The 115,113-nt window shown below is 44.7% G+C and overlaps 2 protein-coding genes and 1 long non-coding RNA gene across 5 annotated transcripts; 1 reads left to right on the top strand and 2 right to left on the bottom strand.

Annotated features, from left to right (window-relative positions):
* Window positions 1–34,900: 34,900 nt before the first annotated feature.
* On the top strand, window positions 34,901–45,629 carry SMNDC1 (survival motor neuron domain containing 1). 2 transcript variants are annotated; one of them, XM_037401019.1, is made up of 6 exons: window positions 34,901–35,030; window positions 35,689–35,808; window positions 39,716–39,858; window positions 41,670–41,831; window positions 42,944–43,097; window positions 43,831–45,629. In XM_037401019.1, exons 2-6 carry the CDS (start codon window positions 35,689–35,691, stop codon window positions 43,966–43,968), a joined length of 717 nt encoding a protein of 238 aa, XP_037256916.1. In that variant the 5' UTR covers window positions 34,901–35,030; the 3' UTR covers window positions 43,969–45,629. The 2 variants fall into 2 exon arrangements, with proteins under 2 accessions (XP_037256916.1, XP_037256915.1); XM_037401018.1 differs by lacking the exon at window positions 34,901–35,030 and adding an exon at window positions 35,269–35,510.
* On the bottom strand, window positions 40,809–41,733 carry LOC119153978. The gene is made up of 2 exons (XR_005106278.1): window positions 41,643–41,733; window positions 40,809–40,985 (listed from the first exon to the last, which is right to left on the bottom strand). It is a non-coding gene; the product is annotated as an uncharacterized LOC119153978 (long non-coding RNA).
* Window positions 44,293–110,275, bottom strand: MXI1 (MAX interactor 1, dimerization protein). 2 transcript variants are annotated; one of them, XM_037401016.1, is made up of 7 exons: window positions 109,993–110,275; window positions 98,992–99,124; window positions 82,586–82,615; window positions 57,510–57,624; window positions 56,149–56,320; window positions 49,927–54,806; window positions 44,293–46,449 (listed from the first exon to the last, which is right to left on the bottom strand). In XM_037401016.1, the coding sequence occupies exons 1-6, from the start codon at window positions 110,174–110,176 to the stop codon at window positions 54,643–54,645; spliced, it is 798 nt and encodes a 265-aa protein (XP_037256913.1). In that variant the 5' UTR covers window positions 110,177–110,275; the 3' UTR covers window positions 44,293–46,449; window positions 49,927–54,642. The 2 variants fall into 2 exon arrangements, with proteins under 2 accessions (XP_037256913.1, XP_037256914.1); XM_037401017.1 differs by lacking the exons at window positions 44,293–46,449; window positions 109,993–110,275 and adding an exon at window positions 99,832–100,317 and having other exon boundaries at window positions 51,763–54,806.
* Window positions 110,276–115,113: the final 4,838 nt, after the last annotated feature.

The following is a 115,113-nucleotide window of genomic DNA, read 5'->3' as shown; positions in this document are numbered from 1 at the left end:
AAGATAATTTGAGGCTCAACTCTAAAAAATGGCCACACAAAACTCTGCAGATGGGATGTATTTGCAGTCTTTGCCGTAAACCTAGTGAGTGATGGGTACGCAGCAACAGGTTCACATTTCCATCAGGTCAGCTCCGCTTAGCATCCTTTCACAGACTTTTTTGTTACACTACTAACTAACCTGACAGAGGCTAACATAGAATGAAGCAAGGTGACATGACTGAAAAGCTTGAGAGATATTAAACCAAGTACATTGCAATGAAATTCATACCACTAACTCTTTTCCTTCCCCATTTTCTTTTTTCTAGAGGAGGGCACAGGTGGGGAAAAATGTGGTATTCAAAACCAGAAAAGGCCTTAGAAGCAAATTATGTGAATCCCTTAGTCCAGTAACTTGAAAGCTGGCCTTTGTTTTGGAAAGGTTCCAGCAGTGCCAGTAAGCTGAGAGAGAGGGGAAGAGAGGACCTCGGTCCTAACCAGGGCCTTTCCCATGCTGGTGGCATAGGCATGGCCACTGTCCGGTGGAGAAACCCCACAGCTGACTCAGCGAGCTAGGCAACGCTTATTAGTTACAACCTTCATTTTCTTCTCTTTATTCTAAACCTGAATCTGCTCTCTTCCCAGAACAAGGTCAGAGCTGAGACCTTCCCTTCCTTTCACTTCTTTCCCTGACCCCTATTTTGAATATTGCTGTTAAAATATGATAGTCTAAAAAGCCCTCTTCATTTGTACCCATAAAGCCATCCATATTTTGGGGCACCAGAAGGAAAATGATCCCCTGCCTCTGACACAGGTCACCCAGTGCCATGACTCTCCATTTCTTTCTTGGCTCCTTGGCATCCTTGGGTGCTTTATACCATGTGATGCAACCGAAGAACACCAGTTATGATAGATTTCTGTTTTAAATTACTCCAATTTTCTTAGTAGCCCTTTTGATGAGGAATTGCTAATTCCTTCCATCTTAGTGTCATAATGATACTGTCTCCCTGAAAGAAAGAAACAAAGGAAAGACAGGAAGGATGGAAAGAAAGAAAAAAAAAACAACCCACAAACAACTTGTTTAGCACTACCACTAAGATGTACCTCAAAACTACAGGAATGTTCACAAACTCCTGCACAAAAACCTAGCTATGATTACCCCAAACAAAGCAATTAATAACAATAAGGGGTAAAATTACAATCAAGTTTCCACAGATTCCATAGGAACCGCAGTGCCATTGCATTAGTATCTTGGTAAAGAAACAGTAGACATCTATTTAAAATGGATTAATTCTTCCACAGAAATACTCTAATGAAATGTCCATAAAATTAGAAAGTAATTAACGTAAGTGTGATACCACTACTTTTTTACTTTTATATAAATGGGGTCTACAATATCCGTTGAGATGCAGAAAATATCAGATTTTGCAATGAGCAAACCTCATTTTTCTCTCTTTATGAAGTGATTTTTTTAACTCAAGATAACAGTGTCTTTCTACTTCTTGCTTTTTAGTTAAATTAAAGTTATCACACATGCCTTTAACAACCTGACTTGCCCTGGGCTTTACATGTCTCTTTTGAGGTTTCATCTCAACCTGCTTCCCCACCCCTGATACTTCTGACTCTTTCTGCAGTGTAAAAATATGTCTTTTTTGGCAATAGCTGTTGGGAACATCTTCTGGTGTTTATATTGTTTATCCACCTCTTTCAGCCTTGACTCAGCTCTGTGACACCTACTATTATCTGTCCCATCATTTCTAATTCATGCCTTATAGCATTATGATGTGTTTTCCCTTCCACACCGATGGACAGATATGGTTTGAAAGAGAGAAGTGACAGAAAATAAAGGGCTTCCATACTGACATCACATCAGCTGGGTTGCTCCACAATAACACACACTTTTCATCAGAACCCCAACAAAACCAGAGGACACCACCCTTCCCCAAAAATATCAGCTTATCTTTAGCTGGATATCCTTAATCACCATTTGTTAATTCACTCAATTCCCACTCAGTGCTGTTCTACTCACATTTTTGTATTTGTGAAGCTTTAGCGGTTAAAGTTGAGCCATTTCTCTATAAAATGTCTATAAAACATCAGCTTTAAAAAGGTGTTTATATGTAAGGACCTGTATTCCCATTTAACTGCACTTGTTATCAGAAGGCGCACACCCTGCAGATGTGCCCACAGGGACAGGTGCAGCCACACTGGTACAGATGCTGCACATTGACTGGGTGCAAATGTATGACCCACACACACACTTCTGGCCTTCAAGCCCTCCTGGGACAGCATCACCCAGCGTGGATGTCATCCCTCAGAGCTGGAGGCTTTAGGGGTAATTGACCTAATCAAAGAACACAACAAATAGCTACAGTGAGATGTTTGACTGAACCTACCCAGGCCAGTCACTGTCCTTGGTGGTTTCATGGTTTTTGGCAGAAATCTCATGAATACCCACGTTGGAGTGGCTGCTGCCAGAAGCCAGACTCACTCAATAGGTTCTGCCTCAAGGAACAGCAAGGCACTAACACAAAGAGTTTCTTTACATGAGAGATGAGTAGATAGCAGGTGGTACTTAACAGACCTGAAATGAGTAGTGAGAGAGTAGGATGTGATAAAAAGGCATTATTTAAGGGCACAGAAGAGACGAATCAGATCATTGACAACAGCAACCTGAGGACAGATAGCCTGCCCAGGAAATACCAACAGGAAACCAACATTTCATGTTGTTACCTACTATTGTCCTGCAATCACCTTATGGCCTCACCTCACTGCCATCAGCAGCGAAGTACGCAGCTATTAGCACTGCTGCTAGCTCAGCAGTTTCCCGCTTCAGTGCGACAAGTACTTCGTGCTCTGATCATAACTCAGCAAGGAGGTATGTTGCTCCCACCAACGCTTCTGATTAAGAGGTCTTTCACAGTTCTCCTGGATATCCTATCTGTGAAAGATATCCTGGATATCATACCCACAGATATAACATTGGAAGAATTCCTGATACAAATCAAATAAAGTCGTGGTGACCAACAAAGCAAGCCTGAAGACATCACCCCCACTTCTTGCTGGCTTACAACTCTGGGAAGATAAATCCCTGGCTTTTCCCGTGAACTGCAGCAGCGGCAGCCTCCCAAAGCTAGGGACAACAGTGGAGAGGAAGAGTGGCAATGGCCAGTCCACCCTCACATGGGCTGCAGACCCCTGTGAGAGCAGGTCTGTGATGGGGGATGTTTCTGACCTCCTGTCTCACCCAGGGCATGGTTGGCGAGCACCACCACAAGCCTACTTTCCTCAGCTTGACCTGAGTTGATATTTCAGCCACACATTTGTGTTCTGCTCCATGTCTGGGGACCTGCTTGCTGTTTTGGAAATTTGAGGGCAAGGGAACCAGCAGCCTTTGGATACTGGTCAGCAGTACCAATTCATACACCCAGACAACTGGACTGATCCAAGATAGACCATGTTTGGGTAAGGGAAAGCTGTAGGGAATCAGCCTTGCTTAGCAGCAGGTGATGTAATGTCTCTGGAAAGCAAGATGGGCAGAGAGCTCTGATGCATCCTCTCTCTGTCACAAGAACTGGGGATGGAGGATATTGATACAAACGTGGGAAAAAGCAGAACAGAGGGAGGAAGGAACAAGCAGACGGGGAGGAGGAGGTGCTGAAAACCGGCAGGGGAACAGCTCTTTCTGGGAGAAAGTAGAAAGGGTTTTGCATTGAGGAAAGCTGTCACCAGTTATTTTTGCACAGATTTTAAAGTTCACTGAACCCAGCTCTGGAAGTTGCATGTTGTGTTTTTGGCTGGCAATATCAACATACCATATGGAGAAGCCTCAGTTTGAGCTTTACAATATTGTTTGGATTCGATACTGACGTATTTTCATTACTGAACCTGCCTTGAATTGTATGTTCTTTTCTTTTGATGTACGATGGATGAAACAAACCCATAAAACAAAGAATAAAAAACTAAAAATAACAAAAGAAATGCACAGGGAAATTCCTGTATTTTGAATTAGACCCGAAATACATTGACTTGAGCATCCCGTCTTTAACAGCATCTACCAGACACAGTAGATTCCAGACAAGAGGAAGAGACAAGAGATACTATACTACTGTAGGTATCATGGATGCTGTTTCTCCATCTGTTTGTCCCATTATTATTGGACTGCTTCCCTGTTTTAGGGATTTGCTGAACTAGTGGGGTAAAGGGGGGGAATAGTCTAAAGATAGTCCTTACATTTACTGGTATAATAAGAAATGAAGGTGAACAGCTCCCACCTTCTACAGTCTGAGAAGATCCCTAGCAGAAAATAATCTGGAACAAAAACTTGGAACAGATAAGAGCATAGAGGCTGAAGGGACTGAAACATACACAGGAGAACCAGAGGTCCCAGACACACAGGAGCTGAAACCACTTTCTAGTTTCTCTTCTGGTAAAGCTTTTCTCTTGCAATGTTTTATTCTTCTGCTGAAATTGTGCCACATGTACTTCGAAAAGCTCAGGGCTTTTGTCACTCCAGACCACTGATCACAGCTGCCAAAGGCAAGACTGTCAGTTAATTAAATGCCATGCAGCTAACCTGTTGACCTGATCACAGTGCTTGGCATTGATGCCTGGGGACCTGATTTAAGGTGATGAGAACAACCATAGCCTTTCAAGTCAGCCCAGCTAATGCTGAACGGAGCTACTGAGAAAGTGCAGAAAAAGTCAGAGGGTAGGTACAAGCCACCAGCCATGAGAATCACTGCCAAGAGAAAAGGGCAGTTTACTTTGCAGACCTGGCATGCTGTAAGGATATCGGTTAATTACATGAGGAATATGAGAATCCCAGGAAGCATCCTCTGAGCTGCACAGAGGAACTGCAGGAACATGGGGAAGTCTAAGGGAGACCAGCTTCATGAAGCCAAACCCAGTATTTAGGTATCAAAACCTGGGTGGTGGTGGTGTGTGTTGTTATTGGTCCTGGGGGTTTTGTTTGTTTTTTTTTTTTTAATAAAATATTAAGATTGCAAACATTTTAGAACATGAATACTGTTAGACTACATTCTTGTTGTGTTTAACACCTTGTGTCCTCATCCTGGATAGGGTGTCTCATTGCTACCCTAATATGAAATCCAACAGTACCCAGCAAACACCCTGGGCTAGATTTGAACCCGAGGGCTGCGCAGCTCAAGATTATGCATTTTGTAAACCTCTCTTCGGCCAGCCACTGAACTATCCCTAGTTGATACTTTTGCTACAACGTGCATTTTAATGAACTATACCTTCCTCTGCTAATTACCATCAGCAGCGTGAAATCAAGCAGTAGTAAAAAGCCCTCCTACGCATCTCTCCCTCCTCATCACAGCCCATGCTGCACCAAACTGCAGATTTGCATTTTCAGACTGCTTGCCTGAAATGTAATTGAAGACATACAGATCATCTGTTTACAGTAACAAATTACAGTTATTTCAGTGAAGCTTTCATGACAATTTCACTCCTAACACTGCTATTTTTGATATGCAGTTAAAACACAAGAAAGATGATGGTGAGATGAAAGGAAACGGTGAGACTTTGCAGAAAGCCTGCAAAGACATTAGACAAAGAAGGAACACTGTAATATTCTTTGCTAAATATAAGATAGATAAAGACCAGAAAAGGTATACTGAAGAGTGTCTTTTTTTCCTTCCTGGAGCTCCAGATAAGGAAGTTACAGCGACATGATGGCAGCACTTTACTGTGTGATACTACATAGCTGGTGTGGGCTGTGATGCTGAAGGCAGAAGAACCCTGCTAGACATGATTCTGCTCCAAAACCTCTCAAGCATCCCTCCAGCAGCAACTCCTGTATTCCCTTCCCTAGGCGAGGCTGTTCTTTAGCCATTCTACACGCTACAGAGTACATCCATCTCCCAGGTAGCTGCAGGAGCCATGCAACACAACTCCAAATTGCTGCTTGATTCAATTCATAAGGGTTTCTACTACTGGTTGTGGCCTGCGGCCTGCCTTTATTAGAACCTGGTGACATGGGGTGCCCAGTACTCTGCTGCAGGGCCAGAAACATGAGAACCTTTGTCACCAGTCTCCTGTCACCACAACTTGCAGAAATCATTGCACCAGTAAAGATTTAGAAAGCAAAGGGACAGAAAAAAAAAAAAAAGACAGCAAAAGGACAGCAAAGGGACTTATTCCATTATGTCAGAATCAAGACTCCCAGGAGAAACAGCTTGCCGATTACACTGAGCACTGGCAGAGAAACTTAAGAGACCAGTGACCAGCGTCAAACCAGGTCTCCGATCTTGCTGTAGATGTTCACTGGAGGCAAAAAGCAAAGGGAAAAGGCATAGACTCATTTTTAATTTGCACTGAAGGTCACCATTAAAAACTGAAACTATACCTTAGGGAGAAAAAACCCCAACAAACCGACAACCCAAACCACTGCCCTTGATAATACCACGGGTGTCACTCACTCAGACTTCGGTTGACATGACTGATATCCAGCTAGCCTGCTTGCTGCTCAGTTCCTAATGCTCTGCTGGCACTTCTGAGAAATTTTTCCGTCTCTGCTTGTGCTGGCATTGGAGCCAGTGGGAAAGAGGAAAAAAAAATCTGCTGCTGAAAACTGAACACTATCACCGTGTCCTCATTTCTACTTGTAAGAGCATTTGTGCAACACTAACCCAGCTCTGTCACCTCACAGTCTTTACAGGTATTTATTACCACAAGCACTGCTGAGGTATGCAGCAGCTATATTCCCACCATGGAGCAGACTGAACCACTGAGGGATCAGATAACTTGCCTAAAGACACCTGGGGTAACTCATGTCTGCTAAACCCAGGCACAGTACTATGCCACCTTCTGAGTGGCTCAGCTGAACCCTGTTTCTCTGTTTTCCCCCATGCTTTCAGAGTATTCACCAGTTTATTCTCAGTTTTAAAAGAAATTCAAACAAATACTCATTTGCACAAAGAACAGTTTTTCTATCAGAAATCACATCTGAGCAAATTAAATCTTGACAATATTAAAAGTCATTCTGGAACCCAAATTCTCCTTGAATTTCACTAAATGCTTGGTTTAAGTTCTTAAAAAATAGACCATAGTCCAAGTCCTATCAATAGATTACTGTTGTTAGCGAAATTCTCTCCCCCCGCCCCCCATCACATAGGGAAGATTATAAAGCAGTGATGAAATTATGCAGATTAACAGGATATAGCAAGTATTACTCAATTGCTCTGACCTTATCGAAGTAGCCCAGTTATTTTTACAAAGCTGTCGGTCAAGCAGAGACAGATAGAAAAGATGGTTGACATTGAACACGTGCATAATTATCAAATACATTAAGATACTGAATATACATATAAATTAGAATTTTTGCAGAGATACAGTTATAACGAACAACAGAAAGTTTTGGTGAAAAAGAAACAGTGGTCTGACAGGACAGAAAAGCGGCATCTCCAAGCAGAAGGCAGTCCTGAAGGAAAGATACTGAATTCTGACACCTGTATTAGAAAGATACAACATCACATTTTTCCTTTTCAAGGAACAACAGGTTATATGCAGATGAGATGTAAGCAGAAAATTTCTATCACAGGCCTGGAGTTTTCCCATTTACAAGACAGATGAATTTACAGAGGAAATTCAGGTCACCAAGAGAGTAAAGCATCTTTGCAAAACTGACTTCATAATTTTCATATTGATAGATTTCAGTTATATTTTTTAAACTTCTTTTACCCCATCTCTGACCTTCTGGTGAAAAATGAAATACTGATTTTCAGGAGAAACAGGTAGGTCAACCCCCTGCTACGCTTTCCCAAACCCACTCAGTGCATGGGAGGAAGGATGGTTCTGTGGTTATGTCAACTGAGACTCAGATTCTGTTCCCAGCTTCCTCTGTGACTGTGGGTGCCTAAGAGCTATAGATCATGCCTCTGATAAAAGAGACGCTGTAGAGGAATGTCATTCACCAGTGTGTGTGCGAGTATGCTCAGATAGTGGAGCATTAGTCTACAACAAAATCTCTAACGTGCAAGCTGTCCGCATGTTCTGTAGGTATAGCTACCACTATATTTCAGTGGTATATTATAAATACTATATCGAGTATTTGAGTTCAAGCCATAAAATTTATGCCAGATCTCAGACAGCCCTCATACTCAGGTGTGCTGTTGCAAAGATAGGGTCAATGCACACAATGGGGTACAATGTGGGTTGTACCATTCTGCCACAATTAGTTCCAAAGTTTTCATTGGGCCTTCATACAGGATTTTACTTTTAAAAAAAAAAAATTCTCAAGTGAAGAGAGTGTCAAATGGAGGTACCAGCCTCGCAGACAAGGCATCACTTTCTATAGCCAACGATGTCCATTAGAAACGCAGGAAGCAAAAGGCTGTGAAGCCTATATTGCTTCAACTGGTTTTTACCTCTGTTGCCTACAGGCATTTTAGTTTCCTATCTCTCACCTATTTATATTGTGTCTGTGAGCTGGTGGCAAGCTCTGCTATCTGTCATGCTGAAGCTGAAAAGAAATCAGAGATTCTCCTACAACAAATAAGTTGAAGTAGACAAAGCCTTAAGATGAGCTGGCACCTGACAGAGCCAGAAAACTCCCCTTTCTCTGCCGCTAGAAGAGTTCTGCTCCAGTCCACCAGAGTTCAGCAGGAAGACAATGCGCGATGCATTACATGTAGGTGCGTATGGGAAGCAGAGTTCAGAGTTTCACAGTGCATTTTGCAAGTGCTTTTCTATGCATGTGTAATATCATTTACCTCAGCTGTTTAAAACCTTTCATTCAGGGCTCTGCTCACTAGAGTACTTCAAATGACACAAGAGAAATTTAATTAAAGCTTCATAAGTATTTCTATAAAGAAAGCTAAATGAATTATATGCAAGCAAAAGGAACCAAACCTGACATCTCTATGAGCTGAACTCCCTGGTTTACTTACAAAGCAGTCCAAGGGCAAACACAAAGCCAATTTTCCTCCTACACAATATACATCAACCTGAGGAACATTCTAGGAAAGGCAGAAAAGAATGCACCCATTCATTTTTTTTAAGACTACAAGCTAAGGAGGTACAACTGGTGAGGAAAAAAGAAAATTAAAACTCTATATGAGGCAGAATTTGCCTATTACAGGCTTGATAAAGGCCATTGAATTATTTTAAATTATCTTTATAAGAACCAAAACAAACAAAAAAACCCAAAACCAAGAGATATTCAAAAAAAAGCTTTCTAATATGAAAGGATACACACTCCTACCTATCCTGCCCTTAGATACTTCCTTCAAGAAGGGTGATAAAGAACAGCACAAAGAAAACTTACAATACTGCTAGAGCCATACGAACCTTCCCAGTAGCAGGAATGCTTCAACCTCCAGATACATTAGGAGGAAAGTGACATTTATAGCCCTATTGAAAACAGAAATAAAGAAAAGCAATGAAGTAGACCAGTTGTTTCCCCTGTCTTCCTTCCTCTCTAGCCTCCCCCTAACTCATATACCCTCCAGGAAGAAAGATTTGACTCTCCTTTGACTTTTCAGAACAGCTGGTCTGTATCTGACAAATGAGATACCCAGAAGAGGAAGTTTAGGAGTGATTGAGCTGCTGAAGAGACACAGCTGACCTCAGGGCATCACCTCCCCTCTACTGGAGAAACTCAACCCTTCCTAAATGCCAAAGTTGAGGCACTTCCCCACAGCAGTTCAGGGAAGTCTCTGTTTTGCAGGATGTATACTGCTAATACTTCTCATCATTGCTCAGATCCCATTCCCTGTTTCATTTGAGGAATGCAAGGACAACCCAGCCACTGCTGCTTTGACCATTACACCACTGATAACTGTTGTGAGCCTTACACGCACGGGGCTATGACTTTAGGTGGAAATTTTAGAGTTGTTTCTAAATAGCAGTATTTTCTTACTTCCTTACAAGACGTGTCAGTTGCTTAGTTATTTAAGCTGTGTTAGGTTTCTCCTAAGCAAAGGGAAGAAAGAATTTCAGATCAGAACAAGAGCTGATGCATTTCAAACCAGATTAATAAAAAACGCTTTCATGTCAAGTGTTGCAATGAGTGTGGCGAGCCCCACCATTCTGCACAGCCAAGAAAGGCTTTCAGAGCTAACAGAGTAATACTGATAGCAGGCTATCCACAACATTGTTCCACATTAGCAGCAGCGCAAAATGAGAGCTATGATAAATGCCAGGGCAAGCAGAAGGACACTGTGTTCATTAAGGGTTGCTGATGGTAGTTAAAACCTGTCAGCAGAATGCTGCACACATTCGTTAAGCAGCTCAGTTCAAATAGCAAACACAAAACACTACGGGAATTGCGCATTCCTCAAGTCATTTCCAAAGCACTGGCCTCAGCTAAGACCAGGGCACCAAAACCTACTAATGAATGAGCAGATGGGTCTTTGAATGATGCTCCGCACTCATTGTCAAAGGTGGTGTAGGGTCTGCAGCAATACTTGTCAGAAACGTTGCCCAGCAGACTGAATGACAAAGGACAATGCTTTATTACTGACAGCAGCGGCTTTTTTTAAGAGCCCTTAAGCTTCTTGAAATGGTACCCAAAGCCCATAGATTTTCCAAAGAAGCTACTCTCTGGAATGCCTCATCTTGAAGCTCCCAAACATAAATCTGCCTCCATTGTCCCTGCATCCAACTGGACAGCTTGGACATCATTGCATCAAGTCATTGAAGTCCATACCCAGCTCCTGTTAGAGGTGAGCTTGAAGTGGCAAAAAATTATATCTTCACGCTGCTATAAACTGGCATAGTCAGATGCAAGATCTAAGCCCTGTCTATTTCCAGCAGATGTGTGAAAAAGGTAGCTTGAGAGAGTTAAGTGGTGGCAGTCTTTTAGTTCAAGCATGTGCCGCCATAACATACCATGAAATTATCACCTAGCAATGACTTAATCTGTGACCTGAGAAGTATCCTCTTTCCCAGGAGGGGGAAGCAATACTGCCCAATCAAAGGCTGTCACTCACAAACCAAGTGTAATTAGCCAGAGGCATGGTGCTGCTGATAATAACTATAATGAATTCCAAGCAGAGACACCTTTCCTGGCAGGCTGCTGTTTGGGCTTGAAAAACAGTTACAGAATAAATAAAACAAAAACAGAAGCCATCACATTAGCTACTGATTTTTCACCTCCTACTCAAGCACTCCGTAGAGATCCACTCTGGGCTCTGTCAAAAGCAAGCAATTACTCTCAATCAGAGATATCTGGCATGGAAGGAGCGACTTAGTGCATTCCTTGGGGTGGGTGGGTATTTTTACACTAATTCAGATAATGGAACTGGCTTGCCGAGTGGGAGAGAACTACTCATTTCCAAGACTACCTCCCAGCCCCCCTTCCACTCCATTCCTTGATTTTTAACATACTCCCACTGCTTTATGACTGGTGCATTACACATAGCTAGCTCCTGAGGTGACGACTCGACTCCTGGGTAATAGGAGAGAATTGCTCACATTCCAATGTTGGGCGAGTTGATTTTCTTTTTGTTTCCTGTCCCCCCCCCCCCTTTTTTTTATTTTATTGCATATAACAACATATATAGTACACTGCACTGCAGCAAACCCACATTCTTTCCCCCACCTCCCCTCAAATCATCACAGTTTAGAAAGGTAACTGAGAATGCCAGGAACAAAGAAATCACACAGTGGTGTGTTGCAGAAAGATCTGGCCACAGCTTGTGCTCAGCTTTGCACAGCTGGTCTCAGAAGGCACCAGACTGGTGACCAGTTCTCTCAGCCAAAACCAGGACAGGAAAAGGACTGATGTCTGACTTCAGACTGACATCTCTGGCCAGGGCTCCAAGCCCATATCCCAGGCTGATGTCTCCTCTGGGCATGTGCTAACTTCTCCTCATTTTGCTAAGCCAGCATTTGTATTTCTGGTCCCTTTCACTTGTTGTCAGAGGATAAAGTGAGTCAAGAGAAAGCCTGTGCTGGCAAGCCAGGACCATTCCAGGCACATTCCAGGCGTACTGCTGGTACAGGCAGCTTATTCCAAAAGTCAAGACCTAGAAACCTCCTTCCCACTTCCAGCTACTTCAAATCTGTTACTCCCTGCTTGGGTCCATTAAATTGTGTGCAAAGTGATGTATCTCTACAGTCTTGTAAGAATTTGATGGTGTTTGTAAAAAGATTTTTTTGTTATGAAGTAATAAAGAGTAGTGCTGTACAAAAAGTAACTGATTTGCTGACAAGTTCTTTTTGTAATCTTGTTAGTACAATCCGGGAAAAGAAATACAAGGGAAATATTTTAACGTTATTCCTTAATAAGGCACTCCCCCGTTGAGCATAGTAGGTCAATGATGCTGTCAGTTATGCCATGTTATCTCTGTCAGCCTCATAGCCTAGATGGCATAGAGGTGCTTTCCTGGAAGATAATTTACTGGACCTATTTTTATTTAACCCAAAGGTTTCACTTCCTTCCACTTTTGAGCAGACATTTTCCAGAACAGAATTAAATAAGTATTTACCACAGATCATTGAACAACAGTATTAGCGAAATCTCTTTCTAGCTTTAACTGTGCTAGACAGCTGGCAACTGTGCATGTCTGTGGCATCTGGGTAGAGATGTTTTCAGGGGCTGCTACTAGCAGTACACTGCAGCATGAGCCTGCAATGTAACAGCATTGGGGTTTTTAGTACAGAGGATCTCTTGCAAAAAAGCATGTCCCTTGCCAGCATAACGTTGCCTGCTGTATACCAACTGCATAAGAGCAAATGAATTACAGTGGCAAATCCAAATCTCAGGGAAAACTTGTCAGCAGATTTCCCCTATGGGACACATAACATGGTCTTCAAACACATTATCACTAGTAGCAGACAGCTAGAAGTCAAACAGCAGTTAAAAACCCTTTGACTTTGAAAAAAGCAGCAGCACCTTACAAATGAGTATTGTTCAACACCTGTTACATTTCTATCACTTTATGTTCTCCCCCATTATGAATCACACTGATTTTCCTGATATAATGCACACACCAAGCAGGTAAGGTGGCTGGCCAAAGAAAGCAAATTTTAGTTCTGTATAATTCCACAACGAAGGTAATTAGTCACATCTTTGCTCTCATCATTTAAAACAATGCAGAAGAAAGGAAGGACCTACCTAGCACTGAAAGTTTATTTAGATTAAAATAGGTGAGGCTTAAAGATAATAATAATCTTTGAACAATTTGGTGTTCAAACTTAATCCAGAATAAATGCAGGACTGCTGTGATTTACCTTCTTCAAAGATTTGCCTTCCGAATAAATGAAGTTAAACTGAAGAAGGTACAATTTCTCTCAAATATGAAATTATTATTAAACATTAAATTACCATGGAATATTGTGCAGATAAATCCTCAGATTTTCAGAAAAAAACACAACTCTTTATGATGAAAAAGAGAGGAACAGTTATTTCTGAGGTAGCTTGTCAGAACCAACGTGCAAGAGCAGGAGAAAAGGAAGGAAATATAATGGAGAAGGAGAAAAGATTTTAAATTTGGCTATGCGTAAGAAAACAAAAATGACTCACTTCTCTCAAGCTAAACTATGTTGAGTTTTTCTTTCTTCTCTAAAATTAGGCTTCCAATCCAGAGTCAGACCTGCATTAGCATCACAACACAGAGTCACTCAGCTGACTGACGCAGACATACTGAGGTTCTCCAGCTGAAGAACTTAATCTTTTCTCTATTAAAACCAGAAACAGTCTTCCTTTCTTCTCCCCCTCCCCCCACAACATATTTCTCCTCTCAGAAATATCAACAGCTTTAAAATGGTGTAGTCTAGGTGTCGTAACATAGAAATCAAATTATATTCTTGGACAATAACTAAACCTCAGCCTGAAAACAAATATTACCTTCTGTGACAGGCTGATTCATTTAAAGTTCAAAACCTTTTTTACCCCTTTGTGCAACTTCCCGTGAGTAAAGTAGAAGCCTATCCCGTGAACTGTGGTCATGGGAAAAAGCTTCTGTTAAAGTACTGTGATGCCTGAACACTGCACACCAGTTTCAGATTGAAAGATTAAGAAATAATCCCCATTGCGCAAGTGCTCCTGGAACTACTGAAGCCTGAAAGTTAGCTGTGAAAGGCTAATGAATATTGAAGGTACTAATAAAAACAGTATTTTGTAACTCACTTCAAGAAGTTCTGACCACAGTAGTTGCCATGATATGTCATCTTATGTGTATTTCAAATGAAGAGGATTTAAATGAAAAAATGCAACCAATTGCGTATCTCACCGCTGATTAACCAGCAGTTTGTCTCTTAACCCACTATTAATAACCAAAGAGTAGCTCTTTGTCATGCTAGCAGATGAGAGCACTTTTCCATTAAAAAGTCACTTGCCCATAAATCAGAGCTTATCAAAAGCAACCTTTGACGTGCACAAGCAGAGGAGTTAGAGAGGAACTCGGCGAGTGAGCAGCAGGCTGAACAAGTGCACAGAAGCATGCTCTGTGCTGGACCGAATGTGCGCACCACAGAGATTCAGCACAGCTAATGACATCTTTTCTTGCCAGGCATTAAGATCCCATTAACTGGTGAATCATTCTACCATCTGCAAAAAAAGCAGGTCCTTCCTCCCCTCTCCCCTCACTCAGGACAAGTAAAGGGGAAGCCTGAAAACAACTTTCAGCTCTTTTAATTTGTCCTTATGAGCAGTTTCATTGTCTCCCTTGGTGATCTCATTGGTGATACCTCCAGTTCTCTCCCAATGAGATTTTACTACAGCATAACATAACACACAGAGACCAACAGGTTTCCAAGCTGCCATACATTACACCAGCATTCAAAATGACAACCAGAACCGACACCTTTGAAGACAGCTGCATATATAAATAGATGGTTTCATGTGCTTTGCCATTAAGCAAAGCAGCATCCATTTTAGAGCTAGGATTGAAGAAATACAAAATATTGCAACAGAACATTACGTTGGGAGAATAAAATAGAACTGAATGTAGCTACCTGTTAAGCCCCTAGTGATCTTGCAATTTCCAAAGACCACAGGAATCTTCTGTCAGGCCAGATACAAAGGAGGGAAGTTTTGTCTGTAAGTCAGTGTCTGCCACACTAGTTTTACTTAGCAGTTTGATGCTCTGATGCCATACAAAAACACAGACAAAGAAGGAACTCACATCTCCTATCTATCTCAAGCTGCCAGTTGGTAACCACGTGCCAGGAACTGCTTCTCTTCCTTGTTCCAAGGAGGCCAATTAGTCACTCATCAGGATGGCCAGACCCAGGATTGTTACAGTACTGAGTTACTGGTTCAAAAATTACTGTGAATGTGGTTCCCCAAGAACTTCCTCAGTAGCAGTTCGCATCCCACATTGTTCCCACCAGAGCTGGCACGGCTATTTGGACACCCACACTGGCAACCAGACCGGACAACTGATCCAGATGCAAAAAAAAAAGGTATTTTTTGCTGTGCTAGCATCATGGGGAACCTGGCATGAAAGCTGGTTAACATGACCTCAGCATTGCTGTAAAAAGCAAAACCACAGCCAAATGATCTGTTTTAGCAAGGAAGTTGTTTGATTTTGGTTGTTTTTTTTTAAAAAAGCTAATCTTCAGAATAGTTTAAGCTGCAATTCAAACTCTGCGTTAGGCAGTATGTCCTCCCTCACCATCTTTTTTCTTTTTTTTCAACCTCTCATCTGGCTTCCAGATCAAAATATGACTGCCACTAATGGTCTTGAAATCAGCTTAGGGAAAAAAAACAACCCACCAACCAACCAATTCAGACAGTCTAACTGATTTCACAGGCGTTTAGAGAGCCTTTTCCAGACTTACAAACAACAGCCCATAACATGCCATTGCCCCTCAAGTTACCTTTAAATCTCTAAACCCTAGTGTTGCTCCCTCCCCATGCCTGGTCAAGAACAAAGGAAGACGGAGCCAGTTCGAACACCCTCCCATCCTAGTCTGTTGTTCACGTTCAGGCTCCAATTTCTATCAAGATAAAGATATGGGGTTAACAACCCGAACCATTCTATGACTCTACAATTCTAAGAGGAGAGCACCTCTTAGCACAGTGCTTAATACCTAGTTTCTCTAGTCGTTTCCCTTAAGTTCCATATTTAAATAAACAAGAATTGAAACAGGAGAAAGGGGAGGCTCGGGTTGCAGCTGCACCAGTTTCAAGGGCTTCATGCTGAATTGAACACAACACTGGTAAAATTGTTGGTAGCTGCTTGATGCATCTCAAGGATCATGTCTGTCTCAAGAATGACTTCTGCAGACCTTGTATTTTTGAGACTTTGTTTTTCTGTATAGATACAACAACTAACTTAGCAAACTGTAGATACTGTTCAGCTAACGTGCAAGCTTACCCATGCTTCATTATGGCATGAAGCATCTAATCTCGCCTTCATTTCACACTATAAAAAATGCATCCGTGGGTTTTTTGTTTTGGCTTTAAAGAGAGCATCATTAAGTGCTGTGCCAAGAAACCTGATTAAGACACTATTTTAACTTGTAAATTCTTCTAAAACAAACATTCAATTGACAACCTCAAGTACATGACAAATTAACTCCTTTAAAAAAGAACATTTTAAAATCAAAGAGGTAAACCTTCTACTCTGCAAGAAGAAAAAATTACTGATTTGTTAAGACTAGTTTGATACACATTCACTCAACAAAGAAACACAGATTGTCACAGCTGTCTTAAGCAGCAATTACAAATGAGTTATTCAGAAGTAATATCCACTCCTTGATAGGAATTATTTGAGTTATTTTACTACCATCAAGTACGACAGCAGTGCACTGACAGTCTCCTGATTGTTCCCCAACGACCCTGGCAGCTGAAAGTGGCAACTTTGAGCCTTCTGACAAAAAGCTCCTGAGAGCAGGCGGTACTGAGAGCAGGCAGTACTGGGCTACAGTGAGCTATGCTCAGAGAAAAATGACATCCTAAAAATTTACTGAACTCTCCAGGAACCTGGGGGTTCCTTTTTTTTTTTTTTTTCCTCCCCCCTTCTTTTTTTCTTCTTTCTATTCCCTTATTCTAAGTTTCCATAGATAATCCACGAATAATTTATGCAGTGATTTAAGTTCCCTTTCTTGATCACCACTTCTATATTTCATCACGAGTGCTGCCAGCAGCAGCTGCTCGGGCAACTTAGATGATGCAGTTTGTGCTCTCCGATGGGGTGAGTACCTCAGCACTGCACTTTATGGCAGTCACTGCTGAAGAAGCCTCTGTGTCATTGGTGTGCCACGGACATCACCTTTCCACCGGATTCCTCTTTCCTTCCCTGCCATATCCTCAATTACCTTCAGCTTGTATGCTCACTCTTCTAGTTTCCAAACACTGTCCTCACTGTGGCCACAACAACAGTCGGAGGAATTTAGGGGGGGGAGCAGACATTGCACCATTCTCTCTGCATGTCTGTGCTTCCCTCAAATCACTACTTTGTTAACTGCATAGCAGCTAAGCTAATGCCTCAGTATTAGACTCATGGGATATTAGAATTATAGAGGGGGAAAAGGATATGAGTAGCAAGAGGAAGTGTTAATATGGTGTGTTCAAAGCAGGTCTTTCTGTCGCTTGCATCAGGTAGGTGTCAGTAACCCACAAGATTTTTCATTTGAAAAGAAACAAACAAAAAAACCCCGTATTTTTTTTTAAATTAAAAAACTGTAAACACCACCACAGGGAGCAAACAATCAACTCTGCACAAGTGTATGTGGCGGCTCTCCCTCTGGGAAAAGTTTTATTTTTCTCTTTGTGATTTATCCATCAGTCAGCCCTCCGCATCCTCCCCACTCTTCAGCGGCTGCCAGTTCGCAGAGTTCTGCGATGTGATCGTCACTGATGCAGCTCACGAGGCTTTGTAATGCCACCTTAATTTTCCACTCTGACCAATTCTCTCCCCCTTATACTTCCCACAGGGCAAGAATTTGAAAGAAACAAAAGAGGAGTCAGTCACCTAACTTCACATTTGCAATGACTTGCTGCAGCCCAAGCTGAATCAGAGCCTTTCGAAATTGAGTCATTTCGTCTAGTTTGCTCTAATGTGATAAGCTAGATGGGATAGAAATTCTATATATTATTACACAGAATTATTTCAAAACATGGAGCTAAGATAAAAGCAGAGTCCAGGGAGGGCTAATCTGTGCCTGCCAGCCCACACTTTAATCACATGCCGATTACTTTGTTAGTCATCTCTTCATCAGTGCTCTCAACCCACTCCTGCTCCTCCTGCAGTAAACTTTAATTAACCAAAGAAACACTGGAGTTACTCACTAAGAACAGAGAAACAGAAAAAAATGGAGGAGCTGAATGCCTCTCATCATAGGTGAGAGTGAATCAGTTTGGAGGTAAAGTCAACTCTTTAAACCAAAGCAGCAGGAACACCTGTCTGTGAGGAAACATTTTGAAACAATCCAAAAGGAAGATTTTTGTACCATTGCATTTCCACGTTTCTTTCCTTGGCGTGTGTTTTGGGATAGCAGCTGTTTTTTTACAGTAAATTAAACCAAGAAAAAAGCAAATAGAACACCACATGAGTCACCTGCGTGGAGAGTTCACTAAAATCACTGCTTTTCATCTGCTGTGCATTATCCTTACTCTGATGGGACAATTGTTAGCTAAAAGCCAAAACCAAGCAAGTCACATAATAGCAATGTTTGTACTTTAGGCTGAGCCTTCAGTTCTTTCTAATTTTAGTGAGCTAGCGCCACCCCTACATGTCATGCTGATTACCACAACAGTAACAGCATCTGTCATGCTACCAGCAAGTAACATCTGAGGTGTTATGGTTTTGTTATGCTCTTAGGGATAATAATTAACCATTGATAGAAAGGAAACCACTACAGTAAAGGATGATCCCACTGTACAACTAGCTGAACAAGTTGTCATGACTTGCCAAAGAGAATCCATGACAGGCCGAAGGTGTTATCCTCCTGGATCTCCATCCCCGCACCAGCACTAGCACTCTTCCCTGCCACATCAAGCCAAGCAGCATGAGATCTGAAAGATGATTAAAGGAAAACAAGGCCTTGGCTCTTCAGCTGGGCACATTTCCATATCGATTCTGGAGTGCCGAAAACCTACTAGATAACTTTAACTGTTAGGTAAGTATTGGAGAAACAGCAAGAGTCTGGCAAGTTCCAGACTCTACTGGGTTTTACAGTCACAGCCAGTGCTCTGAGTCACATGCAAGAGCTGCGCTTCGGCCGAAGGCTGCCTATTAGCCTTGCATGCTCATAAGTGATTCTGCATAGCATCCTGCACCCAGCATGCACCTGCCACATTTGCATAATTTGCAGTATTAGAGTAGAAAGAGGATTATGAAAACAATGACTGAGGCAATACTCAGCTCCAAATGGATATGCTGCTACTATCCGGCCATAACAGGCTGCTGACAGAACGAGCTTTGGATAGATTTGTCACTTCCTTGGCCTCATTGTCCCTTCATTCTTCTCCTAACCTCTGTATTACTCCTTTAATGCCTCTCCTCTTTCTTCCCACTTCTCACCATGATCTGCATTTTGCCTATCTATAGCGCTCTGCCACCGCACCACTCTCTCCTTTTCTCCCACACACGATGTGATGATGAGATGCCTCTCTTCCTGCCAGCATCTCTGTTTCAGCCACAACAGGCCAAGATCAAATACACCAGATCCTGCTTTTGACAGCGACAACTGGTAGATACCTGAGAAAGACAGTAAGAATCAGCCTCTTCCACTTGTGGAACCTCTCCACTTCTTCTGCCCCTCACCTTGCTGCCAGTCAGCACTTGCTCTCATGCCTGATCATGTGAGGATACAAAAGATCCTAATAACTAGGTTTGAGAGGAACAACAGCAAAGCTTTACAAGAGCTCGCCATCTGGACAGTGCTTGGTATAAAGCTGTCACTCAGTGCCACATTCACATGCCAAGTCAGATCTATCATTAGAGAGATGCCTGTACGCATCTCCGTACATTCACAGCTGAAGCAGGGCAAATCTCAAAGAATTAATCGCCATTTTTACACGCTTTCTTTCATCTCAGGCAACGCTATAGAAGCAGTGTCCCTGATCTGGCACTTTAAGATGCTATTGCTGCATCCCAAACAGCAAAACAAGCACCAGAGATAATGAGGGATTGCTCCTCCCAAGCACTCTGCAAGAGGCAGGAAATTCTTTCTCACCATTAAGGCTCCTGTTCCCCTGAAACAATTTCAATTTTGCAGCAGCAACCTGCTATCTCCCTCCCCTAATCAAAACCCCACAGCAGTAAGTGCACTTAGCCACCTCTGTATCTCACAGTCTAGAAAAAGAACGACTGTTGTGTTGGCACAGGAAGGATATGCAGGCAGCCGTGCACAAACTTGCTGACCTGGCACACTATTCAGCTGTAATGCAGAACTATTTTCCCATGCAACTCATTGTTAGCATATAATTGCAAACACTGTAGAAAAGGCTAAGGGATTTGGAGAGAGGTTATGGGAAGCAGAGCATGATCTGGAATGCTCTTCTGCAGTCCAGAGAGCAGTCGGGGAAAGACAGCAAAGGCTGCCTGGACAAATAGGGAAGGCTGAGAAAAACTAGCACTGCGCAACAACTCATATTCAAGCACAAATAAGACTGGATTGCCACAGAAATCAAGTTTCATAGCGCTCTCATGCCCATTATAAAAGGTATATAAATCACATCAGTAATATCAGAGTAATAAATCATGTAAGTATTGCATGACTGGATTTGCGGGGGGAAGCAAAAGGAAAACTCAGCACGGTGTTTGCAGGAGGCTGAACTCCCTGACTACAAAGGGGTGCCTTTGGAGCTGAAGGGGCTCATGTTTTCTTGAGTGCTCACTTTGATTACTAACATGCAGATATGCAATTTAAGCATGTAAATACAAGCATGTAAATCAAATGTGAATCAAATTCAAAACTGAATTTCAGGAAATTCACATACCAATGTAAAACGAGCAGAGTATAAATAACTGCTAATTTGTCGTCGAGTTCAGACCCTCTTTGATGTGAAGTTTTCAACTCACATATAGATATGTCTTACATTTGATTTATACTGAGGTCTCATCTCTTCTAGATTGCACAGAGGAGTTTTGATAGTTGAGTAATTACTCACACATTAAAAAAAATAGACTTCATCATGCCTTCTATCATGGTGTGTTACAACTTTTAAGCCCAAGTCACTGATAAATGCTGTACCTAGTATGCCTGTAACTGCAGAAACAGAAGAAAAGCTGTATTCCTTATCTGTTCCCTTTCATACACTTGTATACTCTGGTAAGTGTTCTAAAATAATAATACAACCATCAAAGAGGTAGATCAGACAGGAATTTCAAAAGCCCCAGCTCCTCCCCTGTGCAAGAAGATCTTCCAGTCCCTAAGTTCTGCTCATTCCTCTTTGTGCTTGTTTGAAGCCCCACTCATTCCTGGAACTCTGATCTTCTCTTTAGCTAGCATGAGACTTCTTAATAAGGACTGAGGTTCTTTCCCTAAATCTAAGACAGCTTAAATCACTATAAGGTCTGTTGATGGTGGAAATCTGCATCTAGACATTTGTACCTGCCAGCTGGTAGAGAAGCTCCTCTAACACTATGTAGAGGTGTTTTTTTTTAAAAAAAGACTTAACCAAGCTCCACAGTCCCTTTATTACAAATAAACATCATGCTTCACTATACCATCTTGCCCATCACATTCCCCTTCTTTTCAGCTCAGTGGGATCCTTGAGTCCCTTCTGGTACCCAATTCCTACCAGGAGCTGTAACTTACCATGTCACCCAGCTGGAAACCTACTTAAAATTTTAAAAAATAAAAATATATGCTTCTCAACAGCACTCTCTTGATTACCTAATTGATTTTTAGAAATTAGCAATAATGCTAAAACACCCAGCAGTCTAATTATCAGCTGCTTTTCATTTATACTCCCATTAAATTCACAGCTGCTTTACAAAGTGACAGGCTGCTGTATGAAGACTGTCTTGCATGCTCTCACTCAAGCCCCTTCCATTTATTCCATAGAGAATGACGACACAAATAACTCAATGCCTGTTCGGTACTTGGCAGATGCCACCGCATATGACACTATCCAAAAAGTAAACAGCAAGAATGATGTGACGTTCTAAAGGAAAAAACCAGGACATTTTCTTCTTCTCAAGCTAATAAAACATTTAATTTTCAAGTATCCGCTAATCTCTCTTCACTAGCCAAAGGAATTTTACTTTGAGCCAATCTGCCAGCTTACCTGTCCTATAACAAACCATAGCTGAAAAGTGGATAGGTGTGAACACAGCAACTGCTGTTGAGGGCTGGGGGCAGAAGAACTGACAAGCAAGGTGTTTGCATGACTGGCAGACTCTAGATAGGACCCTAAGGTGTCAAAGTCCCATCTTCCAAAACCCACCCAGCTGGGTTCCTTGGCAGGAACACCTCAAAAAGAAGAAAGAACCTGCAATTACATTTTGTTGGCTTTGAAACGTGCTAAATTGACTGAATATGTGTCAGCTTTGCACAGTGGGATGTTTCAGCATCTTTAAAATGTATTTGCAGGTGTATTTCTAATTTGCCAGGGTATTCTCATGCCAAGCATGCAGGCACTTAACTGACAACACAAATCTAGACCAAAAACAATTCTGCATCATCTCAGCTAAGAGCTTGAGTAGTTTTGCTAGACAGAACTAGGCTGATTTCAGGCTGGTCGTTACAAGGAAGCGCACAGGAATGTATTATACCCATGTATCACATTAAGAACAGCCTTGGTGTAACTCAATCTGCCAGTGCTTTGGCCCCCAAACTATTGTTGCCTGTAAGGTGGTCCATCAAAACTGATGCAGTTTGTACACACACGTTCCTGTCCACTAAGATGCAGGCTGGGATCTGTACCTGTTTCAGGTGCAGCAAAAGCCTCCCATTGTAAAATTTTACCTACTATGTGTTCCAGCTGGAATCATCCAGATGACCTAAGGATAAATAGTCTAAATAATGAACAGATACCCTGAGGCATTTCATTTTCCATGATCAACTAATCACACTCCACCCAATAGCTTAATTCAGTGTCTCCAGCAAAAGTGAGAAGCACAACTGAGACATCTTGAAGTAATTACATTTTCACAGCAACAAATTTTATCACTGTATAAAATGAAGTTATTTCTATCCATTCACATTACCCATAACTAAAAAATCAGGAAAAATACAGAACATGTGAGATGCTGGTTTTAGAGCAGTCATCAAAGGCCAAACACAACCTTTGGACTCAGCTGATATATGTCTATTCCTGATTTAAAACAGCAAGAAACAGCAAGACAATGGGATATTTGGGCCATATTTGGTTTAAAAGTTCTATTAAACAGACTCCTCAAAGCCAGTCACAGGATAGAGAACAAAACTTATAAGCTAAAACATTAAACATGCTCAATTGCTGGAGACATTGATTGTATTTAAAGAGAAAAGCTTGTCATGAAATAATGAATATGAAGAAAAGGTGCTGAACTCCAGCAGGATACGAAGTAATACACAAAACCAGTTTGGCAGTATCAGTTGACATGAGAGGTCACAATCCCATATTTTAGTCTTTTAAAAGTTGTAAAAAAGCATCATAATTTTAGATCAGAGCTCCTGCACTGACAGCAATTCTCCCTGTATGTTCATCTGAAGCAGAAGTTGCTACATTTTGCGCACAAAGACCCTTGGACAGGTGCAGTTGATAAACCACAAAACAACCCCAAAGTAAAGATGCAGCCTTAAGTACTAATTTATAGTAAATGCCACAACCTGTGCTGGAAGGAGGGAGAAAGAGAATTTGCACTTGTTATTTTAGGGGTTGAGTCAGCCAAATAGCCAACAAAACCACCCTGAAACCATGATTTTTGTAAAAACTTTTTTACTAACTCATTTTTGTCTTATAAATGTTATTTTCTAAGACCAATTAAAAAATGACATAATAAAATAGGGAAAAGCATAATAAATCTAATAGCCTTGCAGAAATTTGCGATAGGATCTGAATGCCTTGGTTCATGTTTTAGAAAAAATCAGATGTCAAGTTTGGATTCAGCCTAGAATTTTGCAGGGTTTTTTTATTATGGGGTAATGAAACTGTGAATAATGTACTCATTTTAAGTTCTGTTACCAAGTCTATCAAAAACTCTCTTATAACTACCTTCAGTCAACATATACGCCTTACCAATGATATAAACCTGATCCACAAAGCAGACCAAAAGCACATTTTTACAAAATAATTTGGGGTCATTTTTACTATAAATGATGTTCCCTCTCTTGCACAGCTATGAACATTTGCGTGGCTTATTTTTGAAGGGGTAAGGAACAGGTGATGGAACTAGATTCAATGATTCTGTTGACTGCAAAACCAAGATTTTTTATTTATTGGTTTATAAGTGAGTGCTCTTGGACTTTTTCTGATAAATGCTTCACTAGCTGAGTTACAGCACATGCAGGATTAGTCATGGCTGTACGAGTGTCTCAAGGTTTCATTTACAGCTTCAGATTTACCTGATGTACGTTAATTTCTTCCGTAAGCTGAAACTCCCTGAAGCTGTGTGCTTCAGAAGCTCCTGGCGCTGTTATCTCCTCCCTGTCACCGCACACTCCACCTGCACAACACGAGGGCCAGGCTGTGACGGCACAGAAGGCAGACGATGCCCGCCGGCACCTTAGGGAAGAGGCTCACAGCTTGTACATCAACATATGTTAAGTGGGCCACAACGGACCAGAGCATGCGTCATGCTGACTTGATACTATTTTAAGCAGCAATGGCTAAACTAAATGACTTAGACGAGCGACCAAGCACCCTCCTTTCATTATATGCTCCAGTGGAGAAGTCTGACTGTCCGGCAGCACTTCTGTGCGTGTTGGCTTCTACCCTGTTGTATTCCCAGCCTGCAGATGGGCAGCAAGGACAAGAGGTAAGTAACTTTGCCCAGGGTTAAACTGCAAATCCCTGACAGAATAAAATCCCTATCAATAATACCACAAGCCTCCAGATTTTAAGTCACCTTCTCCATGTAATCCCTAAAAATCCTCTGTTTGGAAGATCTGATCTAGCAAACCTCTTCCACGAGAGGTTTCAGTAACTGCCTGTGTTGGATCACCAAAAAACCACCAGGCATCTGATCTTAGCTACCTTTCCTCACAAGTTTGAGCAGTCTGAACGCGGGTGCATGCATGAGTTAGCTGTGTGGCCTCTGTTTTGAGAGGCTTGCATGAAGCAGGAGATCATCAAACCTGACCATGCAAGCAACAGCATGGCACCAGAAACACAGGATTCCTCAATGGCTCAGGTGCGCAGCTAGCCTTTGAAACCTGAAGGTACCCAGCTTTACTGCACTTTACATCCAGCTTTCACATACACCTTAAACATGGCACTGTTTAGACATGGAGAGCCCTTCCACTGGTGCCCATATGTTTACGCTACCTGTGAGAACGATGCTGCTTTCTCAATGAGCAGCTCCCTTTCTGCCCAAGGGACCTGTCCTCAGCCAAGTGAACCACTTGAAGTTACCTCAGATAGAAGTATAGACTTAATCGAAAAACATTCGAAACCAGAAAATTGTAAAGTAAAAATTATTCAAAGTGCACTTAAATGGTATGTTGTTAATAGAACAGCCCCTAAACAAACTTACAACCTCCATTAAATAAATTTTTCCACAAAAGCAAATCATGGTGAAGCAGATAGTGAAGTGTAAATGACGGCACTTAGGTGCTCTATTCTGGCTTGTGTTGTTTACAGCTTGGAAGGCAAATAGAAAAGCCAATTTGCCTAATGAAAACAAACAGTTCCACAAGACTATTGTGTTTCTTGTGAATATCCACTTCATTTAGTTTAGCATGTCCATGTGGTATATACTATACATTGACTCAATTTTGCTTTTCTTCCTGCAGCAGAACTCAAACTGTTAACTCTCATCTGTAGGTTAAACCACGCCTAATTTCCTTCCTTCAATTATTCTATATTCTCCTTCCTCCCTTCCTGTTTCTGTGTTAAGGATACTGACATCTACTTACAACAAAATTTTCCTCCTCACTTTCAACGATTTCTCCAATCAACAAATTGCTGTAGAAGGTTCTTAACTGGTCTTACTAGAGACACAGAATCCCTTAGTATCTTGTAAATGCAAGCATACTACCTGAAAGCTTGACCAGCTCCAAAAGAGAAGTGAATCAATATCTACTGAACACTCTGTACTAAAATCACTTATATTAATACAACTGATGATTGGACTAGTCCACAAAGACTTATCCAGTGATTTAGAATTTCAAAAACAATAGTGTTTCCCTGCTCAGATCTATACAGATGCTCCAAAGAAGTCTAGAAGGACTAGAAGCCAGTAGGTTTCACTAAAAAAAAGGATTAATGTAGATGATCCAATATTTCAACCACTCTGTACCACAGTCCCTGAGAACAGCTCCCTCAAGGTTAGCCTTAAAATTATATCACAGCCTAATTTGGCCTTGTTTTACATTAGTCTGAAATCATGTCTATATTTTATTGAACTTTGATTCTGTTACTGGTTTTACATATTATCCAGATTAAATTTTTAAGATCGTTTCATGGTTTGAAAAGCATCATCATCTACTGGTAGGGAGTTTTTAGTGCAGTGGGAAATGGAATTAGGAAAGATCTACTGACTTAATTGAAGACGCCACTAAAAGCTTTGTCAACTGCAAATATCCTGCCCTTCCAATTTCAGCAGTGATCCTGGGAGAACAGTGTGGAGCAAACTACTCTGCACGCACACAGCAACTCTGCTGTGGAGAAGCCTGTGCTACAGAATGGGCCTGCCTATGTACATCAGAGCCAGGGGTGCATTTACTGCCTTTAGACCTGCTAACATTACCAATATGAGTTTCAGATGCGTGATAATTCGATATAATAATTGTGCTATGTTGTGCCTGCTCTCTGGCGCCAAAGGAAACATCATCTCTGGAAAAAACCCATAATTCAACACCACAAGAACCTCTACCTTCTCCACTGCTGCAGTGTATATTCAAATCCCCAAAGTGACTGAAAAAAGCAGAAATGTACTATGAAAACTCATCTAGAAATGCAAATAGTATTTCCTATGCTTGCTATTCTGATTTATCAGGCAGTTACCATCTTCATTCTATTACAATAAAAGGGAGGTGGAGAGCCCAAATGAATGCCCTAAATCTAGAAATATTAACACCATGAGTGTTAGTGAAACAAGCCTGCTTGGAAATATTTCCAAAAAAAGGCAGAAGAAAAAAACGCTATATTTGAGTTTTGCTACTATGTTTTCTCCCTGTGGTTTAAGATATCAGTGTCATGACTCACTCCGGGGATTGAATTGCTCCCTGGGTTACATGACCTCCTCATACCAGCTTTGTTCCTCATACAAGTAAAAATTGGTCATCCACAAACACTGAATGAAGAAGCTTCCTTATTAGTCATATCTGGATCTACAAAACTAATACCAGAAAATGATGTTTAAACAAGCCCACTGCCACTTCAGGTATGTGACCCTCCAACATTTCAATGCTAAATAGTTTTGTTAGGTGTGGGAGGGAGGCTAGAAAAAGGGAAAAAAGTTAGACATCTAAGACATCTCTTTGTGGCTCTAGATAAAGTCTGTGGATCAGCGCTGCTTGCAGCAGTTTGGATTCATATTTAGCTTTTCACGTTTATTTGCTTGACTGGCAAATCCCAAGGAGATTTTGAGGCTGATGCTTAAAAAAAAGTAAACATAAAAACCCATGGAGACTTCAAACTCAGAAGGCTCAGCTCTCAGCTACACTTTAGCCAATTAGCTGTCCATCCCTACTTATGCTGTAAAATACCGTGCCTTCCCATATTAAATTAAAAACTACACATCAAGTCCTCCCACCGAACACAGGAAGAACAGGTGGTTTGTCTACACATGCTCTTGCCCACACCTCTCCTGGAAAAGTTCAGTATATTACCAACACGGCATGACACGAAAAACTCAAGAGGAAAGCAGGCTGCATCTCAGTAATTAGTGAGCTTATAGGGTTAGGTGCCTAATTCAAATGATACTGCAATAATTTCAACTAATACCCATCACAATGGTCATTGACAGTAAATATCATCTTGCTCCCACTTACATCGGTTGCTTTTTGTTTTAAGCTCTCCCCACTGGTAACAGCACAGGGTTGAAGGCCACTGAACAGCATATTTTATTCTATCACCAAATTATGTGAATAGGTGACCAAGATGAGGACAAACATCCCCATAATTTCAGGGGACCCAACCAGAATCCATAACCTAACCCTCCATCAACACAGTATCAAGCTAAGTTCCAAACACTCCTGCAGCTCTAAAGCTTTGGAAAGACTTTGGATCTGTAACTACACTGAAGAACTGAAACCTTCTCACAAAGGAAGTATAGCATGGGGAATCAAAATCCTCATGCAAAAAACCTCCAGCATATGAAACAGCACAATGTATCAACTACACCTTTTCTCCTTTGTAAGAGAAGGATGTAGATAGCACTCCACTTAAGAAGAGTAAGATGAAATTGCTAAAAAACTTCAGAGAAAAAATAAAAACCCCACCCAACCAAAAACCTCCACAGATTTTGAGCAGATACACAATGAGTAAAAATTGTCCCAGAGCCCAAACATGGTGTTGATACCTCTGCATGAATAAGAATCATACAATTAGACTTCCAAACCTCCTATATCTTACTATACCCTTGGCAACCTGTAATCTTGGTTTCCCCAACACATTAAGATGGATATCACATTTTTTTATATGCAATTTAGCATTTAAAGAAATATCAAGCAGTAGCTCCACATTTTTTTCCTTCAAGTGACAGATAAATAGAAACATTGGTAAAGAGAGTTCACACTGTCCATCTGATACACTCTTCTTTTATTAGTAGCCTCTGCAAAGTGCCATTTGCTGGCCAAGGATCCAAACTGACTTCATCTGGAGACAGCTGCAATGACATGCAAGGCAATTACTGTAAGAGACATTTCAGTTTCATTTTCAGAGGAAACATCTGTAGAAGGACTTTCAGTTTCTCTAAGAATTGGTTCAGACAGTACTCTGATTACCAGGAACAGGATGCTAAACCACGTGAAAGCAGACTCACTGCTCAAGTAGTGACTAACATGATGTAGAAGGGAACATTTAACAAGTTCATTCACGCAACAGGATGGGTGGTTGCCATCTCTCACCGCTACGTGTATACTCCAGAAATTCTCTCACTTAAGGAAAATGTGCCTAAAAGTCTGTCAGTACAATGAAGGATGGAAAAGTTTGGAAGCGATGCACATATTTTGCATTTTATGCAAACTGTACATGTTTATATTGGTAAAGAAAGCATATTGATGCATGTGAATTCTGCAGCTACTATAGCATGGTTAATGTTTTTAAAGGTTCATGTACAGTGCAGTTAGCAAAAATAACCTTATCATAGTTCAGCATTAAAAATGTTAACTGTGGGCAACTTCTAGGTTCGTAGGACATGGCACAATGAAGTCAGAGAGTCCTCGATACTGCTCTGATGCCAGACATTCACAATCTGGTTCTGCAACAGCAGAACTCGCTATTTGCCATGGACTCCTCAAATTATGTTTTAAAGAAAGAATTCTTAATTTTCGTACTGGCTTTCATCTGATATTAATCAATACTCTGTCACGGCATTTTTAAAGTATTCATTTCTACTACAACATAAGGTAGCTTTATTATCCCTTGTTCTCCGAGACAGCAAAGAAACTGAGATACTGAGGTCCACAGGTGTCCGAGTGACTAATTAAAGTTCTGATGTTGTTAACTTCAGAAGAGGAAGCAAATAATCAGAACCCTCTTTACAAATAAGTGCCACTGTCTCAAATCGCTTCTTTCTATTTTTGACCAACCCCCCAAAAACCACTCATATGGCCTAAGGAACACTGATCAGGAGTAGCAGCTGTCCCAAGCCAAGATGCTATGATTTTTCAAAACCTAGGAATGTATGACAGTTCCTAAAAGCAATCTAACCAATGCCCACTGGAAGCAAAATCATCTCCAGCTGAATCAGAGCTTCTTTGGTCAGTTTTCAATGACAAGTCCCACAGGGCAATTAGCTCTTAAGTTCACACTCTGAGCTTTCTTTTATTCCATACACAGGTCTACCTCACTCACACTGTCTAGATACTACTACACAGGAGAGTAAATCCGGATCCTTATAGGGGTGTTCTTGCAAAGTTCTGTTCCTCTTCTTTCAGCTCACTTTCCCTTAAAATTCAGCAGACAGAGATACAGGACCTACAAACAACAGCCTGTTTTTAACTACACATCCTTGATTACTGTAAATCCTGTGTTCTGAATAGTGCTTAGACCAGGAGCGTGCAGCTCCCATGTGGGTGGACCACCAAGACTGACGGCCAGCACCAAGCTGCAGCTGCGGGGCACAGCAGAGCGGCCACCCAGCTCTTTGTGGGTGACTGCTAACTGGCTGCCACAAACCCCAGCCAGCGTGTGGCACGTGGCTGGCAGAAACCCGGTCCCAAGGGAAACGTACACAGGCATCACTGCTGTCAGCTGCACCTAATATCCCCCTCCTCCTTCAATGTACTCATGACACAAGTTTCCCTCTCCTTTTGCACGCAATACCCTCCCTTCTGTCTACCCTCACTTCCGCAGGACTTAGGTCTCCTCTCCCCCACAGCAACCCCACAATCCATCACAGCAGTCCTCCTTGTTCCTTACTTCCCAGATCCCTCCCCACACACAGACACAGAATACCCCCACGCTGTTCCCATATTAACCTCAAGTTCCTGCTTCCCCAGCCTCCCACACTGCTGGCTCGCTGCATTAAGCTCCTTTCCTAGTGCTCCCAGGCTCCTCTGCCCTCTGCCATGGCCCTTGCTCCCTCCTTTCCAAACTCCTCTCATCCTCTCTACTTTCCTGCCCTTCAAACCCCTTCTGCACCTAAGGAGTCTCAACAACAGACTTCCCGGCATCCCAAGAAGAAGAACCAGCATCTCTAGCTGCCACCTTCTGAAGTCCCCAGGCCCCCAGCACTGACATGCTCCCTGACGCAGATGGCAGAACACCTCAGAGAAAGAAGTCACACCTTGACTTGGCATATTGCTCTCAAATGAAGACTCACATTAAGGTGAAAATACCATCTGACAAACTGTATGTTGTGTAGGCCTGATTAAGACCCATCAAACGGACCTGCTGCTTGTGCCAATAAAAGTAAATGATCACACTGGCAGGTTGTCATTTCCCACATAAGTCGGCGTTTTGTCAACTCTCACAAGCTGTCAGTTGCAGGGCAATGGAAATCCAAGAGCCTCAGACCCTTCTGAAGTGGATGACGTCCTAATGAACGCAAGCTTTCAGTCCATTCTCCCTAGTTCTGACCTTTTCTCCTTATCTCCGTGCTGCCCCAGCCTGGCTCTTATTCCTCATCCAGTTCTGGTTCACTTTTCCTCCTCAGTTTTAGTCAAGGTGCCTTTTGCACACATTGGGCATAATTACCGTGATCATTCAGAGCACAGACCATGTTTGAGCTCTCAGTTTCTTTGCTTAGTACCACAATCCACTTGATGGTTTGATCTTTGAGCTCTTTGGTTTGAGCTCTCAGTTTCTTTGCTTAGTACCACAATCCATACTGACTACCAGAGCTGTAGAGAGTTAAATTACATTCAGAAACGTGCACATGCTGACCTAACTGACTTCACTTCCACACAGACTTCTGGTATGTCAAAACATTACAATTAGGGCAAAATCAGGGGAGCAGAACAGCAAACAGTGAAGCCTTAAAACAACAACTCCCCTAAGAAGTTTTGTGCCTGTGCTTTAAAACAAACAGGCACTTGAACCTCTCAACAGAACAGCTGTGTATTTTAATCATGTGCCTGGTCAATCAGCATTTATATCTATAACCTGATTTTATGTGCCAGATTGCTGAGGCTTTCCAAAGTCCAGCCAAAGCCAAACAGACAGTGCAGAAAAAAAATCAGCCTATAGAAATAAATTTTGCAGGAGCAACAACCTAAAAATGCCTCATAATGGGAAATACCACATAATCGCAAATATGGATGAAGTTGGGAGCTCTGAACATGATGACAAATGGTAAATAAATTTTAAATATAAAGCCAGTTTTGCTTAGAGGCACAGGTCAACTGAAAGTAAAAAACCCCACCATCTTCAGGAAAACAACCCTCAAAACTGAAGCAGTAATACAGTATTTTCTTGGTGGTTTGATCTTTGATCCAAATGAATACACCAATGACTTCCAAGTCTGACATACTGCCCTACCAACAGGGCAATGCCTGCCAGGCAGGCACCCTACCAGAAAAGCCTCAAAAAATCCAGTGTCTCCATTTGGCCTAGACTGGGATGGCAATTTCTGTCATGAGGACAGACTCTTTTGCTTGCAGAAGCCAAATGTTTGCTAGTGACCAGGTGTGTGTGCTGAACACAACAATCCATCCATCCAAAGCTGAAAAACAGGGACATTTAAACCATTTAGATATAATAACGCCTTTATAGCATCAGTTGCTGCTGAGCACTCCGATCTCTGCCCCTTAGCTGCTTCAGGATTTAACATTAAGAAACGCAGCATATCGCTGATTTAAGTGTACTTACTCATCATAAATCATACATGTTTCAAGAGACTCTATAGTCCCAGCTGTCTTCAAAAATAGCTTCAGATATACGTTCCCATTAACTCTAGCTATAAAAATAACGCAGCCGACCGTAAAAAAAGAGGCATAGTTGTGGATCTACCACAAAGTAAGTTTCCTGCGTTGCTAGTTAAAACGTGGCTACTGATACAGACATCTTGTGCAGCACCACCACCACCTCCTGGACAAGGCAAGCACGGCTGCAGGATGAGCCAGCGTCCCTTCCAACCGCCTTACAGACAGGGAGCCCCTTCACAAGCCCCGAGGCATGCCCGGCTGTACTCATTACCGGAAACCCTGTCCAACAAGCTGTGCCATTCACCACAGAGGGTCACCGCTCCTGCTACACTAACTGCTGCCCCGCAGCACCAGCGCAGCGAGAAAGTCTCCAGTTACACCACTTTCCCCTAGTTGTTCCCCAAGTACAGTCACGTGGACCAGACTGCTTCCCACTAGGAATCACAGCTGAAAGCCTCAATGCTAATGGCAACAGTTTGGCTTAGGTAAAAGCTCACCGAGTTGCCTGTTCTTGCTGTTACTGAGTTAGGGAAACAAATTCTACAGCATTTGTGCCCAAGTAATGTCTTAAATTTACATGTCTTCATTTGGCAATAAACTACACTATAATTCTGTGTATCACGTATGATTGTAAAGGAGAAATTCACACAAATGTGGGTACCACTATGCTTGTTTAATCACAACGCAGAGCTGGGCCACCACCTCAGTGAGTGGCAGAGAACAAAGTGACGCAGCACAGCTTATATACACGTACCAAATCATTAGTCGATGTCCGAAGTATTTACAAGTTTCTTTAGAAGTCAATTCTGCGAAACCGTCACCTGGCCCTGTCCCAGTTGCTTCATCTATTGGGTTCCAGCTGCCTCAGTTCCAAGGTCCTCCTCAGATCATGACCTTCTTTCTGCCTGCTTTAACTCACACAATCCTTCAAGCACACTTTTATAGAAGTAAAATATCTCCTTGTGCTTGCTCCTACTGACGCAACCCCTGAAATACTCTCCTTTTTGCTGTTCTTGCTTTTGGAGATAGCTAGACATTGCATGCCTCCTCAGTCCTTCTCTGTCACTTCAGTCCTGCAGATATGGCCTACATTTCTTGTTCTGAGATGCAAAGCTGAAGTTGGTTGTACTAATGTGCATTTAACTCATAGGTGCGTTCACAAAACCATTAGGATTGCTCTGTATTACTAAATTTGTGCATCTTTTCAACAGTCGCTGAGCTGTCCAGAAAGCATTATCAGAAAATGTTTTCTGCATCTATTTCTAGATTATTAATAAAAATAATAAAAATGTTACTGTTATTATCTCCATTGTTACACTTGGTCTCATCAACCAGTCTGTGAACAGCATCCACTAATTTCTGTATTTGAATTATCAGCTCATACACCAAGAAACAGAAACGTGTTTTATCTTCAGTCAGGATATCATCTGAGGGGACAAACCAGGTGTCCCAGAACAGGGCAGATGTATTATTGCCCCCTTAATACATCAACAAACCCAAAGTGTCAGAGCGAGGCCACCCTCCCGCGAGGCGCTGCGTGCTAACGCCAAGGGACGGGATGTCTGCGGCAGACACCAATCCTCCTGGAAACCTTAAGGAATATTTTGGGTGCCTGCTTAATTTGCCTGGCTCACAAGGCTCCAGGCCAAATTTATTACTGGAGTTCCACCAGGAAGTGGTTTTTTCTTCTTGTGACAGGCTTGAAAAAGCCACTGAGCTTTCCGACCCTCTTTCCTCTCCTGCTGTAGGCCCAAGTATCACAACTTGCTCTCTTCCACCCCGGCTAGCAGCGAGCCTTGCCTGGCTCAGTTCCAGAAGATGTCTGGTGTCGCCCAGAACAGGAGACAGGAGCAAGCGCACCTACCAGGCGCCCGCAGCCGCGGTCCCCCCGAGCTCCCCCGCGGCACCCAGCACCCAGGCACCAGGGACGGGACATGGCAGCGCTGGGCACAGCGCGGGGCGCCCTGCGCCGGGGAGGGAGACCTCCACACCGGCTGCAGCCTCTGCCGCTGCCCACCCTGTCGGGGCAGCCGCGGGCAAGGCCGGGCCGGGCCAGCCTCCCCGGGTCTCGCTGCAGGGAACCCCGGGCCGCCGGCCTGAGGCGGCGCCGCGGCGCTCTCCTCTCACGGGGCTCGCAGCGGGAGGTGGGAACCGTCGGGTCCGAGGCCCGGCGACCGCGGGCCGCGCAGGCCCAGCCCCAGGCCCAGGCCCAGCCCCAGGCTCAGCGCCAGGCCCCTGCCCCGGCCCCCGCGCCCACCCCGACGACGGCCGCTCCCCCCGGCACGTGACGCGAGGCGGCGGGCGCGTTGCTGGGGCCGACCAGCGCCGCGCGCTGGCAGCACGTGACCGGCGGGGCGCTCTCGCGAGCGCCGGCCCCGCCCCTCCCCCCGGCTGCGGCGAAGGAGACGGAAGCGGCCGCGGCCCGACGGGACCCAGAGCGGAGGCGCGTCCCCCCCCCCCTCCCCCGCTCGCCCCCGGCCCGGGCCCTGCACGCCCGCCGAGGTGAGAACCGGCGGTTGCTCGCCGCGCCCGCGCTCCACGGCCCGGCCCGGCCCGGCCCGCTCCGCTCCGCTCGGAGGCAGCCCTGGCCTAGGCCGAGGCTGAGGCCTGAGCCTGGGCCTGGCCGCCGGCGCGGGCCCTCGCCCGGGGCCCGGCTCCCAGCCGCGCCCCGAGCCCTCTCCTGAGGGGCGGGTGGGCCCTGGGCCGCTCCGTGCCGGCCGGGTGGCGCCTGGCGTCACCCCGGGAGGGGCCGGTGCCTAGTGCCGCCGAGGGTTTCTCTGCCGTAAGCGCGAACGGCTGGGGCGGGCGGCGGGGGCAGGCCGCGGTGCGCGGGCGCTTTGCGGGGTGCAGGTAATCTCGGGGCTGGCTGGAGACCCCGCGGGTTACCTGCGGTGCGTTCTCCCTGTGCGCGCAGGCAGGCACGTGTTCCAGCTTTCGCTTGTAGAAGTAGCTTGGGAGTAGCCGAACGGTGCAGAAATCGAGGTAAGTGGCTCTCTGTGGCCAAACAGCCCGTTACTGAAGTTTAGCGAGTTGTGTTTTTAATATTTTGGTAATAGCTTGTCTTGCTGTTTATCGGTTTCACTTTACTTGCACCACGAGAGGTCATTAAAAGTCAGCGAGCTTATTTTTGATGCATTTTGTATGTGTTTGTTTCTTGCAGATGTCAGAAGACCTCGCTAAGCAGTTAGCTAGCTACAAAGCTCAGCTTCAGCAAGTTGAGGCTGCCTTATCTGGGAATGCAGAGAATGAAGATTTACTAAAACTGAAGAAAGACTTACAGGTGAGAGAGAACTTGAGGGTATGAGTAGCTGAAACTTTAGGGTTGTTAGGAAGTATTTAATATTTCCCAAATATTTGCGTTGCAGCAAAAGTATATACTTAGTGGGTTTGTTACTTTCTTTTTGCATACTTTTGATACAATTATGGTAGGGTTGGTTTGAAAAAAAAACCAGCGTGGCCTGTTTTAAACCTGTCTTGTAGATTAGTATAAAAGATGTATTAATTTATATAGCAAAATCTTCAACTTTAGATTTATTTAGATTTTTAGAGTGATGAAAGATATGCCAGTGCTGTCTTTACTGTCTCTCTTTATTTTCTTTTTAAGCATTTATCAGAAAGTCATCATTTTTTGCTGCTTTTATTATGCTGAAGCCTGATGGTTGGGCTTAACATGGTGCCTTTCTGCTTGTTTTTGAGATATCAAATCATTTGATCCAGAATCTGTTTATTCATGACATGCATTTGCAATGATAAAAGCTTCAGACTATAGTTTGTATTCCATGTGTATCTAAGCCTTGATTGTGTTAAGGTTTTTATATGAGAAAGGAAAAGAGTAGTATTCTTTGTTTGCCACCTGTAGTTTTTCAAACATCTGAGAGCATATCATGTTCTTAAGAGCTAAGAAACTTGTCTGGGTCTTAGCGTCTTGTTCAGTGACAGGAAGGCCACCAGCCTAATTTTAAGTCAATAAGTGGTCTTTTAGATTCTTGTGCATATGAAGACACATTGGCATATAAAAAAACCTAGCAGTACTGTTAAAATTTGTCATGAGAGTGCAAGATGCTGCTTCATTTCTGTTGTGGATTGCTTTAGCCATCAGGTCTAAAAATATGTAAAACTACCCGGTACAAGATTCAGTAACCACTAATCTGTGGAAGTAACAGCAATAAAAATGATGCTTCAACCAAAATGAGTAGTGCCTCAAATCGGTGATCTTTAGAATTCTTTTTAAATTACAACGGCTTTGTGCCCACAAGGCACTTTATAGATCATCTTAATGTCCTTTGTTGTACACTGTTAAAAGCATGTGTATATTTTTATATTTTTAAAATGCACAGCAAAACCCATATGGGATGATATTTCCGATACCAACACGACCTCGGCTTTGATATGCAGAGATCATTGATGTGAAAGGACAACTTGCAAACTTTTTAATAAAAGCTTTCTGCACAGAATGGGGAAGATCTTTACACTTTCGTCCCCAAAAGGTTTGCTATCCATATGTTCCAACTTGAAAATGACATAATGTTTTGCAGACTTAATATATGCCAACCAAACTATTGTAAAAATGGGTTTGATGCTTCAGTGTTCCAACTCAGCAGCTTTTTGTCTATTCAAAAAGATTGTTACTGTGTAATTGAAACATTTTTTTTTTCTGTCTTAAATAGTGATGCACTGGTGCATTTCATACACTTGGCTTATTCTTGAGTAATAAGATTGAAATAAATATTAGAAGAAATTTTTTTAAGTACTTAGCTTTTCACTTTTTGTTTCACTGAAGCACTTCTAGGACAGTGTCTGTGCACCCAAGAACCAAACTTACCTTTTGTATCAAGAATTGATGGCAGCTGTCATCTTTTGTAATTGGAGATAATAACTGTGGGCATTGTGTTCTGGAGTGTAGAGCTCTGTCTGGCTTTGTAAAGACCAGCTGGTCAGGAAAAATCTTGGCAAACTCTAACTAGTATTCTCTGCAGGTCACACCTTCGTGTCACAGGGATGTGGCAGCGAGCCATATTGTTGAACCCATTTGGCTGTACTGAGCTGCTGTGGTAGTCTAAGTTGTGCTCAGAAATTTTCTTTGAATGAGCCAGTCTGTTAAAGACTTTAGAACTATCTCGTGGGTTGTAATAAAAATGTTTCTGTCTTGTGTGCTTAGCACTATGATAGATGGATATCAGATGAAGATTTTTGCCAAAAGTTTGCTATTGTGTAGCCTGGTGTGTAAGTGACTTCATCAAATTCAAAGAATCCTTGGTAGACTTGTCTGAATTTGTTCACATTTGAGTTCTACAATAAGACATCTGTGAATTTGGCAAGAATAAGTCAATAGTTTCATATAACTAGTAGTCTGCGTAACTGAAACGCTCACTTTAAGGTAGCTTGTGCCTGGTGTGATGTATTTGATCTGCTGAGATAAGATACATATTTCAAACCACAATGCCTCTTGGATTTGTGGAATACAGCTATTTATGTGTTGAGGAATAGTGTGGGATTTTCCATCTGGGAGGAAAAATCAGGCTAATGCTCTGTGTTCTGCGCAGAGCTCTCAAATTAGGTAACTTGATAACTAAAATCTGTTCTGGTTTAGCTGTAGTGTTATGGAAATTGGAGACCAAATTAGTAGAAGTAACTGTAGGCATGTTTCTGTGCTTACAGTCGCTAGTGATTGCGCTTACAGTTGCACTTGTTTTAGAGGAGCTGCTAGTTAACAAAGAGCAGAACTTTGGTTAGGAAAGTGTTGGAAATTAAGAGCTGCAACAGAAACTGTTAGGCCATTCATGCCAGTTGTATAGTTTATCAGATAAAAATGCATGCAAGTTTATATTGTATTAACTTCTTATTCTTGAACTGCTTATGATCCTTTAGGTTCTTGAGGAATGAAGAACAGCTGCTTTACTGTAAAGCTTTTTATTTTTTTACTGCTTTACTGTTTTCCGAAGCTAGTCGTTGTATACACCCATAGCTGAACTAGGATGTGAAGCTGGGAGGAAAGTTCAGGCTCCACCGAGCCTCAGCTGAACATTGTTTGTCTGTAACCCTCCCCTAATATAAATATTCACTGTTACTTAGTAGAGTGACAATGGTTCATGCTGAGATACTCAAAGAACTGAAGAATTTTTCTTCAAGGATTGCAGAGTTGCTTTGCCTTATACAGAAATTTTAAATGGCCTCTTAGGTGCTGGCTCCTTTGACTTTTAACACTAGTGAAAACCAGTGGTCTTGATTGTACAGAATAAGAAAATAATATTGACAGGATGTTGGGGAGGGGCTTTTGCATGCTTCTGTCTGTGAATGGGTAATACTTAAAGGAAATGGAAAAATTTGTTACTTTGTTACTTGTCTTGTAGGACTAGCAAGGGAAGGCCTGACCCGAAATGTTAAGGTCAGGGAATGTAGAGAAAAACAAATGCTTACATCAAAATGACTTAAGGAACTCAATTTCTTTAGCATGCACCTGAATGCTCTCTGTAAATGAGAGGGCTATACAAAGTGGCAGTCTTGCAAGGTACTTTCCACCCTGGCTCTGGGTGCTTCAGTTCAGCCAATCCACATGCTTTTGAGTAAACTGAAAAAATGTTTTATCACTTAGAAATGCTGCAGTCATACTTGTAGTTGTGTGTTTGAAAGATTACTATATATAATATAGCCAGCCATTCCCAAAGGGGAAAGAATAGAAGGAACAGCCAGCTACGCAGAGAAGTGTTGTGTTCTTTCACATTTTGCCTTCAGAGCACTGTCCTGCTGAATACTTGCTCTGCTGCCACATGTGTGGTTTGCGGTCAACAGCCAACATCACATGTAGCCATGTGTAGTCACACCGTTGATTTTTCCTTTGTTTTTTATTGAGACGGTCTAGCTGTACCTTTGTGTCTATAGATAAACAATTAATCTAGGAAAAAAATGCTATAATAAGAATAGGCTGCATTTTGAAAATTTGAGGGGGGAATCAACAATACTGCGATACAGTGAGGACCGTACATCTTTTTATCTACGTTGGCAATGAGTAAGTTTAGTTAAATGATTAAAAAAACCAAATTTAGTCCACTCTATATCAGCTATGAATTTAATATAGTAACTTGATAACTTAAAAAAAAAAATAATGAAACTAGTGAGCTTGGGGTAAAAATATGCATGGTAACAGAGTTTGAATAATTGTTCTTTGTGGGTTTTTTGTCTTTTTATAGGAAGTCATAGAATTAACCAAAGATCTCCTTTCAACGCAACCTTCGGAAACTCTTGCAAGTTCTGACAGTTCTGCTTCTGCTCTGCCCAGTCACTCCTGGAAGGTTGGGGATAGGTGTATGGCAATATGGAGTGAGGATGGACAGTAAGTGTAGAAAACTTCTCTAACAGTTACATGAAATAGTTCAATGGTAAGAGACTTTCATTCAGTTTGAACTGCCACTAGGGTGTCTAAAACAAAAAATAAATTAGGAAATAAATCTGATATTAGGTATTCTTGTACTGTCTGTATTAAAGATCAGTATTTTAGATAAAAAGAAAAAAGATGTGGAGTCCTTTTTTAGAAATGCCTTATTTGTCACTAACTTTATAAAAGTAGGGTAGCTTTGGTAAATTACTATTTGTTAATGTAAAAAATGGCAGACTTTCATGAACTGATCTGTCAGGGCGGTCTTTTTGTAAAGGTTTCAGGATGTGTAATTCATAATTTGTCATTGCATTCATGCATATGTAATTGATTACTATTAAGAAGAATCCTTGCTGTATCTCCATTTGTGCCTCTAACCGGAAATCAGTTTTAACTGGAAATGCTGGGTTTGGCTATGAAATAACTAGCCATGTAATGTAATGATAGAACAAATCAACCTTTTGGATTGGACCCTGTTACATTAGCCTGGGAAGCTCTGGGAACCCAAGCAGTTCATTCTGATTTCATAATACTTGAAATAAACATTCTAAAATTCCTTTCCATACTGCAAAACATATAACTGTTGCAGCTTTTTAAAAATTACTATTTACGCAGGACTAATATGCCAATCATTGCCACTTTGAGACGAGCTCTGTTGTTCAGCAAATGTGGTTCTATTAACAATATAGTAACCACATAGAGAGATACTGGTATAGCTGTTGATGTCTTGGGTAGAAAACAAACCTAAAAGTGAGCAGTTTCTCTGTACAGATTATTAATGACTAAAATGCTTTTGTGTAAGAAAAATTGAATCTTACTGTCTTAGGTCACCGCTGGGTCCTTCTTGCTCTGATCACTGGGTTAGAGGATCAGGGCTTGGGGAAGAATGTCCACTGAAGTGGATCTTATTGGACTTAATTGTATTGTGCTTTTTTTTTTTTTTTTTACGCCCCTGCTTCTTTTGCAACATTCCTTAACTGCCCAGTGTCACATGAAGAGCTAGCCAGAGATTAATACTTTTTACCTCATGCAGTTTGGGTTTCCACGTATTTTCATCTAGCTCAACTCAAGATGATGTTAGCCCACTGAAATTGCACAAGAAATTGATTTAGTGTTAACTGAAGCATTGTCTATGAAACATCTCATCTTATTCCTCTATTTGCTTTAGATGTATCCTTTTGCTCCAAATTTAGACTCTTGTCTCTTACTCTTTCCCATTACGAGGTCAGTTTGACCAAAATTTCTGCTAAAATTCCAGAACTGTTATTTTAAATTACTAAGAAAGCTTTTAATTTTGCAAGTGTTGAAGAGAGAATACTTTGAAAGCTTTGGGTTTTCTTAATTCTTTTTCATATGGAGAAAAATGGAACTAAAGCTTTGCTCTTGTGAGGTGACATTTTCTGAAACTCCTCAGTGAATACAGTATTTTGTTGGTGTGGGTGGTTTTTTTTTCAGTCTCATGACCTGACAGAACTAGAACCAAATGAGGATAGCTGATTAGATTTGCCCCAGCGTTAATCATTAGTCTTGGTAATTGTGACGCTATTGCTTCTTGATGCTAGAGGTCAAATACAGCAGATTCCAGACTTTGTACAGGTGTCCCTTTTGACCTTAAGAAAATGATCTTTTGGTTTGATTTGTGTATCGTCCCTGAAGGCCGGTATTTGAAAATATTTTACTTAATGCCATTAGCTGGCTGACAGTTTAGGTGTTGAAGGGCTGAGTATTAAAGCTTTACTCACATGCTTACAGCCATGATATCTTTACAGGTGTTATGAAGCTGAGATTGAAGAAATAGATGAGGAGAATGGAACAGCTGCGGTCACATTTGCTGGATATGGCAATGCTGAAGTTACGCCTCTGTTCAACCTCAAGCCTGTGGAAGAGGGAAGAAAAGCAAAAGAGGACAGTGGCAACAAACCCATGTCCAAGTAAGTAATACACAGGCAGAAGTCTGAACGCTTTGGGGGGTGTTTTTTTTCCTCTCCCAGGTATAAAAATAGGTTAATGAAATAGAACATCTTTTTTTGAGATTTTACATCTCTTTAACACGTTCAAATATTTGCTTGAAAAAGGATCTTAAATCAATCTAGCATGTAATTTTTGGTAGATCATTGTGGCTGGTATCATGTGTGTTATGTATCCTGGCAAGATAACATCATAGGCTTTGGGTTTACTCAGGTGATGCCATTTCAAGATATCAAGTATGTAAGAGGTAGATTAAAAAAAGTTAGTACTTTTTCGTTGACAGCAGAGAGCCTACAGGTTTCAGGACAGATCTAGTGGAGGATCTGTGATCTGGCAAACTATGATCTGGTGTAAGAAGAAAGACTTCTGCTTCTGCCCCATCCCTGTGTTAGGATAGCTGTGTTGACCCCATCGCAGGGGAGATATGCTTTACTCAATATCCTGCTGTGTCTAATACAGAAGGGTATTTTTATAGACTGAAAACATTTTAATGGGGGGTGGGGAGAAGGTGGTACAGTTTTGGAGTTTGTTGTAGGCAAGGATTCCTTCCTTAAGAGATCGTTGTGAGGGATGCAGCATTGTGGCTTGGGTCGACTGCTTGAACCTTCCTTATCTTTACCGAAGTAACTTATCTTTGTTCTTTTCCTTCCATCCCTATCCAATGCTTGGTAGCATGAGAGCCCTGCAGACCTCCAAAAAAGTTTGGGCTTTTCTCTCTAATGGGCAATTTTAAATTTTCTAAACCCTAGATGTTTCTGCAGTGTAGAAGTGCTGATAGGTACACTTTCAGTTTCAGAAGGGAATTGCATGTAGTCCCATGGGTTGTTGCATTTGGCATGGTCTTAATCGGGTAGCAGTGGTGGTTGTTCTTATGTTCAAATATATAAATAAGCAAGATAGTGCTTATGCATGGAAAGACTAGTTTGCTCTTTTTTTCTAGAAGTGGAGAATATTTACAAGCTTTGTTTTCTGTCATTTACTTTTGGAAAACTTCTGTGCATGTCTGTCTTACAGGGGATTTAGTTTCTTACAGGAAAAGGCACAAGTATAAAATGTCTCTTTTCCTTCTCTCCAGAAAAGAGATGATAGCCCAGCAACGAGAGTATAAAAAGAAGAAAGCTTTGAAAAAAGCTCAGAGAATTAAAGAACTTGAACAGGAACGAGAGGACCAGAAAGTCAAGTGGCAACAGTTTAACAACAGAGCCTATTCTAAGAACAAAAAAGGCCAGGTTGGTTTGGTTTTGTCAGTATGTGAATAACAGGGTGTAGACTTCTATGCAGTACTTCGGGAGAGAGGAGGAAGTGGTTTTTAAAGGGGGTTCATCCTTGGGCTTCTGAAGTGTGCAGTTTGGTATTCTGTAAACTTAAAAGGCCTGGTTTTGTACTGGGTGACTTTGGAGGAGTGCTCTTTTAAGAGACTGAGCTTGCACTTAGCTTGGAGAGCTGGGCTCACTGTCAGCTGCCAGGTGGTGTTTGTTGGAGCTTAGAACCTGAGGGTCTGTCTAAACCTCCAAGCCTGACTTGTGTTTGTGACCTGGCAGACAGGGTGCCAAGTAATTGTCCTGGAATAGTAAGCATAATGCAGAAGGGTAGCAAGGACATTTTAAAGCCTTATTTCATTTTTATCGTGGCTTGACAGCTGCCAGACATAGTGGTAAAACTTCAGTCTTCCTTATGAACAATTGTTAGAGATCAACTTATGAAAGAATTTTATTCATTATTGGCCTGACCCAAGGACCTGAGTACCATGATGACATGCAGTACTTAGATGCCAGGAAGTTCCCAGCTCTGTTGTCTCACTTGCTGATAACACGCCACGGATGGGCTAGCCTTTAGAAAGTGTGCCCATCTATAGAGTAAGAAGCTGAGACTACTGAAGCCCTTCAAATGATAATGATTGCTTGTTTTTTTAAGAGCCAGTTAGTAGTTACTCAGAAATGGTGTTTTCTGTTTCATTTGCAGGTAAAAAGGAGTATTTTTGCTTCCCCTGAGAGTGTAACTGGCAAGGTTGGAGTTGGAACATGCGGAATTGCAGACAAACCTATGACACAGTATCAAGATACCTCTAAATATAATGTCAGGCATTTGATGCCTCAGTAACGGGGGAAAAAGGTGGAACTTCATCTCTGCAGGGCTTTACACTTATCTTTTTATCATTATATTTTTCTAAAAGTAAATTATTTGTTGGCACATAGTGAGTAGTCCATTTTGTCACCATCACTTTGGCTTCAGCTGATACAAGCCTTAAATCTCCAGCTACTGATTTGACCCCCCCATCGTTAAACTTTTTGTAGTTGCATTAAAATACATTCTGCAGGTAAATGCTTTCATGAACTGCTGTTGCCTGTTATTCTGAAAGCAGCAGTTATCTGCAGCTTTGACCTTCCATTCATATTAGCAGTGAAGGGTTTTTTTTTTGTTTTGTTTTTTCCTTAAGAAAAGTGGTGGTATAAAACTGGCACTGTAACAGCCTCCCTCGTTTCTGTAGTCACAGTGCTGCCTGCTGTCTTGGTGACAAGCTCAGCATTACAGAGCTGCTGCAGCTCTGGGAGAGAGAGCTAGATGCCATCGTAGCTCATATGTCACATGGAATTGCTAAGGAAGTTGCAATGACTCCCTTACAAACCCACTGAAGATAGATTTGTACAGCTGTAAATGAGAGCAGAACAGGGCCAATAGGATCTTTATTACTAATGATTCATGTGCTAGGAACAATAAATCTGACTTGAATTCCTGTCTGAATTTCCTGTGCTAGAAGTTAAGCAGAGGAGATCCTGGTTTTGGAGTTTTTGTTGTTTTTTTTTAAATAAAGTTTAAATAGGAACTTATTGAAAGGTTATTGAAATGTAACCAGTCATAGGACAAGGTATCTAGACTCCCAGTTCCAAAGTAGAGAACTGTACTTAAGAATATCCACCCCTCCCGAAGGATCAGAGAGTTGGAGAACATAAATGGTTGTGCTTTGGAAAGGAGCCATCATTTCCCCACTTGTAGATCTTGTAGGTTTGGTACGGTCACAGACCTGGAATATGCAGTAACAGCTGGTGTCTGGGCCTCTTCCATCCTGTCAAGTAGAACTGCAGCACAGCAGATACAAATGCCTAGATCCCACTTAGTTGTGAGTGAGTAAAGGTTAGTCTGAAGTCTTTGTCCTTAAGTAATTGACTGGCTCCAGTGTTCATTGTATCTTCAGCTGTATTACAGTGCTGCTGAACCCCTTCAATTTTATTCAGGAAACCATGTGTAAAAGCTCTCGCTTTTCTTGTATTTTATGTGATTTGCTTTCCTCTGTTACTTGTCTCTCACTTACGGTAGTGGTGCCATCTCTGAACCCGTAACGTGTTTAAAAAAGTTAATGGGTAGCCCTGTATACAATGTAGATATTATTTTTGTAAAATCTAGGGCTGAGTTAATGGACAAGAGTACATCAGCTATTTCCCTCCTTAAATAATTAAAGGGTGTTTCTTGTCCATTAACCCTGACCATTATTTCCCTGTATATTATGTTAATGTAGCTCATTTTGTAATTTGTTAACTAGATCAGGTCACGTCAGCAATTGTTGATGCACTGATTGGTGGAAATGTCCATCAGTTACCTGAGTCACAACTCAAGCTAAACTCTACAACTGGTAGTTTAGAATCCATACATAGAAAAAAGTTCTCCCTATAATGGGAGAAGGTGATTTTTATGAATACAAAGTGTGTTAATTTCAGTTTTGTATGTTTAACTTTTATTAAATAAAGTGTTTAAAATCTGCTGGATATATTTGACAAAGTGTAAGTGTATGTGGTGGTGGGGGGGGGAACAGCAAACGATCAGGAAAGCACTAAGTATACAATCTGCTGCACGGCAAAAGCGAATCAGGAGCACTTCACACTTCCTGCAAGATGAAGTAATGTTGCCCAATTCCTAAACTTCACTAGTAGCAGGAAAGGGGTTACATTTTCTTTTCTGTAGAAAAGCTTGTAACTTAAAATAATCTGACCACTGCTTTTCAGAAAGGGTGTTTGTAGTGTGGACTGTACCCTACAGAGACACATCTCAGCCGTGATGTTAACCAGGTAGTAGTCCTGCTAGGTGGACAGCTAACTCATTAAGGAAGGTCACTTCTCTTCCACTGTATCGCTGCTGTGATACAGCTGTAGTGTATCCCTTTCACTATCCAGAAAAAAGTTCAGACTTCTTGAAAACACACAGAACTGGAGTTTCCAGGAAGCCATGAGCTCTTCCTTAACAACACCTGTTCTTTTTGAAAAAACAAAAGTCTTTGGAGAAAGACAATTAATCCATACCTGATACATACTATGTGTGCTCATCTGTTTGATGGATTCCTTGTTCACTAGTCCTGAAGAGAACTTAAGGTACGGTGAGTCACCAGAATGCAACAGGTGCGGGAGCCTCCCTCATGATAATGTCCAGTCCAGCCCAAGTTAAAACTAGTTGGTCTCATGGACTTCTTTTTGCTGAGCCTTTCCAAAAAGATTTAGCAAAACCAGTATATTTCCTTTGACGAACTTACTGTTCACCTCTCTTAAAACACGGGCTGGCTAATGAATTTTGTGGTAACTCTTCCATTGGGCACTGCAAAGAAATACTGACTGTTAGTTTTTATACCCTTTGTCCTTAAATGCCTTACCTGGAATGCACAGGGACCCTGCAATACCACTGTGGCTGGGGTGGTCTGATCTATGGAAGAGACAGCATTTCAAAGACAGCTTGTATAAATAAAAAAACCCCCAACCACCAATACTTCAATCTTGGCCACACAACCATTCCTTGTGGCACTTCCTTGTGGTGGTGGTTTTTTTTTTTTTAAAATCCTGTTTCCTCATCTGCAGGATGGGGCCAGTTCATGTGCAGTCTGGCTTTGGGGCACTGCCTTCATAAAGTGTTTTGGACTTTATTCACATTGGACTTCTATTCACATGGGAAAAAATAAATCACGAGCAAAGCAATGCTGGTAATTTGCAAAACAGACAAAATTTGCAAATGCTGAAGTGACCTGAAATGTGCATGGCTGTTTCGGCACTAGTTTGTTGAGGTTTTTTCATAATTTATTTTCCAGTTTTATTAGCTGATCTAAACAAGAAACCTGGTTTTTCAACACTCATGCTCTCCATTCACTTCTGGGCCTCTCAGCAGGCAGAGTAAGTACCTGCCCCAGTGCTAGCAAATCCTACTGTAAAGCAGAAATACTGAAATGACAGTTACGTGTAAAGGAGTGCAAAACTACTCAGCTAGAGCCATTGGGGAAAAGATACTTCTCAGAGAACAGTATCCTCACGATGCAAAATGACCAGCATGGGCTACATATTTCCTCTTGAAACTAAGTTACTACAGGAAATGTTTACCTAGTACAGCCTCAAACTACAAAGTGTGATCTATTGCGGAAATTAAACCAGCACAAATCTGACTCAAAAATCCGGGACCGCTTCAGTCAGTTTAAGTATTTAGAAGAGTAAGTTTTGATGGTTGCGGCAATCCATTTGTCTTTTGCTTTCCCTTATGCCAGAGTGAGAGTGGTGTGTTGCTTATTTCTGTAGGTGCTTGGTCTCAGAGGTTTGTAAGTACAAAAAAAGGACTTTAACTTAGAAGACTGCAATTCAACACAGATGTTTAGAAATCAGAAACGATAGCAAAATTCTGTACTTCCCATCGCTGTCCCACTTGCCCGAATCAGCTCTGTGGCAGCGTTTTGTGAAACAGCCACCACTTGCATGTCTTGCAACGGTTAGACTACGCGTGAAATGATGGAAAATGTTCTTGGGCCAGGCCCCAGAGAAGGATGGCTACCTTGCAGCTGGTGCTCCTCTGCTTTGCAGTTTGTCCAATCTTTGTCTATGCTGTAAAATGCTTCACTTAGATTGCAAAATAAGGAGGGTCATCAGGACTATGGTAAACATCCGTGCCACATACCCATGGCTAGCAACCTGTTAACGTACGACCTGATTAAGCAATTTCACTGACATGTCAAGACTATGGCCTTTGAGCTGAAGGCTCTGCTACACAGAAGCACATTTTTACCTTTCGTAAAGCAATGACCTTTCTGTGCTGAAGTCACCTTGCAACAATTCCTTGGTCTGTATGGATGTGCAAAGCTTTCCCATGATGGATGCTGACGGAAAATCTCTCTCACCTAGGCTGAAAGGTGGTGTTACTTCCCAAAGAGACATTCTCTGTGAGGAACACAAGCGATGCTAAGTCTAGCTTTACATTTTTAGCTGACCTGCTGAAGCTGGTATTCCTCAGGGCAACGAGTGCTATTTTGTACAGTTGTCCACCACTCCAGGAAAGTAAAAAGCTTTTGTACTTCCCCATCAAGCCTTCCAGGAGGAGATCCAAAACAATGAATTGTTTTGAGACAAGCATTTTTGAAAACTGATTAAATGGAAAGAATTTCCCAGCTTTAGCTAAACTGAGCAGTAGCTAGAGTACTGATAGCCCAAGTCAAATTATGAACTAGGGCCGTGTACATTCTCATAACGTTAAGCCCACCATAAAATGTTTTAAATTCCTTCATGTTCTATCCTGCTTTGCTGCAGTGTCCCTCAAGATGAGTATTAATCCTTGCTGAAACACAGCCCTGCTGCAACATTCATGACCTTGATGAGACCTTATGGAAGGGGTGAGTTTGGCCCAAAGCTGATTGCACATGCACAGCGTGGCTTTCTGGCTCACTAGCATTTCCTTCAGTGGAAATCACAGGGAGTGGAGGGAGGTAAGAACAGATGAACGCTAATTCTGCCGTCTCTCAAACCACCCCTGTAACTATCACATTGTGGAGGAGGCATGCTAGAGCTATTGCTTGCTGGAAGGCAACAAGAAATGCCAGTGTCCTCCAGCCCCATACAGCCATCTGTATGACTAAACATCCCAGAGGACCTTACTGCAGAAAATCCCCACCTGGGAGCATCCCCTGAGGTGAGGTTAGCATCGTTACTGGTGCTTAGAGCCACTTACTCATTATTCCTCTTTGCCCAATTTCTCTGAATCACCGCACTTCCAGTGCGTGAATGTGTTTCGCAGCCTCAAAAGCACTGGCTGGGGCCACGCTGCGCTCCCCGGGAACACACGGAAGCAGCCTGCCTTTCCTTGACTTGCTGAAGACCAACATTAGTCCTCTGCAGCACTTTGTCCCCTCTGATTAAATGCTATCTCACAATAAAACTTCAGTGCATGACTGTAGCACAGCAGACTACAAGGAAAGATGTGGAATGACTTGTTAAAGGCCAAACTAACCAGCTCACCCCACCAGCTTGCTCTGGGCCTCAGCGGGGTACTACAAACTAAAAGGCTGATTTTTTTTCCAGTGTGGTAAAAGTAAGTTAAACTATTACCCATAGCCCTTACAGCATGGTCAACATTGAAGATCTTGCCAAAAGAAAATGACATTTCACACCTTTGGCCAGTGGACATCAGGCCAGTGGCACACAGCGACTCAACTGTTCAGCTCCGTCAGCTCCGTGCAAGCGCACACCTCGTAGGATATAACTACCCTTCCCCGAGGCAGCTCAGCAATTCCTGACCCTTGACATTATAAGGGCCCTCAACACAAGCCTCCCTCCTTGTGAGACAATTCTAGTTTTAGTCAAACACAGCAACAGCCCGAACAGAAACCCTGAATACTACATATTTAGCACAACAGCCATAGCACCAATACCCAGAGACCCCTTAATTCTGCTTCTGCCTAATAATTAAAGGGATGAGTCCTCTTTTCAGGAGGAAATGAGCAGAGAAGCTGGGGTCAGTGCTGATGTATTACCCAGTTAAACAACCTGCCTTTCTGTAACAGGTCGCTCCAAAGGAAAACATTGTGTACACAGACAACCACTCTCCTCTGCTGTGTTCATCCTCCCAAACATCACTCAGATCTACTGGCCAATTTCAAGCAAATTTGACAGCACATTAGTATTTTCTAGGTATTTTGTGCAGACTGGTGAACAGAGAGGAAGAAGGACATACTCCTCTTCCCCGAGGGTCCCACAGGACAATTCAGAGACTGTATCACAGATGCAGAGGAGTTTCAGTCACCATCAGGTCACAGAATTTATCACTCACCGGAGTATCTGTCCACAGGACAAAGCTTCAGGAAAAAACATCAGACTTCACTCTGTTATTTACAGACTCCTCTTTCATTGTTATCACCTCCCTAACCTCAGAATGAAGTCCTGGTTTTTAACATTCTCTTCCAGGAAGTGACCCCAGCTTCTCTTTCCAATGACGCATGGCTTGCGCCAGAAAACGTGCAACAAGAAAAGTTTATGATCCTGGGGGAGAAACAAAACAAAACAAACAAACAAAAAAATAACAGCCATCTCCATTTAGTGCACATGACAGATCCCATTTCCACTGAAGCCAAACATTTCATCCATCTCAACAGGGCAACACAGAAACACAGACTACAAACGAAGCAGCAAGTACAAGAGAACAAAGAGCAGAAAAGCAGGAGGCTGGAGCTTACAGGCCAGAAACAGATGGTAGCAAACAAACAAAAGGAAAACACAACCACAAGACCCAGAAAATGATAGGTCTGTATAGCTAACCCCTTTTCTATTGACCTACAGACTTGTTGAGACAGACAGACTTCTTGAGACCACCTTTGTCACTGCCATGCCCCTAATGGAACAGACATTACAGTGACCTTGAAGTGACAATGCACCACAGGATAACATGACAAATGCAGCCAGATAGTCACCTCCACCTTGTCGCCAGACATGAGATGACATACTGTAATATGCTTGTGTCAAAAGAAGGAAAATGCTAGGTGTTCTTCTGAATGGGTTTGTCCATAGCAAAAGGGCCCACCAGGGACCTAAGTTACAGAGGGAGGGCTTGACAGAATGAGCTTATGAAAGAACTGTGCATGCATGTCTCTCTACTGTGTGGGCAAGATGCCTAAGGAAAGTACATCCAATTCTGTTTGTACAAGAAAAGTCACTGTATTCTTGTAAAATTAAGCAGAAAATAGATATAGGACTCGTGTTACTCTACAAACAAAAAATAAAGCAAAACCACAATGGCACCCATAAAGCAAACCATGAAAAAAACCCCTCACATAACTTTGCAACGATGAAAGGAAAACATGATTCCACGCTATTCTGTGCTCAAATTACTATGTGGCAAGAATAAGTTATCATTCTGGATGAAACTAGAGTTAATGTGATGGGCAGAACCTAGGGCCATAGAGGAGAAGACTGGGAGTTAATTTTTCACTTTACTCTCTACTTGCAGAGAAGTAAAACGAGGCCTGGGCAGCAGCACAAATCCCACACAGCTGTGCATTAAAAAACACTAGAGTTGGGAAGCCAAGCAGCAGCGTGGTTTCAGCATCTTTATCCTTATGATGAATGAAAGTAACTTTTTTTGTAAGGGCAGTATAGACAAAACAGTCAGCTTCTGTGAGCACTTTTCTGGGGGAAAGCCAGTAAATTTGACTTGCTCTATTGGATCTCTTAGAGTTCGGTAGTGTGAGAGACTATCTCAGGTTCCAAGGGTTAAGAAAGACTTGACCCTCAAGGGTTTGGAGCTGCACCTTTGGATACTCACTTTGTTTTTCAAGATTTCAGGGTGGCTAGTAGAAACTTTGATGGTACTTTGAAAAGTAACATAACCATAAAGCAGATCTGGCACACAGGACTACTAATGAGCATCTAACTGATGTCCTGCATAACCATATGAATTGGCCTGTACAAACATCCAAAAGTAATTTACAGCATCTTCTCTGAGCAAGTTAGTCACCTTGAACATTTTGATGCAACAGACCAGACCAGCCAAAGGGAGATGTGAGGAGTGTGTGACAGACTGTGCGAGGTGCAAGCACGTAGAAAAGGCCAGAGTCCACAATGCAGTAATAGAACAGTGCAGAACAACCTCAAAAAGCCAGAGAAATGTTTCTGTCATGTAAGAAACTATCCAAACTCTAGCTGAAATCTGCTAAGACCTGCCACAAAGAACACCCCAGCACCAGAACACCAACCCCATGTCTTCAGCTGTTATTATAAAGCCTCTTAATTTTGTTTCATCGCTGGTCATCTTCCTGGCTGGACCACTGCACTGAGTGGTCAGGCAAGTGGCTGCTCATCTCCTGCTTCACTTCCCACATTGTATTTGCACTTGGTATCAAGACCCCTTCAAGTCCACAATGCTAGAAAAAGGCAGGAGATACCAAACTGGCCCTGGAGTGTACAAACAAACATTTCAGACACGTTTATTCCAACCATAGACATGTCACTATTTTATACTGACTAGGAAAGCAAAGCCATCCCCCATGCTCCCCTTGAACTTCAGTATTCCTCAGCTGTGATATTTCTTTCCCAAGTGGCCATTTAAAACAAACAGGAATAGCAGGAAGGAGGAGATGCTAGGACAGTGACAGAAAAAGGGTCATAAATAAATAAACCCCACTAGTATCCCACTGCTCAGTACCAGTGCTATCTGTGGTCAACACTTTCAAGGAGAATAATAATGAATAAATAAATAAGGTCTTGCTAGATCTAAAGTTTCCCACTTTCTACCACTCAGAAGACTGTCCCAAACCTTGTGTCATCCAGAGATTACACGGACCTCACACATAAATTGAAACAGCATTTCTTCTTTGAAAACTCTTGAGTTCCATTTGTTAACCTAGAGCCCAATTCAGTCTGTGGCAGACTCCTGCTCCTGCCAGGTCATCTCCCAGAAGGAAGCAAAACAGATGTTCCGAGCCACTGGATTACATACACACAAGTGAAAACAGATTTACCAACAGCAACCTGATCCAGACTTAGTAAGCAAATTAATTTAAAAAACCCAAAACACACAGAAATTGTTCATTACAGCCACAGAAACATAATTTCTCTACTCAAGCATGTGTGTTGTGCCTCTTACAGGGGATGACACATTTTGGGGAGAGTGGGGGAAACGATATTTAAACACAGGCAACTTATTGTAACGCAAAAGTCTACAGCAGACTTGCTCGGGATCTTCTCATCACAGGATCGAAGGGCACAAGAAGAACAGTTCAGCTAAAGTGATACAAATGACCAAGATGGAAGAACACGACTCATTTCAGATACAGAAATGTTTAATGGCGTTAAAGTGCTACTTTAATGGGGACCATATGCTAACATTTAAACACAATTCCACTGCACTGCTAAATATGGTTGTCTTTATTTTTTTTATTTTACCTCTTTTTGCCCAACCTTACCTAAAACAATAAAATAAAATCTAAAGGACTGAAATTAACAACCCATTCAAATCAGCAATAAGTTATGAATTTTATAAAGCATTTTTTCCTTTTTTTTTTCTTAGTAATGAGGGGTAGTTAAATTACTTAAGGATATACAAAGTTTCAAACAATGCCATAGGTGAGGACTCTATTAAGGTTTTTAAAACTTGGAAAACAAAATAATCCTGGCCATTAAAAAGACAAAAATAAAAAAAGCAAAGCCCTCAAAGTGCAGGTTAGAATGCTCATCTCTTGAGAAAATTAGAAAACATTTGCTATAATAGCTCTTAACAGCACCTGCAAAGATAAGGTGGCAAGGCCCTTGGGAACAGGACGTGCAGTCAAAATGTTACATTAACATGAGAGACGTGCTGAGCTTAACTAGGTTAACTACTGGACTGGAACTTCAAAAGTCAAAGGGAATGATTCTAAAAAGAAAACCGAAGAAACCCCCACCGAACCTGGCCTCTTCCAGCTAGCACAGCCTTCATCCATTGTGTGCATGGCAAAAAGCATCTTTGCATTTCATTGGGTCAAGTGCTTCATCAAAACGGAGATCCTTTCATGGCATAAATTCATATAAAAGACATCTAAGGTTTTGTATGGACAAGCTCTAAAAAGACGCATCAGACTTGGGGTGTTTTCCCTCCCAACACATTTACAAATGTTTATCAAAAAATCTCTTCAAATAAAAAGGTCATAGTGGCTCAGTATCTGGGCATGACTTTCTGGCATATCACCTCTCATATGTGCTGGTTTCTTTCTGTCCTCAGCTGGTTGTGTGTGTGCATATGAGCACGCATCTACAGGAAGATCTGCTGTCAGTGTCACCGCCCGAGGCGTGACACAGCCCATGATGTGCTGGTAGATTACAAGTGTGTACCTCTTGCTTTAGCCACGCATCAGAGGTACTTGCTTTTTAAATGATGTCCAACAGAAAGCTGAGCTGAATGGTGTTCTTCCCTGAACATCTCTCCTTTGCTGCCCCGCTCTCTCTCTCTGGGCACAGAATGAGACCTTAATCATTATCAACATCGTTATTCTTAGGCTACGTAAGCCTTCTTAGATTTCCTAGTACATTATGACAGCATTGGATTGTGATAAACTGTAGGACATGGTCCTTTTAGGACCACAGAAGCTCTTCAGAAGGGCCTAAAATAGGTTGTTCAACCTGAATGCAATATAGGAAATTCTGACATTTCTCAGATCTCATGACAGAAAGAGAGGGATGAGTTTCTAGTATCCTCTTTCAAACAAATAAATTCAAAACAAAGTGTTTCATCACTAAGGTCTAGATCCAGGTCCCACAGAAACAAATGGATTTCACTGACTTCAAAGGGACTAGTATTTGGTCTAACTTTTTGCCAGCAGGAATTGGGATTGGTAACATGACCAAATGAACACATGTGGGTTTCTGTGGAGGCTTCCTTTACCCAAAAAGCTTTATATACAGGTCTCTCCAGGACTAGCTGTCAATATATCATTTCTGAAAGAGGATACTGGCATCTAGGACCCAGTTTGATCACCCCAGTGAAATCATTCGCCCTGCACTGTTGTCTCACTTGGTTCTAGGAAGCAAACGAGAGCTTGACACTGGCGCTGGAGTAACCCTCGTCACTCCCAATACTCTGCAAGCTGCTGTGATCATCAATGTCACTGATGCTGGTTGTGCTGATATTGTCCACTTCTCCATGGGAGAACTCTGTGCTTTCAACGTCCACTTCAATCTCTTCTAAAAAGGAAAATGACAGAAATGCACACAGGTTAGCACCACAGACCCAGCTGTTCCCTTCAAGCCAGTGAGCTGCTGGGACTCCCCCAGTCACAGATGAAGCAGCAGTCTGGCAGGAAGGCTTTCAGTGTTCTCCTGGAACAGGATGGGCTATAAAGACTAGATGCCAGCTTGGAGTGTTGCTTAGGGACTTGGCAAAAGGGTCTGACTCCTCCAGCATGCAGGCCACACTAACAGCATAGGTTGGCCAGCCCACACACTGAACTTGTTCCACTGCATCCTTCTTTGGAGCTCTACTACCCCAGTTTTGAAAACAAAACCGAACAGATAAAACAGAGGGCAACAGAGAAAACTGAGCATAAGTTACCCTGAAACATGCTACTTGCTTGATATTACATTGATGAAACCGGATCACTTATATAGGTATGCATTACATATGCATTACCATGGGAATCTGGATTACTCGATTACTCTCAAAGATGCTCCGTGGACTTCCGAAGATAAATCTTATTTTTAAGAAAGACCTAGAAAGCAGAGATCTAGTTAACCAGATATCTTCGTTCCCATAGAATTTAAAAAAAAAAAAATATCCTGGAAAATTCCTAAACTACAGACACACACCCAAACTGTACAGCATTTTGGGGTCTGTCAGTAAATATCAAACCATCTACTGTGCCTAAACATCTCTCCACAGCACAGGTACTTAAAAAAAGAAAGTTATCTGAATTCAGTTAACCATTCAGATCATCTCTATCCAGAGGAGATGAACTTTATGGAAAGATTGGAGAGAAAAAAAAAAAAAGGTGGGTACGCATAGAATGACTCTGGGCATTTTAAGAGGCAGTTTGCTTGGTACCTTGGTTATACTGTGGCCCAAATACAGAATCAGAAGCTGGATGCTGCTTTGCAATATCCATTCCAGTACCACTAATGTCTTCTTAGATTTTCCTCTGTGTTGCTGAGAGATTCAGTAGACCAAAGAGCACAATGGGTATCTCAACTTTACCGTCAGGTATTTAGCTATCATCTTGTCATCACATTATCTTTATTAACTAATGCTCTGGCATTTTAGAGAACTTTTCAGAGAAACAGGTCACTTTAAATGCCACAGAAATCAGCTCAAGTTGACAATAACAACACTCCTTCCAGACTTAATGAGAACTCATGCAAAATACAAAACTCTTTGTATATAAATATCTGTGTCTGTGTGCGTGCATATATATGCCTGTGTGTGAGCAAAAATCTGTAGCCTAAATACCAAAGGCCATAAGAAGGGGGTAACTGAGGGACAAAAAATGGATGAATAGTCCTGGGGATTCAGTGCTAGTTCAGTGACACTCACCTCGCTCCGAGTCTGAGTGATCCGAGGAAATGGTAGATCCAATGCTGTCCATTCGTATTCGCTCTATCTCCTGAGGACCCTGTAGCTGTTCCAGTCTTCTCTTTAGGAATCTTTGTTCTCGTTCCAGGTTCTCAAGCTGGTGTTGGCTTCTCCTGTCAGCCTCTTCAAGTTTCTGACATGGTCAAATATGACTCAAGAATTAGTTTCATCCTTTTCTCCTTCCGTCCCACTTCCACTGCCCATCCACCTGCTTTGTGCAGACCTTCCCAAGTCCCAGAACAATTTAAGCTGCAAAAGAGCCCTGAACCAAGCTGCCTTGCAGTCTCCAAGAACAATGTCATGTCCTCATGTCTTTTCCATCTCTAAAGTCCTGATAAATCATACACATTAGTATAAAAAGTCTCTGAGGACAGAGCATCTCCTGGGGAAATGATTTGTATTGTAGCATTTTGTGGGTCATTCCACGCGGGTTCGGCCACTTGCATTACCGAATCAGTCCACGAAGGGGCCTCAATTCCCTTAACCAAACCATTTCAGGGTTTGTTATGATCCACTGTAACATAAAAACGTGCCCTGGGAGTTCTGTGTTCCTTGCTGCATGGTTTAGTAGGATTTCTCAGAAACAGTTTTCTATTCAGCAAGCAATTTACATAACCTACTACAGATTTCTTTGATCACAGCTGGGAAATCTACCAGGGCACTGTTCTTTGTTTCCTACGACAAGCACATTGCATAAGGAGTCATTTCAGGCTAACTCTGTCCCTTTGGCAGTGCTTTTTCTCCTTCACCACCCATCCTCCCTCCCGCTATCCTGACCTGCAACAAAGTATTTCAGCCTCTTCCAGATAGGGACAATGCTGCATTTTCTTTTCATGCTTCACTTTGCCAAAAGTTAATCTAGAAGAGCGCTGGCAGGTTCATACATGAAACCCCAGCAAACAAACTCCGTCTCACACTTTTGTGGTTTGTGCTAATGCTTCAGCAGTGGAAACTAACTAGCACACCAGAAAAAAAAGCTGCATTTCCCATCAAAATGCAGTCATTCAATAGTAGGTATGTTTTTCTTTAGAGAGACGCAGCTGTCAACAAACTACCACAACAGAGAACAAGACCCCTGCTCCCTAGATCAATCATTTCCGTAGTTAACAGACTTCATTATGGACTCTTCTAACAATGTGCCTTATAGCGATGATAAATGATTAACCAAGGGGGCAAGGCTTGCTCGCCTTTTTTTTTTTTTTTTTTTTTTAAATAAAAAAAAGGGTGTTAGTCTCCTTCAACAGAGTTACCTCTAGGCAGCAAGAGTGAGCGACCGACTTCCCAACAGCCCAGACTGAAAGCAGCAGGGAAAAGCATCTTACCTTGATATGTGCTTTGGCTTTGTTGAGCAGCCCAAGCGTTGTGTGCCTGGTGCAGTCTGGTCCTAGAGGTATCAGAACTTTTAAGCGTTCTAGACACAGGCGGAGGTGAGCTCGGCTGCAAGAGGAGAAAAGGAGGATCAGAGCTAATCTTTCAGAAAGGGAATGTCATTTCCTTCTCTACTTCCCCCCTACAAGGCAGCTTTCATGTTTCCCTCTTTCCACACATCACAAAATTCCCCACAGGTACCAGAACAGACTGGCACTAAACTATTTACATTGCAAACAGCTGCTCACCAATACTTGCATTATTGCTAACCTCTGACAGACACTGTTTATTTTCTTGCTGTCTGAACTGATAATCTGACTCATCAGGATGAACTTTGTGCAGAGGCAAGGCACACAGGCAAACGGTACAAGTATCTCGTGGGTCTCCTCTCTCTCTCAGCTATTTACTGTCGGTTTTGCTGAGTTTTGTATGACTGCTACCCCCTGCACACTTGTGTGTTGCTGGCTTGGGGACATTTGCTATGAACTGATCTAAGCACCGCCTTTTTGCACAAAATTAAGATGACCAGTGAGAAAAGCAGTCAGCCCAAAACATCCAAACAATCGCTGCTGGCAGTTAAAGGAGCTAGAGGGATGGTAGTTACCAAGCATTGCACTTTTACTCCTTCCTGGGCCCAGGTCTGAAATGCTGCTGGGGGTGCAAGGTCTGCGGGAACAAGAGAACCCAAGACCTTCCCTGGGCAGGCTTCTGACCTTGGCTCACATCTACAAAGACATGCTCAAGCACAACAGTATTGGTGATGATTATGAGCCACTTTCTGCAGAATATGGAAACACGTTCTGGGGAAAATGGTTCAGGCAGCAGCGGAAAAGCATGTCAACCTCAGGCTGCACAGGAAAACTGTTCCCACTGTCTCCTCCTCTGTATCACGTATGCAGCAATGAACAGCAGATTTATGGAAAACTATCAAGTGTGGGTTGCCTTTTCCCCTCCCTCTCTCTTTCCCAGACATTAATGATTTATGTCCAAACTTGTCATCCCAATCAATAACACAATGACATCAGCTCCACCATTCACATGCAAGAAACAGTGGTGCAAAAGAGTCCTGAAAGCCTATCCCAGCCCCTGCTCACGCATAAAGAAACTGAATCTTAGCCTGATCCATCTCAATGCAGGGGAAGAGGGTGAAGAGAAAAAAAAAGAAAAAAAAAAAAGAGCACGGACAGTTCATTTCCATTTGTTTTTCAAATTCACTATTGCACCCAGTTTGAAAGGGGTGGGGGAGAGGAGTCTGTAATCAGGCAATTATGTCAGTGACAAGCAAGGATGATTAAGGGTGGAAGGGTCAGGGGTTTTGCTGATGAACTGTCAGCACAGGGGAATGTTCACTAGCAGTGCTGTAGCTGTGAGCTCCTCACTGTTTCTATTATAAATCTCTTTATGAAGGGTCCATCATTCTGTCTCAAGAACAGCCACAGGACCACATATGACCAGCAAGGCCCTTGAAAAACACATGTTTTTCATTAAATATTAACAACTGGAGGGGTGGGGAAAGGGAAATCATAATCCAAATAATAATCACATCAATGTCGTCATTTACTTCTCAGCTTGCTCTAGGGCAAACCATGCTGCCATTAAACCCACATGGCTGACATGGGGGCTTTTTCTGCCTGGAAGCCCGTTTTCAACACAGAGATTGATCAACAGGAGTTCTGTGCACCCACTACAGGGGTTTACTCAACATCCCATGATGACCTGTAGGGCTAGCAATGAAAAAGCATCGCTGGTTCATGCTGGCACTGTAGTTCATGCCATCCCACAGCAGACTGGACACTGACTTCTTGCAGCTAGAGAAAGGAAGAGGAGGAGGAAGACCTTGTGGTTTAAGACATTCTGGGGTTTGAGCCCATTTTTGGCCATACCACACATTTCCTGAATGGCCACAGGGGCAATTCAGCAAGTCAGAGCTGTCAAGAGCACAGCCGTCATGCTGCAGCACAGAGCAGAATGTGTCTCTTTACAGCACGAGGACGAGCACCAGCCGTACGCTTCACCCACAGGATCAGTCCATGTTAAAAATGCAGCTCAAGCAGAGCTAAAGATGCATGCACAGATCAGGGGGCTGAGGAGCCTGGCCAGTTCCACCTGACAGGGGACTTGCTTCATTGCACCTGCTACAGGTAAGGACTGCAGGCTCCTCTCTGCCCTGCTGGGCAAGCACAGCTCCCAGCTCATGGTGGAAACAGAATTATTTGTGCAACAGAAAACAAAAAGTTTGGGGAATAAACATCCAATCACTGTCAAACATATCACAGGTCACTCCTGAGCGCCCAGCAAAATGCACAACACATCTACTGCCTGAGCTTTGGGCTGAGTCTTAGCACTGGAGGTTTTACCAGGAACCAGGGAAGGTGCTGCACCAGGAACTGCAATTCCTGGAACCAGCGATCAGCTTTGGGCAGCACGGAGCACTGGCTGGACTGCTGAGACAGTGGTTAAAAAAACGGCACTGATCTGCTACATCAAAAGCTAGGTTACATGCAGACTCAATGAGATCAACTGTGTTAAGCACCTGAAAGCTATACGCAAAGATCCAGCCATGTAGTAAAACTCTGGACACTGAAACACATCCTGTTGTGCCCCAGGACCACGGTGGACTGAAGAAGGTTACTGCGCTCTGCAGGCCCTGACAAGGGCAGGGAGAGGACAAAGCAGTCAGAGGGTCTGCTCTCATAAGGACACTGGAAAAGCTGGCAGTTCCAGTTTCTTAGCACGTGTGGCCCCAAAGGGGACATTACCCTGTTCTGGACCCCCACATTGGCTCTCGAAGCCCAGAAGATTAGCCCAGGCTCACACAGACAGTTTTCAGAGAAGCCACTCCCAGCGGTGGCTCTGCTGGACAGTGGCCAAAGGCTGTGGCCCACAGTAGGGGTGATGGCCTCTGCCAGCACACCAGGCATCAGGAGGGGACACCTGCCTGTAACAGAGGGTGTGAGCATGAGCTGATAAGCTCACAACGGCACATAGCACAGCTCAGGCAATGAGCATGCTGCAAGGGCAGGTGGTGGTGGCTGAGCTGAGGCAGGTTTGGAAGAGGTTTGGCCAAAGCTATCACTTCCTGCTGCCGTTGGATTTTCCCCTTATTTTGCAGTCAGAGCTGAGCTACGCTGAGTTTTGACGCCACTGCAAACGTAAATGCATTTGCACCTCCAACCACAGCCTAACTGAGGGAAATGCACAGAGCTTTACTTAGCATACAGCAGCGGGCAAGCCTCGGTGTGCACGTTGGTGCAGATGGGTGACAGCCAGGCCCTTCAGCCCCAGCAGTCACCTCCTGCTGCTGGGGATGACACTGCTGGAGCCACTCGGGAGCTCCCTGGCCCAGTACAGCTGGGATAGCAAAGAGCAACCAAGGCTGCAAACTGTCCTGGCACATAAGCATGTTGCTTTTCTTCAGAGAGACAAAAACATACAGTTTCCCCAGCTCTCTCTCCCCTCTGCAGTGTTCAGTACATTGCCTCTTTATCTTCAAAATCTAACCCGGTCAGAGACCCTGACCTCTCTCAACTTCCAAGAGCCCGAGCAGACCACGCTGGGTTCTTAAACCACAGACCATGCAGGCAGGTCTGAAACCCAGCAATTAAACTCCAGAGCTCAAAAGTATCACAGCAAACTTAGCTGACAGACCATCCCAGAGAGAAAGCAATCACAGACATATTAATCTTCCTTATCAAGTCCTGGAGCTGTAATCCCACAGGTCAGGCCGTGCAACGAATGTCTTTTCCGCTTGTTTACCTGGACTCCGTTGCAATGTGGCTTCGACAATGCTGCAGGCTCTTGTATTCAACGAAAATACCAGTATTGTGCAGGCTCCAGACAGAGCCAGACGGCTTTCCATGTAAACCACTGGATTATGCCAATATTTGACGCATCTGCCAATATCTGGAAAAACAAGTCTAAATGCCCATATTGTTATATAACAGAGAAACAACTTGGGCTTGGCGCTAAGGGCTGCTGCCTCTCGCTGCCTTGATCCTGGGGAAGACAGAGGATGACAGAAGGAGAATTCCTGTTTCAGCCAAGGCCAAAGCCTTCGTACACTAGCTGCGAGGGAGACGGGAGAAGCTGGAGCCCTTTCTCCTTCCTGTGGCACCGGAAAAAATCAGGCTCTCACAGCAGCATCCTGAGCACACTGTAGGTGCTGGACGTGCTGAAGAAGGAATTCATGGAGGATTTGAAAGGAAAGGGCTCTGCTCTTCCCCAAGAGATCAGCCCGGTGCCCCATTTCTGCTCAGCCTGATGGGGGGGAAGACGACTCATGTTTGAGATCCCCATGAGGGGCATCAGGGTGGCCAGAAAAGGAGCAAAGCACCCGAGATGCACCACAAAGAGCTGAGGACAACCTTTTTATCTTGTTCCACTTGGCAATTCTGGCTAGGACAGAGCCCCTCTGCCACTTCTGCTTCCTCCCCTGTGCAGGGCCAGGAGGAGCCTAGAAAGCAAATTCCTCTGGGATGTGGGGGGCAAGCTGAGCAAGGATGCCCTCTCTACTCTGTCAGGAACTACTGTGGGAAAAGGTACATCAGATCCTACACAGATGGGCCACAGAGTGAAGCAGAAGAGGGATGAGTAAGCTCAGCAGCCCCATAGCCCTCCCAGATGATCCACAACAAGCTATAGGTAGCTACATGTGGAAGAATGGGGTGCTGGCCCCTAAAATGGCAGCCCCACTGCTGCCCACCAGGCACATGCTGTTCTACCCCCTTTCCCTTTGTGCCTGTGCGAGAGCTTCTAACTGTATTTGGATTGTCTACTTTTGCCCTCCGAGCTGCCTCCTGGCCCTCTGGTCCTGAGCCTCTATCAGAGAGGAGCCTGGCCCCTGCTCTGTGCAGCCCCTCCTTGCACTTGGCTCTGCCTGGCTGCAGAGGGCTGTACTTTCACAGCCTGCTCTCCTCTCCAGCTCCCAATGACATCATCCACTCTGATTATATAAAGCATGGGGAGGAAGCCTTTATTTATGCGTGCTTTTTGCTCACAGCTTCAGCTGTCTCACTGTACAGCACACACCGAAATCCCACTGCAGGAACTGGGCTCTGTTTTGCCTAGATCAAAACTGCAGTGCAGAAAAAGGTGTGCGTGCAAAAAAAAATTTCCCCATTTCCATCCCTCACTCCTCTGAGGACATTTTTGAGGGGTTTGGGTAGGAATCAACCTACCCCACTACTCTGCACCACAGCAAGCTGGGCACAAAGTCACCAGCCTCCTCCCTGCCTGGGAAGTCCCCAGAGAGCCGAGGGACCTGTGGTGGCAGCTCCAAGCCTTGTGTCTGCTGGTCACAAAGCAGCCAGAAACCAACCTACCTCCAGCACCTGTGGAGCCCCCTGCGAGGGCCAGCCCAGGGCTGCAAGGCCACCAGCAGTTTCCCTCCCTGGGCCCTGGTGGCTTCAGCCAAACCCGTGTGCACCTGTGCTGAGTGGGCGACTCCCCCCCCCTGCTCGGGTCCATCCTCCTCTTGTGACTGCTGCAGCAATGGCTGCGGGCACAGCCCTCAAGGAGCCATCCCTGAATGTAAACATCCCTGGAGAGACTGCAGAGCTTCGTCGCTAGGACAGCCTTTGGGCTTGTGGGTTTTTTTCCATGGGCAGAAGCAATGGAAACTGAGAAACAAACTTTGCTGAGGAGTCAGTCACACATACGTGCACGCTCAGCTCTGAAGCAGCAGGTTTAACAGATTCAGCACTACCCCCTAGTCAGACACTGCTGATCAAGGCCCAAACATCTGCAAAATACACACATGCCACAGACACACACACACAGACACACACACACTTTCTTCCCATCTTTAAAAGATCAAGCCTCCCTCCCAGCAGGAAATGACCAACTCGCCTCCAGCAGCATTTCAAAATGCCAAATTCTGATTTTTGTATGTTGAAAGCAGGGAGCATCTGAGGGAAAAGAAAAGCATTTCCTGGATATTTTTGTAGGATGCCTGCAGGTCTATAGGGCTTGAATTCAACAGTGGATTTAAGCATGTGCTCAACATTAGGAATATGCTTAAGCCCCACTGAGGCCAAATCAAACACTTCATCTCCAGAAGATGTTAAAAAACCAGAACCAAACCAAATGAAGCATCAAAAGAACCAGGAGAAGGAAGATCCTAACATGGAAAATGACATTATCATCCTTCCCCTCTGCCCTCCTCCTCTTCCCTCTACACCTTTTCAAAGTTGAATCTAATTTAACCCTGAAATCAGAAACCGCCAACTTTTGTTTGGATTTCAGAGCTAATAGATTGCTTAAAAAATTCAGGAGGGATCACTGGTTAAAGAAAGCAATTCCTGGAGAAACGCAAGTGACCCCACATCAATAATTCACTGGACGAGAATGATTCTGAGATAAAAGTAATGAGAAACACATGCAAAAGCCACAGGGCAGGGAAAATGGGGGACAACATGGTTTCCTTCTAAAAGCAATTCACAGGTCAGAGGCATGCTGATCTCTAACAGCCATTGTAAGACTTGATGTTTTTTCCTTGCTCTCATCTCTAACCCCCAGCCCAGTCCTCTCTGCAACAGTATCTGCCCCCCGCTTTGCTGAACACTCGCCTTCAGTGAAGGAAGAGGTTTTGCCAAGCACCTGGATCAGGAATGGGGAGGCAGCTGGGGACTGGGGGCCGAGCCGTGCTTTCCTTGCTGCAGAGCGTTATGCAATTGCTGCAAGCCCTCCAGCCACGCACAATAAAGTTGCGGTGGCATCTATCCAGCCTGCAATAAACACACTCACACCTGCTCACCCCAATTCCACAGGACACCAGAGATGAGACACATGTTTTAGAAGGAAATCTGGCTCAGAAATACGCAGTTAAAAGTTAATATTCTCCACCTGAGCTGTGAAATCATTCAGAACAAGCCTTGCTTTCTGATTTTAAATCAGGTCTCTTCTCACGATTGTTTGTTTTCCTGCATTTGCTCCCAGTTGAAGGGGATACTTGCTCATTTGCTTCTTTGTTTCCAGTTGATTTCTACCGATGGCTCCCTGGCATGTAGCAGTATTTGTATTCCAAATGCTAATAAAACGTACCATGAAAAAGTAATTGATAAAAAGGCCTTTAGATCACATTTTTTTAAGCCTTTCTACTGTTTAAAATAAACGAACAAAAATTTAGGACAAACAAGACAAAGATGTGACAATGTATTATAAATAGGAATTTAAATGAACAAGAGTTCTATAGGCAACATTTCCAGCCTGATCTTAACTGTATCAGATCTGTCTGTAAAAGTTAAAAATGAACATGCACCCAACTGTATTCTCAAATCATGGGCAGATGGAAAACAAACCACAAATTAAGAGACCTATGACTAAACAATAGTAAGAACAATAATAGTAACAAGAGCAAAAACCCAAGGCAATGCAGCTTTTCCAAGTCACATATCAATGCACCTGCCTGGTGACAAGCTGCGTAACAGGGAGATAACGGGTAGCACAGTGCTCAGGACAGCAGCATCCTGATTCAAGCCTATAAGCAGACAGGAAATACAAACAGCAATGTATCAATGCACTCTGTAACAGCAGCGTTTTGTCCAAAGGCCACCACAGTCACAAAACCAAGACAAGGTACACTGGGAAAGGAAGCGTCTTACCAAACAACTGAAATATGTGGGAAAACCCCTTCACAACTGCAAAAGAAGCTGCAAGTCTTAAGGTAAGCATAAAGCAAGGATTTTTAAGTTAAAATACACTGCCCGCTATCTGCATCGTAAACTTTGAAAGAGGCTGCCCTACAAACCCTGCCCTGACTGTCCCTGAGCCCTGCATGGCCTTCTACCACAGAGCTAGCACGTGGCCAAATGAACCCCTGTAGGCACACAGAAATTATTTCTACCTCCAACTCTTCTAGACAGGAAGACTTGTCACTGATTTAAACTCTGGAAGAGCTTCAGGCCCTTAGCAAACAGAGGCTGCAAGACCAACAAAGCCTGCACCAAGTGGTCTGTTGCCACCCCTGGTCCATTCCAGCATGAGTCTTTCTAGGCTACTACTGCAGTCTGGGGAGAGACATGCTCTCCCCACCTCTCTCCATGTCACACAACTGTCAAGGTCTCTCCCTTTCCTGAGATCCTCCTAGGTATAAACCTGAACATTATTGAGAGGGCTCTCCCTATTTTGTTAAGATTTTGAAGGCAAATGAATTACTTCAAGGATTTCCAAAATCAAAAAAGGCTAAGAGAAGGATGGAGGGAAGGGAAATCAGGCCAGCCTCAAATCCCTTAGTGTAATATGGGGGATCTGACTGATTGGCTTTCCTGCAGCACAGGAGTCTCCTGGGCTGCAATATGGAGGGATAATAGACACTTCTAGCTGCAACTCCCAAAGGCTGATCAGTCTGTTCACACTGTGCAGACCTTCAGTGTAAACCATGTTGTTCAGAGGGTGAAGGGGTTGGCCTACAAACACCTCGAGTTATATGGACACATGAGAGAGCTTCTACTTTTAGGATTCAAGGCCACAGCACTGTAGACATGGCTATAAACAGGACACTTCTGGAACTCAGGGTCCTACTCTCATCTCAGAAGGCACTTCAGGCAGTAGGATTGCTCTCACCTCACGCTGAGCCTCTATTAGCTTTCTTTTCACTCTGTTCTCTGACCAGCACTGCAAAGGCTGGACTGTTTGCTCAACTTTGCTATCACCAGCTGTCACCCTTCAGCCTGCCCAGGTTTTTGTTTCTGTCCTCTTCTCTGACAGTCTACTGGATTGGAAACTTGGAACAAGAATACAGTTGCCAAACACACGGATGTTTAAACAGAATCCCGTGTCTGCACTCAGAAATCCTAAATCAAGCAGATCCCAAACGAATAGACTACAGCAACATTATGATTCTGAAGCTGAAGTGATCTATCTGGGGCTATTTTTACTCACACAATAACTTCTGGGCCTTTGGGTCCTATTCGTTGCATATCTTGAAGTTTTTCCTCTTTGAACTAGAGGGCTAGAATACAGAAGCTTCATATAAAGGCATAAAATAATAACAATAAAAAAAGAGACCATTTGTAATCCCATGACTTCCAAACCTAGGATGCTTAAAGGGATGGCAAAAAAATCTGAATACTAATGCTCATAGTAATAAAAATGATACCATTTTGGAAGGTGCCTCCTCCAGAATGAACTTGCAGCTGTTTGGTAACATCACTGCGCATCCTTTCCTAACCTCTTTGATCTTCAGAGGCACCAATGAGACAGACTACTTCAACTCAGTAGAAAAAGATCAAATATAACAGCCTGTACTTCACAATGAAAAGGTGATGAGAGCAGTATAGGTGGTCATCTGCCCAGCAGAGGAATGGAGTCAATCAATGCCTGGCATTTTCTCTCACCCCTTCATTTTCATCCAGATCTAGCACTGAGCTCTCAGTGCCCACTCATCAGTTTCTTTTCCCTTCTCCCAGCCCCTCTATGCCTTTCTTTGAAAGCAATTTGGACAGTTGTTAAGAGATGTCAAATAGCAACAGATGCTCTGGAGCAGAGTCTAATATTATTTATCAAAGTTAATCCTCCCTAAAATTATATATTGAGGATCTACTGTTATTGATCTTGGCCATTAGTCATGAAGCATTTTAATCCCTGGTGAATGTAATTAACTGAACTTTACTGCAGCACAGTACACGATATTACCAGCTAAACTCCTTTTAGGCTGAGCTGTGCTTACAACAGCATGCTAAACCCTATAGCCATCACAGGCCATAAATGCTGTACGTCACATTCTCCTTCTGACTTTAAAACACAGCCTAGTTGCCACCAATATGGTCACATCCAGGTGCCTCTTGCTCAAGATCATGTGGCACCAACTTCTCAATCATGCTCACTGTTGACCATTCAGGTATCACAGTTTTGCTACCCTGGCAGTAAGATAGGGTTACAATCCTGCATTTGACTATCAGGAAGCATGTAAAGCAAGTTGTAAACATCAACGTGCAACCCAGGCCAGTTAATTATAAAGTCCCGACTAGCCTAGTCTAATAAAAACTCCATCTTTGTTAAAAGGTGGTTAAAAATAGACCTGCTCTTTAAATAGCCAATGGTGTCCTGTGCCCTCATTCTCACTAATACCATTATAATTATCCTTCTAGGGATGTGCAGTGTGCTCACAGCCGCAAAGTCTGGTGACGCTGCTCCAACCAGCGCAGCATCCTCCTCCACACCACCAACATACCAGCAAAGCAGCTGTGCCATTCATCAGAAACCTGCCTCACTGAAAAGGCAGTAACCTGCTTTGCTGTGACCTATGGATTTTCAGCTTTACTGTTAGAATTAGGTCACTGGCAAAGATAGCCAAGATTTTCCAAACTCGCCAGCTATTCTTGATTATTCTGTTCAGAGGTTTCCTGGCTAAGCACCATGCCTTTGAAAAGAAATGAGGAGCTATTTCAGGCTCCTGCAAGGCTTCTGCAGTCACACACTGAGAAGCAGGGATGCTCTCACCCCATGACCCTTAACTGCCTCTAAACTGCCAGGCAATGAGAAGAACTCTCCAGTTCAGATCTACTACCACCGAGTCCTTGCAGTCTCTCCAGGAGAAATCAAAGGTGGTGCGCACCAGGAAACAGATGAATTAGCACGGATCTGCAGAGGCCCTGGAAGGCCACCTGTCTGCACTGAGACTGGAAGAACCCAAGGTATCAGGCAACTTCCCACCAGGCATCTGGAGAGTGCCCCTGGACTGGTCTCCTGGCTACAGCAGAAAAGCTACCCATGGTCCACAGCATGTCATAGCAGTGAAGGCACAGGCAGTACCTCAAATCAGAGCCTCTCTTTCTTCATAATACTACTGAAAGAGACCCTGGACTTTCGTGCCTACTAAATACAGTCATGTTTTAAACTAGTCATGTCACTTAACCAGTGAAAAGAAGCAAGCACATGCTTCGTTAAACATTCGTCCATCAGCAAAAGAGTAAAGGACGCTACCAACTTGTTATTTGGGAAAACTTATTTCCTGTTTTCAAAATAATGAGCAGGGAATATGCCGATACCAAGAATACATTCTGATTTGGCACCATGTTACTTTTGCCATTAACATGATTTTTTAAATTATACAGATAAGCTATAGCTACTAAAACATATTTTTACTGTTCACTAAGTTAGGACAGAGTTTTCCACCCCATATATTTCTTTTCCAAAGCTATATTCCAGTTTCCTCACCTCATGGAAGAGAATCATAATTTCTAATGAAAAAATATTCTAAGTATGTGACCATCTGGAATACTTGTTTACACAAAATCTTTTATGCCAGAAGGAAAGCACGTGCTCTTCATCTAATACCTCTTCATACTGTCAGAAATATTTAAGGAGTCATCAAATATCTACTGTACCTTTCAGGTATAGAGGGCATGCATCTGGAACAGAGGAAGCAGTGCATGTAATTTCACCTTGTAAAATTATTTTAAATTTAACCTCAAACTTCCCAGGAAAAAGGACTTGTCAGCCAAGGTCGCTATCAGATGTAATTTTGGATAAAAGCACTAGGAAGGAGAACTTAAGAGATCCTAGCACTATTTTTCCTATGGGATACGGATTTTTGCACACAAAGAACAGTAATACTGTATTTCAAAGTCTAGGTGTTAGCTAACTTTAAGTGACAAACAGTTTTAACTCAAGTTAACTATACATGTTACTCAGCAGGGGAACCTGAACAGAGAAGCGTACCTCCCAGCACTGACAGCAGATGAGTCACCTGTTTTCATACATAGGGAGGTACCAGGAAAGAAACGATTTTTTGAAAGGAAGTACCACAGAATGTGAAAACACACCTTGCGTCTGCTTAACTGGTGTGATGTGCTAATACAAACTCATTGTCAATACAGTTCTCCCAAGAAGGAGCAGGGTTTATCACCTAGAAAATTAAAACAATGTAAACTTCAGCAGAAAAAAACCACCACCACCAAAACAAATTCCCTGTCTTGCCCTCCTTTATCTACCCTTGACACCTTCCTTGCATTTTCTTTCTCTTCTCCAGGCATGTGTGAAGGCCAAGAGATGTAAGACAGCTCAAACCTCAAACAAGGAAAAAGCTTGGAAACCATTTCCTTGGGCAGGAAGCAAGACAAAATGTATCCATAAGATATGAAAATTGCTGGACTTTTCTAGGCTCAACTACAAAACTCCTAGTGCTTCCAACAGGGCTCAAAAAGCCATTCTATTAAGCACAGGACATTCTACCTAGTCAACTTGTGATCAGCTGGAGATGATCATTATAACCCCTGCCTGGGTCAGCAATGCCAGGAACGGATATGACTTTAATTTCCCCAAATCAAGAACAGCTGTAGTTGAGTAAACTAGCATTTGTGGAAGGATTAGCTGCCTTACGCTAGCTCCGTATTCTCCCAGCAGGAAAAGGGTTAGGATCCCACCGGGAACAAACCAGACACTGAAAGGTTCATGGTTTGTTTTGGAAAGAAAAATAATATTTAAAAAAAAAAAAAAGTGAGAGGAGCTGGAACACCTAGTCCTCTGGTTTGGTGTTTCCATTTTTTTGGTTTCTATTGGCTGAACTATCAGGACAATATTAAGAAAATAATCACACAAGCTTACAGAAGTACCTACAGTGGCACTGCATTATAAACACAATCACACCCATCCTTCCCTGTTATTTTGTGGTGCTCATGTCACTCACAGGGCCTCACTAATTTAGGCAAGATAAATTACTGCTTCATTACCAGGCATTTTCTATACAGCATCCCATCGCAGGATCACTCCTGGTCGGTTTCAAAAGTCACTGATGTTAAAAAGAACAATAAATAAACCCCAAGAAAAACAACAACAAAAAGGATAGCTTTCACTGCAAACCATTCACCTGGGGAGAGGCTGCAGTGGGTTTGCTCATCATGAGAGACAAATGGCAAACCAGAAGCACAGTTCTCTTGACTTTCCTAGTGTTGTGCTAGCCAAGAGCTCGCAGAGTTTGCATGTGCTTTCAGGAAGGACGAAGCAGCAACCAAATGGAGCTGACATTTCAACTCACGCCACAAGCAAGAAAGGGTTATGCAGCAGGCAAGACCTTTAAGTGAGAGTCAGGAGACCTGTCTGCAGACAGCTTGCATGACCTCAGGTAAATCCCTTGAGGAACTGAAGCATGCACCGCTTATCCACAAAATGGAGCTAATCCTAATTCCTTCACAGAGTACTGCACAGCTAAATCCACTCTTGGTTTTCAGGTGCTCATGTAGCTCAGCAATGACACTGGTATGTTAAGTGCCTAAAGAGCAGGACACTTTGGGAAGCTAATTCATTCAGCTTTCTCTGCTAGTTAACAATGCCCAGAGTACAAGATGACCATATTTCTCAAAATGGATCAATAACCCCTCACTGCTCCCCCATATATGCAGCAAAACCTACCTGAGGTCTCCTTTTACCTCTGTCCCAAGAAATTCCCAAGATGGAATCTCAGCAAAGTTCAAAGGAGTTTAGTCAGAACCAAGATGAAGGCTGTATTGTTGACTTTGCAACCAGGCAGTCATAAAGCTTTTTATTTCTTTAAAACCTTCAGTTTCTGATGTCCTACTCTTAATCCCATGCATCCAAAAGATGGTGATTTTGGTGCCATTAAAAAAAAAATACACATAGTCGCTCAGACATCACATGATTTTAAAAAGCAAACATAAACACCTGTATAGGATTCTTCCCCTTCTTTCTGTTTTTTAAATACATACGTTACACTGGCTCATACACTGGTTTTACAGGGGGGATAGAAAATGCTTAACTCCAGGTGCTGGGATTTGAGAATCACAGAAAATCACAAGAATTGCAGTGGAGATTACAAAAGCTGGCAAGATTAATAATATTTTTCACTTTAAATATCAAATTTATTTAACAAATGCTCCTTAAAAAAAAAAAAAGCCTTTAAGAAACTAACGCAATTTGCTTTCCCTGGATGGCTGAGGGGAAGTACAAGGCAGCATTGTCTGCACAGACCTGAGAGCCAGCTTGGAGGGCTTATGGGAGTCCCCTACTTCTGTATAACAGCCTTCCACTCTGACTACTGCTACCCATTTACAATGTGCCCAACCCACACTATAACCCCCTTCCCACTCTGCTCTTTCCCCATCAAGTGTATTTTTCTCAGAGATCACTAAAAAAAAACCCTAAACCACAATGCAAAGAAACTCAAGAGACACTCATGACTCCAGGGGGCCTTTGCATGTTTTCCTAAAGTATACGACACCAGATGTAAGATTCCTCTTCTTCTCCCCCTTTGCAATCCCTTCACTGAAACACATCCCCATATGTGCTTTTTCCAGTGAACACCAAGCCTGTAAGCTGCTTTTCCAAGCCAAGAAATGTTTAAAAGAGGTCAGGCCACAGAGAACAGGCTCTGCGCATTTCCTAAGAGGGTCATATTACGTAGAATATCCACTGGAGATGAAGTGTTCCCATCCGGTTTCCCACTTCTTTTGGCATCAAAGTTGCTTTGGTGGGTAGGTGAAGTGGCAAACACATGCATTGGGAAAAAGAAAGATGAATTTATTTTTTTTCCCCTTATTTGCTTATCTCAGCCAGAATTTCTCAGCATACTTCTAGGGTCTAACAGACTGATTCTTGCTATGAAAGCCAATTACTATATTCGGCATTTGGGACTCTCCCCTTCACAAACACAGAGGCACTCGACTTTGGACAGCTTTTTTTTCCCTCCCCTAGAACAATGCTGACATAATTTTCTTCTTAGTTAGACATTAGGAAAAACTTCCTAGTGTTAACAACAATTAATCAGGGCAATAGGTTGCACTGCTTATCCTGCCTTGGGGCGAGGGGACAGACCAAACGAGTGCTGCAGGCCCCTCTCAGCCCCATCTTCAGCAGCTTCACAGAACTCCACATCAGTCTGGAGAGTGCAGTTTCTTGCCCACCTTTAGGGCACAGGGCCCGAGCCAGCTGCAGGGGTAGAGTGCCAAGCCTCTGGAAAGCAAGGGGGAATTTTGCCCCTCTGAGCTTCAGCCTTGGTGACAGAACAAAAGATCTGTTCCAGAGTGGCAGCTGTAGCTGCTGCATGCAGTGGAAAGGGGAATTAATGACACACATGTGGGAGCAGGTAGGCAAGGTAAAAGGGAGGATCCTAAGGCATCTGCAAGACAGTTTCCACTTGCAGAATGAGACAATCCCCTGCTGTGCGGGTTGGCAAGAAAAGGACAGGAGCAAAGCAAACAACAGGAGGGGTTTGCAGGGAAGAGTAACTGCCACCCCAAGCTGCTGAAACCAGTTACAACCCAATCACCCCAGCAAGCTTCTCTGTATGCAGTTATGCAGCTGCAAACATGGAAAAGAGCAGCCAGCTCTGAGAAGCACCAGGATCCAGTCGATGAGAAACACTGGAAACAAACACAGATCAAAGGGAAGCACCAAACTGTATACACAGCTGGGACTGTCTTCCCGTGTTAAAAAAGAGAGGGGCATGTCGATTTTAACTGCAAGCTCTTTGTGTGTGCTTGCATATAACTCTGTGCATCTGAGCAAACGTGAGCACTCACCTCACTTTGGCCCCTTGATGTTACCAAAGTGTAGCTAATGACTGGTATTTTCCAAGCTGTATGGAAGATTCCCATACAGCTGGGCAAATTCTGACTGAGCAACCCACAACTCAATCCAGCCCAGGGAACAAGGCCAAATAGGTGGGAATGAAAGACATGAGAGATCCAAAGCAACCTCTTTTCAGCTTCTGATTTCTACAATAAACTTGCTACAACAACTCCCCTTTCAGAATAACTCATTTGAAGAATTTCACTGAGTTTCCAGAAGGAGCAGAACACTTCCCATCTAAGGACTGGACTTTGCCCATGTGGAATTACAGTGAATTACCCCAAGTGTTCAACAGGTTGTGCCTTTAAGTAGCATTGGAAACTCCCTCCTGAGAGGACAACTGGAGGACACATCACTCAGCACTTTCAGGGAGAGCCAGAGCGATCCCTCCTGCACAATCCAGCTCTGAGTGGAAAGAGAAGAGGAACACACTGCAGTAGCAGATGGAAATGCTGGTTGTGGCCTGTTCTCGGGTCCTGAGACACTCTCGGCTGACCAGGCTCTTCTTCAAGGCTAGGGACAGCAGCAGTGAGCTCCTCAGGACTGATCTCACCTCTGAACCCTCCTCTTCTGTTCCTTTTCTCTCTTGGGCTGCTCACAGGGAGATCTACTCATACACAAATAAGCAGCAAAATTGAGTCTGGCATCAACTTTCCTTTTCCTTTCCACATATGCCCTCTGATGGGTGTGTGGCTTTGCCAGCCTTTGCCCTTTCTCTACAAACAAATACACTCACTCGCATGAAGAGCGGTGTCTATCAAATGTCCTCCTTTTGTTGTTCACTGTCCTGGACAGTAAGTCGTCTGGTACAGGAACCCTTGGCACCGCTCTCCAAATGCCTAGGCATAACTACAGCACAGGGAGGAGCAACAACGGCCCAAGTGAAAGAGCAAGTAGCAAGTATTCATCTGAGAGTTACTAGGAGCTGTGCTTCTAAATCATTCAAATGCTTTTGGATATTCCACTCTAGCTCAGCAACCAGTCAACTTGAGACAGCAGCCTGCACTTGACTTTATAAGCATGACTAAGTTTTGTGCAGCTGTTTACTACCTACCACGATAAAGACCACACCCTTATCATACAAACTGTTATCAGCCTGGACCATGCGTGAATCCACTGATGCCATTAAAAGTCTATTTCTATGAAAGTAACGCAGCATTTCAAGCTCATGTCCTGTTTTCACTGGAGGTTTCAAGTGCGTAAGCATTTTTGCATTAGTTTGTTATGCCTTCTTTTTTCCGTCAGCCCTTTCTGGGCAGAAACCCTTGCACAGGCGGTTACAAGATCACTGTGTAACTGCTACATCCCCTTTCCTGCCCCACCTTCTGTGGGCTGAACATGCTCATTTGCCATGCATGGCAATCCCTTCTTCATCGTGAGCCTTAAGGTACTCTACTTAGTAAACTCCTGGGCAAAAATTCAGAGCAAAAAGCATCCATCCTTTGCAAAAGCTTTTCATTTTTCCCCTAAATAAGTCATGTTTCTTTATGAATGCACTCTCAAAGATAAATAATTAACAGGCAAGAGGGACAGAAAATCTTATTACAGAGCTAATGGAAAGTGATGCTCAGGCAGCAGTGTACACATACCTTCAAAAGACAGCCCTTATTTTTTTTTAATGGAACATCGGGCAGAAGACCTGACTCATCCCATTGCTCTGGGATCCAGGGATTCATCTGCATTCCTCCAGACTTGAACAAATTCAAAACCTTTATAGGAGATTCAACCTGCCTCTGATAGACACAAGTGCCACTTCTGAAAAAAGGGGATACTCCAGTTTTGCAGAGGCACTGTAAGGATTTACCAAAGAGCAAACACCAAGAGTGCTAGGTAGAAATTATCTGTATTTCTACACAAATTCAAACTCCTAAGGCACACAGAAAGGGAAGCAGGTATATGATACCATCTACTGCTATGTTCTGCCATGGCCCTGACTTAGCCCTGTCCACGTTACCTGGTTTCACGGGTGGAGAATTCCTGCCCCTTGGTTGCACATTGCCCATTTAATTGTTTTATGGTTATCACATGCACTGCTTGGGAGGAAGCCTGCCTGGTCTGTTTGCCCACAGCTTTGCAAACTGCTTGGGGTGATCAGCACCATTTGCAGTCAGGGAACAACCACAGCAACTGTGAGATGAAGCCCTTTGCTTTCATTTTCCAGACAAGGCTATGAATGCCTGCATTACCCACCACAGCACCCAAAACAAGGGGCTAGGCCACACTGCCTAGCCCCACCAGCCACCCACAGCAGCAAAGGTACCTTCACTTTGTGCCCTTTTTCTCTTCTCCAATGGGAAAAGGTACAACAGTGCCAAGACAGTGTCATGCAGCACAGCCTGGCCCTGGGCAACACTGACAGGGAGGATGTCAAAGGGGACACAAGGAGTAAGCATCAAGTTCTGAAGGAATCCCAGGTGGGACAGGGAAAAACTTTTGTGATGGAGAGAAAAAGCAAGCAACTGGCTGGAGATGTGGATCAATGAAGCAAAGGAGTGGGTCAACGCAAACTTGTTTCCGCATGCCTATTAGTCCAGGCACTGGATCCATGTATGTTTCTGCTCCACAGCTGTTAAATAGGGGTGTTTCACTCTTCCCATTCTCCCTCCTTGGCATATCATAAGGTTCCAGGTTCTCAAAGTTGTGATACTCTAGTAAAAATGGGCCACATACAGAAAGGAGAAGGAGGAAGTTTCTTGCCTGTATTTCCTATCCTACGCTGTATTTCCTCTGGTTATCACAGGTCTGCATGGGCTATGTTGCTATAGCACCCCCAATGCATGCGCCAGATCTAGATCAGCACATATAACTCCAGCTTCTGCCCCAAGAGTAAAAAGTCTTGAAACTTGTAGTTAACAGGTAATCTGTCTCAAAAATTATATTCCCATTACCTCATCTTCTCTAAGGCAGAAACTCCCCAAGTGGCTTTCAGCTAGTAATGCTTTCAGGCCCATGAGCAACGTTAAATCACTTGATCAAGAAAAGTTATTGCATTAGAATTTCTGGCTCTCGGCACTTCAAACAGCACCCCAGGAAAGGGGGGGGGGGGGGGAAAGGGCCAAACCCCTCACCCCCCGCAAAGTCTCCAGAAATGAATTTGGGAGAGATATGACAAGGGCAGAGCCCTGACATGACTGAAAACTGAGCCAGGAATGCTGAATGCTTGACTTCCTACTTGGGGCCAGATTCTTCCCTCGTCCAAGCTCACTGATTACAGAGGGAATTTATCCATTCTTTTATTTTTTTTCAGGACAGCCATAAATATACAGAACCTGAGAGGGTTGAGCCTCAAAGTAAACTGCAGTAACACACCTAAGTAGAAATCTGAGGATGCAAGGAAGAGATTCAAGAACCAAAGCTGGCAACTGATGCACTCCAAATCAGATACCATCTAAGTACATAGGACTGCTTTCATTACACATCCACAGCAGCTACCAGACCCCCTCCTGGCTCCCTGAAAGCAGTAAATAACCAGTAACACACCATTTGATACCTCTTCTATTCATAGCTCTGGAAATCTTAAGTACAGGATGCTGAATAAAGGAACTCAGCCAGTAAGTGGGGAGGCCTGACTGCAGAGTGTTTCTTTCCAAGATGGGGGTTTCCTCTAAAGTTTTCCTTCTGGGAGGCAAGACGATGAAAGGATTCTTAGCATCAGATCATTATGTCAGGGCCTGCACTGACAGTTTTCTACACTATGGGAGAAAAACACATCAGACAGCGTCCCTAAAACACATCTTAAGTTGAGAAGGGCTTTGTGATAAGTATCTGTTTCTGAAAACTGCCTTATAACAGTGATTTTATTGTGCAACATTGTTGAGACAAAAACATTTTGCTTTGTGACAGTTTATCCAAAACAGTAGTATTGTTCTTTTTCTTCTTCTTTCTCCAACTGCTATTGGATTCATAAGGGAGGTGCAGAGATCTGGGAGCAGAAAAGAAGGCAGGCAGGCATTCATTCTTCACTGTATCAGTTTGAATAAAAAACCAACTATCATATTGAAACTATCAATTCCAATACAAGCAGTACTAAAGAACTCCCAACAAAGTGAGGATCATTTTGTTTCCTTTGAATTTTGGCATGGAGACTAACTGTCCCTTTTCAGCAGCTTTACTCAGAGTTCAAAATGTTCTGCTGCCCAGCCAACGTGAAACAAAGCCTTTGTAGACTTTCAGTTGTAAGTGAATCGAAACGCTACTTCTGCACGAGGAGGCACTTCGCATGAACAAGTGTGGTGGTGTCAGCCAGAGACCAATCCCAGTTTTATGGCATCTGACTGGCAAGTTCCCAGAGCAATGCAAAGAAATAAGTGCAATATAGCAAAAGGCAGACTTACACTAAATGACAATGACTGAGCCTGAACATATCCGGAAAGAACACCTCTCCGAGAGCTTTACTGCACAAACTACAGGCTTTACTCTCTCCACGTTAAGCAAAAACAGGCACAGCAGCATAGTAAGTTATCCAGATCTAAACCAGAGGAACATGCTTCAGCCCTGCTGAAAATCGTTAGACCCAGCAGAAAATGGAGACATCTGTCATACAAGCAACAGTTGAAGACAGCTAGCTACCTCCAGCTCTTTTTCTGTACTGGCCATGGAGACAAGGAGTGTTTAGCTACAATTCCCACAAGGAGCAAGTTGGATCAGTGCATGCTCTGACCTTTGGATGTGTCAAAGAAAGATACATGGACACTGACTGCTGCAGGGAACATCACAGGTTCCAAGTTTTATTAATGAGGAAAACAATATGTACTGTCAATGTTTGCTACATGAAGTTAACATGAAAACAAAGCCTACTCCAAAGACCAAATGAAATTTACTGGAATAGTTTCTTGTTCCAGCTCTCCTGATGAATAGCACTGAACTCAACACCACATTGATTAGTTGGTTCAAGACAAACACTGACCAGATTGCCTTGGCAAGTACACATAGCGCTACAAAAAGCACAATCATCCAGATCTATTCAGAGTAGCAAGGATTCACTACACCTTCATTTCCCTTCCCGCTACCTTTCTCAGCCTAGACAGCATGTCTGCACTATTTAAATGCCCTTTGTTAACTGCTTTCCCCTCCCTCTTCTCTTGCATTTTGCAAAAGAAAGTTCTGTTCTAAAGAAACAGAACCAAACTGTGCAATTGCTGCAGAGCCTCAAAAGGCCCCATGTTTTAGTGCAAGCTGACCCAGGTCATGGTTTTCTCCTAAATGTTCAGTAGAGTTTTTCCTTTATCTCACCTGCTACCTCAAATATGCAACCTAGCATAACAGCTCTTCGTGAGAAACTGTTTTGGAGAAACACTATTGCAATAAAGTCATGTTAAAGAGAGAATGGGTGGGGAATCACAGGAGATAGACGGGGATTCCTGGTAACAGTCAGAAAGGCTGAAAAACACAGTACTTGACCATTGCTATCTGTTCTTCATTTTGCTTCTGATCATCTCAAAAGTTATCAGAGAAAAAGGATCTTACACCACTCTGTGCTTTTACACTAAACACAACTCTTTAGCAACTTGGTTTAGAAGGAGTTTTGTATCCTTTAGATTTCGTCCATTTTCATTTCAATTTTTTTTTTTTGCAGAGCCACAAATTCTGTGAGATCTTCAGATCTTCAGAAAATTCTAATTTCAGTGATCCTCCCACGGTCTCTTTCCCTCCTTGAGTCTATCTATTCTTTGAACTAAATTATTGTTACCATAAGAAAAATCTGCCCTAATAACTCATTCTTTACCCATTTATTCAGCTTTGTCTTCCTTCTGCTGTATTACAATGCAATCATCACCAAAACCAAATGGATCAATCTAGGATATACAGAAAACCATATATTTTTTAACCTCATCAACAGCTTTACAAACATCTATCGTGTTCTATCAGGAGATACAACTTTTCTGACAGACACCACCACCATATTGGCCTAACAGAACTGCCACTTCACAGAGCAGCAGGAAAGTTATCTCAGTGCTGTGTACCTTCTCTTAATACCACACTGACGACATCCTTCCAAAACTGGTATGTGTCCAAAACGTTCACAGACAACAGTTAATTCTGATATCCGTATATCACACATCTCTTAACTTCAGCCTGAATTTTATTTATTATCCTTTTTTGAGGAAAATATTACGCTAGCAAAGTTCATCTTTCAGCCACTTTTCAGTCACTTTATCATGTTTTCTTTTAAAAAATGATGGGGTGTTGCTTAAGTTTTTTGGTAGGTGTGTTAAAAGACTAAAAAGTTCTGGTTTAGTTACACCTTGCAGCAGATGAGAAGCAGAATACTGGTTTCTTGTTTAAATGCAAGCTATGACTCATTCTGGGCAGAGATAAACTGAAACACATACCCATTAAATAAAAAACACAAACAATTTTCCAACATGAGGATTAGTGACAGATAATAACTATAAATTAACTTTAATCTTTTATAAATCAAACAAAGCCCCTTATATAAATGTCACTGCAATCTTTTCAGATTAAAAAACCCCAAACAAATCAAAGCAGAAAGTCACTTAAATATTACAGCTAATATTTGGTACCAAATCAAACTGCTCCTTAGCAGAACCACTGGAGTGTTCATGAAATATTTCAAGACTAAATAAAGGAGTGGAGCTTAAAACATTGTTTTAATTTTTTTCAATGTATTTTTAGTTACTTTTTTACATCAAAGGGGTACAAGATTCTTAATCTTGATACTTTGAAACATCATCAGCTCCGCAATATTTAGTTCAAGTTAAATTGCATATTCAAAAAGGAGGAGAAGAACATTTTGGTTTTCAAGTATTCTCTTGCTACTGCTTGAAAGAAACTGTGTAATTGTTGAATGGGTTAAAACAAAATTTAACTGAACATAAGGCGGCTGCTGTTCACAGACGAGAACGGAAAACCCAGAGTCAGAGACCTAATAGTGGACAATTTTGAAAATTATACTGTATGTCAATAATGGAGATAACAGTGAGATGCAAAAGGAATAATCTCAAATAATAGGGAAAATGAGCACCTGCCAGCCACAAAGCTATTAGTATCACGGCTTTTATCTTTGCAACAGTTAAGTCTGGAGACACTGACAACCTTAACGACACAGCAAATAAAACATGGTGAAAATCTAACTGGGAAGCAATCCCCTTCACTCAGAAAACACTGCTGTGGAGTTTGAAAATAAATGCTTCTGGTATGAAACTCACTGTCCAAATCGTCGGTAACAAACACTGCAAACCTAGCATAGTCACTACAGGGTCTAGCTGGGTCTGCAGATGTGCATAGCTGATCAGGCCATAGTACCTGCATTAAGACACAAACAATCCCAAACCAGAAGCAGCAGGCTCCCTATCAAAGATCCCAGATAAAGCATTTTTTTCTGTACAGACCACCCAATGTCATCCAGTGTGTGCCCTTCCCAGAAGGATGAAAACCAAGGGCTTGTAAAACCATGTCTGAGACTCAGACCTGGAATACAGTGCCTCAGAATGGGAAGCCCTGGAGGAAAGACCTTGCTGAGAAGGCTGATGGTTAGGAGTCTCCAATCTGGAGCAGGTAGGGACTAGGGAGAATAAATGAGATGGAAGGAGAGGATGAGTGAGCTATCACATCAACTGGGAATGCAAAGACAAATTCTGTAGCAAGCAAACGGCTTGTCAACATTCAGAAGAAGGTGGCGTAAGGGGAAGCACAGGTAGCAATGCTCCTCTCACTAGTAATGTGTACATATCTCAAAGGGCTAGTCAATCCTCACGATATCCCCACCCAAGGTAGCATTACTGCCCTCAGTTAAAGACAGGGAATCAGGGCAGAAGCTTCCTCGACTCACACAAATAGCCAGTATCAGGCATATCCTAAACCCATCAATACTTGCCAGTCCTTAGCTGGACAATAAGTATGTAACGCTAGCTGCTGAGATCTCACCCACAGAGAGTTTGAAACTTTACTGCCTGCTCCACAAGCCTGAGGGTAGAAAAAGATGGTCACATATCCATGCAAACCTGGCCAACGTGAGAAGACCAGTTGGTACAGGGAAAGATGGAGACAGCTCTGCTTTAAGGCTGTACTGAGGGCAAGCAGTGTTTGCAGTAACAATTAGATATGCAAACAAGCACATTGAAAATTAGTGATGGTTTACTGTTGTCATGGAGAAAAAAGCACCATCCGTTCTGGATCAGTCCCAAGCACTGCATTTTCTTTCCCTCATTAGTAAATAAAACTGTAGAGCGCACTGGAAAACCCAGGAGCCAAAACTTTTCAACACAGCTCAACCTGGGACTGGAAAGGTTGAGACTCAGGGAGCAACATAACCCAAATAAAAAAAATGTCCCTGCATCACCCCAGAAAGACACAACCATGACAACTCTGTAGATCCTCAAAGCTACCAGGAGGTAAAAGCACAGCCTCGAAGAAAACACCCACACCATGCAAAGGCAAAGCTGCTTCCCAGCACTGCTGCTGCCAGGGGGAGGCAGGTATGGGGGAAACTTGGGGGCAACGTGATGCATGAGGTACTCTGCTCTGATTCCCTTGAAGCTACATGGGAAGATCTTGCCTGAATGGTAATACACACTTGGCTTGAAGCCTCCTTGTATCTTTGGCCATCCTTGTAGTCCTTCCTTGTTAAATGATGGCTGCTAAGAGGAGGTGATCAAACTATTTGATTTGAAAACTCAGTTTTCCCATCCTGGGGGTTTCTTCATAGGAGTAGCTGGCCAGAGCACTGCCTTTGTTCCATCAGCTACAAAATACACAGACACCACCAACCCCAGCCCCCCTAAAATCCCACAGAAGAGCCAAGATAAGGTTGTGTCAGGGTTTTCATTATAAACTTAACTACAGCATCCTGAATGGAAGGTGATAATCTGATCTGTGTGTGAACTAGCTCCCCTGTCTCAATGGTATTTATCTTACTTTAACTCCTGTTACAAAAGGGTTGAGTCATATAGAAGAGCTAGCCAAGCAACAAAACTGCAAGGCTTGCTAAAACTTCAGATTCAAGGATAAACAGGCACAATCCTAAAACAGGTTAGAAGACAGTCTCCACAGGAGCGCTGCTAGCCAGACCTCTGAGCCTCTAGACAATGGCATTTTCTTCTGTGCTGCAGACTATCAGAGCCCAGCAGCGGGGTGGGAGGGAGAGGGTGTACAGCACAGGGCTCTGCCCTTTGGATCATGGTAACACGTATTACCCAGGGCCCAAGAAACCTGATCCCGTAGCAACCTCATGTATGGAAAGTGCCCCAATCAGATTTCACTGTGTCAGGAGAAGAACAGTATTTACTCCGCATACAGATTAGTCCAAAACTGGGTCACTTCTTGCCTTTTCAGAGAGAGAAAAAAACCCAACCAAAAACAAAGCTTCTTTTCCAGATCTTTTTGTGTCTTCCCCCCCCCCCCCCCGAACTTATAGAACTACGTGATGCAGTGTGGTCTTTCACAGCTCTCTAAGCTGATCAAACGGCACCTGCATGTGTAAGGTTAAAGCACATTACACTCACTAGGCTTGCATTTCTTAGAATTCAGCTCATTAGCTACTTACCGGTTCTTTTCTAGTTCATTGTGCGTAGACCTGGAAGATAAACAAAAATTTGGATTAGCCACCTTTGACCTTTCAGCACCAAAGTTCAATTGCTGCAAGCTGTACACAGCTCCAGCTGTGTATCACAGCATAAAGACGACCAACAACATACATTAAACTCTATAGCTATAACTTCAGCCTCCCTGCTGAATAGCAATTCCTCCCCTCCGTTATTTACCTGCTATGTGCAAAGCTGGTACGCTTACTAGTGCTACAGAAAAAGTTTCCTAGAAACTTCAACACACAAAAAATCCCGAGGAGAGGCAATGACTACAAGAGACCAGAGTCAGCCATTTCCAGACTACTTCTGGCCCTGCTACCAACCCATTACAGGACTGCAGTTAGGTTTCTTTGTGCTTTGGTTTCTCCGTTCACCCTGTAAAAATATTGGTATCATCTGCTAACACAGGAGCTCATGGAGTATTAATTTATGCACCTCAAATCCACAGGAACCTTCCAGAAGAACTGGCTCTGTAAGGACAACCCCTGAAGCCTTTCAGCGGTCATGTGCTAGATTTAACAGACTTAGTAGAACCAGATATGCCTAGCACTTGGGCACAAAACAGGATGGCCAGTACTGCCATGTTTGCAAACATTGGTGGCACTTCCAGGATGCCAGAAAACCCTCAGGGACTGAAACAGCATCACCACAGCACCAGCTTGCAGCAAAGCAAGTGACCCATAAAGTGGCACTGTGACCACTTGACAAAGGATGGAGCTTTGTCTTTATACCTGCCCACCACACCGAGCACACTGCCAGCACTCCCTCATTCAGAGCTCGCAGCTTGAAAATGAGACTAACTAGAAACAAAAGGGAAACAGGCAAGTTCATTCTCCTTGCCTCTGTGATGACAGCACAAGTGGCAAAAAAAGCTTAAATCCTTTCAGAATTTCTAGTCTAACGATGTTATTAGTAACCCAGGTAAGGTTGTTGAGGATTATTTAAAAAGGATAGCTATTTATCCAACATTTCTCTTTAACAGAAGGTCACCTTAAAATAAGAGTAAAAGGAGCCCAAGAGCTTAATAAAAAGGATCTATTTTCTGTAATTTGGCATCACATTTCTTCCGGAGCTCTGAGAAGATTATCCTCTATCCCCCATCTGGAGAATCCCACAGAGAATTCTACAATTAGGGAACTGAATGGAGGATGTGCTCCAAGGGAAACCCTGTCATAATTAAACGCTTCTCCAAAAAAAGGGAGGAGGAGCGCTTAACAGGTGTTAGAACCTCATTGAAGATGACGAATAAACCACAGATGTCTGCAAAAAACAAGGTAAATGAGTCTTAGCTAGCCATGGCTGAGAGCTGTGGGTGGCCAGAGGAAAAACAAAATGTTACCGTACGTCTGTGCAAGGTACCCTGTGCAGGAGGATATGGGATACTCTACAGCCAAAGCACACTATGGCCAAACTCCTAAAGCTGAGCAAACTCCCAAAGTAAATCCTTCCCTCCTGATAAGCGAGGATGTCTTAATTCTGGTTCCCAGGAATCAGACACATGAACATAACATGTAGTCCAGAAAAATCTCCAAATCAAACCCACGTTCCCCATGGAGTCTAAATCAACAAAATCCATTTGTCCAGGCAACCTGGATGCAAATTAACCCAACAGGGCTGAGCTGAGGCCCTTTAAAGCTACTGCCCGTATGTTCTTTGGAACATACTTATTGTTCTTATTTACTGTATGTTTCTGCAGGAGACTTTGCACTCTTCTTGGCTATGACATTAGCAGTTATAAAGCCAGACATATGCAATGGCTTGAATTGCTGTATTATATCGAGCCAATTATAAAGGCCAGCAATGAAAGAACAAAGTTTGGCCCACTGCTGTGCACAAAATTAAAACAGCAGGTTCTCCCTACTCCTCTCACACAGGAGACTCTTTATTACCTATCTGCCTTCTGATGAACAAGACAACTGAGAGGGGTCACAGGCTTTTCACCAAGTCAGGAAATTTACGCTGTGACTTTTAACTATATCTGTGGGAAGGAAAAAAACAAACCCCAATGCTGCTGCCCCCCCTCCCCCCCCGAAGCTGAAGGCAAAGGAAAGAATCTCAGAAATGCTGAATGAATCCTGTGGGGATGTTATTTCTCTTACCTACCACCTATGCTTTTCTTAATCTTACTGGGGATATTTGGAAAAGTTTTTATTTTTGCTTTCATCTAAATATAGGAACAAAACCTGAGCACCACTACCACCATTCACAAACTCATTTTCTGTGCCAGTTTCCCTTTGCTTGGACAACAGATACAGAAAAAATCCCCTCCCTCTTCTGTTCATAATTCATTTCATTTTCTGTAGCTCCTGATCTAGAGATTAATTTTCTCCCCTTGTCTTTGTGTTGCACACGTTACTAAGATTTATTTGGAGTTAAACAAGGACAATGCTGTCAGTGAAGTGGAAAAAAGTACAGGAACCTCTATTGATACTACATTCAGGAAAAAAAATACAATCTTTTAAACAGGTACAGAAACAAATGTAACTGGACCTCTTTAACTGAGCTGGTCTTATCATCAAGTGAAAACCTAGAGAGAATCACCAGACTGAAATCAAAGCTCCATCCTTGTACGCCATCACCAGCTTTTTATGGGTACAGGATGAACACCACAGCTGTAACTATTGCAGCAGTAAGGGAACATTTCAGGGTTACTTGTAATACTCTGCTTTTACAACAGTAAGGATCGGTGCATTCAGTGTGATGTTGCTTTGCTGCTGTTGGTAGTCACAGCCTGTGTCGACCAGTGAAATCAGGACGCTACTGCTGAGCACGGACCACAAACCAGAGGAACTCACATCCCCACTGTCAGGCAGACAGGGCAAGCAGGACCTTGTCCCCGTCTGTAAAGCTGAAATGACAGCCACACAGGTATAGACATGTTCAGAAAAGAAAACAAAAACCCAAGCACTGCTCAAAACCTCAGCTTCAATTTAAAAGGAGCTCAAGCACAAGCCATCTGCAGGGTTCTCATTTAAAAAATAAGGTTTCTATAGCAGTCAGTTCTTTAACAATAAATGTAACACACCCAAACTGATAACTACTCCTAAAATCTGGGTTTTTAGATTTTAGGAGGAGGAGCCTGCTGACTACATTTTGAGAACAGCTTGGGAAAAGATCAAGAAATTTTTAGAAGCTTAACATAAAAGAGCCAAGCAAACAACAAAAACAGCAGAGCAGTCCCCATCAAGATTTTAAACAACAAAAAACTGAAAAAGAAGAAACTGAAGTTTATCACTCTTTACCCCAGATACCTGAAACTGCATACAAAATAGGAAGGAACAGGGAAGTAGCAATTGTCAGTCGCTTTAAGGTCAGATGCAACAACCTTTTTGTGCCAGTTACTGTTTTTCTCCCTGCAACCTTGCCATCCAACACTGTAACAAGATGTTGCTGAAGCATTAAGCTACACCAAATTCCCCCAGAGACTGAGACATTGTAACTAATTTGTCACTTCATCCCATTTATTTAAATAAAATCTCTCCTACCATGGCAGAGGCAGCCAAACTTTGCTTGAGCACAGGTAAGCCAACAAAACAAACTGCATCAGGAAGGAACAAGCTCTAAAGAGCACTGAATTCATTTGTCATTGGGTTTTTTATTGTAATTAAAAATCACAAAGTTGCCACATGACATTAAACACTACTGACCTTTCTGGTTTACACATTTAATATTGATAAATAGTCAAACAAATGCATTTGCAGCATATCTGCATTTTGGTTTGACTGTTTAGTGAGGTAACTATTTTCTATTGGGAAAACACAGCAATCGGAGTCCTTGTCCTGTGTGATACAAGATGGCATTTAGATCCAGTGAGCCTCTCATCTCCTTGTAGCTGGTCACCCTCCTGTCTGTATCTGGCACCAGTTCCTGACTCCAGAGGAGCCCAGGACGCCAAGAGCTCCATCTCCATCACAACAGAAATACTGGTGGGTCAGGTGATGCTGCTGGCCATAAACTGCCAGGTAAAGGGGACAGGGGAAATAAAAATTACTTCTTCCAATATATGTCTTAGATGCAAACACAGAGCCAGTATTTCTCCTCCAAATTCACTCACCCCACTCTGCTTTAACAAGAGATTACTCAAAAAAGAAATATTCCATTAGCTTGTGCAAACTAATGCGCAGTTACCTGTATCAAGTATAGCAAAACAGCGAGAACATCCAGCCACAGACCCAAGTCAACTGCTTTCTGTCTTACTTGACTCAGGTTCAGCCCCCTCTGCTGCTTAAGCATTATGATACCACATACAATCTCATTCTTCTTCATTTTACAGACCATTCCCACCTTCCGGCTCTGTTGACACCCATTCACTTGGCCACCAAATTCCCCTGCAGGAAACGCCTTCTTCCATTCCCCAAGCCAAGATCAATCAACCCTCCTGGAACCAGTGAACTACATTACTGCTTGCTCTTTTATGCAAGTTCTTCCTCAGAAATCACTCCCATTGGAAAGAGACGACCCACAAAACAAAACAAATGAAAAGGAAGCTTTTTTCAATTTTAAATCCACCTTTGTCCACAAAACAAAACTTACTGGCTGAAGAGCCCCAGTGTTCTGCCAGGTTTTCAAGTAGCAGTAGATCAACACCCTAAGTAGTCTATGAAACCAACTGCACAAGCCATAGTCTGGGAAGCCTATGGAGAAGCTCTACCAGTAGCACCGTATGAGGCTTTCAGCCCAATGGCAAGACAAATGATAGCTATGCAAGAGTCAAATCTTTCTGCCCAGATGGAGATGCTCAAGGGCTGAGTTTCTAAAGGAGTTGTGAACCCACCTGGTCTCTGGGAGGCCTAGGAGCCTGGCTTTCAGAGGGCTGCACAGAGGCCATAGCAGTACAGCAGCTTATGGTACTCAACATTGCCAAGAGCTCCTGCAGTGAGGAGCAGGATGCAGCTGAAAAGGAGATTGCATAGCTGGAGCAGAAGTTCTTCTGCTGCCGTTCCTATGCCCTTTGCAAGTACCAGCCTCAAGTCTAACAAGAGCCTCACCTCAGCCTTGCATATCAGCTGATCTAACAAAAGGTTTCCTTCCAAGTGATACTAGACACAAAAGTTATCGTAGTCATTACTATTCCATGATCTCCCCTACACTGTCTGGCCCCAAGATCCAGAATAAATGCTTCTCCATGAGGAACTGAAGTGGGGAGACAGAACAGACTGTTCTACCTTCTCATTGATGTCAACAGAGATGCAACAGATTAACCTGGCCCCAAGCTCTGGCTAGTTTTTCTGTTGTTCTTAGATGGACATGGTATCAATTCCTCCCAAGGCTCTGGCCAAAGCTGGTTTCCCAGGATAATCCAGACCTTTTCCAAAGTTCACATTCTCCACCTTCAACAGAGAAGTGGACACAGCCATACTGGCATCTGTTTGTGTTTCATCTTTGGGAAAGACGAAATGGCCGTAGTCTGGGGTTTTTTTGGTTGGTTTTTTTTTTTTTTAATGAGGGGAACAGAGCTCCTTCATGCAGTTCACAGCTGCAGAAAGTTACCTACCCCTGGGGGGTTTCTACACAGCATCCTGAAAGCCTCCTGCAAAACTCAGTCAAAAACAACTTTAAAAGATACACTGCACACATCCACTGAAGAAGTAGACGTCTTCAAAGCCACCTACAGCATTTACACAGCCCCTTTCAGTTTCGTACCTGCTCCTCATAATCATTATTTCTGTTTGCAACACTTTAGGAATTAACTCTTCCCTAAGACTTTTTATGCAGGGCAGGGGGCAACACCAACACAGAGAAATTCTAAGTTATTTTCGCAAGATCACACAAAAAGCCTGTGCCAGAGCAGGGTACTTAACTTGGGTTCCCTGAACACCAGGAATAAGGCTTGTCTCAGTGGGTTGCTCTTCTCAGACATCCCAGAAAGACATCTAACAAGGACATTTGTGCCACATGATTCTTGGGTGAAAGACAGAAAAAATGACATAATCATTGTAAGCTGCAAGTGGGAAAGTGGAAAAAGACAACCAACCAACAACAGCCCAAACCTAAACCAGTCCTCATATCTTGCCCACTGTCTGCCAAGTGGGCCAACCCTACTCTCAGACACCACTGTATGAGGTGCCAGAGAAGAATCTAAAACAGCAGCCAAGAGCAAAGTAGTATTAATTTACTGATAAAACTCATCTGATAGATGCAGCTGGTATACCCCTCAGGTGGGGAAGGAACTGCAACCTGGGGATAGCAAAGAAGTCCCCAGCTGGCTCTGCTCTCCACCGTACAGGCTGAGAGCAAGTGTGCTGGTGTGGGCTTCCCCCTGTACCACCTGAGACCCTACGTATAGAGGCTGGTCCTAGACCCCAGCGCTAAGGGAAAACTGCCCCACCTCATATACTCCCTCACGCAGGGCCCTGCACGGCCAAGAGGAACTGGGTTTGCTGAACAAGCAGCTATTCAATATTTTGTTTTCTCCTCATTGTTCAACGTGTGGCCTCAAGCCAAGCCCTGCTCGGAATACAGAGCTGGTGGTTTCCATACAGGCTCTTCGACAGGCTCACAGAGAGCAGTGGCTAGGCAGTTCACAAGCACATTTATTGTCAAGCATCCTTGCTTTCCAAACTGGAAGCTAAGAAACATGGAAATCAAGAGTTGCAGCTTCTTGTACCTCTGAGTGCCTCTGTTAGGACCCCCAAGGGCCTGGTTTTCTGGGCCACTTTACATGTTCAAAGCACAACTCCCACTGGCACCCTGTGCATCATCAGCACTTCTGCAGCTCAGATCCCAGGCTCATCTCTTGGAAAAAAAAATAATCACAATATGAGGAATAGATATTTGGGGATCTCCTATGACAAGCCAGGCTGAAAGCGACTTGCTGAATGTACACAGGGCTGCTGACAGGGGCTAGGAGTGAAGTGAGTTCTCCAATATGCTACTCACTGCTCCATTCGTCTGCCTTCTACTTCTGTGACAAGTGAGCAAAGGTCCCTCAGAAACCACCTCCTTCCCTTCACAGCCCACAGTTAACCACATCAGAAGGTGCTCGTCCACACAGATCAAACACAAAGGCCAACGTATGTACATTTTGGGAGGTATCTTAGCCACTTCAATAGAGAAACCCTAGCCCACCTCCCTCGGACATGCAGCAGCTGCTATCTTCTATAATTATTTAGAATTTGGCTGAATTCAGGCAGATTCTCACATGTCAGGAAAGAGTATATTATTTGCCTCAACCAAGGCAAGATTCCTGTCTATGATCTGTGACGCAAGGGAGTTTGAGCTTCTCGTAGATAGATTCTTGACACTTTTTTTTTTTTTTTTTAATGCATTGACAAAACCATGTTTTCCATGACCTGGTGAGGAGAAATGTCAGGTAGCTTCACCATGGCACCCTCCAAGCTCCCCCATGAACAGAGAAGAGCATGGCACAGAATGAGGACAGCAAAATACAGACACTTCCTCACACTAATGTCAGGTATGCAATATTCCCCAGGTCTCTCCCAAGTGCTACTTGGGAAGGACAACCTGCCTACATGAGCATCATAAGCAGATCATTCGAAGCAAAATGAATTAAGTAAAATGAGGCACAAACTTCATTCATCCCCTGCTATCACCTTAATATCTCCGCTAATGGAATTTTCACTGTAGAATATTCAGGCATATGACAGAGCAGGGTAACGCCTGACACTGCAGAAAGCTCTGTGCAGTCCCTGCCCCACTGACTTCCAGCATGCTCCATGAGTCTCACTGCATGGTCAGGGACTCAGTCTCTTCCAAGGCCACACCAATAACCAGTATCATAGTTGCTGGTACCTGCACAGCAGAGAGACTGCAGTGACTCACAGGAAGACAATAAAGACAGAGAAGGCAATTTTCAAATCTGCCTAGAAAACGTAGGATCCTAAGTCTCATCATCTTTAAAACTGCCACAAGCTCCAAAACACCGATTCTGCTTCCTGAAAACAGGATTAGAAAAGCATGCACATTACCCCAATGTACAGATGGTGAGAACCATGTAATGTACAGATGGTAGGACCCATGTAGGTCATCTGACATGCCCAGATCTTGCAGCCTTTCGGCAGCAGACTCAAGAAATGATCCAAGGGCTCAGCATGCCAGCCCTTTGCCCTATACCATGCTTCTTCCCACACATAACATTACCCTTTCAAGGAAGATGGTCATATCCAGAAATAGCCTTAGCAATGTCATCTGCAGAGCAGCAGTCTGCTTGGGGAACACGTACTTCTCTGCAACACACATCTTCTGACCTGAAGAAACTGCCTTCATATGCACTGGAGAAAATGAGGCTTTTTGAGTAAACACCACCTGACTGAAACCCACTTTGTTTAAAAAGAAACTGATGGCATTTGTATGGCTGTGGGCCAGCCCAGACTTTCTTCACTTCTATTTAGACTTGTTAGTTATCTCTCATGTTACAACTATATTGCTGCAATACTGTGCCTGGAGATAAAGGGAGGGGAAATATACTTGAAAGCAGGAAAATACATTAACACTACTGTTAGCAACACACTGTATTAGGGAAACTGAGGCACAAAGACTTACACGGGCTGAAAGAACATCAGGAAAAGAACCCAGATGTCCAATTGTCTTGGGTTTTATTTTGTGAACAGGGACACACTCACCTAGCACCTGGGAGATCTGTGAAAAATGGAAGAACTCCGATTTCTTCTGTTCGTACATTTCTGGCTCACAAGCAGTAGCAACTAACATGAAGGCAGTGAGGTGGCTACCTCCCACTGCTCCCAGATGGCCAAACTACTTCTGAAGCAGTTCACGAACTGCTGCAGTTTGTAGCCTAACTGTTAAAGACAAACCTGAACTAGTGCCATGTTACCTCACCATGTTTATCCATTGCTTTCCAGCTGCCCAAGCACCTGGGCAATGACCACTGGAGTAACAGTTTCAACTGCAATCCCAGTGTCATTTGTCCTTTCCCGTAACTTCTCCCTTCTTGACAGTGTAACAGATGCAAAAGAGATGAATGAGAAGTGCTCAGAAAATAATCGACTATTTTATGCAGAGGAACTTTAATCAAAACTGAGGGGAAAAAACTGCTCTCAGTCCACATGCTTGCTCTGTGACAAGCAAGCAACCAAGTATAAACAAGTAATTAAGATGATGTTGGAAATCATATAGGCTACTTCAAACTGGATTCATAAAGCAACAGAACTGAAGTGAAATCACTTTCATATCAAAGAATGGAAGTACAGTAGGGAGCAAAGAAATGAGATGGGAATATATCCAGCACGATGGAAAAAGCAGGCCTGTTCCCTCTGAGCTGATCAACAAGACAGTGCCTCATAGAGAAGAGATCCAGGCAAAGGCCAGCCAAGTGCACAGCCCCAGAGACCCACAGCCTCTGATCAAGAGAGCCCAAAATAAGTCAACAAAAACAAATCCTATCTTTGTTGTTTCAAAGCGGGTAGGGAGTAGAGGCCAACACTCTCAAGAGGAGAACAAACAGAAGCCAGTCTTTGAATTTGGGCAGAAGTTTGTCAGAAGAGATCAGGAGATGATCAACAGCAGGAGCTCCAAAAAGCAAGACAATTAACTCACCAGCATGAGATGAACTGGTCTGTTTGGGTCAGAAAGAGAAAAGGATTTAAAAACTCAGCCAGGAGCGAGAAAGGAAAAAGTCAGTCTTACCTACAAACAGGGGAGCAGATGGAAACAACATTACAGATGACAACCAATTCACTGTCAAGCAAAAGATCAGGTCAGGTTAAACAAAAGCATGAAGGATAAATCACTGCATATGTTGTGGATGAGGCATTACACAGAAAAGATACAAAGGTGGTGAGAAGTGAAAGAAAACAAAACACCTGACAGATGAGGAATACTACTTAAACCAGAGAACTGGCTGTACGCTGAATATGATGGGAAGAGAAAATGAGGGAATTCCAAGAAGAGATGACCAGGTCTGGCCCAAGTATCCTCCCCACCATCCCAGGGCACCAAATCTCTCTAGAAGGTGGGACTAACAACTTAAGAATCAAAATCTGAAGTTTCTTGTCACTGCGCCAACACTGCTATCAGTGATGTAAATCAGCCCGGGGCAGCTGCAGTACAGCTCTACCTGGACAGAGTGCTGCAACATGAAAAGCATAAGCCCTGACTAACAGTCCCACTGCTGCATAACAGCATGCTCCTGTAGAGGCTTCCTCCAAATCCAGGAGGACAGAAGGATCATGAGCCTTCAGCCACAGAGAGTGACAATTCACAGCAGACAGATGCTGCAGCAGTGAATTATAGCTAAGTTGCAGATAACATCAACAACTGGGCCTGCTTCTGGTTTACACAAAAGCCTCTCTGCACAACTCAGACAGTCTAAAGAGACCACAAATTGCATTTTACACTTCCCAAAGGCATCCAAGTATAAATTCAGCCCAGAATCATGGGTTTCTGCAGACTCCCTGCCACTCAGGTCTCCCTATGCGTGGCTATATTACTAATACACAAAGGAAAGCAGGAACTGCAGTTCTGCAGGATCATTTCACTTGGAGGGCTATAAAATAAACAGGGTGACAAAGGGGAACACAGTGTGTTCCCCCATGGAAACTGCTACCTCAGTCCTAGCACTTCTGGAGGCCTCATTCCTCCCCAGGGAGCCGGGTTTATGCTTCTCATGCCATTTGCCAGGTTCACCCTCACTGCCTGTGTCTTGCCTGGTAACCTGCCAGTTGTCCTGCAAAGCCAAGCATCACCAAGAAGACACTGCATACAAAACCTCGCCTACATGGGGTATACTTTTTTTGCCCAAATCATTGGCATGATATCAGCTTCCGACATAGATCAGCAGAGACAAGAAGAGGCACAACTTAGTGCCAGCAGGTTCAGAAATTCCAGCATCACTGCAACTTGCTTGTCTACACTTGCAGAATGCATTGGGGCCAATTCCATCAAATGGGCAGATGGGATATGCTGAGGCCAAACAGTTATTTAAGTACAGCCCTACCTGTCAACTTGCTCTGATCAACTGTATTCCAGTACAAACCTATAGAAGATAGTGGGATTTTAACCCAGGCTGATATACCTCTCATGCATGAACCAGCAATCCATTTTCCCAGTTTAACACTCCAATTGTCATTATGCTTTCTCAAAGAGAAGTCATGCTCACATCTAACTATAGTCATTACTGCTGACCAGTCCCTCTCAACATCCCTAACAAAGAAGCAATCCTTAACAGCTCAGCCTTGTCCAGTTTTCCTCTCTTGAAAAATTAACTAGTATATCTGTATATACTCTGTAGTGGAAGGCAAGATCTCCTCTACAACTATTTCTAGTCAAAAACTCAGCAGCAGCATGAAGATTCCAGATAGTAATCACACTGTTTGTACATTATCAAAACGTGGCATAAATCAAAACATGGCACAGCAAATCTCATCCATTCTCTGTTTTACACATGTGGATTTGTACTCTATGAAGCAAAGCCAAGCCCTGAGCCATGAATAGAGCTCCCTGGCACTACAAGGCTTGAGACAGAAAGCAGTCTCTATCCCCAGCATATTACATACACAAGGGCCAGATTCTAATCCACCTACACACAGAAAGTCAAAACTCAACTCCCACTAGCTGTGGAGTAAGGTGTGATCCAGTGTGAGAGCAAGCAGAAAAAAACAAAACAAAACAAAACAAAAAGCCCACAAGCAAACAAAGTATCATCCAGAAACAAGTAACAACTGAGAGAGGCTAAGAAGCAGCAAAGCTGTCAACAAGCAGCCTCAGAGACCAGCTCTCTGGGACATGAAGAAAGGGGTAAGGGCGTTGTGCAGACAAGTAGACCAACACAGGCTGACACAGTGATTTGCTCTTTCAGGAATTCCTTACAGAAAATAGGCAAAGCATTCAACCTCCTGCACCTCCTCTTCCCCAATAAAATCAGAATTACATCACTGTCCTAACCCCAGAGGCCGTAGAAAGGACTGAAAATTGCCAGGTACTGTTATCAGCACAATGGGGGAACAGTGAACTTCCTCTGACAGAAAAGATATATTTAAAACTGTGCTTAAGCAAGTGTTCACCAGCCCCCCTACTCCTCCCCTGCACAGTGAAGTACAGCTGCACAGCACTGCTGTTCTGGTAAATCAGGCCTTCTTGTGCACCAGCCAGCCAAGGCTGACTTGCAGCTACGCATGCCACATCCTTTCAGCTTCTGCACCAGTGTCTGTGAACCTGTGGCACATGAAGCCATCACTTAAAGCACATGAGGTACCTAATGCACACCCACCTGTCATTCCCCCCACCCCACCCCCTTAATCCTTGCTCAGGGACACTGGGAGCAAATTAAGCTTAAAGCCGAGAGTACCTGAGGGTTTAATAGCACAGTCCGCGTCCCGACCCTCAAGAAACAACTTCAAGGGTTATGAGAATGGAGGGCTACAGAGAAGATTCAGCACCAAACCATGGGATGGGGTTTAGAAGTGGGGAAAAAAAAGTTTCAAATGGGGCAGAGGACACTGCAACAGAGAAGATGAGGAGCTGCATCACTAGAATAGCCAGAAGGGCAAAGAAACCCAGATTTTCAAGATACCATGTCCAAAATGCCTTACCATGCCCATTACAGCTGCTGATTCCAAGCTCTGCAGGCAACCTGCTACCAGACTGTAGATGTCTGAAAGGCCCTTGGGAAGCAGCCTCAGACACAAGGGAGGATAATGGGAAGACAGGAAAATGAAAGGAAAAAGAAACTGGACAGAAATCAAACCCTCCCCCATGGAACTAAGCAATAGATTCTTTGAGTGCCCTTAACAACACAGGCCTCCCGGGAGAGCTGAGGGCTCCTAGCACCACCGGGAGGGTGCCTGGCATATTCCCAGGATCACACCAAAAAATCACAGGCTTTTCTACATGCCTGAGAGTCTAAATAAAAACAAAACACAAATGACAATCTAATATTGCAACCTCATTTCAGATTCCATTATAAATCTTAACTTCATTAAACTGACTGTATTGGGGGGGGGGGGATCATTTAACATCTCTGTTGTTCATTTTATTTCCTGCTGACACAACAATTTAAATTGATTAAAAAGTCTTCTCAATTATTTCCAAAACATATAAATATCAAACCAGTCTAATCCTAATAAACGATAATGAACCTTTCAAATAACTGGGTCTATTTAGAACTGCGTATGTAGAGTCCGTAAGAGCAGTTTCCAGTGACATCGCATGCAACAACGTACCCACGGAACTGTACTACCAGCATGGACTACTTCACTTCTCTAGTAAGTTCTCAGAACTCAGCTTCTGTCCCAGAAATGTCTTCAGAAGGAATGAACATTAAACAAACGATACTGTATGTTACAATAAATCTCTACTAATTTTTCACCCCAGTCCAAAACCCAGAAGATACTTTTGTCAAGAGCAAATTAAAAGAAGAGGCAAAATTAAATTCTAATTTAATACGGGTTGGCTAATTGATTTGCTTGGGTTTTTGCTTTTAGCTATGCGTTAAATGAGATTTTTTTTTAAAAAAAAAAAGTTTCACTTGCTTATTATGAACTCCAGGTCACAATGACTACGATTTTCCACATATTTTTGCAGGTGGGTGATTTTCAGTACCTAAATATCCCTGACTAAAGCAAGACTACATATTTTTAAATATATTCAGGTTTTAACTCACAGCTTGTAATACTAGGTCTTCAAAATACCCAGGTGAAACACTACACATACACACAGATAACGCCCTGAGGATTGCACAGGGGAACCCTCTGCAGCAATCTGCATGCTGTTGGTTGCACAAGTGCGACAGACGTAAGAACAGAGAACCTTAGCCAAAATACTGTTCTTTAAAAATACATCATGTAAACTAGAAATAATGAAGCAATGTTTTCCCTCTTATCTGCACACCCCTGTTTTGGGTAGAAAAAAATTATTTTGCTGGGACTAGGTGATCATCATAGTTCTATAAGAATAAGACTTGCTCCACCATTGCCACCCAGAGCTGGGCAGCCTGTTCCTCAGAACTTTCTGGGTGTCTGTGCCATGACAGCACAGAGCCTGTTAGGAATAAATAGCTGTCATGTCTGGGCTGCAAATGCTGAAGGGAAATGCCTGAATTTAAACTACAAATTAATGAGCATCTAGGCTCTTTAAATACCCTGCACCACAGAATCATGGATTATTTGGTCCAGTAAGGTCCAGCAACAAGGCACACCTGTCAATTTCTAAAAATATATGAGTAGAAGAAAAAAAAATAAACAAAACTGTGCTTTGTCAGGGTTGCTTGAGAGACAATTTTAAAGGCTTTTAAACAAGATCTGCTCAAGATCTAAATGCATAATTTCTCTACACTAATGAAACAGTTTGAAACAAAAGCAACCCAAGAAAATCTCTTGTCCACACATGAAATGTAAGTTTTGCCCCTCATCAAGGGTTTGATATTTAATTCAAAGTCCATTCAAACTCCACTAGACAGGACTTACTGAATTGTTCCTTTGATTTTAACAGGAAGGGATGATACAGAGCCTTCCTTAAACAAGGCTGATGCTATACTCAGCATCACACAAAACACACTGCAGTGAATTTGGAGGCACCCTGAACTTCACAGTTGTCACTTCCCAGCACTGCAGCCATCTGGAAGGCCTGCTATCTCCTACAGCAAGTACAAGCTGCTATGACTCGTGTTAAGAGAAACTTCCACTTCCAACCGTGCACGTAAGGTCTGAGCACCCCAAAAGACCTGCTCTGGTCTCTGCCTGGAGCCAACCTGACACTGGTCACTCCCTGAGTCCAAAACAAGCATGGGAGGCAACGCACTAGCTAACACACTCACTCTAAAGATTCAGTTTGGCCTCAGTATTCCTTGTATAACAAAGGTTTTAAATGAGACTAGAAAGTACCTTTTCTGCTTCTGTTGCCATTCCCTTCACATCAATATATTCAGCCTGTCATGCTAAATGGCCCAGCAGGCTGGTCTCAGCACAGAAAGGTGCCCCGTGAGAGCTGTGCCTGGGGGCTCTGTGCCAGCAGGGCATGCTGAGCACCTAGGCCCCAGGGACAGGGAGTGCTCTGCATCCCTCTCTAGCCTACAGGCTGCTGGATTCGGTGTTAAGGAGCTCCTGAGGGGGATGTGCTTCCAGCACTCCTCTGGAGAAGGGCAGGTTGCCATGACAAAGGCCTTTGAGAGAAAGAGGTGTGGGATGGAAAAATAGTATGTGAGAAACCTAGAGGGAAAAATACAAATCACAATTCAGCATTTGCCATCACTTCCCAACACAAAGTCACTGGTATTTGGGACTTTGGTTCATGGGAAACAGTAAAGGGCTATAACTGCCCTGAAATCAGGAGAGGCTGGATGAAGGAGGGAAACAAATACAAATATGCAGCATACAAACAGCTCAGGATATGCTGATCCTGATGAAGAAAACTTCCCCACAGCAAGGTGTCCTAACATCTCTTCAAACAACCTTTATTATCAAATGCTGCCGAAGCAGAATCACTGCAAGCAAAGGCACCTTTCCCTTAGGCCTTTACAGGTCCTTCCCAATGGCCTTAAGAAAGCTTTAATCACCTGAGCCACCTGCCACCATTTTATGGATTGCACAGGCCTTGGTGCAGTAAAAACAAGATTGCCATTGCTTTTTCAAAGTTATACTTCATGTTTCTGAAGTTTTTCTATCCCAGGTCTCAACAAGGTCTGAACAATTCTACAGAAGGCAACAAAAACAAAACAAAAAAAAACAGGAATGAGAGGGGAGAAGCAGATTCTACCACAGCACCAAGCGATAGGTTTAATCCTGTTGTCTCTTCTAGATTTAAGAAACCAAGAAACATGTCATTGTATAGTAAGATAGGTGTCAAAACCATGAAGTTCTACAATTACCAAGCAATCGGAAATCTGGGAAATCCCGCTGCCCTGGAAGGCAGAGTGAAAGACAGCTTCATTTTCTGAACTGAATTTTTAACACGTTGTACATAGCAGCCAGTCATCTCCCTCTCTCCCATTTGTTGTAGGGGATCAGTTTCAAAACATCATTTCCTTGCTTCAAATCATGCCTGTCATTACAATCCCAAAGCACCCAGGCTGCATGTGCACTGTCCCTTAAAAGCAGTGACTTCTGGGTTGCAAAGACATCAGCTGTATACAATGGAAATAGCTATTGCCTACCTCCTCCCTAACCCCTATGAACAGATCTCCCTATTCCCCTTCCCTCTGCAGCATCTGAGCCTTGGCACAGAGTCAGCTGGCAGTGCCACTTCAGATACAGCTCCCCTGTGTCCCTTCTGCTCTCAGGGCTACGGATCCAGAATGGACGCTGTACTTTTATGTCCCAGCTCTGAATCCCCCTGTGCTGGCTCTTCCCATTTTCCCCACAGGGTTATTTTCACTCCTCTGCCTCCAGCTTTCTTCCCCAGCTTCATCCTCCCGGCCAGCCCTGCATCCCACGCTTTCCTGTCCGCATCATACCTGTTGGCAATACTTGCATTGCTGCCACTGCCGCTGTGTTTTCTTGCCCGGCTCAGCCTCCGTGTGGGCTTTGGGTCTTGTAGTCCAGGACCTGGAACTGAGGGGAAGGTCGAGGCATAGCCATGTTCGCACTCTGCATGAGAATCAACAGGCAGGGCATTAAAAAAAAAGGGGTTATTAAAAAAAAAAAAAAAAAAAGAAAAAAAGAAGTAGTCTGCAGGCAGGCCTCACCAACCACTAACTCGTCAGCCTAGCTGGGGAGGCCTTTAACCACAACAGCTCAGGGAAATGACTGAGGGTGTATTCAGAGGGAAGTGGACTGGGAGGTGGAGAAAAGAGAGGAAGGGGAGTAAAAAGGCTCTGCCAGCCTTGGAAGAAGGCCACCACCACTCAAACACCTGGAAATATCAAAAAAACCACCATGACAGCCCAGAGAGCACCTCATCTCTCACCTCCTGCCCCAGCTATCTGAACCAGGCAAACCAGGTGTATTTCACTGTGCCATCGAGGTCTCTGCAAAGCCAGAACCACCCGCCACCATCCTTCTTGCCCAGTGGGAAACTTTCACACCGATGCCCACTTTTCCTTCCAGAAATCGCATTCACCTCAGTCTCCCCCTCACTGCAGACACCTTCCACGTCGGCCACCGCCTCCAGGAGGCCCCACCAGCCCTGTCCCTCACCAAACCTCTCACTGCCGGGGGTTTACCGCTAGCCCACCTGCCAGGACTCGCTCTGATCCCCTTCTCCAGGGTCATCTCCCCTCCGCGGGGACCTCTGACCCCAGCCCAGCTCCCCCCACGGAGGGCCGCTATTCCAGCACCCTTCCTCCCCCCATTACCTCTCTCCCTTCGCTCCAGATACTCAGCCGCCTCCAGCAGCCGCTGGATGTTGATCATCTGGACCTGCTCCATGGCCCCCTGGCCGGCAGCCGGGGCACTCCGCAGCCCCGGGCCCCCCTCCGTCCCCACGCTCCCAGCTCCGCCGCTGGAAACGGGGGCGGCTGCGGGGGGGGAGGAGCGAGGGATCGCCGTCTCTCCCCAGCCCCCGGGCCTCCTCGCACCGACAGCCCCCTCGTCCCGGGGGGGCGGCTCTCCTGGGAGGGCGAGGGGTGGGCGCACGGAGGCGGCAAGGGAACGCGCGAGGAAACGCCGGAGGAAGGACCGGGATCCTCCCCCCGGGGGGGCAGCGAGGCGGCAGCGACTCCTGACCCAGGCCCGTCCCTACGGCCCGGCCGAGCGCTGCCCCCACCTGCAACCCTCGCTGCGGCCCGCGGCCCGCCCCCGGTCCCGGCCCGGATTTACCCACACTTGGGGCCCTGCCAGGTTCCTCCAACCCCCTCGGCCCCCGCCTAGGCTCGGCCCCCGCCCGGCCGGCCCCTCAGCCCCGCGGCAAGACCGGTCCCTCAGGCCGCCCCGCCCCGCGCCCGCCGCCGCGCACCACTTTGTTTACCTCTGCCCGGCGCTCGCGGGGGGGGCGCGGGAGCGCAGCCGCGGGGCGGGCTGGGAAATGTAGTTCCCCGGCTGCCGCCCAGCGCTGAGGGACGGCGGCTGTCTGGGGTCACCACCCGGTAACAGCCACCCTCCCCGGCCGGGGCTGCGAGCGCCCTCCGGGCCCCACGCGTGGGGACCCAAAGCCCCCCCCGGGGAAATGGCTGCGTGCCCTCACGCCCGAGGTGATGGCTCTGTGCCCACCCAGCCCCTGAAGGAGCGATGGCCAGGCCCTGAGGCGACAGCTCTAAGCCCACCCAGCCCCTGAGGTGGCAGTAGCCAGGCCCTGAGGTGATGGCTCTGTGCCCACCCAGGCACCGAGGTGACGATGGTTTGCCCTTGTACTTCGCTTCCAGCTCACAGCCCCTGGTCAATCAGTGGCACAAACGCAGCAGCGTGCACAGTCCACACGCCCAGCTATAAATGGTGGGGTGAGGAGTGGGCACGGCTTCCCCCTAGGCCACTGCAGGCTGGGGAAGCCAGGCAACAGCCGCTGCCACACCATAGTAGCCTGCAGGTCAGAGCTCCACCAGCATGCTAGGGGTGAGACAGACATCGCCTAGGAGGCTGGAGGGACCTTCAGCCACTTCACCCCCTTCCTTGCAAACATCTGGGCTTTCCACACCTGGAAGAGCCAGGACTGTGGCAAGAATAAAGCAGAGAGGCTGCAAAAGAAAAAGCTGCAGCCACAGCATGGGAGCTTTCCACACCTCACGTGTGGAGATGTAACCAAAAACAAGGCGCTGGGCTCTGGGCATTCACATCTGGAGTGACTGGTACCGCGTTTCTGATGGGAGACAGACGTGCAAGACCCATTTTTTAATGTGAACATAGCCCTTTGAGGTCACAGACAAAAGATGCCAAAGACAGCTATCTCGCTATATTTGAAGCAGCACATAACAACAGTGACCATCTCGACATTTTAATGAAAACTGTCACACCTATACCTTGCAGTCTGATCACTCTTCTCAACATCTTAATGAAGTATTCGCATCCTGATTTTCATACAGGAGAAAACCCTCGAGATCACTTCTGTGACTCAGAATTTTACCAACTTCAACATTTGCTAGAATGTAGCTTAAAAACCTGTTAACAATTAATTGTACAATACCAGTCTCTAAAACGTTTGATCTACTCCCAAAAAGGGCACAATCATAGAACATTCAAATTCAGAATCAGAACACTCAGAGTAAAAATCTGAATCTCAAACTGATACTGACTTAGAAACCCTCCAAAGATTGTTTTGAAGTTCTAATTGGGATTATTTTCATGGGTCTGAACCTTCAGGTTGTGACTGGTTACATTTGCAGGCACTCCTGCATCAGAATGGGAGCTGGAAAAGTACATTGAAAAAAGACCAGAAAAGCTGAGATTCTCAATTAACGGCTTGTGTCTGGTAGCACGAGCTTTAGCAGAGCACAAAGTATCAGAAGACTCGTGATGAAGTTGTAAGAGTTGGCAGCACTCAACTTGAGAAGGCCTGAAAAAACGTGGATTCAGGGTAACTAACTTTTCTTTAAACACATTTTGCTGATTCACCATTTCTGAGGGTTCCTCAGAAAACTGCAGGCTTGCAGCTGATGGAGGTAAAAATAATACCACTATTCAGTTCTTAGACAGCCGTTTTCATCTCCGAATCTCAAAGGGTTGATTTGTTTTTTTCTCTTAAGATGGGATAGTTGAAAAATAAAGGAAGCTGGGACACCTTCAGGGACATACCTCCCCCATCCTGTGCTATGGAAAAGCAAGCCCCAGCCCCTGCTCAGGCAGGACAGCCTCCATTCACATACCTACACTGAACCAGACCACAGCACTTGTAAAGATGGGCTTTTGTCTGGGGGAGAACTCAGGGAAGGAAGTATTGTCTCTCTCTCTCTCCCTCCTTTTTTCTACACTTGAACTGCCAATAGAGCAGATTTTTAAAAGCACATGGAAAGTTTCAAACTTGAGCGGTCTCAGGGACTACTTTTATGATCTTGGATTACTTACAAAGGGAAAAGGATGCTGATGCACACACCTCTCCCCAACAGGGGCTAACACAAGAGCATTTCTGAGCTCTAACTGTGCTTCCCCTAACGCGCTTCCAAAGCCAGAGAGCCATTTGCCTCTCAGGATTAGCAGTATTAAACATTAAAAAACACGCACAACACCATCACCACCCCCTAAAAAAAACAACTCATGATGAAGCCCCAAAATGACTGCAAGACAGGTTCTTGTCAGCATCCACTGCCACTAGCTTTTCTGATGGCACATTCAGAGATATGTGGTGCCACTCTAGGGATTAAATAGGGAAAGCCACAGCTGGAAAACAAAAGGAGTTGTTTAGGAGCATATCAAAGCGTCAGCCTCCTGAATAAGAGAGTATGAAGGAGGGGAACACTGATCCACACAGTGAATTAAATCAGCACTGGAATGAAGTAACAGCAGGATCAGTTCTGCGTGAAATGATGTAGGATCAGCTCTTCCATTTACACATCAGCGCAGCTTCCAAGTCTTTGTTTCTGAAGTAAACAATGTACAATTAGAAAAAAAATTCTGTGTGAAACAAAGACAAATTTGAGAATCAACTGTGGGACATCTTCCCAAAGAAGGAGGCCTGAAGAGGCAGGCAAGCCAACCACGGAGCCACAGCAGATCCGCAAAATCTTTCAGTTGCCATCCCAAGTGCTCATGTGGGCAGGTCAGCCTGCAAATGCCAGAGTTGTATGTGGCAGAAATAAAAGCGCGTGGAAAGTGAATGGCACGAAGAGGCCCTATGCTATTCAACTGCTGACCAAAAACCCCCCAAAGTCACATTTTAAATGTGGTTGAGCAATCCACAGGCAATGCTGGGGAGGGGCTAAGGGAAGAGTATTTTAGGGGAGAATGAGATCATTTAATTTAGTGGCTCCAAATGATCTGTAAGTACAGTTTTCTGATTATAAGTGCTTGCTGCCTGGCATCCCTTCTGGCAGCTGTGATTCACTTTCATTGTGTGTTCTGCTGCTTCGCCCTTTAGAAAGGGGCTTTTTACATTTTATTAAATGGCACTTCGGCAGCCCTCCATTTCCAGCCTTAATAATGGATTTGTTAATCTCCCTGATAGCCTTTCCCTCCTCCTTAGCAACAATTTAAATATCCAAGAAGAAATCTGCAGTGCAGAAATCAATTAATATTTACATCTGAAATGCTGCTGTACTATTTTAATCAAGTAGAACAGATGTGGTCTGTTTTTTACCAATATCACCATCACTTGCATTAAACTAGCATCTTCCATCAGGGAAATCTTCTAAGAGCTTTCCAGAAAGTAATGTTTTAAGCTTCTCACACCTGCAATGACTTTAGCTCTTTTCTTTCCACTCTGCAGGAAGGGAAACTGAGGTGTAAGCAGCATAATCACTTGCATAAAGACACACCCCAAGCTAGAGCTGGAACAGGAACACAGCTCACAGATCAAGACGCTCAAACCCTCTGCTTTGAACACAAGGCTTAGAAATAGCATGGTGCTTTGCAACATGGAAGTTATTTTCAATAAGGGCAATCCCTCTGGCTAAACTGCCTGCTTTTCCATCCCTTCTTTGGCTTTTTCTAAAATCCTTCTATCTCCAACTCTTTGCAATCTCTGGGAGGAACATGAAGATGGCAACAGTCGCAAGAGCCTCCTTTGCCCACCTTCACACAAACCCTGCAAATTCTTAATATTGCTTTCAAAGCCTTGAAACCTAACACTCCTGCAACCAACGCATGAACCGAGACCCCCAGTAGGAATCATGCTCTGCTTCTCTCAAAGCAGTGAAGATTCACTGATTCCCCAAATTTCTGGGTAGAGCAGATCCATAAAACTCCTGTTTTTCTAGCCAGGGGGAACATCATCTCTGACATACCTGAATATCCCACCTATCAGCTACATGCTGTAACAACCAGGTCTCTATTTGTGTACTCATGACTGTAACAGCTCAGCATCGGAGGACTCGTAGCAGCGGGCCAGAGAACATCCTAAGTCCCACCTACTCAACACTCTTCCAATTCTTGCAATACCTTCAGTTAAGGGACCTACACCTCCTATAGGACATGGCCTTGTTTCTCATTGGGAGCTTCATTCTTTTGCAAGGCACCAGGTAATTCCTCTCAGCTCTCCCACTGGTGCCTGGAACCCATCCAGTAATGAGGACAGACATTTCTCAAAGCCAAACCACCTGGCTATCCAAGAGTTTGAACAGGAATAAGGCACATGCTGTATACCTCACTCTGGTTCAAGGACCAAGCTCTACCCATCAATAAGGTAAAAGCCACAGGTCTATCAGCTCTTCAGGCTACTTGCTCCTTTCCTCTGGGAGTTGTGTTGCTCTGTTTTCAGGCCTGTGCTGCACCCCAGTTTATTCTGAGTCAGTTACTTATTCTGTGACTTTGGTTAAGTCACTTACTGCTTCAGCTGCAAAATTAAGTAAGAGGACCCCCTGTAAGAAAAAAATACATCATATACAGGACAGGGTCCTTCAGCAAAATAAGAAGGTAGGATTCTTCAGCCAATAGCAGAAGGCGTGTCTGCCAGCTCTCATGATGCTCTGCTGACGGGGGATGTGACTGGTTCTCGGCAGTGCTTCTGGCACAGTCCCCTGGTTTTACCTCTGCCCTATCATTTCTCCTGCTGTGGCTTCCTTCTGAATGTCATGCTGAGGCCCAAACAGTGTGAGTCAAAATAACCCAACCTGGAAGTGGCTAGCACATGAATCACTGTGGCCAGGTCACGAACCAGGAGGAATGAAAAGGGTTTATTGTGAGCTGGATGAAAAATATATAAATAAAGGAGCGCTGTACTGCTCCATGTATCACATCACATCCAAGACCATCTATACTGACCCTGAGCCATGTGTTCAGCTCTCACTAATTCAACGGGAGCTCTGCGCACTGGCTGAACGCAGTCTCGTCCCTTCTGCCCTCCGCTAATTACAGGTTTCTGATACTTCTTCACTTTGGCTTGTCAAAAAACCAGCCCAAACAGCACATAAACAACAGAAGGAGCCACATGATGAAGATACTGTTGACCCACCCTCAAGGCTCAGTTCTCTTCTCTTTCAGAGAGGATTATTCAGGAGCAAAGGACAAATCTAAGGTCATGTATTTGTTATTCTTGGTCACAAGGTCAATAAACATTGCCAACACTTGAAGAAGATTTAGCTATCTTCTGTGAGGGGCCAAAGTCCAGTGTCCCATGCGTCCATGCCTCTACTAGACTTGTCAATGGGGACACTGCTGTTCCAATGTCTTGCTTGCCTTCATGCTTTTAGAAGAGGATATGGCAACATTGGTCTGTATCTGTAGTGAGATCAGTACGTATTACATACCACAGCTATTACAGGTAAGTCATCCTATCCGAAGAATTCATCACGTGTTTACGCAACTCCTGCTGACAAAAGCACGAGCCCACACACAAGGGGGATGCTTGGAGCATACTAAACCTCAGCTGAGTTTACTCCAGGTCCCTCTGAAAACACCTTCCAAACTCCAGTATTTCAGCTGCTACAGATTTCCAGCCATGCTTATTCATTAAGTGGCCTTTGCAAAGGTTACAGATACACCAACAGAACTGCCCTCAGCACAACTTTCATTTCTGAAAACAGCCACTGCAATTTTTTTCATGTGATGTTTCTATTCCTTAGATACCAAGCTTAAATTTCTAGAAACAGGTCATTTGGAAACCTGTACATGTCAGTTAGCAAGGTGTTTTGGGATTGGGTTTTGTGGTCTCACCGTGAGAACTACAGCAAGCAGGCAAGCAGCACTGTTATTCATTTCTAGAATAAATATTCAACTGGAAAAATAATTCAGTTATGTTTCAGTAGCTAAAATACTCCAGTCTGCCCAAGTAGTCTGGTAACAGGACTCTAGCCTTCCTTGTCACTGTACTGTAATACAGATAATTTTTATTCCAATTTTTTTCAAAGGTGAGTGAATACTACAAGGGTGGTTTCACTGCTGGTGCTGAAAGGGCACTCTTGAAGCACAGTCTCCCCCTGCCACGGCCCTGACAGTAGATCCTACTCTGCTCTGTGGCTCTCAGCCCTTTGGTTCTGTTTCCACACCATCCAGTCAACCCAAGGCCCCTCTGCTATTATTCACGACCACAATGACAGGATGTGGAATCTATAAATGTAAAAAACCCATCTCCTTATTTCTCCCTGGGCACCAAGCAAGTAGGAAACTCCTGCCTTAACTGAAAGTCCTGCCCTAGACACGGAAGGCTCTACTGGTCACCTTAGACCACCGACCTGCGGACAGAGGTGGAAAACTGGTGTGTTTTAGAGGCTGAGAAGGGCCTTGTAGCTGCTCCTCTACCATCAGAAGGTGTGACATGCACACTCTGGGATATCCAAGACTTTGGATCTACAGGAGACAGAGTTGCCTCTGCCTCTCAGGGGGGCCCTCTACCAAATAGCATCCCCTCCTACTTGGGACAGTGTTTTAAAAAGGTGAATAATCTGGTACAGCCACCAAAGGCTTAGAAGAACGAATGTGGACACTTGAGTGTGGTTTGTCAGAAACTGTAAACCAGGAAAACCACTTGAGCTCAAACAGCCATAACAGCCCTTCGTTAAATTCCTGCCTTTGGCTCCTGAAGCCCTTCAGCTTCCACACAGCTGTGATGCTGATCCCAGCTGGCACCCTGCTGCTTCACCCAGCCCTGTCCCCATCCTCATCCTGGCCAGGAGGAGACAAACATTACCTGTTAACTCTGTTTTTTTAAGACTGTGTTTCCTTGGGGCAGGGCACTGTCATTCCCCTAAGTGTACAGCACCTACTGTACACTGAAGTGCAACAGGGCTGTGACTCAGCCACCCTTCTGATGGGAGTAACACCAAAATAGCTTGTTACAGCCCTGCGTAACACCACTGTCAAATGACATGGGCATCCTGCAGGAAGCAGGCGAGCACTAAGCCTGTCTGTAATTGAGTTTGGCCGCAGTCTTCATCACCAAACTTTTTTGAGCTGGTCTCCTCTGCTATTGCTAATTGCCAGGTTGGAGACTAATGAGGAGCGACCAGCCATTACCAGTGCCTGTGCCAGGCCGCCAGCACAGGATGCATGGAGCAATCACTCTTGTGCTGGCAGATGAAAGGGCATAACATCCTCTTGGTGCAATAACCTGAGCTCTCCAAGCAAATCTCTGCCCAGTAAGACTACGCGTATGCGTTACGATATAACCCTCCTGCTTCTGCAGCTATTCCTTAGTTTAGACAGGGCCCATAATGCTCAGAGATTGTTTTCCAATCCCAGCAGCATTTTTCTTTGTTTGGGAGCAACACGTAAAAGCTGCCTGGTTTACAACGGTCATGTTCTGTGCTGTGCACGTTCAGTAGCTGAGCCTTTAGTTAAATGGGACTTTTCAACCTCAAATGTCCTGTTTGCAAATTAACATATTGAAAGGCTTTGCTGAATTGCCTAATAAAAGTGAGGATTTTCAGTACTATGGCCGTGATGATTATTGGTGGAAGCTTCAGTGAAAACAAGTGCTCAGGAAAGGAGTTGTTTGGATGCAAACACATCTTTTCAGAATTCAGCAGTGAAAAATCCGGCTGTCCTGCCCATTTCCCTGTTCCGAACAAGGACCCGTATAAAATGATGCATTTTTAAATGGAGCATATAAAAGATCAGATGCTCCCCACCACAATGGCAAGAAAAATTCTACAACCACCACCCCCCAAAAAACCAACCCATGATTTTGACAATTCCCCTCCAAGACAAGAGCACTTTTAAAGAAAAAAAAAACAAAAATCAACCCAGCGGTCTCACGCTTGATCTCCACAGCAGCAGTGCTGCTGCCTTCACACGCAAACCTGATTTTTGCTGGTAACTCCTGTCATCTTCCTGCTCGCAGCCACTGGCCGCGGTGCGGCTTAGCTCCTCAGACACACGGCTTTGCAGATTCATTACGAAACAACAATTAGCATGTGAGAAAAAAACAACCGCTCCAATATTAATGCAACTTTGGAAAACAGAAAAGCAGCCTGCATTTGTTCTGCGTGAGCGGAGAACAAGGGCTTTCGGCCCATCCCCACCACGGCTTTAGCGGCAGAGCGGCTTCTCTGCAGCGGGATCCCTTTCCCGGGAAGCCTGCGTGCACCCAGCTGTTCCCGCAGAACAAGGGCACCCTATATCGTCACCTGCATGGGACCTATAGCGGCCATAGGGGATGAGCGGCAAGGGGAGGGTGAGGGTGCGATGGAGACGAGCGGCGAAGGACTCGCCGGTCCCTTTGTAAAGTTAAACGAAAAAGAAAACGCAGCGCACGCTCCGTGAAGAGGAGGAAAAAAAGGAAAAAAGAGAACTAGGGAGGCGAGAGGAAAAACTAAAAGAGAAAAAATGAAATACAGAAACCGAAAATAGAAGAAAGCGAAAATAAATCCAAACGGAGACTAAAAGAAAGAATAACAGAGAAACCCGAGGAAAACAAGGGCAAGGCGCAGGGGGGAGCGGGGCCCGGGGCTCCCGGTGGCGTTTGCATGTGACATCCCCGAGGGAACAGCGGCACCCGGAGCCCCCGGGCTCGCCTCCCCCGCCGGGCTCCCCCCCCCCCCCCCCCGCCGGCCCTGCGCCCCCCCGCGCCCCCGCGCCGCTCCGCTCCGCGCTCGCTCCGCGCCCCGCTCGGCAACGCGTGACGTCACACGGGGGACCCCGGCGCCGCGCATTGGTGGAGAGGGACGCGCGGCCCCGCCCCCCGGGAGCGCGCCGCCAATGAGCGCGCCAGGCTGCCTCCATGTGCGAACCATGTGGCTGCGGGGGCGGGGCGCCGACGGGCGCAGCGCCGCGGGGCCGCGGGTGTCCGTTCCGCGCGTGGGGCTCCGCGGGTGCGCACCGCCGCGGGGGGCACGGCGGCCCCTTTGTTCCCAACGTGTTTGTTCCCTGCAGTGCCGCCGTCCCTCGGAGCCCGCGCCGCGCTCCGCAGGCCGCTCGGCCGGGGAAAGGTGCAGGCTATGCGCAACTCTCCGCGCCCGCGGAGCAGGGGGCCGGCGGCACGGCCGGCCACCGCCCCGCACTGGGCGCTCGCCCTGCCCTGCCCTCCCCTGCCCTCCCCGCCGGCTACCTGGCGAGCGCTGCCGCTTGCCTACGTGACTCTGCCCATGCCCCGGCGGGGGGAGCGGGGACGTGTCACCGCCTCCTCCCCCGCCGCTCCGGCTCCGCCACCGGCTTCGGCTCCGCGCGGGGCCGCCGTGCCCCCCGGACCGTCTCCGTGCCCCCCTCGAGCTTCCCCCCCCCCCCCCCCCCCGCCTCGGGAAGCGGAGATGCGCCGTCCCGCTCCTCTCTCCATCCCAAACTTTCCCCCCGAGCCCGGCCTCCCCGTGCGTGGGGCGGGGGGGCCACGCGTGCCCCTGCCGCGGGGGGTGCGGGCCGGCCGCGGCGCCCTTTGTCACTGCACCCCCGGCCCCTGCAGCCAGCCAAAAGTTTGGGATATTATTTATTGCCCCCTTCATCCCCCACCCCCGCCCCCCGGGGGGCACGCACACGCGCGGCCACGGCCGCCAGCCCACACTTACTTTTATTCTCCTTCTCGATCCGCTCCAGGTAGCTGGCGGCCTCCAGCAGCACCTGCACGTTGTAGAGGAAGGTGTCCATGCCCGCCGCGGGGCTCGTGTTGCAGATGTCCCCGAGGGGGCACCGGGCCCCGCCGGCCGCCCCCGCGCTCCGCGGCTCCCTGCGCGGCCGGCCGCGCTTCCCCATGCCCCGCCGCGCCGCCGCCTCCCTGCGCGGCGCTGCGTGCGCGCCCGGCCGCCCGTCCGTCTGCCGGCGAGCCCGGCGGCCGCCGCGGTCCTAGCGCTGCCGCCCGCCCCGGCGCTGTGTCGCCCCACGGGCCGTCGCCGCCGTCCCGCCCCCCCCCCCGCGCCCCGGCGGGGCGGCCCGGCCCGGCCGCGCCTGCGGAGTGCGAGCGCCGGCGGCTGCGCGATTCTCGGAGGGCCGGGGGGGATGGCGGGGGGGGGCGGGGGGAGCAGCCGGCGGGGCTGGGGCGGGCTTGTCCGGGGCCGAGGAGACCGGCGAGTCGCCCCCCAGCAGCCCCGGGATGGCCTGCACCCCCCGGCGGCGAACGACCCCCTGGAAACGGCAGGGCTGGAGCGCCGGTGGCACCGCTCCCCCGGGGATGGTGGCGGCACTGGCCCCGCCACTGTGGCAGTGGGGGCCCCGCTGCACCCACACCCAGGACGCAGAGGCACAGCCTGGCCTGCCGTGTCGCTTGTCACCCCGTGTCACCTGCCCGAGGGTCCTTCCCTGCTCAGGGACCCAGGGTGACAGGCAGGCTGGGGACCCTCTGCTACATCCAGCCCTGGGGGCGATGGGAGCCAGCATTGCAGGCACAGCCCCTGACTCCAGCAGACCCCCCCCGGCACAAAACACCAGCGCTTTAATATCAAATTCCTTGTCCTTTTTTGAGCAGTGGCCCCGAAAGCCCTCTCTGAGGTCAGACTCCAAAAGCAATGAATAAATTAATATTTTCCAAAGCAAACCAGAACTGGAGAGCAGGCAGGGGTGCACCAGCCATCCCCTCCCCACCCACCACCCCCCCCGCCCCCCGTCTGTCCCTGCAGACCCGGGGTCAGGGCTGGGCGCACTGCCCCTGGGATGTATCCTTATTTGCCCCTTGTTCCGCAGCCCGGCAGGTGGAGAAAGCGCCTGCTCCCTTGGGAGAGAGCGCGGGATCTGGCCCAGACTGAGGAGGAGGAGGGCGAATCTTCACACTTCCACAAGCCATCTGTGATCTCAGGCCCATGAGTTTGTGAGTTTTGAGGGGGCAGCAGGAGGGGACCCTGCTGGCACTGGGCTGGCAGCAGACAGCCTCCGACACCCTCCTGGCTCTGCTTCCATCCCTGGTGGCAACGCCCGGGTCACAGTGCTATGCTGGCAGCACAAAATCCCGCTCCTGCTCGGCCGGTCAGGTTGGTCTGGATCTGCAAGGAGCCTTGCGGGAGCAGCTGGGGTGAAGCATCACTCCAGAGATGTGCTGGGGTGCAGGGACCTGCTAATGCCCGGCTGCTGTGGGGCTCTGTGGGCCTCGCTGGGCTCACCAGCCTGGCAGGGGCCAGCACTGCCCGGAGGTAAGGAGAGAAGAGACATCGTGGTGGCGTTCAAAAGATGCCGTATTAGTAAGTGTTAATTGGTACCTGGAGCCCACAGTGTCATGGGGACCTGAATCACCTGAGAGAGGATGATGCCCCAGACAGCAGCGAATGCAATGAAGTTCCTCCAGCTCCCTGGTGGTAGGGGCTGGCAGGCTATTTTTGGGAAGCATGGCTGCAGAATTCATCAGTCACACACCCTTCCCAGGCCACGTGCAGGAGCTGGGCCAGCTCTCCAGGCAGCTCAGCCCAGCCACTCCTGTGGCATGTGGCACCTCTGCACCACCAGCACCAATGTTTGCTGCCACACTGAAGACGCCACGACTTGTCCCATCAGTGCGTTTGGCAAAGTGCCCCTACTTCCACCTGAAACGGGCTGAGGGATGGCACAGGGTGGACTGGCAGCACCCGCAGATGGGAGTCCCTGGAAAATTAGGAAGCAGGGTGGGGCATGAAGCTTAAGCTGGATTTAGACGTGGCCTGGAGAAGGGTGGCGAAGGCGGAGGTGAGAGCACGGTCTGCTGTGAGCAGAGTGGTACAGCACACTGCTGCCAGGCTGGGGTGTGCGCAGCACCCACAGGCATCCAGCCATCTGCAAGAACAGGATTTCAGCTGGAAGAACTGGGGCTGACCAGGGCAGGGGGTGGCGGTGGGAGCCAGGCTGAGCCATAAAGTACATCCAAGCAAGCAAAGGACTCAAAATGTACTTGGCTTTTATTAACTCCACTAACTAGCTGAGATAACACACGATTCCCACTTTACAAGTGTGCGCTGGCAAACGGTTCCATTAAAAGATCGGGCAGAAAGTCTCAGGTTTTCCGACAGTGCAGGGACTGAGCCAGGGGTGCAGCTCTGCTCCAACCAGCCGTGGTTGCATCTGCTGGAAACCAGGGCACAAACCGCTGCCCTGTTCACACTGAGGTCATCCTTCTGCCTGCTCACCCATGGGGAGGGGGCTTTCCATGACCTTAGCTTAAAGTATGAGAAGTCGTTAATGAAAACACATCCAAGACAGCAGAGGCAGCCAGCATAAAACTGCTTAAAAATCAGATGATTTAAAAATCTCAGCCCCCCTCCCAGAAGAAGATGAGGATGCCTATGGTCATCTGGAGTTCATACTGTAGATCCTGTGCCTAATGGCAACATCCTCTGCTGTCTACTGTATTTCTTGGTCCTCCTCGTGCACCTGCACAACCCTTCTCCTGGGACTTTTTGAATGCTTTGTATGAATCAGTGCTGATTCAGCCACCAGTGGTGCGAATGGCTTTTCCCAGTGTGACATTCCCAGGTATGAAGCCAGAATCGTCACAATTCTGCTTCCTTTCCCTTCTAGCTTAGGTCCAAGACACTTTTTCTTTAAAAGTACTTCCACAGAGAAACGCAATCTGAATTGTAAGTCTCCCCAAACAGCTTGCCCTGGAAGAGTTGGACCTCTGCTGTGGCTGGCCAGGCTACAGGGTGTCTGAGATGCCCCCAAGAACCTCGGTGGGTCTGGCCTAGCTTTGAGCCCCAGCTACCAGCCCCAGAACCCCTGTCTGAAAGGGACCGTGCCCTGGACCCTTGTGCCCTGAACCCTTCGATGCTCAGTTTCTTCTGACATTTTTTCTGTGGGCACCCATCCTTGGCCACCGGCAGTAGAGTGCTGAACTGGCCTGGCTGTCCCCATGCTTTGCTGCAGCAGCCCCAAATCACAGCTCCCATCTCAGTCCTGGGATTCCACACATGGCTGGGTCTTTGGTGAAGTGTTAGAGGCTGTGCCTGGACACCTCCCATGGGGATGGTCCTTGTCCCATGAGGTTTGTACTTGGAGACAGGCTAGTGCAAATGCACAGCTCAGACTCTTGGCCATCAGTCGTACCAGGAGGTGCAAGAACACTTGCCTGTCCAGTCTGCTCCTGGGATGGTGGAGGGTTACGGCATTTGTTAGGGAATGGGGCAGGGAGATACCAGCATTTTCAAGAGAATGGTCCAAGGCCAAGATTTCCAAGGGAACTGGCTCAGAGGAGAAATGGGGCTTCTAGGGGATATGGGCTGGGGGGTTCTTTGCAAAAGAAGGGGTGGGCAGGGGAAAGCACGTGGACAGATTGGAGAAGCACCACAGAAGGGGTGCTAAGGGAGGAGGTTTTGCAGTATTGCTGGCTCTGCACATCCACCAGCCACGGCCCACCACCCTCACCCACAGCAGCCTTTTAAGTAGAGCCAGTTAAAGGCATGCTGTCTTTACTTGCTTTCTTTTTCACTTTGTTTAACATTTGAGCTCATCCTGAAGCCCTATTGTCATTTTTTTCTTTGCAAGGCAATGGTGGAGCTGCCTCTTGGACAAAAGTGGAGGGACCGAGTGCAGCCCATGGGAATGTGAGATGGAGTGAGCCAGGGTGAGCTGCCGGCACAGCCCCACCGCCCACGCTGTTGGCACAGCCTCTGCTGCCCAGGCACATCGCCAAAGCGTCGCTCACCATGTGGGCGATCCCTGGACCTTTTATCAGCAGCCTGTGGCCACATGCTGCCCCCAGTACGGCATGGTACAGCAAGGGGAGCGTGGCCTGTGGGTGCAGAGGTCAGGTGCCCCCCATGCTGCTGCCAAAGTCACACTTGTGGAAGTGGGAAAAATATCCACTCCATCATGTGGGCAAGGTGTGGTTTTAGGTGCAACGCTGCCTGGCAGTGTGTTGCCACAACAAACCCATAGGTTAGAGAGTGAGCATCCCACTCCGGTCTGCAGCAGGTATCTCATGCATGTGTGTCATGCCTTTGTTGGGCTGGACAGTTAAAAACAGAGCCACTGCTCTGAGCAGGAATGGCAAGTTCCCATTAGTGGGTGGATTTTGACATTGTTCTGCTGGTATCACGCACTCACAGTAGCTATTTCCCCACATCTCAAGTGTTATCTGGTCAGTTTGTTCCAGTGGCAGCATCAGTGTAAATTATGCCCTGGACAGACCTGGCAGGCTTTGGAGAGGGTTTGAAAGGGTGGGGGGCCAGGACAACCCTGGGTTTTGGTCTGCAAAGGCTCCTGGAGGCACCTGCTCTCTCTCCTTCCCAGCTAATCCCATTGTAATCCTTTTATAAAATTTCACCTGCCTTTAAAAGTCTACTGTTGCCTTTTTGGAAGGACGAACGTGTTTTCCAAGTGATAATTGTGCTGCCCATCTGCCAAGGGCAGGCATTTCTCACTGCATAAGAGTGATATCAAGATATTAAAAAATTGTTCGGAGGGCTATCACATCACTCTTCTTTTTCTTTTTCTTTTTTTTTTTTTTTTTTTTTTTTTTTTTAATATGGACACAGTTGTGGTGGTGATGGGCTAGAGCTGGTCTGGGCCAGTTGTGCCCTGGAGGAGAATCCTGGGTGGATGGATGCTGATGGATCCTGCGTGACTCCTAAAGGCTCGACTTTACTGTCAGACCTGGGAAGTTTATGAGCTCTGGCCCAAGCCAAGAGGCTGCTGCTGCCACCAGGACAATTATACCAGCAGTGCTAGTGGGCACCATTAGCCCTTGCAGCCCCTTTGGGTGCCTGTGTGGGATGCCCAGCAGTGCCCCAGCAACT

Source organism: Falco rusticolus, chromosome 9, assembly GCF_015220075.1.
Source record: "Falco rusticolus isolate bFalRus1 chromosome 9, bFalRus1.pri, whole genome shotgun sequence".
NCBI lineage: Eukaryota > Metazoa > Chordata > Aves > Falconiformes > Falconidae > Falco > Falco rusticolus.
Note: the sequence above shows the minus strand (reverse complement) of the source record. Positions and strands in the feature narration are given on the sequence as shown.

Excerpts from the sequence above, each read along its gene's own strand:
- MXI1 (XM_037401016.1), bottom strand. The coding sequence starts at position 110,176 with ATGGGGAAGCGCGGCCGGCCGCGCAGGGAGCCGCGGAGCGCGGGGGCG. Across the intron at positions 56,321-57,509 it reads AAGCCAAAGCACATATCAAG|AAACTTGAAGAGGCTGACAG; the intron begins GTAAGATGCTTT and ends TGACCATGTCAG. Across the intron at positions 54,807-56,148 it reads TCACTCAGACTCGGAGCGAG|AAGAGATTGAAGTGGACGTT; the intron begins GTGAGTGTCACT and ends TTTCCTTTTTAG.
- SMNDC1 (XM_037401019.1), top strand. The coding sequence starts at position 35,689 with ATGTCAGAAGACCTCGCTAAGCAGTTAGCTAGCTACAAAGCTCAGCTT. Across the intron at positions 41,832-42,943 it reads GGCAACAAACCCATGTCCAA|AAAAGAGATGATAGCCCAGC; the intron begins GTAAGTAATACA and ends CCTTCTCTCCAG. Across the intron at positions 43,098-43,830 it reads CTAAGAACAAAAAAGGCCAG|GTAAAAAGGAGTATTTTTGC; the intron begins GTTGGTTTGGTT and ends TTTCATTTGCAG.